Consider the following 144,179-nt stretch of genomic DNA (forward strand, 5'->3'; position numbering starts at 1 on the left):
AAGAGAGCTTAGAGCAGTGGTGCTCAAAGTGTGGTCCCCCGACCAGCAGCGTCTGCATCACCTAGGTGTGAGAACGCTGGCTGCAGGAAGAGCTCAGATAGCGCAGAGGGTATACCCACACCCTGAGCCCTGGAGCCCTGCATGTTTGGGGCTGGCACAAGACACAGCTGCGCCCACTTGTTTACGCATTATCTGTGATGCCTTCACACTACATGGCAGAGCTGAGGAGTCACGGAAGAAACTGCATGCCTGGCGAAGCTGAAAATATTTACCCGGTGGCCCTTCTCCAAAGTTTGCTGGCCCCTGATGTAGCACATGGGACTGACACAAGCAGGTGATCTAGTACAGGGGAGAAGGCAGGTACAGGGACAGCAGCCAGCGTTCTGCCTCGAGCAAGCAATGACAGGATCGAGAGCTTTGGGCACTACCTTAAAACAGTGCTTGTTAACTTTCTGTCGCTCACAGCCCCCACTGTGAGTGAGAAAGTGCGGGCCACGTGAAGGGCTTAAAGGTGTCCTGGAGTGCAGCTGCGGAAAAAGGCTAACTCTAGCGGGTGTTGGGGATCGATGTAGCCCCACGTAAAACTGGGTGTGGAGAGGCTCTGTGAAGTTCGTAAACAAAATTGCAGTTGGTTTACAAACTTTTTAAATCATGAGTCGTAATTTTTTTAAATTCTTTTTTATTGTGATAAAATATCCATAACACGGAATCGGCCATTTTACCCACTTTTATGTGTGCGTTTCACTGGCGTTAGGTGTGTTCCAGTGTTGTGCAACCATCACCCCTCCATCTCCAGCACTTTCCCAACATTCCAGACTGTCACTCGGCACACACACTGAACAGTAACTTCCCATTTTCCCCTCGCCCAGCGCCTGGGAGCCTCTGTTCCACTTTCTGTCTGTGAATGTTTCTACTCTAAGTCCCTCCTACAAGTGGAACCAGTATTCGTCCTTCTGCTTCGGCTTCTTTCACTGAGCACAATATTTCAAGACTGATCCATTTGGTAGAATGTGTCCGAAGTGCATTCCTTTTTCAGGCTGGGTAATAGTCCATGGTATAGACATACCGCATGTTGTCTATTCAAACTTCTGTAGGTGGACATTTGGGCTGCTCCCACCTCTTGTCTATTGTGAATAATACTGCCGTGAACATTGGAATACAGTATCTCTTTGAGTCCTTGCTTTCATTTCCTTTGGGTAAATACCTAGAAATGGCTGGATCATATGTTAATTCCACACTGATCTTTCTGGGAGCTGCCAAACTGTTTTCTGCAGCAGCTGCAGCATTTTACACCCACCAGCAGTGCACAAGGGTCCCGATTTCTCCACATCCTCACCAATACTTATTTCCTTTTTTTTTAACGTAACGTCCATTCTGTGGCTGTGTAGTGGTGTCTCATGGTAGACATGTAATTTGTTTCTAAAGTGCGGTTAAAGGAGGTGGAGAACATCCTTTTTTGTGTTGTCAGGGCTGGAGCAAACGATTGGAGGCTGCAATTAGATATCACTGAGACATTCAGCCAGGGGGCGGTGGGGTTAACAGGGAACTCAAAGATTGTTATACCAGGGGCGCTCACCTTGGGCTGCATGTCAGAATCCCCTGGTTGTATCTTTTAAAATGCCACTGCCGGCCCCCATCTCCTGGAATTCTGATTCAGTAGGTGTCTGTGAATCTGGACATTGGTATTGTGTTTAAAAGCTCCCGGGATTCTTCTGATGTACAGAGAGGGTTGACTTCTCAGTCCGCAGGTGAGGGAGTGAGGCCCTGAGACCAATGCTTCGAGCTTTTTTCTCAGCTCCGGAGCAGCTGCCACCGAGAAACCCCTTGTTCAGACATGCAGGAAGCCAAGTCTGTCCCAGGCCCATGCACCACTTTCTCTGTGCTCCAAAGGAAGTACTTCCTGCAAAGTTGGAAGAACCAGGGGATGAACCTCAGCCTCCGTTTGGTCTGTTGGGATGGTCAGGATCAGTACCCGTGGGAGATCACTAGTAACCAGTTCTGCTCAGTGGACGGTGAATATGGAGACACTGGCACGTTCGTTGAAGGCCTTTTCTCATTGCTCCAACACTCTGAACAGAGTACCTGGAAAATCCAACCGCTAATGCTGCCTACATGTGTGTGCCGCTGGGTAACTGTCTTGGGCAGGCCGTCATTACAGGGCCCGGCCTAGGTCAAATAACACCTCTCGCCTGTCTGTCCGCTGGCCACTGTTTAGGCCTGTAAAGATTTGTATTGCTCTACTCCTTATCTCATGGTACATTCTTACCCCTGGACCCTAATGAATTTTATTTATTTATTATGTTTATTACTTGATCGATTTAAGAATATAATCAGCGCAGGCTCTAAGGAGTTTATGAGTCAACTACAAAGTTAGAACAGTTTCTACAAGACTGCCCTCAATTTCTGACACCAATTACAAGTTTAGAGGGTTCTCCAAACTACCTCGAGGTTGGGTAAGTCACTAGAAGGACTCGCAGAACTCACTGCAAACTGTTAGGCTCGTGATTACAGTTTACTGCAGAGAAAATATACAGAATAAAGTTAGCCAAGAAACGAGGCATATAAGGCAGAGGCCTGGAGGGGCAGAGCCTCCTAGAGCGCTCTCCCGCGGGGTCGCAGTGCGAGACCGTGGCAGGGAGCACTGCCAGCCAAGGAGACTCACCTGTGCCTGGGGCTCTAGGGTTTTTATTGGAGCTCAATCACCTACCAGCCATGTGGGTGGCTGATCTTTTGCCCCAGCCCTTCTAGAAGGTCTGGCAAATGTCTTCAGCCATTATTTCCTCCAGAGATTGGAACTGGTACCAATGGCCCAAAGCCCCAGGCAAACAGATACACTCTTATCAGGCAGGACATTCCAGAGGCCTAGACTTCACTTCCCAGTAGCTCAGGGCAAAGACTGGACCTTCCTTTGGTTAAGGGTAATTCTTCACTTCACACGGGCAGGTTCACTGCATAATCTCAGAACTGGAACCCAGGTTGTCTCATCAGATGAACCAAGATTTTCGGTTTACTTCTGCCACTTTTTAGCCGTGTAATCTTAGACAAGTCACTCACACCCTGAGCCTCAGCACCCTTGTCTTTACAGGAGGGCGGTCGTGCACCGATGGTCACTTGTGTGTAACCCATCACTGTAGCCTGCACAGAGCTCGGTGACTTCTGTCCTGTGTGCTTCACTTTGGGGAGGCTGGGTCTCAGGAGGTCTCAGGGCCTTTGTGGTCAAGAGGATGAAAAGGCGCACAGTGTCCCAGAGACTGTACGACTGCCATAGAAGGCGAGCCGACAGATACAACCCTGGAGGAACAACGTGTTAGTTTGTAGGTTACCCACGAGTCTCCACTTTCTTTTCAGCCAGCCACACGGGGCAGTGAAAGCCTCGACCCCTCTCAGAACGCCTCCGTTCCAGAAAGACATTTTTCTGACTGGCTGGGGATGCTTCACCTTCTCTGGTCATCAGCATGGGCCATCTGATCTCTCGGAGGTCCAGCCCTCTGCTGGCCTTGGAGTGTGACTAAGCCTCCGGCTACTGCTGGCCCTTCACTCTGTGATGTGCAGCAAAGTATATGAGAGAGGGTGTGAGTAGAGAGCTGGCGGCCTTCCCTGTGGGATGTGGGAAGAAGATTCTCCATTTCCCCACCATGCCTTTTGGGAATTACTCATCCAGAAAGTATTGTGGACAAGCAGGCAGACTGGAACAAGGAACTATTACACTAAACCCTCACCAAGACACGCCAGGCTTGAGTTCACAGCTGACCTTTCTGTTCATTCTGTTGGTATATGCTGACTTGCTTTCATGCTTTTTGGTGACTGGTGTTCTCTGCATTGGAAACTATTATAAATATGGTCCCATCTATATTGATTGAAGAAAGAAAATGAATTCTCAAACATTTGTAACTTCCGTTTTTATGTAAATCGCAGATATGGGGGAAAAGATGCTGCAAAGGATTGATAGTTTGGAGGTATTCTTTTGATTTGATCATGGAATCAGGGGAGAGCAGCAACAGACCAGAGTGTGTGAGAACTGGGGATTCACCCAGAAGCACTTGCTGAATTGTAGTGTGAGAGCTACCACTTACTGTGTGTGCACTGTGCCTGTTAACTCCCCCAAATTTCATAGGCAGAGAGGTGATTACCAGATTGCACACTGTTGAAACACGTACCTCCCTAAACTGGGTGTGTGTCTAATTTTGAGTAAAGTAAAAATTACATTAAAAAATTACACATGCAGTTAAGGTAAAGCCAGGATTTCAACCTGTACTCTACCTACTCCAAAGCCTAGTCTTTCTACTACTCTCTGTGTCCTTCTTCTTCTTAGTAGCAGGAATAACATCTTACCTTCCTATCAGGATTAATGGTAATAATACTAACATTTTAACTTGGTGTTGCAAGTATGCCGGTGGATGCGAGTGCTTGCTGAATTCTGCAGTGAGGCGTGTCACTGGAGTGCGAAGAACGTTAAATTGAGAGTCAGAAGTGGCAGATACTCACCCTCCCAGCCCCACGTCTGACCGTCACTGGGGCCAGTTCTTCGCCCTGTCATGGTGACAGTCTGAGGGGAGCTGTCAAGGGGGCTGGCCGCGTCTGTCCTCAGAACCGTTCTGAGTGGGGCAAGGACGCTACAATGGGTGCAGACTTCCCAGCCTGCAGCCGAGTGAAGGGCAAACAAGATCGGGCGTCCCAGGGTAGCTAATCTGGCTCGCCTGACACTTTACAGCAGAAAGATATTTGCTCTTGTATTGACCCAGGGAAGGTCTTGACAGAAAGGCATTTCCAGCTTTTCTGAAAAACTCAAACTCAACCTCTGTCGGGCAGTTCATTTGGGACCGGTTTCAATTCAGATGGTTATCCCTCCACGCGATTATTTTTCCGTCTTGAGCCTTTCCAGGAATTCCAGCACGGGCAGGCTGCCAGAGGACACTGGCTCCCCAGATGCCGCAGCAACACTGCCCGGGAGCAGCTAGCATCCCAGGCCGGCCCCGCCCAGGCCTCGGCCCTCTTCCTTCTCTCTCAGGACCCGGCACGCACACCTGTCCTGTGCACACAGACATGCGCCAGGTCCCCATGCAGGGAGCCCGGCCCACATGGCAGATACCCGTGTGTTTCCACGGGCTGCGCAACCCACTCAAACACCCCCAGTGTCACCATCATCCCATGGACTTGGAATGGGAATGGCAGAAGCCAAGAGTCTAAGAAAAGCTCTGCCCAGGGTTTGACGAAGTCTGTCTCTCCAATAGGCTGACAGGGTAGCCAGTAACAGAGCCCTTCCAGGGAAGAGGGAGACAGGAGTTTCGCCCATGCCAAGCAGAGGAGTTCAGTAGCCAGACGCAGCACAGCTGAGTGTCTTGAGGGATCCCCTCCAGCCTCTCTCTTAGGGCCTTTAATCTGCTGAACGACTCTGACTCAGTTTGCTGTACTGGACTCAGACTACATCAGCTTAGGGAGCACCCAAACAGGACTGTGTTCTTTTAGGTGGATTTAAAGTTTTTAACTGTCGTATTCAGTTTAGTTGTATTCATGGCCAAAAAAAAAAAAAAATCAATAGATGAACAGCACTGAAGAAAGTATTAATTGTGGTGTTAATAACATAAAGACTGGGGTCTGTTTTCTCCTGTCTTTCCTCTTCCTACTGAAATCTCGGCTGTCAGTGGTGATGGCCCATCCCTGCCTCCCCAGCGCGGCCCTGCCCCAGAGGCAGGCCCCCGTGTCGTGTGCCTCGCTGCCCCTGACCGAGGGTCCTGCATTGTGGTGCACACTTGAACTTGCTTTTTGTGATGCTAGAGGCAGAGAGAGTTTGTTTAGAAAGCACACTGACACCCACAGTTCTCCATGTCTGACCTGGTCAGGATGTTGCTTCTGAGGTCTTAGCTCCACTGTGACCTGGATCACAATTGGGTGGGTGGCATTGAGCCTGGTGCTGGGTGGTACTGGGGGTCCTAGCTCATGTCCCAATGAAGTCAAAAGGCTCTGATCTTTCTCCCTTAGCCAGCCCACTGCATACACACCAACTGTAGTCGAGGATGGGTGCTGGGTGTGGTGCAGGGGCTCCCTGGGCATCTTCAACCCCTCTGACCCCTAGCTTCCTGTCCCTTCTACACGTGAAACAAGAAAGCATCTGCTCTGCGGCTGCCATCACCACAGTGTGTCCCAGTCCATCAGGCTACTCTGCAGGAGGTTGGGTAGACCGGGAAAGTGGCTTCCCGTCTAGTCCTCCCTCTGCCTGTGAGGCCTTGGCCAAGCCTCAGTGTCCCCATCTGAAAAGTGGAGGTAAAAATATAAACCTCATGGGTTTGTTATGAGGAGTAAATGAGTTGTTTAAATAGAGCTTTTGGCATAGAGTACCTGATCAATATATGGAAGCTATTTGTATCTGTTTCCTAGGACTGCTGTAACAAATTACCGCAAATTTGGTCGCTTAAAACGACGGAGCTTGGGCATTGTGTGAAGGAGATAGACGAGACAGAGACGGACGTGTAGCGTTTGACAGCACTTCCCTGGGGAGTCCAAAACAGCTGAACTTGTGAGAGCAGATTGTGGGATGGAGGTTACCGGGGGCTGGGGCTGGAGGAGTTGGAAGATGTTATTTAAAAGTGCAGACTTGTACAACTAGTAGATAAATAAGTTCTGGAGATCTAATGCACAACACAGAGACCACAACATACAGCATTGTAGACTTCAAAGTTGCCAAGAGACTAGTTTCAATTGTCCCCAACACAAAAAGGAAATTATAATTCTGTGATGCGATCAAAGTGGTAGCTGATGCTACCGTAGTAATCGTAATGCAACGTGGAAATGTATCAAACCAACACATTGGACCCCTCCAACTTACACAATGTCAATTCTTTCTCAAATGAAAATGCAGAAACTTATTTTCTTACAGTTCTGGGGGCCAGAAGTCTGCAATTAAGGTGTCTACAGGGCCTTGCTCCCTTGCTCCCTCTGGAGGCTCCAGAGGAGAGTCCTTCCTCTACTCTTCTCGCTTCTGGAGGCTCCAGGCGTTCTCGGCTTAGGGCCACCTCTGCCTCTGTCTTCACAGACCCTTTCAAATCTTTCTATGCCTTTCTCTTGTAAGGACACTTAGCCCACCTGGACAATTCAGAATGATCTCATCTCGAAATCCTTAATTCCGTTCCTCTTTTCCGGATAAAGTCACATTCCCAGGTCTCAGATGGACATCTTTTAAGGGTCCACGGTTCAAATGCACTCCTCTATCTGATGAATGATGCAAATTAAGGTTCATATTTAGCTTTCATTTATGTCCTTAGGCACTTGTGTGGAGGTTTTTTCTAGCATGGATTACAAGCTGTTTCTTTTTTCTTCTCACTTCGCACCCTCTGTGAAGAGCGATCCCGGGTGACGGGCTGCAGGGTAGAGGAGGGAGCCCTGAGTGTGCTGGGGCACATCGGACAGCTTTCTGCAAGGCCGTGCCGGGCCTCAGCTCACTGCTCAGAGGGTTTCTGGCTGGAACGGACCTGGATGGGGCCCTCCATCCCCACCAGAAACCACTGCATTTTGGACCCAGAGGCTTGCCCCGTGAAGCGCCACACTGGGCACAGAAGCAGGAAGGACAAATGACCAGTTCTCATTGAGGACACAGTCAAAAAGGACATAGCAAAATAGACCAGGCTTAGATGCAAGCCACCTTGACACAGGATGGAATCACTGTCTCAAAATATGTGTGACAGGAAAAAATGTAAATGTAAGTGTAGCATGAGCACCCAGCCAGGGCCAGGGTCCCGGCCAGTTATCTTGGACCATCAGCTAGAAATTCCAAATGCTACCTCAATAGCTGGGCTGACTCAGGGATCCCACCTCTGTAGGTAGCCCAGTCTATTTTTAACAGTTCTCATTATGTGCTAATTTCTACTGTATATATCAACGTCATTTGGAGCTCCGTTCAGTTTTCTGCCCTCCACAGGCAGCCTTTCATAGATCTGAGTATTGCAATTATGCCTCAGCTTTCTCTGTGCTTCTGTGGACCACACGTCTTCAGCCACCGCTGCTGGCACTTGCCTGCCTTGTGTCCAGGCCTCTCACTCACATGAGCAGTCACCCCAGACGTGCCCTGCTTTGCCAGTGTCCCCTCGCCTCAGTGCTCTGTGACTTTACCAATGCCATATACTGTTGCAGTATTTAGTCCCTTATTCTGAATACTGTGGCTTTTTTTAAAATGAAGCTTATAATTACTCCCACTTTTTAAGGCACCGTACCAAGCTGTTGGTTCATACTGAATGTATAGGCCAACAAAAAATTCCTCAGCTCTTCCATATGAACCATTCTTAAGCCAGCCATTCTCTCCAGCTCTGCTACTAAGCTAATTGAGCTATTGAAACCAAGGGCAGGCATTTACATTTATTCTCATTAATCTTAAATTTCTTGGTTTTATGCCATCACTTCCAGGTTCTGGGAGCATATTTGAATATTAATTGCAATAATATATTAAGTATCCCTTTCAGCCTTCAATTACCTCTGAATATGATAGCCAAAATATTCATGAAATATTGAACAGAATAGACCTAAAAATAGAGTTCTGGCATACCATTTGCTCCACTGCCACAACTCAGGCCCACTGGACACACTAGGAACAAAATGAATGAGTGAATGTGTGATCCGTTTCCTTTGGGACATGCCTCTGCAGTCAGCCATGAAGGTATCTACTCACGCTCTCATCCGCCCCACCCTTCTCCCTCCCAGAAGCCCCAGGGATGTCAGGGCTAGGCCAGTTTTTAATATTCAACCTAGGGGAAGTGCCTTCTGCCGGCATACCACTCGGATCTTCCAGTTTAGTAATCTGGTAAAACAGAAAGGCGATTGGCATGTCAGAACTTAGAGAATCCTTGTCACGTCCTAGTGACCTTTCCCATCCTGTCCAGGTGTTCTGTCTGCTAAATCGTCAGAAGGTTTTTCCAGAGCTGGTGCAGGCTCATCAGTCATTGTGCCTTCCTTCCTCTTTAAAACTGTATCCGTGCCTCCATTGTGCACAGACATGCACGCCGGACAGTCATGGGCTCCCCTCAAACTGAGAAACTCTCAGGGTTGGGTGTGCTGGGCAGAGCAGCCCACGTGATCGCCATGACCTTGGGATGCAGATTTCAGGACTGTGTGTGTCCGCTTCTAGGCGCGTCTCCATTCAGAGCGGCTGGTTGCTATTTACAGGACTTGGAGTCAGTGCGGATACCTTCCCACATCTCAGCACTGAAGCATCTTGTTTTCTGATCACTTCGGAAACCTTCTAACTCCATGGTCATGGAGGAAACATTTTTGTATTAGAGCAAAGATGTCTGTGTCTTCCTTTGTTAAAAAGTTTGTTTTTCTTTCTGGAGAGGATTGAGTCCCGTATAAAATGTCTGTTAATATATTGTCTTTTTTAAGTGGGTTTTTCTGTGCTTCTTGAAGCTAGAAAGAACCAGACGAAAGGGAGCATCTGTTGTCAGAATTGCACTGGTCCAGGTGACACGGAAGGAAACAGCTGAGTTGTGCCTCGGTGATAGCTGCTGGTCTCCAAGGCTCCATCAGTTCTCTTTGCATGCAGCACCCAGTCTGGTTTCCATGGGAAAGAGGTTAGCGATGTTTGCTATGCTTAGGAGCTTAGGAGTAGGAAACTTAATCTTATACCTGAGTTTCTGAAACCTTGCTGTGCCTATAAGTCATCTGGGGATCTGGTTAAAATACAGATTCTGCCTCAGAAGGCCTGGGTGGGGCCGGAGGTTCAGCATTTCTACAGCTGCTGGGGGACGTGGTATTGCTGGTCTGAGGACAAAACTTGGAATGCAAGGCCTTAAGCCACTGAACTAAATATTAAAACACAGAGAGATGGATATAAATGTAGATATAAGGACGCTGAAGACGAATGTATTCAGAACAGTGATTGTCAGGCAAAGTGTATGTAGTAAACCCTAAATAAATCTGTCTCAATTAATCTGTTAACTCCCCCTCCACTTTTACTTTTCTAATAATATTGTTTAAACAGTGTGATCTGCATTTGGGGCTCTCTCGTAACTTCACGTGTATGTACTCTTGTGTGGCTTCATGTTTCGAAGAAATCTTTCTGTTGTGGCAGGAACATCCAGAGGTGACCTCCTCCTGGGGCCAGCCAGACCGCTGGTGGGTTTCAGCCCTGAGAAGGCACTTGGGGACGCAGTCCATTTGTCTGCAGCTGGAGAGAGACCCTAAAAAAAGAAATCCCCCTCCATTTTCCTTCTTTTCTTCCTTGTCCCTTTCTCTCTCCCTTTCTTTTCCCTACTGTACTTTTTCACCTTCATCATTTACCTCTTCCTTCTTTTCAATCCCATGAATAATTACCCAGTGTACCAGGGCCACAGTGGCACACTGTGGCTCCCTCTGGTGGTTCACTGAAAAAACAGCAAGACAATCCCTACCCTCCCAGTGTCCCCCCTACTAGGAGGCAGAGACAATACAGAGAGAGAGAATGGTGCAGTCCCAGAACTAGAGCCTCTTCTCCTCCAAGCTGCACTGGTAATAGGACACATGGTCCTTCTACACATGGGAGGAGGATGGGTTGAATTTTTTATCAGTCTGGTTCTTTTTGCTCCAGTTCTGTCTTAATCTTTGTATCCTTGATTTATCATTATTATTATCTGGAGAAAATGTTTACCAATGGATAACTTTTAAAAAGAATATATGTGGGTGTGTTTGTCAAGGCCAAGCCTTAGTGGTGCATTAACACAAGACCAGCCACAGAATCTATACAGAGAATCTTTAGAGCCAACTAAGCCAGTGTCTCTACATAAACAGTGTCTATAAACCAAGACACTACTGAGAACCAAGTCAGCCTTTTTCAAACTGTATTCTTTAAAAAGTACCTTCAAAGGGGTTTTCTAGGTTTGGACATTGTGCATTCAGTTGTATGGGCAGTTTTACATTTGCATTGCTAATGGACCTCTTTCTGAATGTGTTTGACATTTTGCTTGGCTTTGAAAGGACTTTTCTGCTGCTGCTTTTTCTTCCCTGAAGCTGCCTTGGGCTAATTAACCTATTCCCTTACTGGCTGGGCCTACTATATGCAAATGTTCCCATTCCAGATTCTGACACACCACTCTTGCGTGAACATCCTTAATGAAATACTGTGGGGTTATATTGGATCGGTGCTACCGTGGAGCCAGCAGGGGGCGTATGAACCCGTTGGCTTTAAGTAGATATCCTGTTACTTTTCTTTGCTCATTGGTATGGGAATGTGGGAGCTCATACAGTTCTCTTTCTTAAGGATGACTCTTGAAATGTATAGATAAAAGGTCATTATCAGTACTTTTTGAGCAACCAAAGGGCAACTGTTTTTGATGCTTTGTAGTTTAATTTTATTATGTTGTTTGGAAAATAGCACTGTCATTTTAATTGATTTGCAAGTACTGGGTGTAAATTATGTGGTGCATTTTTTATAAGAGAAGACTATGCAGATTTACCTAGGACTTTAAAAAGCTGTATAGGTCAGGAGGGTAAATAATTGACATTGCTCTTTTGACACAGATATTTCTTAAGCATTAATATTTTAGTCCTTTTGGTTTTTGTTTCTGTCCCGGTCTTTAGAGTGCCTCTCATCATCTGAGAAACCCTATTATGATTAAAATGTCCTTCAGTGTGGACACACCAAACCTCCGCCTTCAATATATGGCTGATTACAGTCTTGCTGCTCGGGAGTTTCATCTAGTATCTGTACTTTCCTCGTGATGTCGTTAATGATATTAAAGCAAAACCAACAAGGATCCCTAAATCACTGACAAAAAACAATAGGGATTCGGGTGGGGAGTGTAAACTGTGCAAGAGAGAAGTGGGATAAGCCGATGTTGGGAGGGAGTGGCAGGGCGAGGGAGGGAGAAAAGTGGCTGTTGTAATAGGGATGCGGCCATTGCTTAAGATAGACGAGGATCAGATGCTGTAGGCTGCTGCCTATCCGTGTTTGTTTTAAAATCGGATTGTAGAAAAGAGGGTCTGGGTAGAAGGACCGCTGAAACCCCAGGGCCTGTAATTCCGACAGCCCGCCCTCACTGCTTCCGAGGATCCCAGCACGCGGCATTGCGCATGTCTGCACCTGCGACTTGTACGGGTCGCTCCTGTCTGCCACTTGTTAGGCTGGTTCCTGTAGGTTCCGCTGATGTTCCGCCTCTGGCCAGGTGGGCATCTGTTTGCCCACACAGTTGCCGTGACTGGGAATCCAGCAGTTTCTGAGAGACTGAGATATGCGTCCATGAGTTAATGGTAGGCTGGCTCTTTCCAAGGAACAAGGTGATGGGGGTGAAGAGGAAATTCAAAGGCCACTTGGAAAGAGTCAGGAATGAAGCAAGTGTGTAAACATCACTAAGGAAACCTTCAGTGCATCTGCCTGATTATCACATTTGTTTTAATCCTCACCCGAAAATATGTTTGTTGGTTTTAGAGAGAGAGGAAGGGAGAGAAAGCGAAAGAGAGACATCAGGGTGAGAGAGAAACATCAATTGGTTGCCTCCCATACGCGCCCTGACCAGGGATCAAACCCGCAACTCAGGTCTGTGCCCGGACCAGGGATTGAACCTGCAACCTTTTGGTGCACAGGACAATGCTCCAACCAACTGAGCCACCTGGCCAGGGCCCTATTACCGCATTTTTAAAAATACTGTAACCATATTCGTTTTTTAACTATCTCAACAGATTTCTTTGGGTTTTCAGTTTACCATATGAGTGGCTATACTGAGAATTCTTTGGAAACTTGTAGAGAACAGGATTATTCTGGCCGCCTCTGCTGAGTTGGCATGTGTATCGTGTGTGTGTGTGTGTGTGTGTGTGTGTGTGTGAGAGAGTGTGATAGGGAAGAGAGAATTGCTACAAAGTTAGGATGGACCCAGGGTCAGGTGGAGTCTTTAAGCAGTGGCTCTGCTATACGAGGGTGCAGAGATAATGCGCAAAGTAGTCAGTTCAGGGCTGTCGCTCCTAACCTGCTCCCCCTGGGGCCCAGCTCTGAGGGCAGGGCAGGGGTGACCTTCACTGATGCCATCCTCCCTGTGGCTTCATTTGATTTGCCAGCACTTCTGAAAGGGAAACCTAAGAAACACATTGTCTAACCTTCTGATAAGAAAAGAGCGAAAAAGGAGAGAATGCGTTGAGAAACATATCTTAGAGGAGTTGTTAACTTCACAAAAAGGCATCTGCTTTAAGTTGTGACGTTTAAAGTTGGCTCGACGTTGCAAATAATCTTCTTGTTATGCTGACCTGTTTTAATGCTGGAGCTAGAATCAGGTTTTCAGAATTCACAATGAAGCCAAAGCCTAGTCTTAGTCTTGCGAAGGATGTCCTTTTCTGGTGCTGATATCTTGATTTCTGTTCCCTCTTTTCCTTTCTCTTCCCTTCCCTCTTCCCCTTGTCACTACCCTCTTCCTTTTCCCAGATTCCAGAGCTGCGGCTGGTGGATCGCACCCACGGGGAGATGATTCCTCATGAAGAGCCTGGATCCCCCACAGAAATCAAATGTGACTTTCCGTTTATCAGACTAAAATCAGAGCCAGCGAGACAGTGAAACAGTCACCGTGGAGGGGGGACGGCAAAAAATGAAATCCAACCAAGAGCGGAGCAACGAATGCCTGCCTCCCAAGAAGCGCGAGATCCCCGCCACCAGTCGGCCTTCAGAGGAGAAGGCCGCAGTCCTTCCCAGCGACAACCACAGGGCGGAGGGCGTGGCATGGCTCCCGGGCAACCCTGGCGGCCGAAGTCTCGGGGGTGGGAGGCAGGGCCCAACGGGGACTTCAGTGGAGCTCGGTTTACAACAGGGAATAGGTTTACACAAAGCGCTGTCCACGGGGCTGGACTACTCCCCACCCAGCGCGCCCAGGTCTGTGCCAGCGACCACCACGCTGCCCACGGTGTACCCTCCCCCGCAGTCAGGGACTCCGGTGTCTCCTGTGCAGTATGCTCACCTGCCGCACACTTTCCAGTTCATTGGGTCCTCCCAATACAGCGGGCCCTACGCAGGGTTTATCCCTCCACAGCTGATCTCCCCTACGGCCAGCCCCGCCACCAGTGCAGTGGCCTCTGCCGGGGGTGCCACCACTCCATCCCAGCGCTCCCAGCTGGAGGCCTATTCCACTCTGCTGGCCAACATGGGCAGTCTGAGCCAAGCCTCAGGACACAAGGCTGAGCAGCAGCAGCAGCACTTAGGCAGGACTCCAGGGCTCATGGCACCAGGGTCCCCACCACCCACCCAGCAGAACCAGTACGTCCACATTGCCAGCTCTCCACAGAACGTGGGGCGCACGGCCTCGCCTCCGGCCATCCCCATCCACCTCCACCCCCACCAGACGATGATCCCACACACGATCACCCTGGGACCCTCCCCCCAGGTCGTAGTGCAATACACCGACTCTGGCAGCCACTTTGTTACTCGGGAGGCCACCAAGAAAGCCGAGAGCAGCAGGCTGCAGCAGGCCATGCAGGCCAAGGAGATCCTGAACGGGGAGATGGAGAAGGGCCGGAGGTATGGGGCTCCCACCTCGGCCGACCTGGGCCTGGTGAAGGCCAGCAGCAAGTCAGCACCTCACCCCTACGAGCCCAGGCACGTGGTTGTCCACCCCAGCCCCGCCGACTATGGCAGTCGCGACTCCGCCGGCGTCCGGGCCTCTGTGATGGTTCTGCCCAACAGCAGCACCCCTGTCTCCGACCTGGAAGCACAGCAGGCCGCACACCGCGAGGCCTCCCCCTCCACCCTCAATGACAAAAGTGGCCTGCATTTAGGGAAGGCCGGGCACCGATCCTACGCGCTCTCGCCCCAACAGGCTCTGGGCCCCGACAGCGTGAAGGCCGCCACCGTCGCCACACTGTCACCCCACACGGTCATTCAGACCACACATAGCGCTTCGGAGCCACTTCCAGTTGGACTGCCAGCCACAGCCTTCTACACAGGGACTCAGCCACCTGTCATCGGCTACCTGAGCGGCCAGCAGCAAGCGATCACCTACGCGGGCAGCCTGCCCCAGCACCTGGTCATCCCCGGCACCCAGCCCCTGCTCATCCCGGTTGGCAGTGCCGACGTGGAGGGGTCGGGGGCAGCCTCTGCGATAGCCACGTCGTCGCCCCAGTTCGCAGCAGTGCCTCACACCTTCGTCACCACCGCCCTTCCCAAGAGCGAGAGCTTCAGCCCAGAGGCCCTGGTCACCCAGGCCGCCTACCCGGCCATGGTGCAGGCGCAGATCCACCTGCCCGTGGTGCAGTCCGTGGCGTCCCCAGCGGCAGCTCCCCCGACACTGCCCCCCTATTTCATGAAAGGCTCCATCATCCAGTTGGCCAACGGGGAGCTGAAGAAGGTGGAAGACTTGAAGACGGAAGACTTCATCCAGAGCGCAGAAATCAGCAATGACCTGAAGATCGACTCCAGCACTGTGGAGAGGATCGAGGACGGCCACAGCCCGGGCGTCGCTGTGATCCAGTTCGCCGTCGGGGAGCACCGGGCACAGGTAATGTTCGCCCAAGCCACACAGGCGGGGAAACCCTGCCACACCCCCACGCCATTTCCTGGCAAGATGAATTTCTTCCAGGAGGCAGGCCCATCTGTGCTGTGGGGCAAAGTAAAGGTTTTCACTAATACCTGCACTTCATACTGAATCCTGTCTAAGAGAATGAAGCATTAATGCCCCCCAGACGTCTGCTGTTTGCAGTTAACTAACTGCTCTTCATCTAGAGGGCTAGCCAGGTACCACCCTCAGGACGATTTCCGAACATCACCACTGGAGCTGTGTTGTTTTTGTTCTGTGGTGCAGATAGAGACCTGATTGAGAAAGGCTGCAGCAGCGTTTAAGGCCCTGCTAGAGGCCATTCTGACCCTTTTTTCTGTGTGAGGAAGATGCTGCTGGTTGGTTAAGGACCTTAGATGCCCAGAGTCACCACGTCTGGTACCAACATCTGCGTTTTAAATTCAGGTTTTATTCTTGTTCAGGCAGGGCCAATGGATGAGGAGATAATGGCCATTGAACGTGTAGCTTCTCACACTCAGAGCTCAAGAGAGGGGACCTGCTGCAGGGGCCACACGGGGGAGCCCAGGGTTGGGAGGTGGAGGGAGCAGTGGGCAGGAACCTTTACTGATCCCGTGGGGAGGAGTGGATGAGAAAGGGGAAGCAGGTTGAGGACTGGCTGTTTTGAATAACTTCAGTGGGCTCTGTCTCTGGTTGTCTGGCACCTGCTGTGGGGTGACTAGGGCAGGTGGACAGTGGTCTGGAGTCTGAGAGCCTGATGGGGGAGGTGGCTGGGCAGGTGGTTTACATGTAGACAGCTGTCTCCCAGGAGAGTCAGTTGCTGTCTCTAGGAATTAGCTAACCCTGAGGGGTCAGTCCCTCCAAAGCCAGCAAGGCCCCTGGATGTCAGAGCATCAGCACACAGAAAATAGAAGACATGGTTAACGAACTCGAGAGGTCAGGGCTGTGCCAGGTGCTGTGCTGGGCTCCCTCAGTCCATCCTGTTCCAGTGTCTCAAGTATCTTACATGCATTTATTCTACAGCCCATTTATGTGGAAACAGCAACTGCACTGCCCAGGTTGCTTAAGTCAAACATGTCAGGCCCCGTGGGAGCTTCCCTAGGAATGTTTCCATCAGGGACCTTGAAACTCTCTCTATGACGGTGCCTCCTTCAGGTTTGAGGTAAAAAGGGTCAAGGCTTTTTAGCTGATAGTTGAGACATTCACAGAAAATAAAACAAACCCCAAAAGACAAATTAGTAAATGGTTTGAATTGTCTTAAGTATATTTTTAAAAGATCAAATAAGGTGGATGGGAGTCCAGTTTTCCAAAGTGTTTTCTGGAAACTGCCTGCGAACAAGGGGTATGGGATCCTGCACAGCATCAGGGGGCCTGCCTTCCAAGGGCTTTCGGCCCCCAACACCCTCCTTTTCTATGCTGGGGTGTCACCGTAGGCCTACACTCTGGTAGGGCCTAAGAAAGATATCTCAAAGTTCTGAATGGAAAAAAAGGGCAAAAGTCAAGATTTTTTTAGATGGCATCATTGTTTAGAACTCACTGCCCAGATGTGGTTGCTGTTCGTTCTGACCTTCCTTTGTGGATTGGGGTGGGTCCTGGAAGGAAAACAAAATGAGTTCTCTTCAGCACAGTTGTCTTTTAACAGACCCCAGGGGAAGCATGAAGAATAAACAAGAATGGAAAGTAAATGTGTTTTTCCAAGTACTATTTTCATTCTTAAAGTGTTTGTGTGCACAGAGGTGGGCATGGAAAGAGGTGTGATTCTGAAACGCTACTGGTTCCTGACCAGCATCTCTTTCACCCTGGGCATAAAGAGCAGCTCTGGCTGCAGGCTGCATCTTGAGGCCCTGGCAGCCTCTCGGGCCTGAGCTCACAGGCCTCTTCAGGTTTCAGATGGACCTGGCAGGTCTTAGAGAGAAAGCAAGCATCTCTCTGGGCTTTTCCTGCTTGATACTTCACACAATGAAAGCTTAAATGATAGAGAAATTGGCTTCCAGGCCAAGTCTCATTTTCTTCCCATAGCCAGACCACTAGTCTCTTTGCTGACAGCCAAGGTGCAAATTAGAAGGTAGAGTATTTGTCACAGCCTGTTCGCAGGTCTGTCAGGACGGCCCTGTGTGGTCCAGCTGCATGCTGGGAAGAGCTCCCTCAAAGAATGGCGAGAGGGCTGTCGTGGAAACAAAGTGCGAGCCCCCAACACAGCCAACGATTTGTCACTTTACCGAGAAGCCTATCAGAAACAGGCTGACATCATCCCAGTGAAAATACTCCACCAGCTGTGTTTGGCACAAGTGACAGGAGCGGAATCAGTGGAGAATCAGAAAGAGAGCAGAGAGAACTATAGTCTGGATGTAATTCACATTCCGGGGGTGGAGTGCCCCACTCTGCGACCCGTGTCACTGCGAGAGCCTTCTCCCCTGCCTGAGGAACAGTCCCTGTCTTCCCAACTGACTAGAAATCGCTAACACTTACACCCACAGAGAGATTAGAAATGTGCAAATTGTTTAACTTCATTAGCGGAATCACAAATTTGATCGCGGAAGTTGTGGGAGCAGAGCTGGCTTTCCCACAATAGATGGCCTTGGGACCTTGGGCATAAATCCTGCGTGGTTGGAGAGCCACCGGGAAGCCTGACCTCACACAGCCCACAGTGGGCATCCCCGTGAAGGCCGAGCAGTGTGCAGAGAGCCATGAGCCTGGGTGCTGGTCGGCTGCAAGACGAGTTGCTTTTCCTCTCAGAGCTGCCATTTTTCTCATCTCAAAACAGGCAGATGACTCCTTACACCCGGTAACACCGTGGGCCTCCTTGTTTTGTCATCCTTTGCTGTCCTTCTTGCCTTGCAGAGCATCACTTGTGAAATTCCCCTGCATCGGCTACCAAAGCTGGGGGGAGGGGGCATAAAGGGAACCTCTGTTGACCTCGTGCTAATGATCCACACGTAGACCTGATGGGAACGAAAGCCAATCTCCACAAAACTGAGGGGGGGGGGGTTGTTTTTTGGTGATTATTTTTAAGGAGCTGAATTCCTGATTATTATTGTAGAAAGACACCTCCAATGGTGCTTCCAGCTGAAGCCCAGACGAGACAGTATAAGAGAAAAATACTTCCACATCCTCATCACCATCCCTGGGGACATGTCATACTGAACGCAGCATTTCTGTGCAGCTGAGTTCCTCCACCCCAGGAGCTGTGGGAAGAGAAGAGGGATTCCAGGAGTTGCCCCTTACAACTGTGTGCTCCACACCAAGCCTCTTTGGGTCACACTGCAGTCTTCTTCCTCTTCCAGTGAAGGACAGGTAGCATGTTCCACCCCAGGTGGGAGAGTCGCTGCTTCTACTATACCTTCCTCTCAGCCTTGGTGACTCTAGTGGACATTTCCAAGGGACAGTAGAATTCACATCCCTTGGGGCCTCACCCCCAAATATAATCCACTTAATATTCTCTAAGTTTGAGTTACTAAGTCTGCGGCGAGTCCCAGAGGAGACCCCGGGCAGTAGCATGAACAGGGGGACCAGTGTGATTCAGTAAGAGCGTGTGGCATCACCTGCTGGGGCGGGAAGCAGGTCTGCTGGTAGGAAAATGCGGGACCAGGAGCCAAAAAGACCGTGCTCTGAATCTGTCCTCCACCTCTGCGCTCTGTAGCACTGGGCCCTCATACAAATCATTTACAAATTACTGCACTAGTGATTTATCATGCAGGTTACAACATCTAAGCCTTCCTTTCTCAGTTGCATAGTGGAAATAATGGGGGCTGCTGTAAGAATTAAAGAAAATACATTCAAAGGAACCAGCACAATATGTAGCACGTAGTAGGCCCTCAACAGGGTTAGTTTCCCTTCCCTACTTCACTTAGATGACTTTGGCCCTGAGAAGGGAAATGGTTAGCTCCTGAAAGATAAATAAAAGGCTCCATGTTCTAAAAGAGTTGATGGAAGGAGAGACAGTTTAGGAAAGCCTAGAAAGGAGGCTGAACTTTTCCAGTGAGCGCAGTGAGCCGTTTGCCCACCTGCCTTCCTGTGGCACGTTCCCATGAATGGCCCAGGAGCACCCATGCAGCCACTTACACATGTGGCATATACATGTGTGGATTTCTGAGCGTGTGCTGCACCGGAGGGATGCCTTGGCGGTCCAGCCGTCCACATCAATAAGAGGAGCCAGGCAGAGGCAGGGGCTCACGGCCCCTTCTGCAGTGTGCCCACTAGGAGGGGCCCACCCAGGGGGGCCTTCAGCTCCCCTATCTGGGAGCAGTCTCTGACCCCTCTGTCTCATGCTCCCCAGGCCTCAACTTTTCTGAAGAAGATGCAAAATTGGCTCAGAAGAATTGTAGTAAATTTTATTTGCAAAGTGCTCCGGGCTGACACTTTTCTTGGACTGCTTCTTTCCTAACTGCCGAGCTCCTTATGTTCATAGGACTGTCTATCACTTCCTAGATCCTGCTGGGGTGACTGCTTCCCTTTACCGCGTTGGCGACTGCTTAATATTCAGTGCCATCTCCTTCTCCCAGCTCTCTGGTGGGGGGAGAGGTGTCTGCGCGTTCGCTCGTACAGCACGGTATAATGATGTGCTTACTGCACGTTTACCCATGGCTTTTCTTTCATTCCACTATTTTTTAATTTGACTGCTGTATTCTGTGAGTCATCAGTGGCAGCATTATGCAGTTAATGGATTAGCTGGTGCCTAAAAATAGCCAAAGCCCTCATGCAAGCAGCACATAAGCCTGTATAGTCCCTTAGCAGCCAAGGCAAAGCGACGTGCCAATGCCTCACACACGGAGCCTAGTAGAAATGAATCTTAATGGATCAAAAAAAGAGGTAGTAGCCCTGGCCAGGTGGCTTAGTTGTTTGGAGCATTGTCCCATATACCAAATGGTTGCGGGTTCAATTCCCAGTCAGAGTACACACCTAGGTTGTGGGTGCATACAGGAAGCAACCAATTGTAACCAACTCTCTCTCCCTCCCCCTCTTCCTCTCTCTCTAATAAATTAATGAATATATATCCTCAGGTGAGAATTTTTCTAAAAAGGAGGTAGTGGCAGCGCTGTGTCCAAAGCCCAGTGCTGGGCCTGTGGTCCAGTCTCGGTGATGATCCCCATCTCAGCTCTAGTCCCGGACAGGCTCCAGTGGAGAAGCAGTAGCCAACCACATTTTTGTCTGTGTGTGTGTGTGTCCCCTTCCAAAGAAAACACAAAGAAAAAAAAGGCTCCGCTTTAGCCTTTGTGTGATACAAATGCCCCAGCTAGGTGATTGCACGTATACTATTGAAGCAGATTCTCTTAGACAACTGTTGTATATAGCTTTTCAAAAAATAAACTTTCATTGTTAAAAGTAGTTCCCAGACACAGTTTCCCCTATTATTTAAATCTTGCATTTGTGTAGTGTATTTGTTACAACTGATGAGCCAGTATTGATGCATCGTTACTAACTCAAGTCAGTGGTTGACATTAGGGTTTACTGCCTGTGCCGGACATTCTGTGGGATTTGACAAATGTGTAATGACATGTGTCCAGCACTACAGTGTCACACAAAATAGTATCACGGCTCTAAAAACCCTTTATGCTACACCTACTTATCCTCCCCAACCCCCCTGGCCCCCGCCCCAGAGCCCGGGCAGCCACTGATCGCCCACAGCTCCGGAGCTCTGCCTGTTCCAGAGGGTCGTGCAGCTGGGCTCTTCCAGTGCCTGGGCCGTTCAGACTGCGCTCTGTCACTTGGCAGTCTTCACTGAGGGCTCCTCCTCTTCTTCCTGTGGCTTTGATAGCTCATTTCTGGCACTGAATAATGTTGTTCTTTAGGGCACACATTTTAAACCCCAAGAGAGGCGGGCAAGTGAGATAGAATCTGTGTGCCTGAGAGGTGCCCTGGTCGCTTGCTGAGCAGGGAGATCCCAATGGGACCTCCCAGCAGCGGAGGCTCCAGGAGCCGAGTGAGGAGAACTCAACATGTCACTCGGGATTGGTCTTCGGAGGCCCCTCTGTCTGCACCAGCACGGGGTTTACTGAACAAACCTGAAACGCTTCCACCAAGGACTGGGTCAGGCTTCGCGGCACATGGGCAAATAGTTTAAACAGGATGCTCACAGATATCCTTACGCTCAACTGAAGAGTTGTGACTGTTTTTATTAATGATTTTTTAATCAGCACCTGAGGATATGTTCATTGATTTTTGAGACACGGGGGGGGGGGGGGGGGAGACAGAAGAGACAGAGAAATGTCAGTGTGAGAGAGAAACATTGATTAGTTGCCTCCTGTACATTCCCCGACAGTGGATTGAACCCACAGCCTAGGTGTGTGCCCCCACCAGAAATCGAATTTCAAGCTTTTGGTGCATGGGTTGGTGCCCCAACCAAATGAGCCACCTGGCCAGAGCTTTCTTAGTGGATTTTAAACATTGACATAAATGGGTCTCTTGCTCAGCCCTTTTGTTGTCGTCCCAGGGCTGTCTGGTGTTCCTGGTGTAGAGGATGTGGCCATGCAAACCGGCCTTCAAGGAGAGCAGACTGGCTCTTCTCTCGTGGGAAACAGGATCAAGAATTTCATTTGCAGGCAAAGTCAGGAATTCCCAGTTCAATAATTTCACCGAAAGCAGGTCATACTCACTGAAACCCAGCTTCTGAGGTGTCACTGCTCCCAGGTACAAGAAGAATTGGTACATTTAGAAGAGTATCAAGCAAAAAGGTTTTGTAAAACAGATGCCCTTCACATTTCTAAAAACAAGGATTCTTATTAAAGAGATGGGAGACAAGTTTAAGCAACAGACATTTTGTTTCCTTTATATTTTGTTTTTAGAGATACGTACATACGTGCATGTGTAGACAGCACCCAGCTAAGATCGAAATATGCAAACAGCATAAATATGTGTTTATGGTGCAAGGTTGGGATATAATGGTTATTGACTAAGTAGTTAAAGGAATTTTATTGAACTTACAGGAGACCAGAGAATGATCATAAAAGCCAGGCATTAGCCAGACCAGGGCTGCAATATGGAACAAATCATTATTAGCCAGATGTGTTGCCTGCTCGTCCTGGCTCCTCCGTCCTGAACGGAAGGCGGCGGTGATCGGTGTGGAGAGCTGGTTTAGGGACTGGAGAGAGGGAGGGGAAGGCAGATTTCTCGTAGCAGCAGTGGTGAGCAAGTGGGGGCGCCTGCACCAGCAGGAGGAGGGTGAGGGGTGGTCAGACCAGACAAAGAGAAGTACGCTTACCAGGCATCCGGAGATGAAAGACAAGGGCCTCGAGCGGACAAAAGGACAGAGGGTCTTTGTGCCCCCATTTCATCCTGCAGACTGCTTAGCTGCATGTTTGGGAAAAAGACGTGTGTGTGGGGTGGAAAAACTGGACTGTGTCGAGCTGCCAGGACTCCTGTAACATGCTTTGGGTTTATAGGGTGCTGCCCCAGGAATATATGTTCATTAGGGTGTAATTAGAGACCGTCTGTACCCACTACAAGGTCAAAAAAATGAATGATTATTATCACAGCTGAAATAGCAAAAAAGAACCTCAAGAGTAGAGAGAAAGGAACTGAAGTATGATTCTATGAAGTCACGATGAGCTCAGCATCTGACAGGGGAGGGCTCCGCGGGGCTGCTGTGGCTCAGCCCTGGACGCTGGGACACTGCCGTTAGGGGTGAGCCAGCCCTGGAAGGCGCTGCTGCTCTCCCCAGAGGACTGTACGCCCAGTTTAGTAGTAGCTGCCGGGAAGAAGCAAGGACTGCCAGAGCCTCTCTGCATCTGAACACTGACCTCTGTTGGCCATTGGTGCTGTTGCAGTGCTTTTACAGGTGGAAGGCAAACCTGGAACTAGTTATTCAGATTGTACTGAGCACCTGTTACATGCCAGAAAGTATCCTAGACTCTGGGGATAGAAAGATGAGCAAAACAGGTAATATCTTAGCCCTTGTGGAGCACACAGTCTTGTGGGGAGTTTGGGGAAAATGATGAAACAGGCAAATATGAGGGTAAAAAAAATAATGCCTCAAAAAATGTAAGTGTTGTGGGAAAAAAACAGAGCAGCATGGAGAGGGCCGGGACACTAGGGACGGGGTGTTGGTATTTCAGATAGGATGGTCAGGGGACCTCTCTCGGAGAAGGGGAATGAGAGGTGACAGAGGTGCACAGGGCAAAAAGGATTCCAAATGCAGGGACTAGCGTGTGCATAGACCCAGAGGTGCAAGTGGAATTATAGGACCAACAGGAGCCCTGGCCAGTGTGGCTCGGGTGGAGCATTGTTCTGTAACTGAAAGGTAGCAAGTTCGATTCCCAGTTAGGGCACATATCTAGGTGTGGGTTCGATCTCTGGTTGGAGTGCATACAGTCCGTGGTCTGGGCACATACGGGAGGTAACCAATCAGTGTTTCTTTACCTTCCTGTCTCTCTCAAAGCAATGGGAAAATGTCCTTGGTTGAGGATTAAAAATTTTAAAAAAGGACCACTGGAAGACAAGTCACCGCAGTGCAGTGAATAGGGGTGGACTGCAGACCATGGCGGGCTTGCTCGTGGTGGCTGTTCTCCCAGTGCGAAGAAGCTGGCTCGGCCAGAACAGTGGCAGTAGAGGCAGTGAGAAATGGTCTCATTCCAGATATATTTGGAAGAGAGGACGGATAGGACTTGTTCTGTGGTTTGAATGAGTGCGGTATGAGAGAAAGAACCAAGTCAAGTGGGATTCCCAGGCCCTTGGCCCAAATGACTGGCAGAATGGGGGTGCCATTCATGGAGCTAAGGGGAATAAAGGAGGCACCAGTAGGCAGGGGCCTATCAGGAGGTCTGTTCTGGACACAATTACATTTGAGTTACCAATAGATGTCCAAGTGGACATCATCAGAAAACATGGTGGCCAGTATCCAGATACGGTTTGGATGCACGCTCTGTCTCCCCACTGAAGCAAGAGCTAGGTCCTACCCAATAAGTACTCTTCTGCAGTCTCTAACACTTAGCAGTACTCAGTGTCGTTACTGAACTTTATTACAGCTGGAAAACCTAGAGTGGGAACACTTGGTCAACAACATTTTGAAGCTCTTAGCACCGTAGAGAGACCTGCATGGGTCTCAAATTCAAGTAATTCACAGACTCATCATTCTAGTTTAGAGTAACATCATGTCACAAAATCCCATCAGCTGTTTCATGTCCAACACAGTACCTGCCGGCCTTGGCAGCGTGTGTTGAGGTAGGTAAGGCTTCTCTCCAAGGGAACTTCAAGCAGACAGACTTAACCGTATATACTACTCTCACTGAAAAAATCCCTCGGTATGATTTGTTCATTAACTGTTAATGATCAGTTAACTTTTAAGAATGTTTATATCCTTCGGACAAACCTAATTATGAAATAAACAGATGTGTTATGAATACTTTAGTGTGCTTATCTAAGGCATGTGCAATGAGAGTTTAACTTTTACCGAAGAAACGGAAAAAACTTTTTTAGTTTACATATATGCTGGCCAAATACAGCGCATTATCTAGATAATTCAAGCTACCTAATTAGGGAGGAGGAAAATATCTGAGGATAAATATTAGCAGGGATGAAGAATTAGTGAGGAGGAAGACAGCACTTGGTGTGAGCTGTCCAGTCTACTGCTTACAGTGATCCCATCTGAATAGTCCTTCGCTCCTCATTTGTCTGACATACCTGCGGAGGTATGGTGTAGCATCTTTCCCAGGGGACAAAGCGCCGTTGGGAGGAAGGGATCAAAGGCAAGCCTTGGAAGGGGCAGAATATATTTTCCCAAACCTGTCCAAGTTGAAATAAATGTCATTATCATCAACTTTTTTTAGTGCATATCTTAAATATTCTTCTCTTCCCCTCATCACTTTTCTTTCATGAATCTTCAGTTAGACTGTTCAAGCTATAGACCACTTCACGGCATTTAATTCTAAGACCTGTCTTTGCAGCTCTGACATGAGGGAGTGATGAAGGGCTTCCAAATGCCCCAAGACGTTATGGTACATGGATTTGGGAGCATATGCATCTACATTGTAGCCTTTGGAATAATCAGTAGCGTTACTTACTATAAAGGCCTTGAAAACATTTCTTCTTAGTGAGTCTACAGATACTTGGTAACGTGTAGAAGTCTCAGATTTGTCTGTGAATATACAGTAGGTATTATTTTCAGAACGTGGAATATTGGCTGCTCTGAGGAGTGTGTACAGTATGGCTGACATACCAAGAACCTGTCAGCAAGGAGACAGACTGCCCAAGCCAGGGAATCATCTAAGAACATGTCAAACCAAAAAAGAGGCCAATATGTCTGCAAAGAGGGCTCCTACTATTACGAACATCACGTGGCATCTGACAGTTGTTAGGCAGGGGTGAGCAAACAGTGCGGCTGGTAGAGGCCCTTAGGAGATATTCGCACTTGAGAACTTTGTTGTTATGACTGGGAGATACAGTTGAACAATGCCCACTTGAAGTAGGAGTTGTTCCTCTGCTCAGCTTGTGATGTTATGGCTCCAACAGGTTTGGGGCGGGATTTATGCGGCCAGCTCCAGGGTGGTACTCCCGAGTGGAACTCAGCGGGCATCCCCATCTGAGACTGCAACTTGGAAGTCTGATGGTAAATCTGCATATGCAAATACACATGTGTGTGATATGAACGTGGTTCTGTAATTGAATATCAGCCTCATCACACACTTCTATGGGGAGACTAGAATGGTATGGGTAGGTATAAGGCAGACGGTATTTCAGTTTTCTGTTCCATGAAACAAATCCATGAGCTCGTGCCATTTTGACCCTATTTATTGCAAGTGAGATTCACCACTGTTCGGGGTAGTAGGAATGTCAAGTTCATCTCTTTTGGTGGTATTATGATATCTTCATTCATAGAGGCAGAGATCAGGAGCTTAGGAAAAAGAAAATGGGTTTGTGGTCAAAGAGACTGGGATTCAATCCCAGTCCCATCAATTTATAGCTATGACATCAGGCAAGTGATTTAATATCTCTGAGACTATAGTTCCTTATATGTAAATTGGAACAACAGTGCTTTTTTTCACTAGCATTAAATAAAATGTTTTTTGTAAAGTTTGTACAGAATGTTTGACAGATAGTAGATACTCAAAAACTTTTAGCTTTTTTAAAAAAATTGTAAAAATTTAATCTTTATTGTATTCTTTCCATTACCATTGAGTCTCCTTATCCCCTCAGCAATCACCACACTGTTGCCCATGTCCATGAGTCATTTCTCCTTTTTGCTCAATCCCTCCATCCCCCAACCTCTCATCTCAACTAGCTGTCATCTGCTCTCCATCTTTGAGTCTGTCCCAATGTTCCTTGTTAGTTCAGTTTATTCATTAGATTCCACGTATGAGTGAAATCATATGGTATTTGTCTTTTTCTGATGGGCTTATTTCACTCAGCTTAATGTTCTTCAGGCCCATTTATACTGTCAGAAAGGGTACAAGTTTCTTCTTTTTTACAGCCAAGTAGAATTCCATTGTGTAAATGTACCATAGTTATTTTATCCACTCATCTACTGATGGACACTTGGGCGGCTCCCATACCTTGGTGACTGTAAGTGATTCTTCAATGAATATAGGGGTGCTTATGTTCTTCTGAATTAGTGTTTTGGGTTCCTTCAGATATATTCCCAGATGGGGGATCACTGGGTCAAAAGGCAGATCCATTTTTAATTTTTTGAGTTATCTCCATACTCTTTTCCACAGTGGCTGCACCAATCTGCATTCCCACCAACAGTGCAAAAGGGCTTCCCTTTCCCCACATCCTTGCCAGCACTTGTTGGTTGTTGATTTATTGATGATAGTCATTCTGACAGGTGTGAGGTGATATCTCATTGTAGTTTTAAGTTGCATTTCTCTGATGACTTTGAGCATCTTTTCATATGTCTGTTGACCATCTGTATCTGCCATTCTCTTTGCTTTCCTTCCCTCCCTGCACCTATAGTCTTCCACCTCGTTCCAATTTTCCTCTACCTAAAGACTGCTCTTTAGTATATTCCCTAGTATATCTGTTGCTGGTGAATTCTCTCAATTACTGTGTGTCTGAAAAATGTCTTTATTTTGCCTTCATTCTTGAAGGAATTTTTGTTTGACATTGAATTCTTGGCTGGCAGCTCCTTTTTTATTTTTTATTTAGTACTTTAAAGATATTCCATTGTTTTCTAGCTTCCATTATTTTTATTGAAAAGTTCACTGTGAGTTTAATTGTTGCTTATTTGGATATAATGTATATTTTGTTCTGAAGGCTGTTAAGGTGATCTTTTTTCCTGTCTTTGGTTTACAGCAGTTAAACTATGATCTGCCTCGGTGAGAATTTCTTTGTATTTTTCCTGCTTGGGGGTTAGGACTTCTTGAATCTGTGGCTTATTATCTCTTACCATTTTTAGAAAATTCTTAGCCATTATCTTCTTAAGTATTATTTCCGCCCAGTGATCTCTCTTTCCTCCTCATAGGGTTCAGATTACGTGTCTGATGGATCGTCTCAGTGTGCGTTGTAGGTCTCTTACCCTCCCTTCTGTATTAGCCATCTTCTTGGCTCTGTGTTCCTCCTAAGATTCTAATTAACGAATCCAGTTCACTAATTTTCTCTTCAACGATGTTTACTCTGTTGGGAAATCCATTATATTCTTTATTTTAGTGGATGCTTTTTTGTTCTAGAATTTCATGGATCTTTTAAAAGTAGATTCTAGTTCTCTACCAAAATCCTCACGCTTGTCTTTAATCTCCTATGTTCTTGTGAACATGGTCATTTTAAAATCTGTATCTGATGACTCTGTATCAGAAGTCCCTGTGGGTATATTTTATTATCTGTTGTTTCTAATTATTTTTATTCGTGTCATCTGGTCTGTTCATGGACTTCCTTCCCCCTTTAAATTAATGTCTTTTACTTGAAAAATTTTGGAAATAGTTCAAAACTTTAAACCAATTTAGGGACTAACATAATTAAATTTTGAGCTTCAGACCTTGAGAAAACTTGTTTGCCTCTGGTTCACGTCACTCCTCGTGTAGAGAACTTTGGAATCACAACCCGAAAGAGTGGGCTTACCATAGAGCGCCCCTCCTTTGTGTGCCCTGACCTCCACTCCCTGCCCTCCCCACAACCCCTTCCCTCCCCCCGCCAGCCCCAATGCTTTGGAAATCACAAAAGCCCACTTGATTTCACAACTGCTCCACTTTGGAAAGTGCAAATGCCCGTGGAGGAACTAGCCCCAAGCAACATTCACACCTCCGGGCCTCACCCTTTCCTGATCCTGATGCAGGGATTTTTTGTTTGTTTGTTTACATTTTGTCCAGAGCATCTGTTTGTTTTTCAGAGTATTTAGTTGTTCTCTTCTAGAAAAACTCTTGAAAATGGACTTTTTAAAGCTACTTCATTATTTTCTTTTTCTTTTTTTATATAGCATAAAGATGAAGAAATTAAATTTCTATGGAAGTTCAACTATGAAAACCTCAAGTGCATTTCACCCTAATTTAATGGCAATAGGAAGACTTTCACTAGACAGTTTGCAGATCCCTGCACACACTGTCCCCTGGCCTGTATATACATATTCCTACTTCCAGGAGTGTTTCTTTCCTGCAACCACACCTCTGTTCTGTCCCCATTGCTTTTCAAAACCAGCACAGTGTATCCTCACTTAAGAAAAAGTCCTCGCGTCTTCTCCAACGAGTCTTTGGCCCCCCACAACTTAACACTGTGCAAATTATTATAACCCCACTCGCCACATTTATTGGCAATTACTGTTCATATGCCTTTTTTGCCCACTTGATTGTGAATTCCTTTGGGACCAGGACTATCTTTTTCAATCTATTTCCTTAGCACAGTTCATGGCACGTAGTAGTGTGGAGAAAAATGGCAGCTATGGAAAAGATCCTGGGCTTCCCCAACTTTCAATACTTGTTTTCAAACAAACGCAGAAACTGATTTGACTATCTGGGCTTGACCTTACAGGTGGACAAGCAGTGTTCTCCGCTCAAACCTTTCCAGACTCTGCCCATCCCTCAGGTCCTGGTTGAAAGCGCTCACTGCTGACTCTAGCCCTCACTGATTCTGCTTCCCCTGAATTCTCAGGGTACACCTTCATTTATCCAGTAAATATTAAGGCTGAACTATGTGCCAGATACCTTTCCAGGGGCCAGGGATACAGTGATAAACACGTAAGCGCCTGCCTCATGGAGCTCACATACGGTCTAACTCTGATCCGTGTTAGCCCTGTTACCCATGAGAAGAGCATTTGTCCAGGGAGCTGATAAAACACAAGACTGTATCTTGCGTATGAATCACCCGCAGAGCTTTCTGGTCAGAGCTGAACACTAAATAGATGTTCTTTCATCCTTGGGGGTCCGTTCACTTATTTTAATGGAAACCAGTTATAGAGCTGATACTCAGTGAAAAGATATTTTGAGTACTGAATGGACTGTCACCCTGGCTTCTGCCCAATATCTGCATATGGTAAGTACAGGTGCAGCAGAAAATTAAACGCCTCATTCATGTGTTAGTGGAGGAGGTTTCTGGAACTAAGTCTTTTTTTCCTCCATGTAGCTTCTGTGTGTGTGTGTGTGAAATAAAACCATAATAAAATGTTTTCATTGGTTTCCTTTCTTTTTCCTCTGTCTCTCACTGTTTTCATAGGTCAGCGTGGAAGTCTTGGTAGAGTATCCTTTTTTTGTGTTTGGACAGGGCTGGTCATCCTGCTGTCCAGAGAGAACCAGCCAACTCTTTGATTTGCCGTGTTCCAAACTCTCCGTTGGGGATGTCTGCATCTCGCTGACCCTCAAGAACCTGAAGAACGGCTCTGTTAAAAAGGGCCAGTCCGTGGATCCCGCCAGCGTCCTGCTGAAGCACTCAAAGACCGACACCCTCGCGGGCAGTAGACACAGGTACACAGAGCAGGAAAACGGAATCAATCAGGGAAGTGCCCAGATGCTCTCTGAGAATGGCGAACTGAAGTTTCCAGAAAAAATAGGATTGCCTGCCGCGCCCTTGCTCACCAAAATAGAACCCAGCAAGCCCGCAACGAGGAAGAGGAGGTGGTCGGCGCCGGAGACCCGCAAACTGGAGAAGTCGGAAGACGAGCCACCTTTGACTCTTCCTAAGCCTTCTCTAATTCCTCAGGAGGTTAAGATTTGCATTGAAGGCCGGTCTAATGTAGGCAAGTAGAAGCAGTGTGGGGAAAGGAAATTCGGCTCTCCCTTATCATTTGTATCCAGATTACTGTACTGTAGGCTAAATAACACAGTATTTACATGTTATCCTCTTCCTTTAGGTTTCTGTTATAACCTTGTCATTAGAGTTACAGCTGGTGTTGCGCAGGAGATGGGTGCATATGCTTTTTCTGATTGTCTGTCAGTGGGCAAGTTGGGGGGCTAGAACAGGGCCAGTCCAGGCGCCAGGCATCCTGGTGGAAATGAATGTGGCTTTAGAGAGCCTGCCTTTTCTAGCCGCACGGAAGCATCCACTGGGCGCGCTTTCTGGTTTCCCAAGGAAGTTCTGAGGCAAGGGAATTGCAGGGGGTGCGTGTGTGTGGGGCTGCAGGGGTGCCACAACAAGTGAGGGTCTCTTTCTCTCTGCCTCCCCCGTCCCACTCTCTCTTGCTCTCAGCACGGGATTGGAGGTCCAGAGACATGTCCTCAGGAGGTCTCATGTGCAAAATAAATATCAGGGACCCAGCTTCAGGGCACCCTAGAAAGACATCAACAGCAGATGGAAAGAGAACCGTGTAAAAGAACATTTTTCCCTTGAACATATTTTACAATAAAAGCAACTTTTAATCATATAGATATATATTTCCCCCTATGGGGCCTGACTGCACTGATTTTTTTTTTAAGAGCAACTGCCACACGTGGGATTTCGTTTGTGCTTCACTAGAGCAGTGACGCCTCCACGGTGTCTGGTGGGCGGGGCAGCCCCTGCCGCATCGCTCCGCGTTGGTCAGGGTGGTGGGCCGCGGGTGGAGAGCAAATACCCACTCTGGTTTCCGTGCAGTGTTAGGAAAACCAATCAGGTTATCGCATTGACTTCTCTCCCAAGAGGTAGACACGAACTGCTCTTCAGAGAGCAGTGGAAGCTCTTCACATTGGGTTTGCAAATCTTTTGTCTTTTAACTCTAGTACTGTTTATAGTTCATGACTATGGACAACTCGGGTGCCACTTTTTTCAGATTCCAGTGTGACGTGAGGAATTAGATTTTGAAGACAAGCATATATATTACTATCTCTAAGCACTTAAAATGCTGTTCACACTTTATTACCAAGCATCTTGGTCTATCATTCAACAAGTACTGTATCTCACTTTAAAGTCTTTGGGAAGAAAAACAAAAAAACTAAGTTGCTTTCTTTTTTCAACACTGTAACTACATTCAGCTCTGCGAGTTTCTCACGTCAAGATATTGAAAGTTTCAATGTGGTGTAACAGGATGAATGTGAATTCTGAACTAGTATGTGACAAGGAACGACCACCAAGGACAGCCTGGCAGGAAGGCACTTCTCACTTTGATGTTTAAGAAAGAATTAAAGGCATATGCAGAGCTGGCAGAGAAACTGAGAGAAAAGGGATGGAAAGAAAGAATACTCATTTTTGTCCAGTGTTTTTCTTTTTAAGATGAACTTTTAAAGAACCTTGCGATTTGCACATCTTGAGTTTATAATTTGTGTGATATTCCTGCAGTTCTTATCCAATAACATTGTGGGAAAGGTTTGGGGGACTGAACGAGCATAAATAAATGTAGCAAAATTACTTTCTAACCTGCCTAAACTGTAGGCTGTTTTATAAGGTTATGTTCCTTTCAAAATTCATTTTGGTCGTTCTGCCACATCTGTCACAAAACCCAGGTCTTAGCAGGACAACTCTGAGAATTTTCTTCAAATTCATTGAGAGAGTTTTCCATAGAGACATTTCTATATGTGAGCAAGTTTTGTTTGTTTTTTTAAACAATTACTTCATTGCTGTTGTTGTTAATATTATTTCCAGAGTGACTTTTTTTTCCCCAATCTCCAATCAAATCATGATTTAATGTTTGGTACAAACCCAGAAAGGGCATTTTATAGTTTAAGCCTTTCATTCCCAGAGAACGGAAATACTATTTGCAGGTTTTGAGTTTGCATCTCAAAGTACGTTTTAAAAAAGCTTTATGAGCAGGGAGAATTTCTTTTAAAAATATTCTTACTTGGAATGGCTACAACTAATCTGAACAAATACTTGTGATTTTTTTCTTTTACCATTGAAAATAGTACTTTTTCCATTTCACAAATTTAAAAAAGACGTTCTAACGTCAACCCACATTTTGGCTATCTGGTATTCCTTCACATTTTGTTCTCACCAGGACTAATGATTTTTTTTATAACCCATTTTCTGGGATGTACCAAAAAACATTTGAATAGATATAGAATAGTTAGAACCGGTCCTGGACTTCCTTCAAATTTCATTACCCTCTCAGCATGCTAGCGGAGAGCTGGATGGGCCCATTCTCCCAGTCACAATGCTTATTTAGTGCTGTATTTTTAAAGCGTTTCTGTTCAGAGAACTTGCTTAATCTTCCATATATTCTGCTCAGGGCACTTGCAGTTATTAGGTTTTGGTTTTCTTTTTGTTTTATAACTTTTGATGGTAAGAGGAATACGGCTGCCACATCGACGTCGTCCTCATTAGTACCACTAATTACAGCCACTCACATGGACTCAGAAAAACACACACCACCTTCTGGCTCACTTTGAGTATTGAACCAACTGGATCCACAACACCAACACTAAAGTGGGAAAACATCCATGGCTTGGAGCAATAGGAACATCATCATTTTCGTGCTTCTATTTCAGGTATAGGAACTGTAAGAGAATTGGTTCTTTATAAACGTCCCATTTCATTCTCCTGCTTCGTTAGCATGTGCAATACTTTCTGTGCCAATAGAGTCTGATCAGTGTGCTCTAGCTGAAGCTCATACCCTTTCGGGGCTTTTTCCTTGTCTGGAGGGAAGGAGCCAGGAAGGGGAGAGCCTCCCACTGCGTGCGCTCCCCCTGCTGCTGTGATGCTGAGTGCTGGGCAGGAGCCTCCAGGAGCCCAGGTGTCTGTCGCCATGCTGCAGAAAGAGCAAAGGAGATCTGGGGGACAAGCTGCAGTTCCCCATCACCATGAGGAGTAGTGAATGTGGAGAGGAAGGAGGCAGAGTCATTTCTAAGGTGCACTCTGCAGCACTATGGCCAGGATCGCCCCCATTTTCCAGGCCCTTTTCAGCAAGTGGGCAGGCCCCTCCTCAGGTCAGTCCTTGAGACGTTGAGCCGCACCTCTGAGCCTGGGCAGGAAGCGCATCCCGGTGTGCAGCGCTCTGAGCGTGAGGGCCAGTGGCTGCGGAGCGGCTGCCTGCGGACCCTGCTCACCGCTCCTGTGGCAGCTTTCTCTTCAAATAGGAAGAACATCCAGGGGACAGGGAGCCTCCTCTTGTTTGCGGACATTGGTAAGCCTGAGGCTCCCTGAGCAGCCTTTGTCACCGCTCCTGTGTAGCAAACCTAGCAATGACAGGCGTAGAAATTCTTCGGTGCCCTGCCGCTTACAAGGATCAGCCATGTGCCTCTGTACTATGTCCACTTTGCAATATTTACTGACAGCCGTCTTCAGTTCCTTCTTTCCTGTTTTCCATTTTTAAACTAATAACAGCAGGCCTTTTGCGTTTACAATGGAACACAATCACTGAGAAATTAGTCAGGGTGAAAAGAAAAAATATAATAAGAAACCAACAAACAAGAACCTCTCTTTATAAGGATTTCTAAATATGGAAAATGACTGTTCCTTAGAATGTTTAGCTTAAGAATTATTTCAGTCTGTCTGGGCCACACTGGGGTGGAGATACACAGATGGGTGCCGCTTACCTCAAATCTTTTGAAGTGGAAATCCAAATTGCATTTTCATTTGGACTTTCAGGATAATTTTCTATGTCAGTCAGTTTCGTTTTCCCCAACTCGCCCAGTTTGCTTTGGGGTGGTTTGACTTTTTCATTGCCGTTGTCGATCCCATTTCTAACTCGGAAGTGTGACCCTATGTGTTTTTTGTTGGGTGAGTGTGTTGGGTTTCTCCCCCAGCAGGAAGTGGCAGCAGCTTCCTCCTCCCCTACACGGAACTCTGCGGGACCTTTCACACCTCTTACTCAGGGACGGGGCTGGCGCGTGAGTGGCACACTGATGTGTCCAGAGGCAGCACTTCGACTGCTCTGGGGTAGGGTCGCACAGCTTCAAGGAACGTTTGGGTTTCCTGCACCTTGTGGATTGCTCCTTAGACCCTGCATAGACTGCAATATAGTGCTGCATGTTCACGACGAACAGTAGCTCCTAGCGATCATAAAATCCACTCTTTGCACATAGTTTGATCCTTACTGAAATATGTTGCCAAAATTTATTTTTGTTGTAGCTTTGGAATTTTTTGTTTGTTTGTTTTTTAAGGAAACAATTGATAATACCCTTTAACATCTGTGACTACTAAGGAAACCTATTTCTTTCATTGAGAGAAAAATGTCAGATGCTTTTGAAGACACTAATGCCATGCTATTTCAGATTTGGGTGAAGAAGCAGAGCTCTTGGGACAGAAGGCCAGGCTTTTTGAGCTGTGTTGGTTGCCATGGTTACTGTTTCATGAACCGCAAGCAGCTCAACAAACTGTGGTCTGTTCTCCCTAAAACCCTTTGCACTTCCTATTTCCTAGTCACCCGTGATAATTCCAGGTGACAACAGGGCCGGCAGTCTCCGTGGCCCAGTCCAGCCTCTCTGGCGGTGATATGAAAGAAAAGGGAATTATGCTTTTTTTTTTTTTCTCAATTCTGTAAAGTGGAGTGGAGGCCTTTGCTTCCACTTTTGTGTTTTCAACCCAGAATTTCTGAAATAGAGAATTTAAGACATCAAGTAATAAATATACAGAGAATATACTTTTTTATAAAGCACATGCATATGCTATTGTGTGGGGTTGGTTTCCTCTCTTTTCCACGGACAGTGTTGTGTTTCTGTTGATAGGGAAACTCCAAACAATTTGCACATCTCTACTCTGGAGCTGAGATTTCTTCTACGTAGATGACCTCGCTTCAAATGTGTTACCTTACTGATAGGATCTTTTCTTGTAGCACTAGACCTTGTGGGAATTTTCTTTTCTTTTTAATGTACACCTAATTTGAGAAGCTGAAGAAAACATTTTTTGAGGCACTCACTTTGAGGAGTACAGGTAATGTTTAAAAAAATTGCACAAAAGAAAAAATGAATGTCGAAATGATTCAGTGTTTGAAAGATATGGATCTGTTGAAACAATGAGTTTCATACCTTGTTTGTAAAAAAAAAAACAAAAAAGCAGCATAAAGGTTGAAAGTTACATGTTTTTTTGTATATAGAAATTTGTCACGTCTAAATGATCGGATTTGTATGGTTATGGCCTGGAAGAATTACTGCGTCAAAGGCTCTTAAACTGTACCTATGCTTCCTTTATGTTTGTGTTCCATAGAGCCCCCTTTTGAGAGAGGGCAACTCTGTATTCTGCAATTTGAAAATACTGTTCATTCCTACGCTGAAAGTACTTCTCTGAGCTCCCTTCTTAGTTTAAACTCTTAAGCCATTGCAACTCCTTTTTCTTCAGAAATGATGTTTGACTTTTTCAGCACTTCCTGTTCCAATAAACCCAAAGAATATAATCCTGAACAAGAAGTGTTTGTAACAAGGGATCCTAGCTACCGATAAAATAGGACTCATTACAAGGACAAAAAAAAAAAAAAAGTTCAGCATTCTCTTCCCCCCACACCTCATTTAAATGGGGGGATAAAACACGAAATTCAATTTAAATGCCTCATTTTACTTCAGTTAACTTTTTCTTTAATATTGAGGCCAAAATCAATGTGGGGCAATGTCTCAGAAGAGTCATATTCTGTCCAAAACCCAAGCCAGCCAGCGGAGACTGGACAGCTTTGGGAATATTGAGCAAGCCCACCTACAATTCTTAAATTCAGAATCTCAGCTTCTCCCTTACCATGAAATGCGACATTTCTGGTAGCTGACACTCACCTGTACGATGGCAGGAGGGAACAGCAGCTTTGGTTTTGTGTCCTCTTGACTTGCATACAAATGGTTCAGCTGTATTAAAATTAAGTGCATTTGGCCAATAGGTAGTATCTATACAATAATAGTCTCTAAGAATTTCCGTAATGTCTCTCATCTGAAAGGACTCGAGTCTTCCACGGCAGATAATTGGAGACTTTGCCCAAGTTTTCTTTCCCTTTAGTTCGTTCATTTACTGTCTGGATGGCCAGTGGGCCTGTCTCCTTTCCCACGGCCAGTCTGAAGGCCTCCGTCGGACACGTTGTTTACAGTGACCTTTGCTGAGGTAACACAGTGTCCTCTGGGATGCCAGGTCTGAGGTGACACTAGCTTAGGGCTGTGGTCTTTAAAGAGCAGTTACCAAGAAGTCTGGTGCGTGTAGGTGTCCTGTGGTTCTCACAGGAACCACCTACTCTTTTAAGTTATGATCTGGTCCAGGGGTGGGGTGCATTCTTTAATCTGTGAACATTGAACTTGACACCTGTGCATTTGGTTCTGTGAATACTGCCCTTTTGGCCTCAGGGGAGGTTTCTTCTTCCCCAGCTGTCACTGCTCACCTGTAAATCCAAATTAGTGTCAGCTGAAGTGAGGTTTCAGGACAGCCCTGGTGTCCATGGTGGCCTTCAGTGAAGACGGGGTCCTAATTTCTAGCCAGTGGGATCCTGGCCCCAGAACCTCTGAGATTCGTCCCTATGGACTTTTTACTATCAGATCGTTACCCACCAAACCTCCAACCCCACGCCTCCCACAGGCCAAGGGAAAAGAGACGCCAGGACTGTGAGGGTACTGTCAGACCGACGTGGCCAGTACAGAGGAAAGCTAGGGAAGGAGTGATGTTTTGCACCTTATTGAAAAGAAAATATTAAGTGCATACATAGTTAAGAGCTTTTATTGTGACAGGAGAACTTTTTTCCATATGCGTGCATACTCTCTGTAATTCCAGTGTAAAATATTGTACTTGCACTAGCTTTTTTAAAACAAATATTAAAAAAATGGAAGAATTCATATTCTATTTTCTAATCGTGGTGTGTCTATTTGTAGGATACACTCGAGTCTGTTTATTGAATTTTATGGTCCCTTTCTTTGATGGTGCTTGCAGGTTTTCTAGGTAGAAATTATTTCATTATTATAATAAAACAATGTTTGATTCAAAATTTGAACAAAATTGTTTTAAATAAATTGTCTGTATACCAGTACAAGTTTATTGTTTCAGTATACTCGTACTAATAAAAATAACAGTGCCAATTGCAAACGTGTCCTTGCTTTGTGTCAAGTCCTCAAAGAAGGCGGGGGCCGAGGAAATGGGGGTGTTCCTCCTCACAGCCCCCACTGTCATCACGCGGTAGGTTCGGGGGGCGGCACACGCATCGCCTTTACCCATGTTTTGGATGAGGTGGGAGGGTAGGTTGGGCATGATGAGGTTCTGAGATAAAAGGCGCATTTCGCCCTCCGATGTCTTGCCTCACGGCTTCGTGTTTATTTCTCCCACCCGAGCTCCACGTTCCCTGGGGGACTGTTTCTGAGCGGCCTTCGGCAGCTCGGCGGGCCCCCCGGCGCTGCTGAGGCCTTCAGTCCGGTTTTCTGTGAACTGGCGCGTGGCTTGAAGGCCGAAAGGTCACTCAAGCTGCCGGTAGTTGCGCCTGGTAGCAACTCGGCGAGCGGGGGTACCTGGCCCACGGAGGGGCCCGTGCGTCTCGGGTCCTGCACCCCGGGTCACACTGTGCCGTCTAAGAAGCACATGGCCCAGCCGTTGCCCCAGGAAGTAACTCCTCAAGGAGGGACCCGTGGCTTTCAGTGGCCCCTTTGCCATGTGGCTACGAAACCCTCCGGCGTGAGGTTCGGTGGAGGCGGGAGAGAACAGCCGAGCTCGGTTAGCCCAGGTGGGGGCGGGGGGGGGGGGGTAACTCTTCTGCCGTCCTGGTTAGGTGTGCGGGGCGTCTCTCCGGGCCGTCCTCTCAGGACGCAGGAGCTGAGCCCCGCACACAGAATGTGGGCGTGTGAAGGGACGCCGCTGAGCCCCGTGGAGGGGAGCCCGGAGCCGGGACAGGAGGGCCGCCCACGCGCTGCCTCCACCCCGTGCGTGGCTGCGGGCGGGGCTCGGCGGCCTTCTGAGTCGTTGCCTTCCCTGCCGCTAGATGAAGGCTCGTGGTTCTGATGTGCGGCGTCCCCGGCTGTGAGGCTGACCTGGACTGGTCACGCAACCAGGGAAAACCCTGTGCCCCCCCTGCAGTGGGACCGACAGGAAACCACGGAGCGCAGGGCAGGAGCCCCCGGGTAATGGCGCCCAGTGCTCTCCTTCGCCCCCCCCCTCCCCACTGCGGCACAGGGGGCCTGCGCGGGGGCAGTACCGCACACAGCTGGGCCGCTCCCCTGCGGCGCCCCAGGCTCACTCCTGTTGGAGGCAGAGGTGGGTTGGCTACAGAGAGGGGTGGCAGAGCCTTAGAAATGCTTTTTGTGAAGTCTCTGCTTCAGAATGATCCAGAAGAGTTTGTGGCGTTTTCAGTAACTCAGTTTTCACTTCCCTAAAAACCAGACAAGTAAGGGACCTGCCTTCCGTCGGTTTGTGGAATCAAAGAACTAGTCTGCGAAGTCTTTGTGCGAGACAGACAACGCGGGCAGACGTCACTGCAGAGGCGCCCAGAGGGGCCATCCTGGCTGACGGGCGCCCCCCTGCCCGACGGGTGACCCCCTGCCTGACCATGCGTGTGTAGCCCCCGAGAATCCCAGCCTGAGAGGGGACACTGCTAACAGTCCCTTACTACTGACTCCTGCTAAACAGTTTACGTGGATTCCTTCAGGTCAGGGGTGTCAAACTCATTTACACCAGGGGCCACATCAGCCTTCCAGTTGCCTTCAAAGGGTCGAAATATATATTTTAGGATTGTATAAATGCAACTGCTCCGTAACAGCTGAGGAGTTGAAATTACATTCGGCCCTTTGAAGGCAACTGTGAGTCTGATGTGGTCCCTGGTGAAAATGAGTTTGACACCCCTGCTTTAGCTCCTCCCTTCCTTCACCTGTCTCCCCTATTTTGCAATAAAGAAACTTCAACAAACAAAAGGGCTTGATGTCCATCACTTCTCCCACAGGAGCAGCAGGGGGTTCACACCTCACACAGGCAGCAGACAGAAAAGGTGGGAAGCCTCCAGCACGGCCCCACATCTTGCTATGGGTTAAACATCCGCTCGACCCTCACATCTCAAAGGTGTAGCCATTTGTGTTTCTACAAGTACAGGAATTATTCGTAATGGGTATCTGCACAAGGCTATTACAATGGAGTTAAAGTTGCTGAGTCTTTGAAAATGGGCCTCCAATTCCCCAGAGTGTGATGGTTTGGTCAGAGTCTTCATACTGTGTCGTCAGGCAATCCATTCACCTTCATACAGTGGGAGCACGTGGCCCTTCCTTACTCCAGGGCCATCGCTTGAGTTTTTCAGAGAACAATGTAACCCTCTTTCTGCTGCTTTAGAAGTAAATAAAATAACACATCCTGGCTCGCATACATCTTCCAGTCCTATCACTCAGGCAATGCTTCAAAGAGTGGCCAGCTGTCACGCATCCAACCCTGTCCACTGCGTAAACAAGTGCCACAGTGGACCGCTAGAGGGCTCCTGCCTAGCCCATGGGTCCCTTCTCCAAGAAAGCACCAACATTACCAAGGAGCTGACCGTTATCCAGGAGTACGGTGTGGCCCTTCCTTCAAAGTATTGATCACCACAAAGGAACGGTTTTGACTCGTATTTTAAACCAATATTTTAGGAACCACCAGTCAAGGTTTTTGCTGTTTTCTCAATGGGACTCTACCTGCTAATTTTCTGGTGGATAACCTTTCAATAAAATATCCTGTGGAATTTCAAAAGAGTGTATAATCTCTAAGAGAGAGGCCAGCCTGGCAAGTTGGGACTCAGAAAGGAAGCCGAAGAGATGGAGGAAACTAAAGGAAGTGGACAGCCAAGACAGGGACAGCCGCCCAGAGGGAGCGCAGAACTGGCAGAGACCGACGGACGGCCTGTTCCCACAGGCACGTGTGTAACACATGGCGAAAACACGTCGCCACACCTTGAGAATACCCGCAGGAAAGCAATTCTTCAAATCCATCAGTGCTTTTGGTTTTGTTCTTCTCCAACAAACAGAGGCTGGAGGGAGGTGATGCCTGTTACTCTAACTGCCCCCCTCCCACTGGGGCCTGGATTTAGAGCCACGGGCATGACTGAGAAGGAAGTGGCAAATCCCCAGCCTCCCCTAGAACTTGGTTCCTGAAAATGCAAACTCCAGGACTCAGGTAAGTCTTAAGATAACAGCATTATATTAAAGTGAAACCATTTTCTTTTTTAAAAAGAAAGAAAAAGGTAAGAGTGTTAGTTTTAACAATGAGGTGATGGGTCCCGGGCAGCTGGGCTCTGACCACTGACCCTACCAGTGCTCTGCTTCCCGGCCCCCTGAAAGGCACTAGGGGAGCCCCAGAGCCTCCAGGCAGCCGGAGGGGGAGGAGGAGGCAGCATTCCAGCATTCAGCAGCAGCCGGAAGCACTGATGTAACAGGAAGACGGTGTGAATGCGGTTGTGTGTGGAAGCTTCTGTGAGCAGGACCGGCACCTCATCTGCAAGGTTAGCTGAACACGGTGTTGTGCTGCTGGGTCACGCGGATGAACGTCGCCCTCTTGCTGAGCTCTTTGAGCTTGGCGGCCCCCACATAGGTGCAGGTAGACCTCAGTCCCCCGAGAATATCCAGAATTGTGTTTTCTACGTCCCCTTTGTAAGGCACTTCCACAGTCTTGCCTTCAGAGGCTCTGGAAGAAAAAGGAAGTGTTCCTTTTAATTGGGTTATTTTTCCTTAAGAGCCAGCCAGAATTCTCCCCAGCTTTAGCACCTGACGCAGCCCTAGGGCCCTCAGGTAGCTACACACCACCCTGACCCCACTCCCACACTGCTACAAATGCCGAGCTGACCAAGCCAGCATGTCAGGCAAATGCGGGCCTCCCACCCTAAATGCATGACCTTGCTGCTGGCCACTCAGAGCGCCAGGGAAAGGGAACTCTGTCAGCAGCACTGGAAGAAGCAGGCCCGTACCATCTGCACAATGGCATTCCTCTCAGCAGCAGGCCTCCGCTCTGTCCCCGCAGAAATTAACTTCATCTTTCTACTCCATCTTAATCTGTATACCAGTTGCCAACTGACCCAGAGCAGACCTGGGACCCTTGCCACCGCCTCATCTGCTTGCCCTCCCTGGGCAACAACAGAAGCAGCCTGGAGCTCCACCCTTCTCCATGCTAGATCAGACTCTGATGTTTTCACAGGGGACAATCAAGAGGAGGAGGAGGAGACCACCGATAAAGTGAACAACTCAAGCCTTGCCAGGTTACATAGGAACCTCCAGTGACTGCAAGTGACAGCAAGCTACAGTGACTGCCCTCTAATGACCCGTCCTTCCAGGGTGGCCCTTTGCTGGCACATTCCCCCCAGCTTCCTGCCTGCACCTGCACAAGTCACACCTGCTGCCCTGGGCATGGGGTAAGGTCCCGGCAATGTGGAACCAGCTTAGAACTGCGGACTTGCTGGGCGCCAGAGACTTGAGGGCTTTGGCGAGCACCTTTCCTGCTTTCAGAGGAACATTTAGAAATTCCTGTGTAGCACACAGGGCAAACACTAAGCAACAGCCAACTGTCCTTGCTGAGTTGTCTCACTCTTCACAAGGCCACCAAGCAACATGTTTGATTCTACACGTCAGGTCCCCATACTGCAAAATGGAGACACACTGGCAGAAGGAAATCCCAAATCTATGTAAAACTCTGGCCTTCATCTAAGGGCCAACCTGGAAATTGTAACAAACAACTAACCAAATTGTTACTGGCACTTACTCTAGCTGATCTCTACCTAGAATTTCAAAAGGGTATTAACTGTTATACACCAAAATCTACACATGCAGGACTACCCTCGAGCGAAACGTAGCTATTTAAACCCCTGACCAGACCAAGCTAGTAGCCTAGTGGCTGGCTTAGGGCACCAACATCATGAAGCAAGTCACTGGTCACACACAAGATGACGCATGTCACTGCACTCTGTGACCCTCTGGTCACATAGACCAGCATCTGTGCATGCGCACCACCAATGACTGGCACTTAATTCTCTGAGGCCCTGGGGCCCTTCCCGGGGCTTCTTGGAAATTATCCAGCTCCTCCTCCTTGTGTCTCTGCTAACTGCTGATGGCACCTTCTGCAAGTCATTTATTGTTAATGCTCAAGTCTTCTCATCTGTAAAACAGAGGTACTTTGATCTACCTCCCGTGGACAGCGTGAGAACTAAATAAATGGTTAATGGCTGGGAAGGAATTAGCAAAGCATAAGTAACTCAGTCTTAATTAAATATAATGTCAAATAGGAGAACCATTCTTGTGAGGAGATAATGGGGATCAGGCTGCTAACAGCCAGGGGAAGAAAGGGAAGGAGGGAGGGAGAGAGGGAAGGGGATGGAGAAAGGGAAGAAAGAAGCGAGAGAGGGATGGGAAGGAGGGAGTGGGAGAGGAAGGGGAAGAGAGAGAGGGACGGGATGGGCATCAAGCAAGCAGATACGACCTGCAGGGCTCAGGCTGCCTTTGGACTAAGGTTCTGAGTCCTTCAGTGCCTCCCTTCCTTGTCTGAGATTCGAGTCCAGTCCAGAACTGAGTCTTAATATTCCTGAATATTTTCTGTTATGTCTAGACCCTGCTGAAATTATAGGAGACGATTTTTCTTTCGGCCCTTGGTTTCTGTTTGTGCTAGAGCCTAGCCGGGCCTTCCCTATCTGCTTTTCTTAGAACCCAAACCAGGTATAGGCAAAGCAGCCAGCTGTGGCCCAGTCACAATGGCTCCGGCTCTGCTGACAAACCGGAACCTGGGAGGCTGTGCACCAGCCTGAGATGCTGACATTGGCTGCTGGTAAAGATGGAGCTCTTGGCTGGGGGTACAGGTTAGCACTGAGGCAGTAGCCCCACCTCCTTCTGCCACCCACTCCCCACAAACCTCAAAACCTCCTCCATCAGTTACCACATGGGAGAAAGCTGTCCTCAGGCTGCATGGGAAGGAGGGCTCCCTTGTTCTGACCGCCCGAGGCTGCCAGGGTGACAGTATAAACAAAGTCCCCTACTCCTCTTTCCCACCCAGCCTCCCCCACACAGTACTATCATCTTTATTGAGGCTTGCCCCGAAAGAGGAACAGACTGGGAAGAATGAGGACTGAAGTTCCCCAGTGCCCCAGTGAAGAACAGAACTCTGGAGAGTACCCCATACCACCCGCCTGCCCACCGCCTGCCTGTAACTCTGAGGGGGTTCTGGTTTTACTCTGGATTGGCTTGAACCTTATATAACGCATCTGAATCCCATGTGCTCACAGTGAGCTACTGGGTAGGAAAGATGGGTAGGAAATGGAGGGTATCAGCCTGGGAGGACTTGGGTTTCCACCCCAGTGCCAGAGGCATCCGGGAGACAGGCAACTGGCCCTCTCAGAGGACCTCCTTTCAAGGACCCGGCACTTTCCTTCCTGCCGCTCACGCAGCCTGCCATCAGCGCCAACGCCAATCAGAAGCAACAGCAGACTCTCCCAGCAGGGCGAGCCAGTGGGCGTACTCTGCCATAGGTTCCCAAAACACACGCAGACGACTAAAATGGGAGTGATCTGTATACCTGAAACATGTAATTTTATTCATCAATGTCACCCCAATAAATTCAATGCAAAATAAAAAAGTAGAATAAAATGGAAGTGCAATAAAGGCCAGGTTATCTTTTGGGATCAGAGGTTTTAAAAAAAAGATAAGCAGAAGTGACCATCCTTTCTGCAATGAGTGACGATTAAATGGCTAACAATGCTGCCTGCGTCAGCCCTCAGGGTCTGGAGGCAGGCGGAGGTCCTACAGGAGCTACTGTGGGTGAAACAACATTCTTCAAGAAAGCCCGACCCCTGTGGCGGTCCAGCCCACACGTTTCACAGGCAATGGGAGACCCACTCTTCAACCCAATTCCTGTGGCCAGAATCCTGCCAGGCCAGAGACTGGTGGGGGCTGGGACAGTTCAGCCGAGGCTCTATCAGAAGGACAAGGCTGTGACCTTCCTGCCCACCCCCTGAAAGTCTGCAGTGTTACCTCCAGGACTGGCTGAGCAGGAGTCACACCTACTCACACTTTCCCCTACTCACATTTCCAACGTACCTCAAAACACTTCTGCTCTCACTGCCTTTTGAAGGCCCCAAACACTACAAATACTGGTGGGGTAAAAAGTATGGCTACTTAAAAAGAGCAAGATGGATTTTCTAGCCCCTTGCCACGGTACTTTAATGCAAACAGAAGCGACAGTCTCTGAGAGCTGCGTCCATCCCGCTTCTGTAACAAGCAGGACAGGGGTGAGTCCTCGCCAGTAAGAAGCCTTCGCTCTGCGCCTTACCTGTATTCGGCTACGCCTCCCGCATGCTTCTTCATTGCTGTTTCGGAGCTCATCCCATAGAAGAGCTTGAGTTTCTGCCCATTCCTCTCGATCACCTCTCCAGCACACTCGGTGTGGCCCGAAAACATCCCTCCGAGCATGACAAAATCGGCCCCGGCTCCTAAACACCCATCGTGGGAACAAAAGGAAGCAGCAGAGGAAAGAGCTCAGGGAAAGTGGGCTCTGGAGACATCCAAGTGCTGCCCCAACTCACCCGCCCTCCTCCTAGCTGTAGTCAAGGGAAAAGCTCAACCTCTCCCCTTTTGAAAAACTGTAAGAAGGTTCCTCCCTTTGTAGGGAGTGGGGCATTGGACACTCAGGAAACCAGTGCAGCCTCCTGAATGGTGGGGGCTAACACACTGGACAGGCCTGAGGAGTTAATAGTGACCGCCTCCCTGCGGTCTGGCTCTTTTAGAGTCAGAGAGACATAGAGTAGAGCGCGCTGTAGAGGGCGTGCTGTCCGACCTTATCCCAGTGCAGTAGCTCCTCCACACCGTCCCGCCCGGCGCCCGTCTGCCTGCGCTCTCAGCCTCACCCTCTGCGGAGGCTGCGAGAAGACCTCAGAACAGACTGAACCCCCTATTCTAGACACTGGGCATGGAGGAGAGAAACCTAAACGTGTATGTATGCACATATATACAGTATATCATGTACAACTCTACCTCACCTCTGTTGTGATAAATATTTGACTTTCAGAGTAAGTAATATCCCATATGAATCACCCAGTGGCGTGAAACTTCCAGGCTAGTACAGAGGAGACCGGGCTACTGAAGTTGCCTGTGCATGTTGGAGCAGGACTGGGACCAGCTGGGCCAGCAGGGCTGGCTCACTGCTGTGTCCCCAGGGTCTGTCATAGTGCATGGCGCATGGCAGATGCAGAGTGACTGGTTGTTGGAAAGTAAAAGGTGTACGTGGAAGGAACAGAAACTGTCCCCACACCCCATTCTGTCCACGGATAACTGTGCAGACGGCCCGCCACTGACTGCTGCAAACTGTGACAACCGCCCCAACCTCTCTGCCTAGGGAAGTCCCCCTGAGGGTGTGCATTCAGAGCACGACGGTATCAGGGTCCAGATGTACTAAGTAATAAGGATAAAGGACAGGGAGAAGCAAGCATAGGAACCCCTGAAAAGTGGCCTTGACCTCTGCCACCTGGTTGTTCAAATATTTATAAGAGGGCTCTGGCTGTGCAGGGCGGGCCTCTGGCCCACAGTCAGGCAAGCAGGCATCACCAGACCTTTCCACGTAGCAACAAGCTTTGAAGGCCATTCCTTGCAGGGTCCCTAACACAAATGCTGGCTCCTTGGCCCCCTTGCCATGATTATACAGGGGCGAGCAAACTGGAGTCCAGCCAGGCCGCCTGAGGACCACAGTCCTGGGAGCAGATGTAAACAGCAGGAACACAGAGCTCAGACCCACTCAAATGATGCTTTGAAGTGGCTTCTAATCATTTTCCTTTCTGAACACTCTCACGTCCTTTCCTACCTGCATTTTCTCTGACAAGGCCCCTCTCCCTCACACTCACTCAGTCCCTGGCTGCACCTACTGGAAGGGGAGTGAAGGAGAAGACACCAGGAAGGTCGCCCAGATCTGTTATCTACGAGGCTCCTTCTCCAGGACCCAGCACTTTAAAGTGTGCTCAGCCCCCAGGCTGAGCAGAGGGCACTGTGCGTACCATCAGCAGGGAGCCCCAGGTGGGACACCCGTCAGTGTGAAGATGCAGCTCAAAAATCAATAGCAAAACTGTCCTTGGCCGGCGGTCCCTAATCAATGGGTAACTGAGCACATGAGAATAGCCGGTGTCCTGTGTTCTCCCTGCTCCACCCCTGACTTTGTCACTTGCCTCTTTGGAGCCTTGTCCCCTGGACAGTTTCCAGGATTGCTACCAACCCAGCTGCTAGGAACACTGCCCCGTTTCCTTCTGTCACTATCTGTGTTTTGTTTTGTTTTGTTTAAGCCAATGCCTAGCCTTAGACGCTCTATGGGAGGTACTCTGAACCAGTGACGACGAAGCGTATAGGCAGAACAATTGAATGCAGACACAGAGAAAAGCCACCAGCATCACCCAGCTGTGCAGCCAGCTCTGAATTCTGAACAAAGCTCGCAAAAGTCAAGGGGCAGGCACAGCACATTGAGATGCTGGACCTCCAAGTACTTTTGCAAGAAAAACCCAGGATCCCCTGGCTGGGACCCCAGGTGCCAGCCCCACCCTCTCACAGCTGTACACAGCTGCCCCTCCGTGGGGATTGGGCTCCTCAGCCTCAGGTAAGAACCTGCTGGGGGGAAGCCAGCCCTCCTATGGGGTTTCCCCAAAGTCCCTCACTGAAGTTACTGCTTCCTGGAGCTGGTACTGGCCTTTCCGGTGGGTACCCTGGGCCTCTCAGCCGTGACGTCTAAGCCATGACTTCACCCACTCCTGGCTGGCAGGATGCCATCCCTAGATCTATCCCTGGGGGCTCTGCCACCAGCCAGCGTGAAACTGATGCCAGAATTTGCCAGAATTTGGGCCAGTCAGGCCTGAAATCCAGGGAGAGGACACTCGGGACTGGCCCAGACACCCTTCCAGTTTCCACTGCCTCATTCCAGATCCCACTGCTTCCCGGTTGCCACCCCACAGCCAGCTCACGGAGCTCCCTCCCTGCCCTCCATTCTCCTTACCAAAGGCTTTGGCGACATCTCCTGGACACGTGCAGCCTCCGTCCTTCAAAGAGGAAAAAGCAAAGATGTCAGAGGGAGCTCACCGAGGCTGTCCCTCTCCCCTGGGGTGACTGGGATTTGAAACCCATGCCCACCCCCCTTCCAAGTACACAACCCTCTGGGCCAAAGCCCAGTACTCCCCCTCTTCGGGGCACCTTCCAGCCCCCAGCCTGCCCACCACCTGGGAAGCTGCCGAGCACAAGAGTGGCTCCAATCGACCGCAGCCTCCTCCAGCCCCCTCATAACACGCCTCTCCATTCACCCTCCAAGTTCCTTCTCATCAGTAGTCACCTCTCCCCACCTGCCTGGTGTGAGGTGAGATTTATTTAGTACAAGAGCTGAATTATTTTAAGAGCCAGAAAGGACACCAAGTCAATTCCTTTGTATTTCCAGCCACACCATGTGTGTCTAATTCACCTTCCTGTACTGTTGCCTTAGTGAGACATGCATTCCTGACCCCTACTCTTGCACCTGGGGCTGCCTGAGTGCCCAGCAGGACAGTCCGTTCTTGGGCTGCGCAGCACAGTTCAGCTGTGGGGGTTATGTTTAAACACCAGGAGCACAGTACTCAGTGTCCAGGATGTGAAGCCACTGGGCTTCCTCACAAACAGAAAAGGCACAAAATAACCAGGCTACCTGCTATTCGCAATGTGGCCTGGGTGAGGGCCAGGGAGGCAAAGGGTGGTGAGGGTGGCCTGGAGTAGCAGGCAGACCAGACAAGGAAAGGCAAGGAAGCAAAGACACTGGACAGGCAGGGTCAGTGCCCAGGGCTGGCGACATGTGACAGAGCCCAGACTCAGTGTGGGTCTTGGAGAAACGCGAAGATCTCCGAGGGAAGTGCCTGTCCCCAGAGAGTGGGGCCAGCCTCCCAGAGGCCAGGCAAGCACTGGGATGAATGCAGAAAGCAAAGGCACTTAGACTCTCTTGCTTTGTAGCTGGCAGGAAGGTGGGCGCGCCCCTGGAGCTGCAGGGTCTCTGTGCAGAACGGAACCGCTTTCCGAACAGCATCTCCAACTGAGGACAGGGTGCCTCTGGGACTCAGTCCTTTTTCCTACTGCTCTTCAGGCCCGTCACTCCAGGGTCTAGAACTCAGATGCTGTTTCGTGACTTCTCTGCAGTGCTGAGCAAGAGGTAGGTATGAAGGCTCGATCTTTTCCTTTTACGAATATATACTGACGGCAGGTATTTCCTCCATCAAGCGTGTTATTCACCTGTGGCTTCTCTGAACCCCCAGGCGGCCACGGCCTCTAAGGCATGTGGCCACAGCACCCACGTGAACACACTGCAGGGCGGGTGGCTCTGTACACGCAGTTAGAGCCTCAAAGCTCCAGAACACTTACCCTCTCTGTGGAAGGCACAACCCCACGTGCCCTCACGTGCCCTGCCATTACTTCTAAAGTGTTTTACCTCTTTATCTAGACCAGTTCTGCGAAGCAGGCCTTCAAATTTACAACCTCAAAAGGTGAAATAAACTCATGCTCCTGTTAGAATAGGTGCCTAATGTATTCGACTTTAAACACGCACCCCCCCCCCCCCCTTACATCATTTGCTCACTTGCCTGTGAGTGAGTAGCTTGTGACTGGGAGGGCGTCTGTGTGGGGTCCTGCAACTCCACACCGCTGTGGTCAGTGAGGAGGCCAGCCTCGAGAAGGCCTGTGCCACTGGGACTCCAAGACAGTGAGCCCCCAGGGTGGACCAGGACGTCCACCGTTAACAGGACGTGGTGATGTGCTGTGCTGCGGAGAGGAAGTCGCACTGAGCGCACCCCTGCTCCCTCTGTTTGGGTCCGCACAGTAGGACAGACAGCGCGGACTGACAAGCTGGACTGCACGTGTGACCCGGGGCCACCCAATGTCACCCCAGGCGGCAGCGCACGGGAACCGGCCCCCAACGACCGTTCAATCCTCACTCCAGGGTATGTTTTTATGATTTTAGAGAGAAGGGACAGAGAGAAACATCAACATGAGAAACATCGGTTGCCTCCCGTATGTGTCCCCACCGGGGATCAAACTCGCAACCTTTTGGTGTATGGGACACACTCCAACCGACTAAGCCCTCCGGCCAGGGCTCCCTACTTCCATTTACAGGTAATTTCCAAAAGTCGTTCAAAGCGTGATTTTTTGTTCTCAGGAGGCAGAGCAGTAGGAACAACCCTCGCAATCCAAGAAAGACACTGATTTTCATACATAAACATTCATGGCTGCTGGAAGCCTGTTTTTTAAAAAAGTGTGCAGTGCTTGCTTCGGCAGCACATACACTAAAAAACAGTGTGCAAATGTTCCGAGGGCTGCTTGTTTTGTTTTTCAAAACTGTGAGCATTATATTTTAGTAGAAAAGGCAGCACGCCACACGAGCGGTGACTGGACCTGTGAACAGTCGGCGTGCCTCCTCTTCTTAAAAATACTTGCTCTTCCCGAAAATAAGGAGCAGCGAAAGCAAGCATGGGGGAGGCAGAAGGAATCTGAATCAAGCACTTACTATGAACTGTTACAAACTCCATGTTTTTTATTTAAACACCACAAGAATCTGAAGTTGACATTTTGTAGGTGGGGCCGAGGGGTGGCAAGGCAGGTTCCAAAAGGGTGAGTGACTTGCCCAAGGTCACACAGTGGTAATAACAGAAGAAGAAGAATAGAAGCCTTGTTAAGAGTAAACTCTACGCGTGTCTAGAAGCAAACCCATAAAAGCATCAGCAGTGGTTCTCTTAAGATGAAGGCAGTTCTAGTCATAGTTATTTTCTATACCTTTATCTGAAATTTTTCAAGCCTAAAAAATTATTTGAAAGAATTTGATTAGGTCTAAGTAAAGGTCTAGCTGTTTCTGAAGTACTACATTAAATCAATAAACTTATAGGAAATTTGCTGACCAACCTTCACTTCTTTGCGGAGGGCCAGCAGGCGGACGCGAGCACGGGCAGGTGTAGGGAAGGAGGGGCTGGGGACTGCTTTGAATCGGCCCAACCGTCTACGTTACAGCCCCGCACAAGGCCAGGCCTCCTCAGATTGATGAGCACGTTCTCAACGTCTCTACAGAACGCACTGATTAAAAGGCTGGGCTTGCGTAAAGAAGAGACAACAGTCGCCCCAGTCAGCCTAGGCACAGGACTTTTGTCAGGTCCTGCGAAGCGCTGCACAGTCCAAGCCATTTTGGTTGTTGGTTTGAATCGCTGCCTTTCCGATGGCTCAGCTGGGATGATTCTTGACTCTGCACTAAAGATGCACTTGAGCACTGGGAAGGGAAAGGCCTTGGCATAGAACAGATTAAGCTGAGGTCTCCCAAAGCAACGTGGTGGGAAAGTGAGCAGCCCAGGGACCCTGTGGAAACCTGCATTCTCTGTGGCTCCAGCAAGCCCTTGGCCCTCTCTGACTCTCCTCATTATTTAATGGGGGCCGTCGGGGCGGGAGTGGAGCAGTGGCCATGGACAGACTCTGGTCTGAGTGCGGACTCGGCCCCCACCAGCAGTGTGACGCTGAACAAGTTACTTAAGGACTTGAACCCACTTTCCTCACCTCATGTGATTGTTAATTATATGTGCCAGCTTGACTGGGCCTTGGAGTGCCCAGATATTTGATTAAACATTATTCTGGATGTTTCGGTGGGGGTGTTTGTGGATAAGAATCAGTAGAGTGAATAAAGCAGATTGCCTTCCCTAGTGGGGGTGGGCCTCATCCAATCAGTTGAAGGCTTGTGTGGAACAAAAAGGCTGACCCTCCCCTGAGAGAACTTTTCCTAACTGACCACCTTCAAATTGGGGAATGGGCTTTTCCCTGCCTTCTGATTCCAACGGAAACAATGGTTCCTCCTAGTGCCCAGACCTGCAGACTCGGACAGGAACTCCACCATCAGCTGTCTCCAGCTTGCCAAGTCATCATACCTCAGATCTGGGGACTTCTCACCCTCCACAATCACCTGACCCAATTTCTTATGATAGTCTCTCTCTCCCTACACGCATACACACTATTGGATGTTTCTCTGAAAACCCTGACTAATACACCTATCAAATAAAGAGAATAGCTACCTTGTCGGGTTGTTGCAAGGATTAAAGATTGTACGTATGTTATGCCTGGTAGATAGTAGATGCCAAATAAATGACAGCCATTACTTCCTCCAAAGCTGTTTCCACCTCTCCGATTCTCTCCTTTGGATGATGTCCCTAGCAGATGACAAGACAAAATTAACTGGTCACACCTTAATCTTTACCTATGTGGTGTGGGCGGGGGTGTGTCATGAATTTTTCAGCTCTCTGCCTCTCAGCAGCCCGTGCGGGCCATAATAAATAGAAACCTGATTCAAGTCCAGCCTCTTGGGTGTAAGCACCTGCAGAACAGACTCTGTGCTGTGGCTTCCATCGGAACTTCACCGGCACGACGTGCTAAGTCCGCAACTAAAGTGTGAAATCAGACAGCTGGAAAGAAACTGGACAAAGCGGCAGGACCCAAACCGTCTGATGGGTCTCCAGCAGGTTTTTAAGACTGCTGGCAAGAGGGAGAAAGCTACCTGCGACACTCCATTAGACAAAGGGATGGTGGGGAAAATGGCTGCTTTGAACTCCAAGACACTCAGCTGGTTAGAAAGAATGAGCTGGCCCTGACCGGTGTGGCTCAGTGGTCCTGCAGAGCGAAAGGTCGCTGGTTCAATTCCCAGTGTGGGCACATGCCCGGGTTGTGGGTTTGGTCCCCAGTCAGGGTGCATGCAGGAGGCAACCAGTCGATATTTCTCTCCCTCTCTTTCTCCCTCCCTTCTCCTCTCTAAAAATAAATAAATAAAATATTTTTAAAAAAAGAAGAAGAAGGAATGAGCTAAAGTAGAGTACAGACCCCATGTAAGTCTGTGAACTTCATTTGATCTTTTGGCTACACATTGAACTTCTAACCGCACCTAGGCAATCTCTCACTGTTAATGGGAAATTAGAAACTGGGAGCACCAGCAGCACAAGCCTGAGCCCCCATTGGCCCTAACTGACAAATCCAGAGTGTTCTCTGGCGCTGGCAGATGAGACCTGACTGGAACAACGACCCGACCTATAGGAGCCAGCGGTTCTCAACCTTGACAGCACATCAGGGTTACTCGGAGGGCTTGTTAAACAGATTCCTGGGCCTCACCCTCTGAGTTTCTCATTCAGGTCTGGATGGGGTCCGAAATTTTCTAACAAGTTGTCAGCTGATGCTGATGCTGCCAGTCTGGGCACCACACTTAGAGAATTGCCGAAATAACCTGTAAACTGGGTGTGCTGCGTAAAGAGATCCCAAACCGACTTCCCATCAGTACCTGTGGTGTCAGCGGAGCCTCCACCCCACCCTCAAATGCCCCCTAAAATTTCTAGGAAGGCCCAAGTATGGGATCCTAGACTATGTTCACAGTAAAACTATTAATTTGCCCTCCACTGATCTGGAAATGGTAGCCAGTCAAGGAATATAATACAGGGTCTAAATTCTGATTAAGATTCTCGATGGTAATACAGACTTCGGACTGATTACATATGGTGCTTTGGGGACCAACGTCTAAGGGTTGAATTCACGAGGATGGGGTCCAGGAGTGTCGACTGCAAGAGGCTTCCCTGGTGACTCTCACACAGTCAGCCCAAGACAAGGCTACAGAGAGCCCCTGAGAAGCACTGGCACATTGGAGAAAGGGCAGCTGAAGACTTCTCACTCGGCCACCGCACTCAGCAAATGTAGGAGGCCGCCTGCATGTCAGCCTCTCACACACGCCAGTTGTTCAATAAATGAGTGGTAATCTGTTCACTGCGGCAAAAGCTAAAGGGAAGGGTACTGAGTGGAGAGGCTTAGAACTCTGTCTGCAGCCAGCCAATGTCAGTCCTTACCAGCTCCCAGAACAATAGTAGGAGCTGCTCCATAAGACTTGCTGACTGCATGGACAGGCGGATGGAGAGGCTGGATGAAGAATCAGAACGAGCACAGGAAATCTGCACTGGACCTCGAGTTAGGGACCTGGCCCCTAGCTTCTGCTGTTGCCTGAGGATCGATCACATGGAGGAAACCACGGCCACGCTGTGGCAGTGCACAGAGGAGAAAGTGTGTGGTGGACACATCAGCCAGCCCTGGAAGCAGTCCGAAAGTCAAACCCCACGGGCGGAAAGGCTGAGCCGACAACTACCAGGTATCACTCCGCTAGGACATGCAATTTATTGCATCTGGGCTTTAAAAAAAACTATTATTTTATGTGGGTGCATAGCTGAGGAATTGTACAACCAAAAAGATATGAAGATTTAATTTACTATATTCAATGAGTCCATTGTTATAGAACCACTAAAAACATGTCACTACGTCAGAATCTGAAAAAAAAAATACACATATGTATCACCCACATAAGAGGAAGCCACAGTTCTTCCATCCAGGCCTGTCCAATTATATCTGCCACGTTCTGTCCTGTTCTGACCAATTCCCACATAGAAGGGAAGAGACATGATAACCCCCTTGAACTGTCTGAACTGTGGTCACATCTACAAGGTAGAGCAGAATTACAGATACAGGGAAGACTGCAACTTCACTTTCACTCAATCCTTAATATTTGGTGTCTGAGCACTTTGATGCTGTTCTTCCAGGAGCTCCGTGAAAACGTTGTGAGTTCACCATCTTGGCCTCTCCTCCCCTACTTCCCATTCGGGTCTGAACCTGCAAAAACCCAACTTCTGCCCCCGGGAACCACTGAATCTGCTCCTGGTAACTGGTGACCCACTGCTAGCATCTGACATCACCACAGATGTGATTAGCTAAGATGAGGTCACCCCGAAGCAATATGACTGATGTTCCTATAAATAGGAGTAATCTGGACACAGAGACAGACAAGCACACAGGGAGGATGCTATGTGAAAATTGGAATTATGGTGCCACAAGCCAAGGGACTGTTAGAAGCTCAAGAGGCCGGGAACGCAGCCTTCCCCAGAGCCCTCATGGCCCTGCCAGCACCTTGATTTTGGACTTCTGGCCTTGAGGACTGTGAGATGATATATTTCTCTTCAGACCCCAGTTTGGGGTAGCCCTCTCAAAGCTCCCACATATCCCTCATCATGCTACCAACCACTTCCAGTTGTTACTGACTAGAGTTCTCATCGACCAGTGTGCCGCCTTGCTGGCTGCAGAGTAAGTGGGGAGCAGGGCCTGGGTCTCTGCTGGGATGGCAGGGCCCACTCACTCCCAAGCCCACAGGATGCTACCGGGTAAATGGCAACCGGAAGCTGGGCTCCCTCGGGGCCAGGAAGCAGGGTCCTGCCATCCCAAGCTACTCCCTGATCCGTCCCCAGCCCCACGTGCAGACTTACAGAGATGATGTGGCCCTTCAGGCCGTGGGCAGAGTCAGCGCATTCGATCACGGCACTCAGCTGGGGGTAGCCCACCCCCGTCTTGGTGCGGGTGGTACACACGGAACCTAGATGGAGGAAGCAGTGAGCCCCAAAGAGAGGTGATTAATAAATGAGCAGAATGGAACACAAAATGAACCTCTACCACTGTCCCACAGCCCTGCCCTAATTCACTGGGGGTGAATCTGCCAGGCAGAGGAAAGGCGCGAGGGGCGGGGCAGCCCAGGAGCTCAATGCAGGTGGTTATAACCACACCATCAGGCCCTCAACCCGCCATCTGCTCAAGTCTACAACAGATCCCGCCCCGTAAGCTGCCACTGGCACTGTCCCTATGACGGCTCCCCCTTAATGGCTGTGCACTGACTCCCCACGCTTAAACCCCCGTTCCTTTCTACGGCCCTTCACTTCTCCACTCAACCACACTACACTTCCAGGGGCCTCTCAGATTCTTCCCACAGCCTCCAGCTTCTTTACCTTCAACTTTTGTCAAATTACTAACTTCTCTACACCTCAGTGCCTCACCTGTGAAATGGAAGTAAAAACCTGGCTTCACAGGGCAGTGGCAGAAATGAAATGGCATAAGGGATGAAAATCGTTTGGCCCAGGACGTGGCGCTAACCCTATTCCTGCACCCGTTCTCTCCCACCTCTGTCCTCGTCACACCCCGGCCTGGGCCAAACGATTTTCATCGTTTCATGGAGATGACCTGACCGTCCATCTCCAGCCTGGCCCAGAGTCTCCGTCCAGCCTGGACTCTGAGGTCAGCCACCTAGATGCCTCCAACCTCTTGACCTCTGTCCTCCCCACAGTCAAGGCCAGTCTTCATAGACCATCTGCATTGTGGTCCAAACCAAGACATGCCAGAGGCACCAGCATCTCCAGCGCATGTCTGCTTGCTCAAGACCTGCCCTTCCCTCCAGGTGAGCACCCCTGCTCCAAGACCACCCACATCAAACTCCTGAATGACCACCCTCTCCTCCCCCCATTTCTTCTCCCCCTCCCACTGACCGCACTCCGGCCTGCTGACCTTTCAGTTCCTCCTGCACAGGGAGTTTCTCCCCACCTTAGGGATTCTCTGTACATGAGGTGCTCTCTGTCCAAACACTCCTGTCTGTACCAACACCCTGGCCTGGCCAACCCCTTCTCATCTTTCGGCTTCATCTTAAATGTCACTGCCTCTAGGAAGTTGTTTGGCACAGCACTCATTTCAAACAGAGGCATTTAAATAATGACTTGTGTAAGATCCGAGGGCCTGCTTTCTTTCTCTGCTGCACGGTGAACTCCACGGATGTTCGCTGCCGTGGAGTGCTGAGAATAGAGCCCCATGCATAAGGCGCTGTAAATAGACACTGAAGGAATGTGTGAGCTCAAGAATGAATGAGTCACCCACATCCCTGTCCCCGCTGCTTTGCCATCCATCAGTCCCTCTTGGATGTCCTATGGTGCTAATGACGAAGCGCCCTGAAGCCAGTGTAAAAACTGGGCCGGAAGTGGGGTGAGAGGCCCAGAGCCCCTGCCTCCTCTCCTGCTCCCCACCACCACCAGTGGCTTCACAGCTTCCCACTAATATCTCCCAGGTGTCTTTAGGAACAGACAGAGAACCATGTCTATACTCCCAGGCCTGGCTTCACCAGGAAAACAGGGTCGGAGACCCCCTCTTCCCGCATCTATTCCACTGCAGGTCGGCGTCCATCTGTTTATGTCCATCCTGGCAACATATGCTGCTCACGATCCTGGAGCGTCTCTCCCCACCCTCTGCCAAGATGTGCACTGGGCGAGGCAGACTTAGAGTCTTACAGCCTGGGTCAAAACTGGCTTTCCTCCCTCTCCCCCACTCAACGGCTCAGTCCTCAAGGGAAGGCAGCAGCCTCGGCTGTAGTAGGAGCTCTGCACAGGCGAGGGACAAGGCGTGGGAGCAGTCTTTTTCTTTCTTTACTATTAAAATCTCTAATTATTCAAATTTAGTTTAGGTTAGAGTTGCACTTTCTGATGTGGACATTCCATGTAGCCCTTTGGAGACCTCGAACAGTGTTTTACCCAATCAGGGCAGTAAAAAGATTGTAAATCACAGACTTTTGACAGCCTAGGAATGTCACACGTTTTTGAAAAATGAAGATCTGGCTTGCCTCCTTCGTTTCTAGCTTCCGAACGTACTTTGAGGATGGCGCCTACTCCAGGTCTGGACTCTGCCCTCGGTGGGGCACTCTGGATCCACAGCCCAGAGGATTCCTCTCCGGAGGCAGGTCCCTTTCCCATCTTGGGACTGGTCTGGATTAGCCCCCAGGTTGGAAGGAGAAACTGGGTTCACATTTCCTCCCAGTTATAGGAGCAGGGTGCCCTTTTTAAATGTTTTTTCCCAGTTCCTGGGAGTGGCTCCAGAGCAAATCTTTTTCAAGATTTGTGCTCTGTGCCTGTTCGCATTTAGATTGCAATATTCATTGTTTTTATTCTATAGAATTTGTGAAATGTCACTATAATTCCAATCAGTTTAAAGATGCGGCTCTAATATATCAGGCTCAAAGGGAGCCTCTTAGTCTCTTCAGTCACGTCTCTTACACACAGACAGCCTTGGAGCCACACAGTGACAGTGGAAGGACAATAAAGCCTTAGGAGAAAAGAGAATGTATACATACAGAGGATGTGTGTGAAAAAACTGAGCACAGCTAAACGCTCACGATAACTTCAAGAACAACCCTTGAGAGCCAAGAAGATCGCTTACACACCTCCGTGTCCCATACAGCACCCACCCTGCACAACAGCAGCTAGACACACTCAACACGTATTTCTGACTAATGAGTAACTGCTGAGTGCCCTGCCTTTTGTCTGCTGGTCTGTTACTAGCCTGTTCCATTCCATTACAAGCCTGCTCTGTGACAGCCTATCCTAAGCGGGAGCTGCTTGTAAGCAAGACCTGGGCCTTGTCTTTTCTTCGACTTTTCGACAATGACAGACACTCAGTAAAGACCAGAGCTGTCTTTCCTGTTGCTCAGAGTATGCTACAAATTGGCTTAGGTGAGTGGCAACATAAAAAGCCCCATCTTGACAGTCTCCCTGTGTGTTAAAAGCCTGCTGCTTGGATGAGCGTACAGGGCTCTTCTTCCCTAACAGCCCCTCACGTGCACCACACCTCAAGGCTGACAAGTGTGCAAATTACAGCCCAATGGTGTCTTCTGCCGGTAGCACTTCCCCACACTCTTCTCCTGCTAGCTAGGATTTGCTTCCTTTTCCAGTAATGTCTTTTGGGTAAGCAATATTTTTAAGTCTTTGCTGTTTTTTACTCCCAAGTGAAAGTGTGCACCTTCTTTCCTTCTCTCCCATCTTAGTGTCTGGTTAACCATGGATGTGAAGGAAGAATTTAAAAACATGGAAGCTCATGCTCAGGTGTGGCCAAAGGGGGCAGCAAACATCAACCAGAGCCACCAGTGTGAGGACAGAAAGGCTCCGCCTCCTTCCCCCACTCAAGGTGCCAAGGAGCTGTCCTAGGAGAGAAGGCCTGAGAGGGTAGGGGCAAATCTGATGTGGATATGTATCAGGTGAGGAGCCAAAGGTGCTAACTACCTGGGCCATGGGTCAAGTTCACATGTGGCCTCCCAGCTGCATGTGCATTTGCAATGTTTGGCATCTCTCAAACACTCATGGAAACTTGAGTTATTCATGTCCACTAACTGTCCCATGGATTCTTCACCCCTCATCTTCCTCTTCAAGGTATATAGAGTCATTAATGAAATCTGCATTTTCTCTTCCACAATTACGTTCTAAAAGCTGGACCTCACATTCTAACCACATCCAAGCTCATTTATAAGTTCCCTGGGGGTATCAGATAACAACTCAATGACATTTCTAAAGAGGAGCTTCTTCTGAAAGCTCAATGGGAGTCCCACAAGAAATGTACTTTAAACTTGGGGACAGGTCCCACATTGGCCCCCTTCTGGCCATCTCCAATCTCCATAAGCCCCGGGCCCCATTTCTCCCCCCACCCCACACACACATTCTGCTGTTCTCCCAGAAAGTCTTACCCGGTCCGACTCCCACTTTGATTATATCTGCTCCAGAAAGAACCAGCTCTTCCACCATCTCTCCCGTCACCACGTTCCCTGCCTAAAACAAAACGACAGCTCGTGATCAAGAACGACTCCTGGTGGTGCGAGGATGAATAAGGAACTCCACACCGGGACAAAAGGATAGGCATGTCCTGAGGCCACCAGGCAGTCAGGGACCTTTCCAAAAAAAAAAAAAGGGTAGGGAGATAAAACATTGTATTAACCCCTGGAGACTACATTTGGGAAAAGTACAGAACTCTATGATGTTAGAGCTCCAAGACCTTAGACTACCTAGGGCACAACTTTTCGAACATTTCAGCAATGGATGGACAAGATAAAGTCTTACAGAGAACCCACATACATAAAATAAGCAATGCAACACTCCCTCAGTGCATTAAAATCTTTATTGTTGGGCATAAAATGCTTCACATATTGTAAAACCCCTGAAAAATCTTCCCGGAGCCTCAGGGGCCACGATGAGAAAACTACTGGTCATCTCACAGTAGGGCAGACACCTGCGTGTCCACCCTAGGGTCGGAGGTTCCCACCGGATGTGAAAGGGAAGATGAGCCCCCATGGACCAACAGCACTGGAACCTGCTCCGTTTTAAGAACATGAAGCTGTGACCCTGAGAATATACATATAAACCAGGAAGTGGCAGAATCTAAAACCCAGAAGGATGCCTGTGGGTTGCAAATAGCACAAGTTCTTTCACTGCAGGAGTCTGGGAGCTCAAAAATAGCCCTTTTTATTACAGCTCACTGCCCCGTGGATTTTTCAGCTGGTGCACAGGAGACTTGGCGAGATGCCTGACTGAATCTTCATAACTGCACAAAGTCTTATTTTGGGAACTGCATCCCTACTCATTCTACTCATTTACTTATTTATTTATTTATTTTTGTACTGAAGCCTCACTGTCTTTCCACTGAATTGATTCCCAGAGGGAATTTTTCTTTTGTAACCTAGACAAAGTGACTTTTAACTCTGTATAAAAGGATCTTCGGACAGGGAGATAAGGAGGGCTCAAGGCTACTTTAATCCAAACAGCATCTGACAATCGAAAATGACAGGTAGTCCAGAGAAGGCTAGAACATAGGGGCACATAGTAAATGATAGAGGTGGCACTATAGGTCACTGAGGAAAGGAGCAATATTTCAACAGACTGAGTTGGGAAAGCATCTTTGGGAAAGAGACATACCACAGAGTACCACTGATACTTTTCACCAAAATAAGCTTCAGGTGGATTACAGAGTCAAACTAAAAGTTTTATTCCCCCCAAACTTAGAAGAAAACTTTGAATATTTGTAATAAGCACAAAAGTGAAAAAAAACCATAAACACAGTTCTACCTGAAAATAAAAAAGCTTGTATACATATAAACGCACAAACTCACTCACACAACCAGTAAAGCTAAGAAGCGAACAGGCTGATGGAGAAAACGGCCTGCAATTATGAGGAAGGGCTGCTAGCCTTACGGCAGCTGTTCCAAATTTACAGGGAAGCGCTAACACCTCGTTCCCTAACTGCCGCAGGACCTGAGCAAACTAGTGAAGTGAAAGCAGTCAACAGACACAGTGAAAGCTGAACCTCACTAATAATCAATTTTAAATTACGGCACCAGTGAGGTACTGCTTTCACTTAACGAATTGCCAATGACTGTGAACACGAAACACTGAAGAGAAAACAGACACTTTCTTTCTCTGCTGGTGGAATGTCTATTTGAGTATAAGTTATCTTAGAAAGCAAAATATCCACATAGGAGAAATGCAAAAAGACATATATCCTTTGATCCAGTAAGTCTACTTCTAGGATTCTCTCCCAAGGAAATAACCATAGATGAGGTCAAAGGATTTAACAACAAGGATGCTATTTATAACAGTGCAAATCGTAAAGAGTCCCCCAAATGGGAAGGGTTCAACAATCCAGGGCCCATCTAAGTGATGCTTTAAGCTCGGTTTAATGGCATGGGAAAATGCTTAAATGCTTGCAGTACAATGTTAGGGGAGACAAAAGGAAATACTAAGACCTCCTTGTCATTAAAAAAATAAAAACACACAAGTACATGTGTATATAAACACATACGCCAAAATGCTAACAAATGATGTCTATAATTTGTAATGGAATTGTCTATAGTTTTTTTTTCTTTAAAATATTCTGGATTTTACAGAAGAAACTGTATTACTTTTATTAAATATAATTTTTTTTGGTTTTTGGTCTGTTTGTTTTTTAAACACATGAACCAGCATAAACTCTGTATCCAAGAAAGAACTTAATAGGAACCTGAGAAACAAGACTGTCATTTGTCTTCATTGGTTGATCTGCTGGGAAATAAATTTTTAAGCTTTTAAAGATAAGATAAAAGTAAGTATTTAAAAATAAAATAAATTTAAAAATAAAAAGAACTTAAGCTACTTTAAGCTCCCCACAGTTTCATTTTCAATGTTGATTTTCCCCCAGTCTTCTGCTACCTACAAACCATCTTATTGCAAAGGGCCTACTTTACCTGCAGTAAAAGAATCCAAGTCAGTTTATGATGGACGAACCAGGTACCACCACGTACGGTGGGAGCATGGAGGACGACGGAGACTGTGTTGCAGCCCGGAGGCTTGTGCCAATATCCCCAGCTCCCCTCCGCTACCTGTGTGGCTGCTCACCCAGGAAGGGCACGGTCAGCCCGGAGAGGGCTGCTCACGGAAAAAAACCCTGAGTGCTGACTGCTGACGGCGGGCCTCAGCATGAGGAACACCCACAGGAATGCTGATGACCGGCAGCGGATGAGCGAGTTTCCACTTGCAGGAACAAAAAGCTGTCTATCCATGTTTGGAATGAAGACAGGCAAAAAAGTAAATAAATAAATACAGGGGAAAAAGGAAAAGGTCAAATCAGAAATGAGCATGATGCCAGGAGTGCGGCCAGGCTCCAGTGAAGGCCCGGGCGGGCGGAGGCAGCCCCGCCTGGGCTGTGACCGGGGAGCTGCCGGGATCAGGAGTGGTTAGTGAGGGGCTCACTTATCTTGGCCCGCGGCACCATGTGTGGGCAGGGGATATGGACTGTCAGGATGGGGCCACAGCCAGCAGCACATCCGGCTGTCACTCGGGCAGCTCACGGACAATCATCTGGGCAGCCGCAAGTAAATCCGCAGAGCCTTATCGGGGCTCCAGCGCCGGCAAGGGGAGATTTCCACGGGGCACCGCTCTCCCTGGGAGACCTCGCGCCCCAGAAAGGCACAGAAAGGTGACCCAACTAATACTTCAAATACCTCTGTACCATTTTACAAAGTCCTCGGGAGAAAAACCCAAGTCCAGACTGTTCTGCCCCGATTGTTGCAGCTTTCCTGGACAGGGATATCTGTGGCAAAATAAGTTCCGAAAGACCTGGGGTAGGACACCGAGCCTCCTACTCCCCACGTAGTCTTAAGAAAACCACTTCAACTCTGAGGCTCAACCTGTCTTGCTGGAAAGTCACTAACCGCGCCCACCTGTCGTCATGGTAACATTTAGGGTGACAGCTGGGGTGCAGTAACGTCTTAGTCCTTCCACTTCAGGGTGAGTTCTGTGGATTGCTCTTCTACTCTCTTTTTTTGGTTTTTGAGTTTTGATTGTGGTCAAATATACATAACATAAAATTAGCTGAGTTAACTATTTGTAAATAATTAAGGACATTCACACTGTTGTGCAACCATCGCCACCATCCACCTCCAGCACTTTTTCATCTTCCCAAACTAAAATTCTGTCTCTTTAACAATAACTTCTCTACCCACTTTTTACTGGCTCTTCTGAGGCCCTTTTCCAAGAAAAACCCTTTCTACAGAAAGACATGAGGCAGAGGTCAGCAAACAGCAGCAGGCTGGGTACGGCCCACAGCCACAACTTGCCAACTCCAAATACAATGTGATGAAACCTAGCACCAGCGCCTTGTGCCAGGCACATGGAAAATGGCATCCACCTGCCCGGGGAACCAGGGAGGGAGATGATCACAAGGCAACGACCGCCATGTTTCACGGCACATTAACCTATTCGCTATGTGACTCTCAGAGACAAACACCACCTGAGTCTCTGAGACTCTCATGGCTTCTACCACAGGTCCATTTCAGAGAAGCCCGGTGCCAACAAAAACTCCAGGTAGCCCAGCCTGAGAGGTGCCATCAGTCATAACAAGTCCCTCGGACTTCAGTGCAACACACTGACTAAGTTAAGGCCTCCCTCGACGGACACCTGCCAGGAACACTGGAGAGCGAGAGCCTCTCTGGGAGGAGGTACAGAGTGGGACGTGTCTCCTGTGGCTCAGACCAGGAGTGCAGGGGAAAGAGTGCAGACAGGTGACTAAGCCAAGGGCCACAGGCAGAGGTGCTGAGGCCATGCCCATGGCTACCTGGGACCGGCACTGTGGCTGACCTGGCATTCCCCAAGGGTGCTGAGCTAGACCTCCAGTCTAATCGAAGAGCTCAGGTGTCATAGACCTACCTCCTCACAGCACTGGGTCAGAAAGAGCCACCAGCAGAAAAGCATGTCTCAGAGCCAACCCGAGGACTTCTGCGTCCCAGCAAGCCTGAGCTGGCACATGGACTGGTGGCAGTATGGTATAACAGGAACACCGGAAACATCCCAGGGCTCGGGGGCAGGCTGCCTGGCTCCAAACCCCAGGCTCCTGGGCGTGGTCCTTGGAAAGTTGCTTGACCTAAGACTAAGTGGCACATTATTAAATGCAGGTGCTATTATCCTTATTCAAGGATTTGTTATTGTTAACCAAGAAGTGGCTCATCCATGCTAGCAGTGCCTTTTCCCACAGCATCTAGAATGTACCCACTTGTTACTCTCTTCTAACAGCCAGCACCCCTACGTGAGCCTTCTCTGCCAAAGACGTGCTCTGCAACCCCCTGCCTCCTCCTTCCCTACATGTGGTGAGGCTTGCCCAAGGTGAAAGGCAAGAGAAAAGGGTGTGCATCTGAATTCAGAGCGCACTGGGCAAAGGAAGCAACAAGCCCTCCCTCCCAGTGCAGGACACCAGAATTGCCAGCCTCCGCCAAGAACATTTCTGAGCACCCCTTCTGTTCCCTACACTGTAACAGTCAACACTTGGCACCCATAGTACATACCTGTCAGTTTCAAAGCGCTGGACAAATAGTAGTGCACCCTCACACTGCCTCCGGAAGCTGTAAGGAAATTACAGTTCCACAACTGAGGACACTAAGAGCACTGGAGGTTTCCGAATGAATCACAGGTTTCAGGGGTCAGTGCAGGAAAAGAATGGCTTAGGAATAAACACCAGCCTTGCCAAATACTCCCGTTCATTACTGGGGAAACCGACAAGAACAATCACACAACCTGGACCAGCCAGCAGCCGCTGGAGAGGCGCTTGCTGTTGAAAGCTGCCCAGAGGGCCATGGGAACTCAGTGCCAATCTCCCCCTCCCTGCCTCATCCCCCACAGCAACTCCCAGGCCCTGCACCAGCAACAGCCCCCTGCCCCTTGTCCTACCAGCCTGCCCCCTCCTGCACTGCCCTCTGTCCCTGGAGTTTGCCCGAGGGGTGGCACACAGGCGCTCTGCACTCCACAGCAGGCAGCCCACCTCCGCTCTAGGCAGGGCCAGCTGTTGGGAGCATGCAAATGGGAAGCTCTGGGGCTCCAATGTATCTCTGCTTTTTAAAAGAGGTGGTATAGACATGTTTACTCCCTCTTCTCAAAACAAAAACAAATGACCCCGTCCCACCCCCGTCCTTTCTCCACCAGCCTCCCATCTCTGACAGTTCTCAGAGCACATGCTGTCCGTGCCGCTCACTGGCAACACACACCTGTGTGTGAGTACCACGCTGTTTACCAAGCACCACCCCATCCGACCCCCACAGGAATTCTCCAGCCAGGATTATCCGAGGCCTCCCTTTAGAGGTGAGGAAAATGAGACTCAGAAGTTTTGTGACCTCCCCAATGTGGCTCAGCTCATGTGGCCACACCACCTTCTGGGGCATTAAGTTAGTGCGGCGATTTTCAACTGGCGTGCCGCAAGAATTTTTAAAACATGCAATACCTGACTATTTCGTCAGGGGCACTGACCTCTTTTCCCTTAGAATGTCAAAAAAATGACAACAGCCCACATAACAACAGCTGTCCAGTGTGAATTAATCAAAATTACCTTCATATACCTATTTTTTGTCTGGTCGGCAAAAAAATACATTTTTTGGTGTGCCGCAGAATTTTAGTAATTAGTTTATTGTGCCACGAGGTGAAAAGGGTTGAAAATCACTCCGTTAGTGAATTTAATGGTGTTACAACCAGCGGCAAAGTACAGGAGGGGACAGGGCTAGTGAGGCATCTGGGAAACAGTATTAAGGATTCATTCCAAGCCCTGGCCGGTGTGGCTCAGATGGTTGGAGAGTTATCCCATAAACCAAAGGGTTAAAGGTTCGATTCCCAGTCAGGGCATACGCCTGGGTTGTGGGTTGGTCCCCTAGTCAGGGCACAATCAATGTTTCTCTCTCACATCAATGTTCCTTTCCCTCTCTCTCCCTCCCTTCCCCTCTCTCTAAGGTCAATAAGGACCCCCTAGGGTGAAGATTTAAAAAAAAGATTCATTCCAGGAACAATGGTAACACACAAACAACATGCATGCATCGCAACCTGCTATTAAACAAAAGAAGATACAAGATATGCAACAGGTTTACCATTTACATAAGGTTCCCACACAGGCAAGATTAAGTGACGCTTCTCAGGAAGGCATCGAGGGGTGTGAAAGCAGAGACACACAGAGGGGAGAGGCTCCCCAGAGTCAGGGTGGGGCCTCTGAATGCGGGGACACGGAAGGGCTGCTGTTTTATGACTATTAAGCACCCATGTTTTATTCACTTTTCCATATGTTGGTCCACTATTTAATACAAGAATTACTAAAGAAAAAGAAATTGGAACCACTAGGCTGACTCATTAAAACCATGTAATTTCTGATTCTTAAACCTTCACAGGTAGCTCTTATACCCCAAATGCCAGTAGTCAGAAAGCACAACTTCCCAAGTTTTTTAGCCACTTGCCTCTCTAGGGCCATTAAAACACCAGAGGTGAAATGGAAATTTCTGGAAAGATCTAGATTCCACCACCTCAGATAAGACTGTCCGTAGCCACCCTGGGCCTGCCTTATTTCTAACTCAGCAAATACTTGTCATGCTCTTCCTACCATCTAGCCGTTGTTTCACAGAATTTATGTTTAATAGCAAGTGCTGTTTAGGGCTATGAGGTCCTAGCTGGGGGGTGGGGGCTCCTGCTCTCCCTGGAGTCCAGCATTCCGTTCTGTCTTTCTGGAGACAAAGTTACCACAGACGGCTGGGGGTCAAAGAGCCAACTGTGGTCACCACTACCCATCCTTGGGTCCTTGGGTACTTCATCACCCTCCAGCGCAAGCACAAGACAAGTCAACCCCCTCAGAACCGGGAAGCAGGAAGTTGGTTGCATGCACATTGCCTAGTGGAAGAAAGGAGTTTTATCACCCAAGTTAACAAGGATGGGGCACGTTAACAAGTCTCAAGGAAAGACCTTGGACCTTTCATTCAGAACAACCTGCCTTTAAATCCCAGCTTTACTGCTTAATGATGCTATGAGCTTGTGAAATCCCCAAGTGTAACAGTGAAGTAAAAGCTTAAGAGTCCTCATCTGTGGCAAGTTTGCGACAACAGCTCCTACTCTTCACAGAGATGTTGTGAAGAAGAGAGGAAGAAAAACCAGATGGAAAGCTTCTGGAACACAGTGGGCATCAGTAAGTGGTATTACTGTTCACAACAATGTGCCGCTGGCAGCACTTACGGAGGGTGAAATAAATCGTGCTGTTTCCCACCCCACGGCTGACACTGTACAGCTGGATGATCTTGGAACAATTCTTGATCCTTTCTTCTCATGTGATTGGAAAACATAAAAATACTTATCTTAAAACTGGTTGGAAATCCTTAACACAATAGTTAACTCCATCAATAGAAACAGTTCCTGTCTACCAACTTTCTCACACTGCTGAAATGTGAGGAGGAATAAATTTAAAAAGGAGACTTACGTAGCTTATCTAGTGGTCAATCTATAGTCGCCATGTTAACTAAGACCAGTAAAGACACACGTGATTACAACATAGATTCCCAAAAGCCAAATTTAACCTTAGCGTTTCTAGTTCCTTTTTTCCGAAAAGCCACACTTCCCAGCAATAACAAATATATATTCTAACTAATGAAGGTGTTAATAATTAAGAAAATGTAAAAAAGGCAGGAAAGGTCAAGAATAAAGATCCTAGATAAAACAATACACCAAATAATCTGCAAATAATAGTTGACTATGGTGAAATGTTTATACTGCGGAATCAACTCTCACAGCAGCAATTTCTACTGGCAATGGGCGTGGGGCATCGATGGCGTAAGTTTGTTAAACTAAAACCCAGTTACAGCGGGCTTTTCATTTTTAAAATCTGATCTCCGGCTGTCCCTCGCGGGAGCACACCCGTGCCTTCCCTGACCCCTCTCCTTCCCCCCAGGCGCATCACTTTTGCCTTTCTCTCCTCCGCTCCAAAGGCCCTTCTCCTGCCTCTGTAACTTGTTTCCTGAGCCTGCACAGCCCAGCGGGCTCCCTTCCGTTACCTCTGTAACTTTCTACGTACACTTTCTCTTATAATTTGAAAAGAAGTTGACACAGACCTCTGTTGAAAGGTATCACGTGGTAAGAAACTTCTGAAGAAATTAAGCAGAGATAAGGAGCCCTACCCGGCGATGTGGACCTGGATTTTACTGCTTACAGAGGTGAGTTAGTTTTCAGATCTTCCACAGCTGCTTCCACCTTTTCCAGCGATTTTCAACTCGTCTTCTAATAAGAAGGCACCAAAAGCTCTGGAGTATACAGCTCCCCTGGCACACTGAACACCTCTCTTTTTGCTTCCCCATCTACAGAATGTTCCACCATACCTACCATAATGGTGTGTTCTGGAAATTTGGCACGGACGAGTTTCACAAATTCCACAAAATGCTCCGAATAGCCATTGGCTACATCCAGGCAAATAAACTTAATCTGCGGCACAGCTTCCAGGATGCTGCTCATCTTTTCCAGATCATTCTTCCCACTGCCGGAACTCACGGCTATATGCTACACCAAAAATAAACCAAAAAGTGCAAGACATGAACAGTGAGTAGTATTCCAAAGTCAGACCCTGTCTCCATCCGCTCGCCTGCTCTGGGGACAGTACACTGACCCTCTGAAGTTACCCTGGTCAAATACACACACAGCGGGCCTGCTCAAGAAACATGCAGCAGCGGAGGCAAAGGACTTTCATTCATTAAATTATCTACGCCTTGCCCCTGCTGTCTTTCCCACCATTAAACTGCATATACCCTTAACCCTGGCCCTCAGCCACAGAGTCTTCCTAGTAAACAATTTATTAAATATTTGGAAACCCTTGTCCTTGGCGTTTACTTTCCTCAAGCTCTCTATGTGGAACTCCAAATCGTGTGACTGCTGGTGCAAATTCTCCTCCTGGAGGAGAGGAGAGTCGTGAAGAATGGAGGGAGGCCAGTGAACTTGGGCCTCCTTACGTCAACGCTGTGGCCATGACCCCAAGCCTCTTACTTTGGGGATTGGGAGGAGGGAGGAAAAGATATTTAAAACTCCTGTGCTAAAGCTCCTTCCTATTTTCATTTTTATTCTCAGTACAATACAAATACCACATGCAAACTGTGTCCCGAAGAGCTGCGAATCTCACTGTCCCTATGAAAAGGTCCAGGTGGCCCAGGGTGAACAAAGGAGCCTGAAGTGATCTTTCCCAACTGCACTTGGATGTGTTTACATCTGAAGCCACCTCACCCACCCCCGTGACACCCCCTCCCCCAACCTCCACAGCACCAGGGCCCTCCAAGCCACTCATCTGCTCCTCCGAAAATGCTCTTTGGGAAAAGGCCCGTGTTTAGCAATTTATGCCTTAGTGAGACTAAGCCACAGGACTGTGCCCAGAGTTGGCATCTCACCTTCATAGAAATATTGTAAGAATATTTTAACTTGTTAGCTCTAAACCATACGCCAGAGCACAGACACATATTAATATCCTTGTTATTCTCAAAAAGATCACGGCCCTGTAGCTACAGCCCAGGCACTCCACGTTGCCGATCAGACCAGTTCTGCCCACCCACACACCTACTCCCTCCCACAGGAGCTCTGCTACCCTTTGCATCTTCCCCTTCATTTCTGTTCATGTTTGGCACATGGAAGTCAAGATTAGTTAGTTTCTCAGGGCTACTGTGTTTTTAACATTTTTCCTTTTCAGAAAAATCCGCCTGTAAGTTGGAGGAGGCAGGGCAGTCAGTCAAATGATCACTCTGGGTCGTGAAAGCCAAGCTTCCAGTGAACCACACACTGCCCCAGAGTTACCTTCCTGACTTCTTACAGAGAGAAGGCGAAAAAAGTGTAGTTCATGTGAACACAATACAGCAAAAGTGAAGCATTTGCTATTGAGCTGGAATTATTTTCTCTCCCAAACCACCTTCTCACTAATGAAAGTCCACACACAATTAAAGCACAGGGACAAGAAAAAGAAAAAAAAAAAGCCAGTGCAGCCTCCAAGGTAGTGCAATGTGAAGTCATCTTTCGATCACAGATAACCTGAGCTCGGAGGAGAGTGTCTCCAATGCAGACAGCCGCTCTGCTGGCACCAGCTTGGAACCACCCGAACGTACCAGGAGGACAGGCACGCACATTATATCGGGGCTTTTTATTATTTTCAAACTGCCCTTTAAAAAAAACAGCTTTATTGAGATATAACCATACCATACAAGTCACCCACTTAAAGTGCACGATTCCAGGGTTTTTAGTATATTCAGAGTGGTGCAACATCACCACAATCAATTTCCGACCATTTTCATCACCCCCCAAAAAGTTCTCACCTTGTAGGTCTCACCCTCCCTCAAGCCTTAGGCAACCACTAATGTACTTTCTGTCTCCACAGGTTTGCCTATTCCTGAGATTTCGTGTAAACAAAATCACATATGTGTCCTTTTGTGTCTGGCGTTTTCACTTGGCAAAATGTTTTCAAGGCTCATCCAGCTGTAGCATGTATCAGTACTTCATTGCTCGTCATAGCTGAATGATACTCCTTTGCCTGGATATGCCAGATTTCACTCATCAGCTGCTGTGTCACCACTGGTATTAGCGAATGACTGATGAGAGAGAGGAGCAAAGGGACTCAGACAGGGAGCTTAATAGACTGGGGAACATGAGCCTGCTCCATCAGGAAGCTACAGCTTTTCGCACTCCACAGGATCATAGCATTTCTCCACCCAGGAGATTAACACTTCTCTGTCCCCCTTCCAGTACCAGATTGTTGGGGGGACACACCGGGAGGCACTGGACCATAGAGGCCTGTCAGTCTAACTAGGAGATGTCAACCCATCCAAAGCCTGGGAAGTTGATTGATTCTTTTGAAAAGGCACCTGGTCCAAACCCAAGCTAATACAATCCCAGGGGAACAAAGAAGCTCGCTAGCGCTCTCTCTCTGTCTCCCCCTTGCTCCCTCACCCAGGTGACCCACATTAACCCCATGCACTCACACACCCTCTCTCCACAGCCATGTGTCCGTAGCAGCCACAGAGACTCGACCACTGCAGCAGCTGGGAAAACCAGCTAAGCTACCTGGGTGGGGACTGAGACCACTTGCTTGCGGGCCCCAAAGAACTAAGCTTTAGTATGATGCAAACACTCTGGACACTGGCTTTTGTCTTAGCCTTGCTGAGGACAGGTTGGACTTTTTCCATGACGGGACAGAGGGAGATGAGACATTGGACACCAGGGGGAGCTTCTCGCTCCACACAGATAAACCATTTTCCCACGCCCCAATCTCCATGCACGGGTCCTTGGAATGCTTCCTTGTGATACCATGAAAGAACCTACTGTATTTTGCTGTGTATAACGTGCACTTTTCTCCCCAAATTTTTGAGGGAAAAATAAGGATGCGCATTATACATGGGTAGTACTAATTCTGTATCTAGATAAATGTTTTTAATTCTTTTATTTATGTTTATGCATTAAAAGGAGAACTCTAGAAAGCAATAAAAGTAACCATATACAAAATGATGCCCGGAATATGATCATTGGCTTTGTGTCTAAATATAAATAAATAAATAATTGAATTAAAAAATTAAAATGATTTTTTCCTGAAAGTTTGGGCCAAAAATGTGGGTGTGCATTATACATAGGAGCACATTATACATGGCAAAATATGGTAATTTCTACCTACAACAGACAGATTTCTGGTTTGTTTCTATCTTTCAGCTATTATGAACAGTGCTGCTAGGAAAACCTCTGTACAAATTTTCTTTTTGTTTTTTAAGATTTTATTTATCTATGTTTAGACAGAGGGGAAGGGAGAGAGGGAACATCAGTGTGTGGTTGCCACTCAGGCGCCCCCTACTGGGGACCTGGCCCGCAACCCAGGCATGTGTCCTGACTGGAAATCCAATCCTTGACCCTTTGATTTGCAGTCCAGTGCTCAGTCTACTGAGCTACCCCAGCCAGGGCCTCTGTACAACTTTTTATGTGGACATACATTTTTCCTTCTACTGGGCCTTTGCCTAAGACCGGAACTGCTGAGTCATATGGTGACTCTCATGTTTAACTTTTTTGAGCAGCTGCCAAACTGTTTTCTAAAGCAGCTGTACCATTTTACATTCTCAGCAGCAACGCAGGAGGGTTCCACTCCCTCCACGCTCATGCCAACACTTGTTACTCTCTGTCTTTTGATTATAGCCATCCTAGCTGGCATACTGCTTATTCAGCTCCAAAACAACTCGTTATCGCTAGATGTTTTTTTCCTACGTCCAAAAGGAATGTTCAGACTGGATCTACCCCTGGCAGGAAACAGAGGTCCTCCCCAAGCTCTCATAACATTTCACCTTTCAAGGAAAAAAAGCAGATACCCCTTGCAAGTAAATCCTAGTATTTTCAAAACAGGATACAAAACAGGTTCCCTTAGCCAATCCCTTGCAACGATGAAGGGCTGCGGGACCACAATTGCATTTCCCCAGGACTCTCTCAGGTGTGTCTGTGTGTCTACCGGCTGCTGATTCAAATCTTTTTGCCAACCCCAAAGATTTTCCACCCTCTGCAACAAACATTAATAGTCATACCTGCAGGCATTCTGGGTGATCAGTGGCAAAGCGCTTCCAGTCATCCAGGGTGTAATGCTTATGAATTGCTGTAAACAGGGAGTGCTAGGAAAGAAAACAGCACCGTTAAGGTAAGAAGTCAAGTGAGCCTCCTTCCTCCATGAGGCTGAGGGTGAGCCAACCACACAAAAGCACTGGATACTCCTGCCAGTCATGTTTAATTAATTAGCTTTGAATATGCTCCTAGGAGCCAAAAACAGACAAAGGTTAAACTAGTAAAATCACAAAAGGGGTTTTCCATCCTAATCTAATCAGACAACACCGCAGTCAGGACTTAGGTGGCTCTGCCAGGAAGCGGGGGAGGGAGAAGGGTGAGTTCTCAGCCCTGCCCCCACTGAGCCCCTGCGTTAGGCCAAGAGCAGGTCCCCTGCCAAGAAGGGCCTCCTTTCGGCAAATTCTGCTTTGCCAGCCCAAAAGAACCTCAACTTATGCCTGAAAGCTTTTCCTTGTGTTCACACCCTAAATAATTCTTGCTGAAAGCTAAACCCATCAGCAGTTGGTATTCCTAAGGAAAGGAATTATATAAACTCTAGTATTATCTGGTATTCATGCAGTACCTAACTTGTGCAAGCAATTTGCAACATTGTTTCATTTACTTCACAGAACAACTTTGTACAATGATGTTCACTTTGTGGACAGAAAAGGAGTAGAAATTTAGTCAGTCAGAGAAAGACAAGTACCACAGGATTTCGCTCATATGTGGAATCTAATGAGCAAAATAAACTAACAAACAAAATAGAAACAGACCCATAGATACAAAGAACAGAGTGACAGCTGTCAGAGGGAAGGGGTGTTGCAGGGCTGGGTGAAAAAGATAAAAGGATTAAGCAAAAGAAAACAAAAACAAAAATCCTCATAGACACAGACAACAGCATGGTGTTTTCCAGAGGGGAGCTGGGGTGGGGGGAGAGACAGAAGGGGATAAATGGTGATGGAAGAAACCTGACTTGGGGTGGTGACCATACAATACAATATATAGGTGATGTATTATAGAATTGTATACCTGGAACTTAAATAATTTTACTAACCAATGTCACCCCAATAAATTCAATTTTAAAAAAATGTTAATTTAAAAACAATTTAACAAATGCTTGGCCAGTAAGGGTCAATGGCCAGCACCAAACTCAAACCTGACCGCTGACCTCAGGCTCCTGCCCCGATATCAGAGCCTCTCTCCCGACTTCTCTGGGTCCGTTTCTCCATCCAGTTTCCCATCTAAAATCTATGGCTTTATCACCTTGCACTACTCAGTGGATCCCAGAAACAGAAACTCATAGTACCCACACATGTTTAGCCGTTTCAGGGTACACCGTCTCATCAGTTGGAAGTCTTTCCCATGGAAATGGGAAGAGCATAACATGTATGTTTTTCATGGACTAGTAATCTGATATATGAATTAATCAGGGCTATTTACTGCTCCCCAATTCCCCCCACTTTTACATGAACACATGATTCATTAGTACCAATGGCTGATCACAGAGCAAAGCAAGGAAAAGATGGGGAGGAAAAAAATACACATTCCTTTAGCAATTAATTTATTAGCCTCTAGCTCGAAGCTCAGTGGGGGCTGAAGGCCGACAGATAATACAACGATCATGGAGTCACACAGACCACAACCTACGGTATTTTTTGAGCTCATAATTTGTTTGAAGATCTTCCTTCTAATCACTGGCTAATAATAACTCCCAGCACCTCCTGGGGTTAGACTTGCTGCCCACAGCGAGAAGCTCTTTCAACTAATTGGATTTATTTTTTCACTTGGCAGGATCATCAGTGGAAATAGACACATACATCCTGTGCATATGACAAGAAAGTGTTGGCGTGTAGGATGAGTAAAGTGCACTGCACCCGGGACGCGGCTGCATGAAATGAAGGTCTTGCCCACAAAAGGCTTTTCCTTTATTTTTCCCAAGGAGAGAATACTAGCTACTCCACTGACAGGAAATTAGGTTAGTAACTGGCCAAAAGGGACCTTGAGCTTGGACTGTAATCTGTCTGTGTAAACTGAGAGGCAAATCTCTTATTCTGGGTTTGAATCTTGACTCTGTCTCTACTTAGCTGAATGCCCTAGGCCAAGTCACCTCTCCTTTCCCTCTCTGCCTCAGTTTCCTCATCTGCAAAAGGTACCTACCTGGTGAAGCTGTGACATTACATCCAGTGTTTGGCACGTAAGTGCTCAGTACATGTTTTCTACATATAATGCAATTTCATTTAAAGGCACTCACCCTCTTCTTATTAACATAACATGGCCTCGACTAACTTTACAATATCGCACAATGTCCCCCTTCTTTCTGTATCTCTAATTTCCAAAACTATCATGGGTATCATCCAGGAAGAAATGGAAGTGGCTCTAGACCATCTCACTGAATGACAAGTCCAGACTCCACCCATCATTTCTGACTGAAAAGGGGGAAGAAAAAAAGTGACTCCAGCAACATTCAGACTCAGAACGAAATAGTTTGGCCACAGCCATGGACCCAAGTGCCTCCCTTTTCTCTTCAGAGTGTCTGAACAAGTCCAGGGAGGGTCCTGACAACCCCTCCAGTGTGAGCAGCAGAGGGGAAAAGCCCACCAACCTACCTGTGCCATCACCACTGCCATCTCAAATGTCCCCACGGTGTCCATGTTGGCCACAATGATGGGAATCCCTGAGTAGGTCTGCTTTGAGTTTCGAAATGTGAAGGTACGCTCAAGATCCACCTATTGGCACAAAAGGGAAAAGAAATGGTTCGCTCTTTGCATGATTTGTGCAGAATTTCTAGAATCTGAAGCAAGTGGGAAGAACACGAGGAAGTGGATGCCCCTGGATTCTCTTTGGCCAGATGTTCCAAAAACAGGAGAGTCCCTGAGGAAACCGAGTAATGCGCTGCCGTCCAAGTACAAAAGCTGAACCCGGCTCCTTAGCATCCTCAACCGCCAGCACAAGGCACTGCAGGCTCTGCCACCAAGCCCAGACTCCAAACCATAAGGTCCCTCTCCTTCAGGACCCTCTCCCATCCCACTGCCACCCTCTGTCCCCAGCCTGGTCCATCCCAGCTTTACACACCCACATACACGTTCTCTGTCCCCACTTCCAAGCACTGGAGAAACAGTTCCCCTTCTCAGAAAATCCACTCCACTCTTCCCTGCCAACCATGGCCCTCCCTTTAATTCTCACCTTCCACTCCAAATTCACCCTGCAGTGAGCTGTAAACCATTCATTCCTTACCCTTTCAACCTGCTCAGCTGCTCTCTAATTAGGAGCATCTTTCAAAGAGCTGGGCGAGTACACTGCAACCATATGTGTCTGCACATAAACGCTTGTTCCTCTGACTCGCCAACAGCTGGAGGGAGGGCCCTCCAATTCTATTGTAACTGCATCTTCAGGGCATGTATGACTAACTCCGCTACCAGGAGAGCTAGGCCATGATGGTGGGTTCTGCAAAAGCAGTGTGCTAGGAGGTGCTCACCAAGACCTAGCGGAGTCACAATCACTTCTTTGACCCAGGGCAGATCCAGGCCCGGATGTTCACGGATCCAATCCTCGCCCCCTCCTGCCACGTTCCGATCACACAGAGGCCACCCCCTGCAGGATCCACTTCCCAGATTGGTTCTTGGCTGGGTTCAGCCACTGGGGTCACTGAGTAGCAAACTGGGGGAGAGCTAGGAAGTTGGGAGGAGAGGGCCTGCCTGTAGTCAGGGTAGTTCCCCCAGAACCCTCTGCCGTGGCCCACAGGATCTTTGTTCCAGCGTTCACAGGCTGCTCCTAGCCGCTGGGCCTCAGTAAGATCGCCTTCTCCCCTTTGGAAGTGGTTTCTCACTGGTGCCAATTGCTGGGGTGCCTCAATATCTCATTTGGCATCTGAGCAGTGTCAGGGTATCTTGTATTAAATTCCCTGTTTTAAATATTTAGCACTGTTTGTTTCCTCGGCTGGACCCTGATGGATACAGACCCCAAGGAGAACCAGCGAGAGGAACACAGGTGTGAATCCTCAGCTTCTGAAATAAGCTGGATCCACCTACACTAATCCTGGCGTTGAGAGTACACCAGCAGTAATCATTGCCTCCCAGTGTTTCTCTGTTCCTCCTTTCATTCTTTCTCATTTCAGACAAGTTTCACTTTGCAATCAACATGTCAAAAAAACAGCATGGGACACCTCAGGCTTCCTAAGCTTTTCCTTCTCTTGCTTCTCCACACAGGGCTCTCTGTCCAGCAGGCTTCCTGGGAGAGTGATGTCCTAAGTATGTCCACGCTGGCCTTATACAGCGATCACCAGGGGAAATGACATGCTGTCACTGCCTGAGCATATGGGGCGCGTCATCTCTTTCTCAACTTCCTCATTATGACTCTTGATATTACTTCAGTGAAAGCAAGTTATATTTAAATTATGAACTATAATTGCCAGGGTCTGTTTGTTGCAACTTTCTGTGCTACTCATGGCCCCAGCATTTTGACTTCCCAGGCTTAAAATAATTTGAATACCTTAGTCTCAAATTACTCTTACACTCCTCCCAAGATGCACTGGAAGAGATGCTATAGTGTACACCCAGCTGAGCTCACAAAGGGGTTTTCTTGGCAGTCCAAAACCTATCAGCAGTACGCACATACACAACAACAAAACCCATAGTTTTTCACGGAAAAGGTCAGCCTTAGCAATGAACTCTCCCCTTCAATCCTAGTCTTCTCCACATGGCAGGTTTTATGCAATCCTTAATTCTAAACTGATAAATAAAATTATCTTCTCAACCTAATCAACATACACACACAACAGACCAGCTGTTCACTCAGAGAGGTATCTTAACTATTCCAGCCTCTCAGGCACAAACATAGCACCTCCAAATTCTCACGCTGCAAACCTGATTTGAAAGGAAACGTAAAGTAACAAACCACCCCACCCCAACCTCGAAAGTACGTATTTCTGCAGCTCTTTACACACAGCTTCATTAAAGTCAGCCAACATTAACGGTCCCGAAAGTACAAAGAGAGGCCCCCACCACATTTCTAAATACCTCAAGCTTATAAGGCAAGCTGACAAGGTGCTGCATAAATTTTGTTCCATCCTCCTATCTTAACAAACACAATTTCATTACTGACCTGGAAAGCACCAGAACATGACATCACAGGGAGCCAGCCTGGGCGGGCAGTCCACACCCCCTCCTCTTTCCATCCAAATCCTTGTGTGCACACCTCAGTCCTCACATTAAGTCCCGTGCACACACACACCTCCACTCCGACAAACGCCTGCCATTTGGCCACTCTCTGAGGTTAAAGGCAAGTGTACCAGCAGCACAGGTGGCTCTTGAGAAAACACACCTGGCAGGGAGGCCCTGGAAGGCCTTGGAACCAGCTCTAAGTCAAGAGCACAGAGAAATCCAGGATCCTGAGAACCTGGAGAAGGGCCTAGAAGCAACAGCACAGCCCACAGGCCCTGTCCATCAAGGAGGGGTCAGGGGACCCTTTTGCTTAGATGTGCGGATGGTATTGATTAAAGCAATTCTCTCATTAACTGTGTTCTTCATTATCTGTGTAGATCATTTAGTCTAAGTACAGGGACAATACCTCTCATCTTTGTAGTCCTGCTGGATCACAAGTGGAATAAATTAACGTCTGGTCAACGGGCAAGAATAATGTTGTTCTGGCTCCCAGCCTTTCTCAAGCAATAATTTGTGGGCCCAGCCCAGCCCTCGGGATGTGCTCTCTCCGCTGGAAGCGTCACCATCAATTCTCAGGAGACACACACGCAACTGCACATTATCAGACAGCCACAGGCTCCCACAAATGGAAAGGGCTCCCGTGGCCAGTCCAGAGCATCCTCGCACACGTGAGAATCATCATAGGATGTCCAAAATATACATGCTTTGGCTGCCTCAATCATAATAAATCAGAACCTTTGTGTTGGAGACAAGATGTGTATCTTTAGAGTGTCTTCCTAGATGATTCGGAGGCATCCATGAATAACAAGTCTGGTCAAACTCTCATAATTTTACAGAGCAAAGCTGTTCTGTTACGGTTTCCTCCCAAAGGCGTTAAAGTCCTATCCAATGACCTTGTTTAGAAATAGGGTCTTTGCAGATGATCAAGGTAAAATGAGGTCATCAGGGTGGGCCTATTCCAGTATGACTGGTGTTCTTTTAAAAGGGGAAAATTGGGACATAGACACACAGAAAGAGAGAATATCACGTAAAGATGAAGGTACAGATCAGGGTGACGCAACTACAAGCCAAGGAACACTTCAGATTCCCTGTAAACAACCAGACAAAGAGGCCTGGGACAGATTCTCCCTCACAGCCCTCAGACGGAACCAACTCTGCCAGCATCTTATCTGGGACTTCCGCCTCCAGAACTGTGAGACAACAAGTATCTTTTGTGGAAGCCTCCCAGTTTGTGCTGCTCTGTTACAACAGCCTTGGGAAACTGATCCAGGGGCACAGGTAGTAAAATAATCTGTAAAGAGCTTGGACTGCAACCCAGATTTCCTTTTTCCCAGCCCTGTATCCTCTCCATCCGCCATGTCTCTTCCCTGGCTGAGGCCTGATCGGGCCGGACCAGAACTCTTCCCACGGGACCACTGCTGAGAAACTACCTCAGAATTTCAAGGAGATGCAGCACCCACTGCGTCATGTCCTGCTTCCCTGTCCTGGGACAAGTGGCCAGTTTTCCGATGCAAATTCTCCTCAGTATCTGACTTCCAAAGTCATAGTTCTATTAAGTTTTTGTTTTTCTATTTAAAAAAAAAAATTCTTACTAGCATAAGGACTAAGTGGGGACATCTGAGCCAGAAATGGGTCCTGAAGAAGAACACATTCAGTGCATTCAGGGAATCAAAGGCGTGCAGGCTCCAGGTCTATCAGACAAAGACAAGCTCTTGCCTCAGTCACCAAAGGTCGATTCCTCAGGAACGATGACCCAAATGCCCCTTCCCACAGCCCTGTGGCACTTTGTTCTTGTGCGCCGGGGCTCGTGAAGACATGGGTGAAGGCCATGAATGCACAGCCAGTTGAGAAATGAAGGTTGCCCATCTGGTACCACCACTGAGAGGCCACCTGGGCCATCTCCACCCATACCCCTTCCTTCTGGAAGGTAACTTCAAATTCATTTTATGTGACACTCGTGGAAATGCCCTAACAGGAATACTCCAACTTCCAAGTGGGACATCACTTTCCCTCCATTTCCTGTTCACCAGGCCTGGCTCAAAGCAAAACTGTTTCCGTAATCAATCTTATCAATAGTCAAAACTCTCCCTTCTTAGCCAGACTCTGCTCTCATGGGGAATGTTTTCCGTCCTGGCTCCACTCAGATCTGCTCTCTGGTTCAGCTCAAAGTTGGTCATTTACCAGTCATTTACGACCCAGCCCTGAAACTGCATTCAGGTATGACTTCTGCCGGAGGGCTTACATGTGGCTTTTATCTGATTGTGCAATGAAAAGTTTTTAATCTGAGGACAAAAACATTTCAGGCATCCACAAGCAAACTGAGAAAACATTGAGAGGGGATTAGAAGCCTGACTAGATCTAGGCCTGACTACATCCCTCAACACCAGTGAAGCGGGCAGTCAGGTTGTGAGGGGTAGCCAGCCAAGCAGCTGCCTGGGACACCAGGAAGCTAAACTATTACAGGAACCAACTGGAAAGGCAACGCCAGTTAGCTCAGGTTTCCAGGCACAGAGCTGGCAAACTCCCACAAAAGTAGAAATATGAAAACCTTTCCCAAGGACACAGAGTTCTCATTACAATGTGTACATGTAACTTGTAAGGCGCTATCAGAGGCTGAAACATTAATAGTTTCAATCAGCCCAAATTATGAAACCAAATGATGTCATACTATTCCCTAGGAAAGAGTAATTCATTCTATTATGTAAATTCAAAATGCTGTACCTTCTCAAGATGTTTCCTAGTTCAGAAAATACATACAATATATCCTTGTTTTAAACATATAATTTTTCTTAATAGTTTCTCTCTACTAAGTGAATTCTGAACAAATATTTAAAGAATATTGAGACCACCAAATTATGAGTCTGCCTAGAATGCCCACATCTCGTCTTAGTCTGGCCTTAGGTACTGACCACAGCTTACACTTGGGGAGGGCCAGGCCAGCCATGCAAACTGTCTGTTTTTCTTCCTTGAGTCTGCCCCACTCTTTAGCACCCGGAAGAAAATGATGCAGGACAGGCACAGAGTCACCCAACCTAGGCTAGCCTGATGAGGGTTACCCATTCCCCTGCTGCCTTCTCCACTCCTGTCCTGTCCCATCCTCTCCTGCTGCAGGCTGCCAACCCTCCTGCTTGAGAAGGTGACTTGGTTCTGGTCACTGGCAGGAGGTCTCTCTAATCCAAACAAGCCCCTGGCTGGCAGCACCAGGCACTGCAGCTGGGCCTGGGCATCGGTGGGCAGCCCGCCGATTTATTTATGGTTTTTAGAGCCGAGTGTAAGGAATAGTGAGCTGGCTCAGCCTCCTCTGGTTTATTCCCGCGGCCCCAGCCTTCAGACCCAGTCCAGTTTCCTCACCCTCCTCTTCCGCTCTCAGCAGACCAGGCAAAGCCATTGTCACCAGCACACACCACTCCATGGAACTCTGCCTTTACCCTTCAGAGTCTGACCTTCCTCCTCAACAACAGGGGCATCCTTACCCCCACCCAGAGGCTATTTCCAGCCCAGTGTCCACCTGTTCTTCAGGCTTGGATCCAGTTTCCCACCCAGCCCCACGCTTGCACCCCAGTGCTCTTAGCTTCTCTAGGACTGAATTGGACTTTGGCTGTCCAGTTAGAGGAGGGGTGCCACCAGACACAGGTCCCCAGCCTCACTCCCAGCATGGTCACTGAAATGCAGAAAGTACACCCCGAACTTTTCGTCCTGAAGTTTCCCAGTTATCTTAAAGAAATTCTATTGCTGGATCTGACTCTCAACCAGCAGCAGTTTTCCGCTGAGACAGTGCCAAAATCACAAGGATCTTCCCTTGTTTTTCCTCTCCTTTCATGATCTGGCTCCACTGTGTCCTCTTCTCCCTAAATGCACCCGTCCAGCCTCCCCACACTTTCTCAGCACTTGGTCACTTCATCTTTGCTCCTCCATGGTCTAGTTCTAAAGTGTACTTCCCCTGGCCAACCCCGCCGGCCGGATTTAGAATTGTAGGCCCCAGCTGGGCCCCTTGAAGACATCTCCTGTCCTGGCAGGGAACCAGCTGGCTTTCCCTTCCTCAGCTGGTGGAGAGGGAGCCGGCACAGGGGTGGGCACCCCTGCCACCCTCAGACACAGAAAAGCTGGCAAGGTATTATTACCACAATGCACTGCCTTCCACCCACCTCCCCTGCGCCACCCTGGAAAATATCCCATCCCACTGCGGCTTTCAAAGAGCCCCACCTCTGCTCGGCTCCTGAGGCTGCTTCGCTTAGGTCGGAGCAGGACATCCTTGAAGTCCAGCTTGAGGTCGGCATCGATGCGGGGCATGGTGCGAGAGACGAGCAGCCCGAGGCCAGCGGCTCCTTCCTGAGGCCCCTGCGAGCGGGGCGGGGATGTCCCCGAGGCAGGCCAGGGGACTTGGACACAGGGGGCGGGAGTGCGGTGGAGCGTGGGGCCTGTGCAGGGCAGGGATGAGGGGATGAGGTGCGGAAGGCTGAGCTCGCTTGCTGCGCCCTTATGGCCGCTGGCACCCCTGTGGCGCTCCGCCCACCTCCACTCCGCCTTGGCCGGGCCCCGCCCCCGCGCCTGGCGCTGGCTGGAAAGAGGAAGGGGAGGTCCAGCAGGTTACGGACACACCAGTGGCTATTAAGTCCACTGCATGTGTGACACTTGTAACAAGCCCGTTCCCACCCTCCCAGCCCTCCATTTACAGTCCAGTTCGTTGTGGCGCTGGAATTGGTGCTGAGGGGGAGGAAGCAGGCATGGACATCCTCTTGTCTGTCACCCAGGACGCCCCCATAGGGAGGAGAGACTTGGCCTGCGCAAGGGAAAGGCCACTGCTTGAGAGGTTTTGCTTCTTTCTCTAGTTTCAAGCCCGGTGTGCCTACCAGGCGCTGAGTCACACCTTCACATGCCAAAAAATAAATCTCTGGGAAGCCAAATAGAATTAAGGAAAAGAGTATGGGTAGATAAATGGGATTGTTGAAACAATTTTTGAATTTCAGGGGTAAGTTGTTTGGTTGTTTTTAATAAAAAGCAGTGAAGTCCATAGTCACCACAGATCCTGGGATTGGAGGGCCCCCTGAATCCCTTCTCTGAGGGTTACCAGTGATGTCAGTTTATTTTTAATTCACTTGTTGACCTTCAGAGCCTTTGGGAGTTTAGGAATGTGCTTAAGTGTTTGGCCTGCACTTTCTCATTCATTCCCCCAACAACCCAACAAAGAAGGAGCCATTTTGCAGATTAGGAAGATGAGGCTCATATACATGAAATACCTTGCCTGTGGTCCCAGTAAAAGATGTGAATACCTCAGTTCTTTCTTAGCACACAATACAAATTTAACTGAACCGCTTCTGCTCTGGGACCTTTCTCTGCCTGACTCAAAAGCCTGGCACCACCTACTTCTAGATGAAGGGAGTCACTTAATTTCTCTAAATCTCAGTTTTCTCATAGGCTAAAAAAAAGAGGGGAAGAAAAAGACATTGCTGTCCTCTCCCAGGCTTATATGAGAATTACATTTTTGTGTGTGTGTGTGTGTGTGTCTGTGTGCTAAGATGCATGCATGCCTATGGACACACACCATGCAAATCCCATAGTTGCTCAATAAACAGTAGCTATTTGGGGGTGAGGGTCAGATGTTACAGAATGTGCATTAAGCTTTATAGCCTCAAACTAGATTGCTAACTGCCCAAAGGCAGGACTCTTATTTTCAGTTGTCTGCAGCCTGGAACTGTTTCAATGAACTCATATTGTGTATGGCTGACTGTAAAGACACATCACAATATTCATTCAACACAAATGTCTTCAAATGATCAAGGTTATAGAGGAGGAAAACTAATATTTCTTTTATCTCTCTAAATTCTTCTAGCAGGTCTAACAATCAAATGAAGACAAGACAGGTTAACTGAAGAAAATTTATTTATTACCAAGTTTATTACATATGTACATACAGAGGCAAAATAACCAAGTTTATTACAAATGTACATACAGAGGCTCCATGAGACTGTGGGATTCAAGGACAGATCCAATGAAGCCTCAAGGCTTATAAATTGGTACTGTGATTTGGGACTTCAAAGGACAAGAAGGCACTCCACATGGAGATGGAAGAGCAGAGGTTTAGTGACTACATGTTTGCTGGGCCACCTGGAACGATGGAATACAGAGATGACTTTGATCAAAGGAGTCTTGCTAGGTTCCGCCCTGCCTATCACACCCCCACTAGTTCATGTTAACCTGCAGTTATATATGATGTTACCCTCCCTTCCAGGAGCAGGCCCTCTTAAATTCTTTTATGCAATTAGGAAGAAGTTTAAAGGCTTTTCCCTAGTATTTTGTTTCTTAAAAATAATCAGTATAAAGTCGCCCATATCCCCAAGAAGTGTATTTTGGGGTGGCAAGTTCTTAGCCCATCCCACTGGCTCCCATAATCTTTGTTCCACAGGAAGTCCTGGAAGTTTCATGGAAGGAAATGAAAGTTACCAGGCAGGGAATAAAAGTAACCACAATAAGTCCAGCCAACAAAAATTTATGAGTCTTATCAAATCACTAGGAGCCAGCCAGATATGCTGCTTATTTCCAAAGTAGAGAGGGAACCTAATTCTGATCTTGAGTTCCTAATTAAAAACAAAATAAAAGTAATATACAATTACTATATAATATGATTATTTAAAAATTACTCTCCCAAAAGGGAAAAGAACGTAGCATTGTTAGGCATCTGCCTGAGGTAATGTACAGGAGGAGTGAGGGCTTTATATTTATTGTTAGAAGATTGATTTAAAGGAAAAGCATCCTTAGGTTGAACTTGCTCATGTACCTCTCCTCTTGGTTTCTTGTCCACTCCCTTTATATTAGAACAAAAACACAGCTCACATTACACCTTAGGTTCCTTCTCCTTGTGGAATATTTCATCACATCTGCTCTCTTCTCAGGCACAAAACCACATTCCTATGGGGTCAACATAAGTCCCTGATTCTCCACACCAAACTAGACTCCTTTAAGTGTCCATTGCACCTTCTACATAAGGCTGCTGTACTTCTTACACTAATAATAATAGTAAAAGTCACTTCTCAGTACAAGGACTTCCCCTAAAATTTCTGACTGACTAGACAAAGCCATAAGAAAGATCTAGAAGCCAATTTGTTAACATTGTACTGTCTAATGGTACAGTGGCACCAAAAATCACATAAGAATATAACTCCAAAGTCATGTGACGTAAATCCCACTGGATTACAGTGGTAATCATTTTACATATTCACAAATTAAGTTTCCTAATTTTTTAAAAGGATTTCTACACCTAAATTCATGAGAGACGTAAGTCTGTAGTTTTCTTTTGCTGTCTTTATCAGGGAACTAGTGCCCTCACAGAATGAGCTTAGGAATGCGCTTTCACTCTGTTTTCTGAAAGCGCAGATATAGGATTGGGATTAGTTCTTTAAATACTTAAGAAAGTTAACCAGTGAGCTAAAATTAAGTGGAATAATAGGATTGTTTATTGTTGATAGATAAGCATCCCTCAAAAACCAGTAGTAGTTAAAATTAAGTATTAAAAAGTTGGAGATATTTCAAAATTATAATTTGTAATATAGAAATAGAAAGTGCATATTTGATATTTTATGTATTTGCAATGTTTGAGAAAATTTATACTATTGAATTAACTATTGGCTTTCTAATGCCAATTCAAAATATATACTTGAGTAATTGATTTAAACGTGAGTGGAAAGGAAAATGTATTAAAGTTATATAGATTGTTAGGACATTTCAGAGAACATAAGTTTCCCATATGATATTTATAGAAGCTGGTAAGTTGGGAAAGTTCAGCTAGTTGATTGGTTCACTGCTTTACCATACACAGTCATTGCTGAGGAGCTTGTGAAACATGGGTAATGCCTCAGTAGGTCTGGGGTGGACTTTTTAAAAATGTATTTGTTTTTATTTTTTATGCTATTACACTTGTTCCCACTTTCTCTTTCTCCAACTCTTCCCAACCCCACTTTCTCCCCTCCCCACACCAGTCCCCTTATTATTGTCTGTGTTGTGAATAAGTGTTCTTTCGTTAATCCCTACACCATCTTTCATCCTATTCCCCCCCCCACCCCAGCCCTCTACGGCCACCTTTCCAGCAGCTGTTAGTCTATTTAATGTATCAAAGCTTCTGTTAACTATTTTGTTCGTTAGATTCCACATATCAGTGAGATCATGTGGTATTTTTTTTCTTTTATTGGCTAATTCATTTAGCATAATTTTCTCCAGGTCCATCCATGTTGTTGCAAAATGGAAGAGTTTCCCTTTTTCCTGCTGTGTAATATTCCATTGTGTAAATGTACCACAGTGATTTTGCATTTGTTAGCATTCATGATAATCACCAGGAATGTTGAGAAAAATGCATATTTTGCTGCAGTAGGTCTTGGGTGGGACTAGAAGTTTTCACATATCTAGCAAGTGCCTAGGTGAAGAAGCTACAGTTCCATGCACCACACTGAGTAGTGCAGGGTTCCAGAATGAATCGCCCCAAGATGTGCCTCTGTGATACACAGATTGTTTTGAGCTAAAGGCAACTTTAGCCTCAGGCTCAAGAGAAACTTCCAGCTGAGGGACAACTGTGTCTCCATTGTTTATTTATTTTCATAATGGTTTTATTGAAATATACTTCACAAACCATACAATTCACCTGTCTAGAGTATACAAGTCAACAATTTTTAGTCTGTTTAGAGTTGTGTAATCATCATCACAATCCATTTCAGAACATCTTCATCACCCCAAAAGAAACCAGTACCATCAGCATCTACTTTCGCATTTGTGCACTTTGCTCCTACCCCCCACAGTCTTAGGCAACCATTAATTTACTTTCTATCTCTATGGATTTTTTAAATTCTGGACATTTTACATAAATTGAATCATATAATATGTAGTCTTTTGTGACTGGCTTCTTTCACTTAGCATAATTTTTTCAAGGTTCGCCTATGTTGTAACATGCATCAGTACTTTATTTCTTTCATTGGCCAAATAGTATTTAGTCTCCTTAAATTTTGCATGCTAAATGCCTCGCTTGCTTCCCCCTAGACAAGTTCATCCTGTAACTCAAGTTATCAAGTAATGATAAAAGGCTTTTCTGAATTTCCAGAGAATTCTGGCTAGAGGAGGATCACATACCTCCATGACAACATCTATAGTTTCCTGAGCTAAGATTCTGGAATGGTGTGTTTCTTTTGAAGAGCTTTGAACATTAGTATCATAACTGAGAAGTCACTGATCCACATTCCACAAGGGCCAGGCAAGAGGTCACATCCAACTCTGCATTCCAAATAATATTTATGTGCTGGGCTTCTCAGGGGGGGGTTGATTTATGGCCAAGCAGAAATAGAGCAGGGATGAATATAAATAATGAAGGGCTTTGGGTATAAGAGCAAAGCCACTTGACCTGTCTGTTCCTCTGTATTTCTTCACCCTTAAACACACCACAACCTTCTCCCCTGCGTACATGCATGCACACATGCTCTTGAAACATGCATCTAAATTTCTGAATTGTCAATTGCATTAGTGTACCCACAGTAAAGGCCACAAGCTGACAGCCCATGCAGGATATGATTTCTCTGAACAGCAGGGTGTTTTTTAATATTTTGAACTACTTGCCAACATTTAAAACTTGAGAATTTTCACATTGAAAATCTGAAGGACTAGGTCACTTTTCCAAATTTGGAGGCCTGCCATGATGGGTCATCATCCTCTCAGAGGAATACCATCAGCTAGAGGTAATCAGCATTGTGTGCTTGGATGGGGCAGATGGTCTCTAATGCACAAACCATTGACCACCACTCCTAGCACATATGAGAGGGGACCCAAAAAACTGGAATCTATTTATAAAAAGTTATGTATTCTTACATGTTTAAACTTCAATAATCTTCAAAGTACTCTCCATTTGATGCAATACACCTACTGAGGCATTTTTTTCACTGCTCAAAACAGTTTTTGAATTCGTCGATTTTGATGCCCTTTAGTGTTTCTGCCATTTTTTGTTTCACCATTGAGGACTTTTTTTCATCTGGGGAAACAAGAAAACAGTCACTTGGGGTGAGATCGGGTGAATAGGGAGGGTGGGGCACGAGGTCATGCTGTTTTTTTGGTCAAAAACTGCCGATCACTCAGTGTGATGTGGGCAGGTGTGCTTATAAAACCCCCATCAGAAAATAGGCAAATATATTGAAGAGTCTTCAAAAAAATTCACTGAAGCTGAATGCAGTCTGTCACACCACCAACTGGTACACTGATGCAGATGGGTTCCTATTGAGAAACATCGATCAACCAACATGTAACCTAGGTGTGTGCCATGACCGGGAATGAAATCTGCAACGTTTCTGGTGTATGGGACAATGCTCCAGTCAACTGAGCCACCTGGCCAGGGCTGATTCTATCTGTTACACAACACTAGAGATTAAAATATATGATGGTTTTATTAAGGTTACTATTATGAGTCAATATTAGTCTGGTATAATCACCTCATTACCATCTTGGTAATCCCATTTCTTTTTATTAAAATCTTCAGTGTCGGCAGAAAGAAGTGAAACTGTCGTTATTTGCAGATGACATGATACTATATATAGAAAACCTTAAAGACATCACCAAAAACTATTAGAATAAATGAATTCAGTCAAGTTGCAGGATATAAAAATCAATATACAAAAATCTGTTGCATTTTTATATACCAATAACAATCAGAAGGAGAGATTAAGAAAACAGTCCCATTTACAATTGCATCAAAAACATAAAATACCTAGGAATAAATTTAACCAAAGAGGTGAAAGACCTTTACTCTGAAAACTGTAAGAGAATGAAGAAAGAACTTGAAAAGAATAAAATTAAATGGAAGGATATACCATGCTGATTGATGGGAAGGGTTAACATTATTAAAATGTCTTTACTCCCTAAAGCAATATACAGATTCAATGCAATCTCTATTAAAAACCCAATGACATTTTTCTTAGAATTAGAACTAATCCTAAAATATATATGAAACCACAAAAGACCCTGAATAGTCAAAGAAAACTTGAGAAAGAACAAAGCAGGAGGTATAGTGCTCCTTGATATCAAACTATACTACAAAGCTACAATTATCAACACTATGGTACTGGCATAAAAACAGATATGTAGATCAATGAAATGGAATAGAGCACCCAGAAATAAATCCTCACTTATATGTTCAATTAATCTATTGAACAAAGGAGACAAGGATATGCAGTGAGATAGAGTCACTTCAATAATTGGGGCTGGAAAAACTGAATAGATAACATACCCCCCCCAAAAAAAAACAAAAAAGAAAGGAAGAAAGAAAGAAAGAAACTGAACCACTTTATTATATCATATGCAAAAATAAACTCAAAATGGATTAAAGACTTAAATGTAAGACCTGAAACCATGAAACTTCTAAAAGAAAATAGAGGCCATAAACTCTTTGACATAGGTCTTAATAATATCTTTTTACATATGTCTTCTTAGGCAAGGACGTTAAAAGAAAAAATAAACAAATGGGACTACATCAAGCTAAAAAGTTTTTGCACAGCAAAGGAAACAATCAACAACATGAAAAGGCAACCTATTGAATGGAAGAAGATGTTTGCAAATGATACATCCCAGAAGAGGTTAATATCAAAAATATATAAAGAACTCATACAACTTAACACTGAAAGAACACCCCCAAAACAGTCCAGTTAAAAAATGAGCAGAGGACCTGAATAGACACTTCTCCAAGGAAGCCATACCAATGGCCAATAGACATGTGAAAAGATGCTCAACACCACTAATCATCAGAGAAATGTAAAAAACAAACAAAAACCCACAATGAAATACTACCTCATACTCGTCAGAATGTCTGTCATAAAAAAATCAATAAATAGCAAGTGTTGGTGAGAATGTAGGGAAAAAAGGGACCCCTTATTACACTCTGTTGGTGGGATTGTTACTGAACATCAGTTGGGGGCCTGCTTCCTCCTTTGACCTCACCACCCTGTTTCTAAGAACACCGTGGCCTGCTTTACCTTCCTTGCTTCTTGGGCATTGTAAACTTTAAAGGGAATGTCTACCAGCTGTGAGGAATTCATTCCCAGTGCCCCACCTAACTTCTGCAGTTTCCTTCTAATATCCAGGGCACCTTGCCCAATGAAAGTCATGTTTACCATCCTCACATATTCTGGTGCCTCTGGGTCAGCATCAGTGTGCTTTCAATAAGCCTGATAGATCTCCTCAAAAATTTCTGGAGGGTCCTCATCTGGTCTTTGTTGAATGGCCAGTATCATATTTAGTCTCTTCTATTTGGGCACCCCATAACAGAAAGTTATGTTCCAGGAAGGCTAGGCCCCTACGATTTGGGTTCCGGTTAGGCTCTGTCAAGGGAATTGCCCCAGCTATGTCTGGGGTCCCATCAGGATTCTCTTGGTGGAGACGTTGGGCCTCTTCATTAACGCTATTTATAACCATCTGTCCCTCATCTGTGGATAACAAGATATTTAGGAGAGTCTATACATCTGCCCAGCTTAGATGATGAGTGGCAAAAACAGTGTCCATAATATCTGCCATTCTCTGAGGATCATCTCTATTCAAAGGGTTGGAGTTTTTCCAATTCAGTAAGTCTGAAGTGGAGAATGGAGTATGGGCCCAATAGTAGCCAGCAGGCTGGCCTTCCTGATTTACTCCACCAGTAGGATATTGCCTCAAAGGAAAACTGCCTTGCTCTGGATAGGGATGCCCCCTAGCCAAATTGGGTACCATGATGGGTCTTTGAGAGGGAGACCCATCCCTCATCACACTGAGGTGGAGCCATTGGCTCTTTGATCCCTACTTCGGGGGCAGCTTGTGAAGGGGATGGTGGTGAGAAAGCTCCTCCTGCCACCAACCCTGGGTCCCCTGGGTTCAGAATATTGATGAGGTTTATCTCCTTGTTCTCCCTTTCTTCCTGTGTCTTACTATCAAGAAAGGGTTTTGAGGCCTCCTCCCTTCTCTGTACCATCAAGCAATTCTCTGTCCCTGGCAAAACCCTATTATACAATACAAATACATTGACATAACGAATTTCATCCCATCTGTCTAACTGTTGGCAACACTGTTCCAATTGTGTGATGGTACAGTAACTTAGGGAGCCACGCATGGGCCACCTTTCCTCACAGTCCAAAACATACGTAGGCCACACAGTATTACGGTAATTAATCAATACCTCCTTGGACACTGGATAATGGCAGTACATGCTCCAGTCTGTCTGCCAAAATCCTACCCAGGGGGCTCCCTCTAGGAGCCAGCACAAAACCGCCCTTATTAGCCCAGACATCCAGGCCAAAAGCTATAACCAGAATAACCCAAGAAACCTGAGAACACATAAAGAAAACTGGTATCCACAACTCCATTATTCCAAAGAGTACTCACAAGCAAATCTTCTGCTAACCTATCTCACAAACCGTGGTTCCCACACAATGGCTTTCCCAAAGCAGTCCTCACCTGGACCTTGTTTCATGGTCTTTCCCAGACCTGTTTCCTTTTCACCAGCGAGGCATGTTCAGGTGGCCAGCACCTCAAGTGAGCGTGCAGAGGAACTCCTGAAGACTGGGAAACTCCGCAGTCCCATTCTTGAGGTTGACCAGCCACAGGCGGCTAGGGTCCCACCAGAGTTGCCATTCCTGCTGCCAAACAGCAAGTGGGGTCCTTCTGCCCACCACCACCCTCCAGGCAAAATTCCAGAGGCAAAGGTTTGGTGATAAAGAAAGGAGTCTTTATTCAAAAGCTTTACAATTTTGGAATAGCAGCTTTCCACAAGCATGTCACTTAAGCTTATCAATGAAGGCTAAACTCTAACACCTGAGTTCTCCTATCATTCCCCTGTTAGTTTTAATTATCTTAGTTCTATAGGGTTAGTTTACAAAATAAACAACATAAGATACAAAAGCTACACAATTTTGGAAGGATAGCAGGCTTCTGCCTCGGAAGTTGTCCCCTCTAGAACACCCAAAGAAGAATAACCCTGCCACCCTGTTCCAGGCCAGCCCAATCCAGGTTGGCCTGGAGTTCCTTCCCATCCAAAATCCATCCAAATACCATCTGTTGGGACATGCAGGCAGCTGCAGCACAAGCATTCAGGCATCCTCGAGGAAGAGAGCCAGCAAGCAAGTCTGAGAGCCCACTCAAGCCAGAGAGCCAGCCCTTTTTTTTTATCTCCATGCGCTCTGGAGGCATTCAGCTTCTCAGCCCATCTTGTTCTAGATTGTTCATCATTGTCTGGGAAAACTTCTATCACCCCTTCCTACTTCTCCCCAGTGATCTGATTAGATCTCTCTGTATCAGGTGGTAAACTGATACAGCCACTATGGAAAAAGGTATGGAGATGCCTCAAAAAATTAAAAATATATCTGCTCTATGACCCAACAATTCCACTTCTGCATATTTATCCAAAGAAACAAAAGTACTAATTCAAAAAAAGATAATATGCACCCTTATGTTTATTGCAGCATTATTTACAATAGCTAGGTGTCCATTAGTAGGTGAATGGATAAAGATGTGGTACATAAATACAATGGAATAATCCTGACCCATAAAAATATAATAATATCTTGCCATTTGCAACAACATGGATAGAACTAGAAGGCATTGTGCTAAGTGAAATAAGTCAGATGGAGAAAGACAAATAGCATCTGATTTTACTTATATGTCGAATCTAAAATAAACAAAACAAAACAAAAACAGACCCATAGATATAAAAAACAAGCTGATGGTTGCCAAAGAGGAGGGGAGTGGGGGATGGGTGAAATTTAAGTGAGTGAATGAATGAATGGGTGAATGAATGAATAAAGGAGATTGGCCTGACATAGGTTATCTGCAGGCATAATTTGAATGAGAGCATATAAGACAGTTTAACAGGAGCTATTGGTGGAAGACATAATGAATGACAACACACACACAAAAGGAAAAATAAAATAACATCTTCAGTGTCAGAAAGAACACAGAGGGGAAGAAAATAATCCCCCAATTAACATGTCCTGTAGGGTTTTCCTGTAAGTGTTAGCTTATATTGGGTGGTTTATTGGATATGTTTTCTTGTACATTTTTCACTGAAATGGAGGCTCCACTTCTTAACTAAATTTTGTTTCCAGCCTAGATAATGAATTGTATCTGACAAATTACTTGAACTTGCTTTTTCATGATTTTACCATAATTCCTACTTCTGAATACCATTATTAAGAAAAGTAACCCAGCAAAAGCTGACTTGGAGGATTGTGATTGGTGTGTTAGGTTTCTCTGACAGGTGTTTCTGGTCAGTGTAGGCTGATTTAAGTTTAAATTTGTGACCTGAGCAGGGCCACTGGGGAGGCCTCTATTTTATGGAGCCGATGTAGGAATTAACTTTATCAATTTCTTACCTACATTCTCTACACTTATGAGTCTGTAACCATAATTTTCCAGTAAGTACTATTGTCATCATCACATTCATAGAAACTTGAGGGAGATATAAAGGTGAGGCATTCTTCACTTGTTTTTTATTCTCAGAATGTACATAGTAATTTGGCTTAGAACAACAAGGTTAGGTTGCAAACCTTACTCGTATGTTAAATCTTCTGTTTCCTTTATTCCTCTTTCTCCTACAATTTTTAAGCCAAAGGCTCCAGCTTTGTAGCTGTGTTTTAATCGTAAAATACATGCAATTCCCTATTTACCTGGCCTATCAAAACCAGCAGGAGAGCTGCTCAGGGAAACAACCAGAGTGAGGGCTTTTCAAACCCAGACTCCATCCACAGTAAAATCAGAGAACGACCTCTGAAGTCAGAGCAACGGGCCTGTTCCAGCTCCTCTCTAGAGGCTTCGAGATGTGCTTTTACTTTAAATCTGTCTTGCTTCTTATCTGCACATTCTTCCCAGACCGTTGGTCCAGGTCAAAAGATGGGCACACCCCAATGGGCTGCGTGTGCGCAGTCGTTTCTAATGTGGCCTGTAAAGTCAGAATGCCTCTTCTGCACATGAACTTCCCTTACTGTGCTAAAATATTAACTCATTTATTTTTGTTCTTTCTTATATTTTGAAACTATTTTGGAGACTCTAATTTTATTTATTTATTCTGTTTTAGAAGCATCCTTTAAGTTTTGATTGTTGATGTTTTCTTTTGCCAGGAAAAATTGAGAAAGACTTTGAAATAAACACCAACAAAGGGATTACTAAGTAGACTGTCTAGTGTATCTTTTTAGATGAACACCACTTTTTATTGTTTTTAGGCTATTTTTAGTTGTAGAAAACTGGTAATAACGCAAATGATTCAGTGTATGTTTACCCAAATAAATGGCTGTAGATCGTTTCGATGAGGCCTGGGGCATCACTATTGTATACACTGACCTTGGTGTTGTAAGGTCCTTCTTCATCAGGACATCGCCTTTCTTTAGCGGGTATGAGAACTGGTTCAGTTCTGGAAACTGGACAGTCAATTGTGACTTTCAAAATGGGTGGCACCTTCATTCTTGATATCTGTCTCTTTGCCTCTCTCCTGCCTTCTCTCTTAGTACCTTTTCATATTAAGCAATTTCCTTCCTGGATGCACAGCTATTTGTCTCTAGAAACACTCTGTTCTACTAGCCATTTCCATAGAGTCCTCACATCCAGAAATTTGGGCTTCTAATCTTCCCTTGGAGTTATGGGCCTACCCAGCACCTAGACATGCATGGGATATGCATCCACATCCTGGCTATTACTTCTGAATCTAAGGACATTTTAGCAAGCTGAAAGGCAAGTACTAAACTATGTGGGAATGTGGCCAGGGTAACTGCATGGGATAACAATAGTTTTATTATTAACAAACATCTTTCTACTCTAGAAGGAATTCAAATTACATACAAAGAAATTTATAAGTATCGAACCCATATTTTAAGGTATTTGTACACATTTGATATTGTAAGTAGTCGTTAGGTTTAAGAGAATTTTTCCTTTTAAAGCAATGTGTCAACCTGGTGACTCCAGTTAAAAATGTGAAATTGAATAATTAAATTAGATTTTGAAGGACAGCAGAACATGCCACCCCCAAAATCCTGTGGGAATTCAAGGCAAGCCACCCCTGAATGTACCACTTTGGTATATTGATGATTTTGAGCTATAGGCACTTGAAAAACAGCAAATGCAGACAGAGGCTTTCTCTGAACTCCCCTTATCTGCCTAAAAACGGATCCTCCAAACAGAATCAGTCGTCATAAGTCCCCATTCCTCCTCTCCCCACTGGTTCCATCAGCCAGGGAAAACTGACTCACACCACAGGACAGGAGACTGGAAGTCAGCACCACACCCAGACAAACCATCACAAACTATCACACTTGTATGTATTCTTCTCAGGGCCCATTCATCTTCCCCAAAATCATTTCCTCTCCCCTAAGAGACCTACCTTCCTCCTCCTCTTTCCCTATTTAGATGATATTTAAGCCTGAATTTGAAGCCACTAATTTTTTACTCACTTTTTCCTTGGTATCTTTCATGTTTACATGAAGTATCCATGTTAATAAACTTCTGTTTGTTTTTCTCTTGTTAATCTGTTTTCTATTACAGGAGTCTCAGCTAAGAACACAGAAAGTAGAGGGAAAGTTGAAAATTATTTTTTATCCTCTGCATTTTGTTATTTTAATTTACAATCTTACCAAGTTTTTTTATGAAGAGTTGGAATATTCACAAAAACATAAAGTTCAGCATATCTATAATTTTAATTTATTATGTTTATGAGTTATATAAATACATGGGAATGTTTTATTTGTTAAGTCAATTGAAATACTAGAGGAAAGTTGAATAATTAAATTTAAATATGAGGTATAACATGTTTATAGAAATGTAATTCAATTTATGAATAGGACTAAATATTGACAAAGTCTTCTTTATTGTAAAATTTGCCAAACATAAGTAGAATAATATCATTAAGAGCCCAAATTTAAAAGCTTAAAATATTTAAGATTTTAAAAAATTTTGTAACTTTAATAAGTTATGTATTAATTGCAAAATCAGTATAATCATTTGAAGATTTTTTTTCCCTACACACAAAAACTGCCCTGCAGGGCACAAAAAAGCCCTCACATAATGTTATAACGCCCATTATCATTTGATAAAGAAGTAATTATATTTTACTGATAAAGAAATTAGGCTCATTAAGGGGAAGGAATGGACATGGTGGCAGGATCTGAACTGAGGTTCCTGGCACTAAAGTCTAAGTGCTCTCTACCCCACTGTGTTGGATAGGATCCATGAGATTCAGTTTAACCTAAAAGGATTCTAAGTGGGTAAGTTCCAGAAGTGGTGTGAAATTACCCCCTCTTCTGCTTTCTTTTATGTTCCAGCTAAAAATCAATTAGCATGGAGAATGTGCTTTTTGTAACGCGTTGTCATTGCTGGGCATTCCCGAATCAGAGTCAGACGGATGCGAGCAAGCACAGAATACGTAAGTCAAAGATCAGTCAATGGTCATTTATTGTGACCTTTATCCCAAAAAGTGCTAAAAAGGTTAAGTTTGCAGTTTCAAACAACAAAAAGTAAACACCTATACAAACAACACTCAGGCCAAGAAATAGAATATTTACAGCAACCCAGCACCTCCTACTCCCAGTCCTCACCATGGACCCTTACATTGTTCGTAGATATAAATATTATTCTGAGTTATTTGTGGCAAATTATTTCCTTTCTTTTCTTTATCATTTGATGATCAGTATGTATATTCATAAACAATTCTGTTTAGTTTTGCTTGTTTTTAAGTTTCTTCTCTAATTGTTGATGATTATAGAAATACAATTAAATTTTGTATTCAGCAAATATACTAAGTTCAGTTATTAATTATAATAGTTGTAGATGGTTTTGAATTTAGTCATGTGATCTTCAAAATTGTGACAGTTTTATTTTTACCGTTTCATCCTTACACCTTTCCTTCCTTCCTTCCTTCCTTCCTTCCTTCCTTCCTTCCTTCCTTCCTTCTTCCCTTCTTTCTTGCACTGACTGTGACTCAATTGTACCTTGGGTTTCCGGAGAACAGGCTCTGAGCTGGAGATCCGTGTGCAAGAGGATTGTTAGGGAGTGCTCTGGAGTTGATGAGGGAAGAAAAGGAAGCATGATTGAGGACTTGAACTGTGATGCAGTCTCAGCAGAGGCTCCATCCAACCTTATGGAAAGTTCTAAAGCAGGGATAACCCTTCAGATATGTCCAAACTTGGGGCAAGGAGTCAGATCTTTATACCTCCACTTTGATCAGTCATTGGATGTAAATCTCCCTGGAAGGGGGAGTGACCTTGAGGGATGCATCTCTCTCAGCCAAAGCAGTCACTTAAGGGGGCTGACTACCAAAGATATGTCTATTGGCCATCTCTAAATGTCCCCTTTGGAGGAGTGCCTATTCAGGTCCTTTGTCTATTTTTTAATTGGATTGTTTCTTTTTTTTTTTTGGTGTTGAGTTTTATAAGTTCTTTATAAATTTTGGGTATTAACCTCTCATGAAATATATCATTGGCAAATATATTCTCCCATTCAGTGGGGTGTCTTCATTTAGTTGATGGTTTCCTTTGCTATGCAAAAACTTTTTAGTTTTATGTAGTCCCATTTTTTAATTTTTCTTTTGTTTCCCTTGCCCTGGGCCAGTGTTGGGGTGGGGGGCGAGGAATGCTACAAGAAATGTCAGAGGTTATACTGCCTATTCTGTTTTCTAGGATTTTTATGGTTTTGAGTCTAACATTTAAGTCTTTAATCCATTTGGAGTTTATTCTTGTGTGTGGTGTAAGAAGGTGGTCCAGTTTCATTTTTTTGCACATATCTGTCCAATTTTTCCAGCACCATTTATTAAATAGACTATTTTTAACCCATTGTGTGTTTTTGCATCCTTCATCAAATGTTAATTGACTATAAAGGTGTATGTTTATTTCTGGGCTCTCTATTCTGTTCTATTGATCTATGTGTCTGTTTCTATGCCAGTACCACGTTGTTTTGATTACTATGACCTTGTTGCATAGTTTGATATGAGCCAGCAACAAAGTTGATTCCTCCAACTTTGTTCTTCTTTCTCAAGATCTCTGTTGCTGTTCACAGTCTTTTATGGTTCCATGTAAATTTTTGGAATATTTGTTCTAGTTCTATGAAATGTGCCATTGGTATCTTGATAGGAATTCTATTGAATCTATAGATTGCTTTGGGTAATATGGACATTTTAATGGTGGTAATTCTTCCTATCCATGAACAAGGTATATGCTTCCATTTATTTGTATCTTCTTCAATTTCTTTCTTCAGTGTCTTATAATTTTCTTATAATTGTCCTTTACATTCTTGGCTAAATTTATTCCTAGGTATTTTATTCTTTCCTTAGGCAATTGTGAATGGGATTGTTTTCTTAGTTTCCCATTCTGACGAGATCAGGTGCGTTCAGGGTGGTATGGCCAAAGACTTTAGTTTCCCATTCTGATAGTTCATTACTGGCATGTAAAAGTGCAACTGATTTCTGGATATTTATTTTATGTCCTGCTACTTTGCTAAATTCATTTATCAGTTCTAGTAGTTTTTTTGGTGAAATCTTTATGGTTCTCTATATACAGTATCTTGTTGTTTGAAAGTTATGACAGTTTTACTTCTTTCTTTACAATTTGGATGCCTTTTTTTCTTCTTCCTGTCTAATTACTGTGGCTAGGACTTCTAGTTCTATGTTGAATAAGTGTGATGAAAGCAGACATTACTAAGAGAAATAAGCCAGTCAGACAAAGACAAGTACCATATGATTTCACTCATATGTGGAATCTAATGAGCTAACTGAACTAACAAGCAAAATAGAGACAGACTCATAGGTAGAGAGCAGGTTGACAGCTCATGGGGGGGGTAGTTTGGGGATGGGGTGGAGGGATTGAACAAAAAGTTAAAAAGAGAGAGAGAAAGAACTCACTAATATGGACAGAAGCGTGGTGATTGTAGAGTGGAGGAGGGTGGGTGGAAGTGGAAGAGTGTATGGGGGGATAAGCAATGATGGAAATAATTTTTTTTAAAAATTTAAAAAATCAACTACAAAAAAACAAAGAAAAGAAATGACAACTTATGCCAGGATAGTTATCTCATTTATTTTTCCTGCCTGCCCATAATATACGTGTATGTTTGTGACCCCCGATATTCACTGAATTTGTTTCGTATGAAGAATGAGAAACTTAAATTAGCATGAGGCAGGCTGTTTCATACCTTAACTACTTTACGTCAAATGTTACACTAGCTACATGAATGCCCACATACACAATAATCCAACATGTCCAGACAAAGAGAGATTTAGATTGCTTGAAGATCAGATGTTACAAATGGAATATTCTTTACAAATGGAATATTTTTAGTTCTTGAGGAGTAATAGGTAGGGGGGAAAGATTTTATAAATCAATAGAAGTAAAGATAAAAGCAGCTTATTAAAGAAATGGGCTCTGGGTCAGTGAACCAAGTGAAAAAATAGTGGCAGCCATCTTATTTTGCACAATCTACAAGCTGCCGATAAACTGAGCTGAGAGGTGAGGGTCATTCATTAGCACCGGAGGGGGAACATCATAGTCTCATTAAACGTCTGCAGATACCAGATGCTATAAAGATATTGAGCTGCTGTTTCGGCTGAGTCTGGGGTTGTTTTTCTTGCAACCTTATTTAATAACTGCAGCCCTGAGAAGTCAAGAAGACTACAAGGAAGAAAGTAGGCTCTTGGTATGGAAAGTATGAAGAAGTTAATTATGTAGATTTCCATCGGGTTATGGGAAGAGCCTGGAGACCAGATTTGATTTGAGTTTGCCCCCTTTGTACTGGAAGAAAAACAATCTGCTGCCTGGGGAGCCCAGCATAGTTCAGTGTTTGCTTTTTTACTGTGTTGTGCTTTCAGAAAAGGACCCCTTGCCTTAAAAATCATGATAAATAAAAGTAGGATGAGGGAGAGGAGAACAGAGTGTTGAAATACTCCTGCTTGTTTGCTTCCTCCTTTTTTCCCCTCCAAATTTTCATCACCTCAAAGGAATAAAAAGAAATTAGTTATCAGCTTCACAATAGCCGTATGAAAAGCTTAACTCTTTATACTGGTCACCTTGTTTGCAAAGGCAGGAATGCAGTAGTCCTGGCCAGCTGATAGCAGACACTAGAAACTAGAGCAGGTGACACTCCTTTCATCAAAACTATCAAGAACACTGAGCAATGCTTTCGAATGAGGAGAGTCCAATAAATCATGGGGCACAGCCTTTTAGACCACTAAGCTAATAGAATAAACCAGTCTCCCTGCAACACAGTGGTTATCACCAAGAGACTTGGCAGCTTCTTCTATTTGAAAAGATTCTAAAATACTTTTACACAGTTTACCAAACATGTGCCACATACTCAGAATCTTTGTCATTCTGTTTGCTCTTTCTCAAGATACACTTCTAACTAAAATAGCTCTTTGGTGCTCCTGGGCTCTGTTACAAATACCAGAGACTCATTCTAGAAATAGAAATCAAACTGGATTGCTTTTTGTTTAAAGTTTCTTAGAGGCATTGGCAAATGATGCGATATGAATCAAATAATAAGTGTGGAATGAGATTGTCACCATCATCATAAATGCAGAGTTAATGAGGACAGAAGCCAATGGGGGGAAAGGAGGGCTCTGATTTATACCGACCTTGCATAAGTAATGATCCGTGCGGTCTGGAGAAGAAAAAAAAAAAGCACGTCTCCTCTGAGAAGATCCCGAGGTCTATAACACTTAAATAAAAATCGTAAACCAAGTATCATCTAAAAAGACCATTTGATTCACTAGCTGGCTTTTGTATCACAAGGAATGTCAGCAAAATGCTTAAGGTAAACATGCAGAGTAACCTGAAACAGCTGAGCAATAATAACAAAAGTCAGGCCCTGGCCAGGTGAGTTAGTTGGTTGGGACATTGTCCCATACACCAAAAGTTGTGGGTTCAACCCCTAGTCAGGTCACATACCTAGGTTTGGGGTTCAATCTTTGGTCAGGCTGTATGGGAGGCAACTGATCAAAATTTCTCTTCGCATTGCTCTCTCTCTAAAAATCAATAAACATATCCTCAGGTGAGGATAAATAAATAAGCGAGTAAGTAAATAAATAAATAAATAAAAGTCAGGGTGTACATTTACCATACAGCAGTAATTAGCTGTAAGAAATCTTTCACAAGTTGCAAATAAATGTCTGCAGAAGCCAGGAAAGTAAAATAAGCGTGTAAATCAGGCTGGGGGTAATACAATAGGACCTTGTTGGACCTGCCCAAACAAAAAACTAAACACTATGCTAGTTAAGCAAGGCAGGTCAGGCCGGAGAGCAAGTTTACAGCTTTGTACATAACACTGGCTTTTTCTTACTCACTACAGGCTTCTACCCTAAAATTGGTCCCTAACTGAAATCTTTGGGGACAGGTTGAGAATTTGTCCCGTTTATGAAACCAGCTCAGTGACTGAAATCACAAAATGTTTATTGAGTTGTATAATTGCATCTTTACAGAATTGCTTCCCCTGCATTGCACCCTGGTCCTCACTTTTCCGTCTTCGGGATGGTGACCATCCATTGTTTCACACAAAGTTCTCTTAACATGGACCCAAGAGAGAAATGCCTTTCAAATGTCACTTCAGGAACGGAGGAAAACTAGGGCTGTGCTCTTTACTTGTGGACGCTGTGCTGTTCATCCTTCTTTCACTATTTTGTTCCCTAGAAATCCGAGTGCCAAACTTGCAGGGCTTTTTTAGCCTTGTGTCAGGAACACGTGATACATTTCTGTGTGAAAAATTTACCTCTGGTTTGTATTATTATACTAGTATGACTTTTCTTTCTCCTTAATCCCCTGATCTATTTATCCTTTTGGGCAGATTTAAAAAAAAAAGTTGGTGTGCTATTTCACATCCACTGAGACTAGAGTATAGATTAACTGAGACCATTTCTCACTGAATGATCGAAGTTTGTGACCATGTTCTTCCATTCCCTAAACAGACATTGCTTTAGATGAACTGGAGAAGGGGAATAAAGTGTTCTTTACTGACAAGATAAAAAATTTTAAATCAATGATTTACTGCATTTTTGGTGACATTTTTATTGGGGTAAAATACATATAACATTAACCTTAGCATTTCAACAATGTTTAAGCGTACAATTCAGCAACATCATGAACATCCACAATGTCATACAACCATCGCCTTGGTCCAGCTCCAGAAAACCTCCATCACCCCAAGGAGAGATTCTGTGCTCATTAAACAATAACTCCTCATTGTCCCCCTTCTCCCAGCCCCTAGTAACCACTACTCTACTTTATGTCTTTATGAATTTGACTATTCTAGGCTCTTCATATAAGTGAAATCATATAGTATTTGTCTTTTTGTGTCTGGATTATTTCACTTAGCATAATATGTTAATCTATGTTATAGCATATACCAGAGTTTCATTTCCTTTTTAAGACAGAATAATATTTTGTAATTACTTCTGGCATTTCAAAGGTATATTAACCTAGATGCACAAGAACAATGGACAGAGCTTGCATAAAACTTTTCACTGAAGAAGCTATAGGCCTGGAGCATGACTACCCACCATGACCTGCCCCTGCCCGGTTAGTAATTTATGATCAAGCCACCCTGGGAGGTTACCCTTTGTTGTCCACATAAACAACAAACATCGATTTCTCACAGTTCTGGACACTGGGAAGTCAGAGATCATGGTGCTGACAGAGTTGGTGTCTGGTGAAAATCCCCTTCCTCATTCATAGCAGGCTTCTCACTGGAACTTCCTGGGTCTTTTTTTTAGCAGGACACAAATCCCATTCATGAGAGCTCCACCCTAGTGACTATTAATCATCTACCAAAAGCCCTACTTCCCAAAACCATCACCTAGGGAGTTAAGATTTCAACATATAAATGTGGGGGATGGGGACATAAATATTCGGTTCATTTCATTGCACTGAACCCAAAATCTGCTGCAGGACCAGCATCTCTGTAGTTGGTTTCCCACCCTGCACCGACTCTGGAAGCCTAGCTCTTTCCAACTCCATACAATGCCTGTGTGTACCACAACAGGGCAGAGAGAGCTGGAGAGTCACACAGCTCTTAAATAGTAAGTTTGGCCTGGTGGTGCTCTTTCCAGTAAAATGGCCTTGTAACTCTAAGGGATCTAGGAAATATGAAGGAACAGGCAGCATCTGTGAGCAGGAAATTTCTTTGCCTTCTGCTCATTAGTGTATGCTACCCTGTAATCTTCCTTTCCCGGTCCAGTCACAGCCCACCCACTTTTACCTTGGACTTTAACCTTCTACCTCTAAATCCACAAATTATAGTTTAATCTGATTCTTGTTCTTTGGAGCCTTCTATCTCCTGTCAGATGACCCTGCCTCTGCCCTGTCACTGGGGTACCTCACAGTTGGAATGTTTCTTCCCCAGCCTCATGCTTAATTTTGTGTCTAGTTATTTTCCAGGGGCTACCCAGCTAAGAGTGGTCTGCAGACTCCCTAAACTTTCTGTAGTTAAAATTTGAGGTACTTCCCTGGCCAGTGTAGCTCAGTTGGTTGAAGTGTCATCCTGTAGACCAAGAGGTCATGGGTTCAATTCCCAGTTAGGGCACATACCCAGGTTGCAGGTTTGATCCCTGGTCAGGGCATGTATGAGAAGGCAACTAATCAATGTTTCTCTCTTTCTCTTTCCCTAAAAAAAAGAATAATATTTTGTTGTATATATATACATACCACATTTTGTTTATGCATTCATCTTCCAATAGACATTTGGGTTGTTTCCATCTTTTGGCTATTGCGAATAATACTATTCTGAACATTATTATGAACATTGGTGTACAAGTACCTGTATGAGTCCCTACTTTCAATTCTTTGGGATATATGCCCAGAAGTAAAATTGCTGGATCACATGGTAATTCCATGCTTTGCTTTTTGAGGAACCACCAAACTATTTTCCACAGCAACTGTGCTATTTTACATTCCTATCAGCAACACACAGTGTTCCAACTTCTCTATGTCCTCATCAAAATTTTTTATTTTTTTAATAATGGCATCCTAATAGGTATAAAGTGGTATCTCTGAGATACATGTTTAATTAAAGGAGTCTGTTTACCCAATTCAACATAAACTTCTATTTTTCTTTGGGAGAAAAATTTAAAAAAACAATATTAATGAGGGTTTTGTAAGTAATATGCTAAGGTAAGAAGTTTGGACTTGACTCTGCTTCATGGTTGTTGATTTGAATTTTATATTTTATATATATTATTTTTATTGAGTTTATTGGGGTGACAGTGGTTAATGAAATTATGTAGGTTTCAGATGTGCAATTCCATAACATGTCATCTGTATATTGTATTATGTGGTGTTTACCACCACAAGTCAAGTTTCATTCCCTCACAGTTTATCCTTCCTTTACCCTCTTCTACCTCTCCCCACTCCCCTTTCCCTCTGGTAATCACCATACTGTTTGTGTCTATGATTGCTTTTTTGCTTAAACTTTTCACCTTTTCACCATGCCCCCTAACACTCCTGACCTCTGACAGCTATGAGTCTTGTTTCTATACCTATGAGTCTGTTTCTATTTTGTTTGTTTGTTTATTTTGTTCATTAGATTCCACATATAAGTGAAATCATGTGGTATTTCTCTTTCTCTGGCTGTCTTATTTCACTTAACATAATATTCTCCAGGTCCATCCATGCTGTTGCAAAAGGTAAGATTTCCTTCTTTTTTACAACTGATTAGTATTCCATTTCATAAATGTAGCACAGCTTTTTCATCCACTCATCTGTGATGGACACTTGGGCTGCTTCCAAATCTTGGATATTGTAAATAACTCTGCAAAGAATATAGGGAAGCATATATTCTTTAAAATTAGTGTTTCGGATTTTTTTGGATGTAGTCCCAGAAGGGGAATCACTGGGTCATAAGAGGTTCTATTTTTAATTTTGTTCTCATCAGAATATTTAAAACACTGCATTTAAGAGATCTAGAATTACATATTTTTAAGCAAATATTTGAAAATTGATCAATCTTTTTTTTTTTTGCTCTTTAAAATGGATTTTATTTACATATTTGAGAGGGGAGGGAGGGGAAAAAAAGAAGATGAGAACCATAGGTGTGTGAGAGAAACATTCATTAGTTGGCTCCCCTTTGCATCTTGAGCAGGGACTGAACCTGCAACCCAACCATGTCCCCCAACCCAGAATCCTTCACTTTGCCAGTGGGCCCCCAACTGTGGGGAACTGTTCCAAGCATGGGAAATGTGGCTCAGCCCCCACTCGGAAAAGCCAGTGGGGAGCGAGGTTGGCGGGCTGGACCCACATCCATGGATAAGTTCTCCAGTGGGGAATCAGGCCTGCATTGTACCCAGACTGCTATGAGACTTGCTCTTGCTGAAACTCCCTCACCCTGAATTGAGGCAGCAAATGTTTCCTGAGTATCTTCATCTTCCTAAAGTCTGTGCTAAACCACCCAAGTATGGAGTGTGAGCAACTTTCCCCTTGAGCTGTAACTTCCTTCTCTTTGAAGTAATTAGCAGTGTCCTGTCCTTTGTCCTCCTTAAAAGGTAATCACCTGTGGTGAACCTGTGCATAGTAAATGAGGATCGCCCTCGATGTAAGGAGCCCAGAAAAACAATAAAAGCCTTTCCAGGCGGGGGTCAGGGGCCCTCTCTTTAACTTGGAGAGCAGCCACGCATCCCCTTTTTCTCCACAGGATTTCTGTAGTCCGTGTGTATGTGTATATGGCAACCACAACAACAGATCTTGCAGGCCGAGATCTGCGTCACCCAACCAAGCCCCACAGTCAGGGTTGTTATTTATTTATCAATAAGTTTAAATCCTGGAGGGGTACAGCATTGCACGGATTCTGTGTTCAATGGCCTTAGCAGGAAGGTTGCTTTGGAATTTAGCATGAACCATGCCACTGTTTCCAGGAGCACGAGCTACCTTTGCCCAGATTACTCTGGTTTTGTTTGGTTTACCACCAGGAGTCACTGTGTTGTTCTTTGCTTTGTACACAAAAGCACATCTCTTTCCTACATAGAATTCAGTTTCACCTCGAGCATAAACACCTTCAGTTTTAAGAAGAGCTGTGTGCTCCCTCTGGTTCCGGAGACCTCGTTTATAGCCAGCAAAAGTGGCCTTCGACCACCGCATTCCAGACATATTTGTTGTTGTAGAAGTCCTGTTCCTGGCAGGCACCACAGGCTTCGAGATGGCGAAAAAGCCATTGATCAATATTGCAAAGTTGATTATTTTCTGAGCCTAAAGCAAGTTTCAACAAATTTTAAAACGTTGAAATCATACCCAGTGTATTCTAACACAAAGTAATTGAGTTCTAGATAAGTAAAAAAGAAAAATAAATAAATCCTTATATGTTAGAATTCAAGAAACATTTTTAAATAGCTTGTGGGTCAGTGAGAAAACCATAATGAAAATTAGAAAATTAGATATTTTGAACTAGACATTAATAAAAATATTATAACTCAAAGTTTGTGGGATCCAGGTAAAGCAATATTTGGTGAGGAAATGTATACTATAAAAGCATGTAATAAAAAAAAAGACAAAATGAGTGAGCTAAGCATCAATCACAAGAAGTCAGATAAAGAATAAAATAAACCGAAGATGGCGGCAACATAGGTGGGAGCAGAGTCCACTTCCCCTCAACGCCAGGGAAATACCTAGCTGATCTGAGGAGCAGAGCGAACAGCCAACAGTATTCCAGCATATACGAAGATCAGAGACCAAAGATAGAGGACACTGAAAGATCTGACGGTAAGAAGAGTGCTCAAGGACAATAAGGTCCACGGGACCCAGGACCGCGCGGTACAAGGGCGGCAGAAGCGCCAGCCCTGGCGCAGGGGCTCCTGCAGGAGTCTTGGGAGAGGGCCAGGCTGCGCTGTGAGCAGCCAGGTGCTTGATTAGACCAGGGGGGCTTGAAAAGGAGGAATTTCTCAAAAAGAAAAAGAAAATAGAGACACTCAGGGGCTAATTAGAGAACTCTCGGTAGTAGCCCAGACCCCTGGCGCCCCTCCCCCTCCACCCCTGGACTGCTATGCTCACCTGAGGTCCGGTCGCGCGCGCGAGCAGATTAGCGAACGGGACCCACACTTGAAACCCCGGAGGGGCGCCCACACCTGAAACCTCCGAGATAATTTGGAGCAGAGACTAGCTGCTCCACCCACAGGCCCAAAACCTCAGAACCGAGTGCCGCGTGATTCAGTCCCAGGGCGGCCCCGCCCGCCCGAGAGACTCAAGCCCAGGGCGGCTGGATTGGGCCCCCAAGCACAGAGCCTGTGGCTCAGCGGGCTGCGCGCGCTCACCAAGCTCAGGGCCGGCTGGGTGCCTGTTTTCCAAATACAAAGCTGCTGGCGAGTGTCCTAACCCCAAGGCGGCTGAATCCGCCACCTGCGCGCCAGCGTTCCAAGCCCGGGCGGCTCGATTGGTCCGCCGGCTGCGCGCTCAGGGCACAAAATAACGTCACAGACCCAAAGCGGCTGGATTCCCCTGCTGCGCACGCACGCGTCACAAGCCAAAGCGGCTGGATTGGCTGATCAACGGACTGATTGACTGCCAGGGACCACACCTACAAAACAGCGAAGAGTGTGACCCAGGAAGAGAGAAAAGTGAAACCAATCCTTCCAACCACCCCCTCCCGTTTCACAGACAGGACACCAGCAGAAATAACCTGACCGGTTTAAAGCCAACAGAAGGTTTTTTTTTTTTTTTTTTTTTATCCTTTTTCTTTTTTTTCCTTTCCCCCTGAATTCCTTCTTCCTCTCTCTTTTTTTCTTTTTTTTTCATTCCTTCCTCTTCCCATCCTTTCCCATTTTTATGTCTTCTTCCTGCCTTCTTTTATCTATTTCTATATTTTAATTTTTGCTAAAATTCCTTCTTATCTTGCCTCCGATCTTTCTTTATTCCTTCTTCCCTCCTTCCTTCCTTTCCTCCTTTCCTATTTCCTTTTTCCCTCCTTCCCATCTTTGTTTTGGTTTGTTTTGTGTGTGTGTGTGTTTTTCTTTTTTTTCTTTTCTTTTGCCCCCCCTTTCTCTTTTTCCCACAGGTGAGACAACAAAACCTGGAGTGCTGAAAAGACTAGAGTTAGACCGTGTTAAACACATAAACGTCAGCTCAAGACCAGTGAGCACAGGAGAGTAAGGAGACAGCACCACCGAATCCCATTGGCATTCTACCATAGAAGTTCATATCATAAATCCAGGGAGTCAGAACAAAGCAATTTAAGACACAGAGGCCAACAAGAAGAGCCTCACAAACAATGGGAAGACAAAGAAACAATTCCCAAATGAAAGGAAAGGAGGAAGTCTCAGAAAGAATACTAACCGAAAAAGAGGCAAGTCAACTATCAGATACTGAGTTCAAAGCAATGGTCATCAGGAAACTCACTGAGCTCTCTGAGCTCAAAGAGAACTACCAGAAACTACAAGGAAACTACAATGAACTCACTGCAAACTATATCAACATGAAAAAGGAAATAGAAAATATCAACAAGAGCCAAGAGGAAATGAAGAATACAATTTCTGAATTGAAGAACACAGTAGAAGGAATTAAAAGCAGACTTGACGAAGCAGAGGATCGGATCAGCGAGCTGGAGGATAAAGTAGAAAAAAACACCCAGAAGGAGCAAGAAAAGGAAAAGAGGCTCAGAAAGAATGAAGAGGCAATAAGGGAAATGCAGGACAACATGAAACGTAACAATATCCGTATAATAGGAATACCAGAAGGAGAAGAAGAAGAGCAAGGGATAGAAAACCTGTTTGAAAAAGTAATGATGGAAAATTTCCCTAATCTGAGGAGAGAAAAAGTCACCCAAATCCAGGAATCACAGAGAGTCCCAAACAAGAGGAACCCAAAGAGACCCACTGCAAGACACATCATAATTAAAATGGCAAATTTCCAAGACAAAGAGAGGATCTTAAAGGCAGCAAGGGAGAAAAAGGAAGTAACATACAAGGGAGCCCCAATAAGGTTAGCAACTGACTTCTCAATGGAAACGCTCCAAGCCAGAAGAGAATGGCAAAAAATATTCCAAGTACTGAGAACCAGAGGCCTGCAACCAAGACTACTTTACCCAGCAAGGCTCTCAATCAAGATAGAAGACCAAATAAAGAGTTTCCCAGACAAAAGAAGTCTAAAAGAATACAGCTCCACCAAACCAGCTCTGCAAGAGATGCTAAAGGGACTGCTTTAAGGAAAGGAAGGAAAAGAGAAAGACAGAGGAACACAGGTAGGAAATAATGGCAATGAATAACTACCTATCGATAATAACCTTAAACGTAAATGGATTAAATGCTCCAATCAAAAGGCATAGAACAGCTGAATGGATAAGAAAACATGACCCACACATATGCTGCCTACAAGAAACCCATCTCAGGACAAAAGACTTACACAGACTGAAAGTGAAGGGCTGGAAACAAATCTTCCAAGCAAACGGACAGGAAAAAAAAGCAGGGGTAGCAATACTCATATCAGACAAAATAGACTTCCAAAGAAGGGCCATAAAGAGAGACCCAGAAGGTCACTTCATAATACTCAAAGGAAGAATCCACCAAGAAGACATAAACATTGTAAATATATATGCACCCAACATAGGAGCACCCAAATACATAAAGAAAATCTTGGAGGATTTCAAGAAAGATATTGACAGCAACACAATTATAGTAGGGGATTTTAACACCCCACTATCAAAAATGGACAGGTCTTCCAAACAAAAGATCAGCAAAGATATTGTGTCACTTAACAATACCTTAGAGGAAATGGACTTAACTGATATATACAGAGCTTTTCATCCCAAAGAAGCAAAATACACGTTCTTTTCAAGTGTCCATGGAACTTTTTCAAAGATAGACCACATGATAGGACACAAAGCAAGCCTCAACAAATTCAAGAAAATTGAAATCATATCAAGCATCTTCTCTGACCACAAGGGTCTGAAACTAGAAACCAACTCCAAGGGTAAAAACCCAAAACACTCAAAAGCATGGAGACTGAATAGCATGCTATTAAACAATGAATGGGTTAAGAATGAGATTAGGGAAGAAATCAAAAACTTCCTGGAAACAAATGAAAACGAACTCACAACAACCCAAAACCTATGGGACACAGCAAAGGCAGTCCTGAGAGGGAAGTTCATAGCAATACAGGCCTACCTTAAGAAGTTAGAAACAGTTCAAACAAACAACCTAACCCTACGCCTACAAGAACTGGAGGAACAACAACAAAGACAGCCCAGAGCAAGCAGAAGGAAGGAAATAACCAAGATCAGAGCAGAACTAAATGACATAGAGACTAAAAGCACAATTGTAAGGATCAATGAATCCAGGAGCTGGTTCTTTGAAAAGATAAACAAAATCGACAAGCCTTTAAGTAGGCTCATCAAGAAAAAAAGAGAGAGGATCCAAATAAACAGAATTAGAAATGAAAGTGGAGAGATTACAACTGATACCACAGAAATACAAAGGATCGTAAGAAATTACTATGAAGACCTGTATGCTAAGAAATTTGAAAACCTAGATGAAATGGACACATTTCTAGAAAAATATAATCTTCCAAAACTGAATGAAGAAGAAGCAGAAAACCTGAACAAACCAATATCAGCAAAGGAAATTGAAGCTGTCATCAAGAAACTCCCATCACACAAAAGCCCTGGACCAGATGGTTTCACAGGAGATTTCTACAAAGCATTTAAGGAAGAACTAACCCCTATCCTTCACAGACTATTCGAAAAAATCCAAACTGATGGAAGACTCCCAAACTCTTTTTATGAAGCCAACATCATCCTAATCCCAAAACCAGATAAAGACACAACGAAGAAAGAAAACTTCAGGCCAATATCGCTGATGAACATAGACGCTAAAATTCTCAACAAAATATTAGCAAACCGCATCCAGCAATATATTAAAAAGATCATCCACCATGACCAAGTGGGATTCATCCCAGGGATGCAAGGATGGTACAATATTCGCAAATCAATAAACATAATACATCACATCAACAACAGCAAAGACAAAAATCACATGATCATATCAATAGATGCGGAAAAAGCATTTGATAAGATACAGCACCCATTTCTGATAAAAACACTCAGCAAAGTGGGAATAAAGGGAGCAGTCCTCAACATAATTAAGGCCATATATGAGAGACCTACAGCCAACATCACACTCAATGGACAAAAACTTAGAGCTTTCCCACTAAGATCAGGAACTAGACAAGGATGCCCTCTCTCACCACTCCTATTCAACATAGTATTGGAAGTCCTAGCCACAGCAATCAGACAAGAAAAAGCAATAAAAGGCATCCAAATTGGAAAGGAGGAAATGAAACTGTCACTGTTTGCAGACGACATGATAGTGTACATGGAAAACCCTATAGACTCCACTCAAAAACTACTCGACTTAATAAATGAATTTGGCAAAACAGCTGGATACAGAGTCAATACCCAGAAATCAAAGGCATTCCTGTACACCAGCAACGAAACTGCAGAAACAGAAATCAGGAAAAAAATCCCATTCGATATAGCAACAAGAAAAATTAAGTACCTAGGAATAAACCTAACCAAGGAGGTAAAAGACCTGTACTCAGAAAACTACACAACACTGAAGAAAGAAATTAAGGAAGATACAAACAAATGGAAGCATGTACCATGTTCATGGATTGGAAGAATCAACATTATCAAAATGGCCATACTACCCAAAGCAATTTATAGATTCAATGCAATCCCTATTAGAGTACCCATGACATATTTCACAGATATAGAACAAACATTGCAGAAATTCATATGGAACCATAAACGACCTCGAATAGCTGCAGCAATTTTGAGAAAGAAAAACAAAGCAGGAGGGATCACAATACCTGATATCAAACTGTATTACAAGGCCACTGTAATCAAAACAGCCTGGTACTGGCATAAAAACAGGCACATAGACCAATGGAACAGAATAGAGAGCCCAGAAATAAACTCAAGTCTATACGATCAATTAATATTTGACAAAGGAGGCAGGAGCATAAAATGGAGCAAAAACAGCCTCTTCAACAGATGGTGTTGGGAGATCTGGACAGCTACGTGCAAAAAAATGAAACTCGATCACCAACTTACGCCATACACGAAAATAAACTCAAGATGGATAAAAGACTTAAATATAAGCCGTAACACCATAAAAGTCCTTGAGGAAAACATTGGCAGGAAAATCTCAGACATTCCACGCAGCAACATCCTCACAGACACATCCCCTAAAGCAAGGGACATAAAGGAAAGAATAAACAAATGGGACCTCATGAAAATAAAAAGCTTCTGCATGGCTAAAGAAAACAGCACCAAATTACAAAGAGTACCAACAGTATGGGAAAACATATTTGCCAACGATACCTCAGACAAGGGCCTGATCTCCAAAATATATAAAGAACTCACTCGACTCCACTCCAGGAAGACAAACAACCCAATTAAAAAATGGGCAAAGGACTTGAACAGACACTTCTCCAAGGAAGACATACAGAGGGCCCAGAGACATATGAAAAGATGCTCAGCATCACTAGCCATCAGAGAGATGCAAATTAAAACCACAATGAGGTATCATCTCACACCAGTCAGAATGGCCAACATAAACAAATCCACAAACAAATGTTGGAGAGGATGTGGAGAAAAGGGAACCCTTGTGCACTGTTGGTGGGAATGCAGACTGGTGAGGCCACTGTGGAAAACAATATGGAATTTCCTCAGAAAACTAAAAATGGAACTGCCCTTTGACCCAGTAATTCCGCTGCTGGGATTATACCCTAAGAACACTGAAACACCAATCCAAAAGAATCTGTGCACCCCAATGTTCATAGCAGCACAATTTACAATAGCCAAGTACTGGAAGCAACCTAAGTGCCCATCAGCAAACGAGTGGATCCAAAAACTATGGTATATTTACACAATGGAATTCTACGCAGCAGAGAGAAAGAAGGAGCTTATACCCTTTGCAACAGCATGGATGAAACTGGAGAGCATTATGCTAAGTGAAATAAGCCAGGAAGTGAGGGACAAGTACCATATGATCTCACCTTTAACTGGAACATAAGCAATAGAAGAAAAAAGCAAACAAAATATAACCAGAGACATTGAAGTTAAGAACAATCTAACAATAGCCAGGGAGGGGGTGGGGGGTGGGGGCGGGGATAGTGGGAAGAGGGTATTACAGGAACTACTATAAAGGACACATGGACAAAACCAAGGGGGAGGGTGGAGAGGGGGGAGGGAGGTGGGTTCACCTGGGGTGGGGTAGAGGGATGGGGAGAAAAGGCATACAACTGTAATTGCATAACAATAAAAAAAAAAAAAAAAAAAAAAAACGAAAAGTAAAACAAAAAAAATAAATAAATAAATAAAATAAAATAAAAAAAAAAAAAAAAAAAAGAATAAAATAAACCCAGAGAAATTTAAGGACTGATGGTAGCGTGGACATCCTCCTTCCTCACAGCCTTCATACCCTGACACCCCCTCCCCACAAGAATTATTCAACTGCAAATGTCAATAGTGCCAAGGTTTAGAAACCTTGACCAAAATAGATAACACTTGCCACTTTCAAGTTTTTCAAGTGTTCCTCCAAAATCTTATAAAACTATGTATTCTCCTGCATATTTTAATTTGATACCTAAAATTTTTAATCATAAGTGTAGTTGCAAAAGATGTAATCCTAGCTTATTTCAGTGAAACTCTTATATCATTTTTAAAACATCAAATGAAAACCAACATGACTACTTGTTACCCATCATCATTTACATGAAAAATATATTTAAAAACTTTACTTTTAGAGTTGAAATTCTATATTGTGACCTTTTGTCCTTGAATTCTTATTTCCGTTCCATATCCCTCTCAGGAGTTTGTCCTAGTGCTGATGGGAGAAACTCTCAGAAACTTGGTTCTTCTCACTGATGCAGTAAACAATTACAGATCAGCGAGCCTACCAGCATGCAAGCGAAGTTTATTAATGCTAAGTTCTAATGGGAGGGCAAGAGTAGAGTGACAAGAGTAGAGTAACAAGAGCAGGGTGGCCAGAGGCCAGATGACCAGCATCTGGGTGGACAGAGGCCTCTGGCCAGGCCACCCTCCCCTCACCCCACCATTGGCAAAAAGAGCCAAGAGGACCAAGAGGCCAAGAGAGTGAGACCTTTGTTCTGAGGACTTATATAGTTGGTGGGATGGGGGTGAGGGAGTTACATATTGATTGACGGGTAAAGGTGGTGCCAGCTTCCCCCCCCCGCCCAGTGAGACGTGACTACCCAAATATAGGTATATGTGGGGATCTGTTAGCCTGAATCCTTATCTTGTACCTGACTCTATCTGTTCATTTTGCATATGTGATGGGAGGCAGGCAGTTAACCACAGTTGTTTTAGAGGCTTTTCTTTGGGCACTGTAGACCCCTCCCCTTCTCCCTTCCCAGCCTTGGGGTAAATACCCAGTCTCAAGGTTTCCTTTTCCCAACTAGTGGAGATGATACACACAGACTTCCAAGGGCTCCTGTCCTGCACTGTCATAGTTTACTTGTGTTGTTCAGAATGCCTGGCAGCCTTATCGGACCAGGCTTAGAATTACTGGGTCCATGGGTAAGCCTTTGCTTTTAGCCTCCTGTATTCAGTTCTTTGTTAGATTGCAATGGTGAGAGCCCTGCCTTTATTTCCCCTCTGGTCATTCATTCCACCATAACAGGAAGATTTTCTCAATGTGGATAAATGAGATTAAGGAAAAGAAAAAGTCCAGTGGGATGAGCTAGTGTCTTGGGAGGTGCTCACTTTTTGTGCAAAGTTCCAACTAAAAGCAGATGATCTCAGGGGCTTCTTCATTTAAGGACCTTGTGTTCATTCTGCTGACAGAAAACTTACTTATATCTGGACAGGACCTGAGGATTTCTCAGTGGAATAGTATGGGACATACAGGAAAAGAAGGTCAATTGTGATTCTTGACATGCTAATCTTGAGTGACTTAGAAAACTGTCACCTTATGCACTTAGAATCTGCACAGAGGCCTCATGTCATCCCCCCTGCAGTCCTGGAACAGTAGGACCCTCCCAGCCCTGTGCGCCAGCCTCTGGAAGAAGGAGCACATGGGGGTCACAGCCCTTGGGATGAGCTCTGGGCCCCCAGTTGTGACATTGGAGTACCTCCCCTGACCTCCTTCCTTGACCCTGGGCAGCCTGGCCATCTGTGTCTCCCCAGCGCCAATTCCATCGTTCATGGTAAATGCAGCGTCTTCGCTGTTGCCTTGGCCCATGGGGCTCTCCCCACAGAGGAAGGTGACACCTTCTTCAAAGATCTTGAGGTCGTTTTCAATGAGAAATTGTACGAAAGCAATCTAGAACACCAAGGGCAAAAACGGGTGTCCCATGAATCACATATAAATGATATGTCATCTATAAATCCTGGATCTAATAGAATGGGAAAGAATTCAAGAAAAATTCAGAGTTGATAAAAAAATATTTAGCCCTGGCTGGTGTAGCTCAGCAGATTGAGCGCAGGCCTGTAAACCAAAGGGTTGCCAGTTCGATTCCCAGTCAGGTCACATGTCTGGGTTACAGGCCAGGTCCTTAGTGTGGGCCATGTGAGAGGCAACCACATATTGATGTTTCTCTCCCTCTTTTTCTCTAAAAATAAATAAATAAAAGAAAAGGAAATATTTTTAAAAATATTTAAACCAGTTTTCTCAAAGAAATAACTTTCATGATACTTTCGATAGAATTCTGGGAACATACATTAAAATACTTTTAATTGGTGGATTAAATAAAGTCATAATTTGTGGCCTAATTCAATAGTTAACATTTTATATTAATGGTTACATCTTTAAACTAAGATAATCCATTTTCAAGTAACCCATGTAAGATGTTTGGGGTGAGGGTATATACTCTCTTATTAAGCTGTATTTATTTATATTTTTCTAATTTTGATTTTTTTCCAGTTTTATTGAGGTATAAATGGCATATAACATCTTATTAAAATTTATGAATTATCCAGTAGACAAAACCTTTGAAATTCACTCCTTAAGTGAAGAAGTTTCTGAAACTCAGGAAGCCAAGATTTCTGTGGGTGGTTGTGAGGACCCGACATGTCCATTTGTTAACTGCGGTGGGTCCTCATGCTCTGTCTGCCTCACACTTGCTCTCCGGGTGAACTCTGGGAAGAGCTGTGATTGTCTCAGGCCTGTTGTTGCCCCCTGAGGTGCTCTGGACTCTTACACCAGTCTCCTCACCCCTACCAGAGGAAAATGGGAGCCCACAAATTAGGGCTCCAAGTGGGGACTCTGCCCCTGGGCAGAGTGAGTGGTCTCATTACCTTTTTCATCAGGTCAGTTTCTACATCTGAGCCATAGGCATTGGGCACACAGAGAACGCTGGGCGCTAGACACACAACCAGGTTGTAGGAGGTCATGTAGCTGATGGAGCAGTGCAGCTTGGAGGGTGTGCAGCAGCCCAGGAGGGTCGTATTGACTCCCGGCAGCTGCTCTAGAAGCCTAAAGACAGAACACGCACTTCTTGTAGACCAGTCACATTGCTTAGCCAGTTGGAAGCAAAGCCCAGTGAGAATGCAAAAGAATGTATTTCCCTGAGACCCCTGTAATGTGTTGGTACAGGGAGGGGCAAACATTATTAAAGTATCTAATTTAATAAAGTATTTCTAAAAACTCTGCAACATTCTAGAATGTGCTCAACTAAAGCACACCACAGCTTATTGGTTAAATTAAACCACAAATAGAAGAGGTTCCCCTTATGTTTAAGGTAGCAATATGGTAAGAGCCTGGTCCTTACTTACAATCTAAGAGACTAACAGAGTTCCAGGCATGAATGCCCACAAACGTGTCTCACTGAATTCAGGTCCTGGGCCAGGTAAAAACCTCTCTGGTAAGTGTCTGACAGAGTGAAGAGCAGACCACTGGCAGAGTAGTCCTCCAGCCTCTCTCCTGGATCAGTGGCTTTCATCTCCTATCAGTGTCCTATATGCAGAAGGTACGAGCTGATTCAGAGATTCCATATTACTAAGATGAGAAGACAAACAGAATTCCATAACAGCAATAGATGCACATCTGTGATCAAACTGGTCTGCCTGGGTGTGACCAGATGAACCCTGTGGGACGAGTCATCTTTCAGTGCACAGGGCTGTCATCTCTAAGCTGTAACTTCCCAAGGACTCGTGGGCTGTGTTTGGAAGCGTGACCCAGCAGAGTAATCACTGGAATGCAGTGATTTTCTCCTCCTCGTTCCCTTTGTCAATGACAATGAAACATTTATCATAGACACCCCATGAAAATGTACTTCCTTGGATATTTTTAAGGAAATCCTTACAAAGATAAACAGTAATAGTATTGTTAGCACATGTATGTGGGGGACATTACAGAGGAAACATTCAGTTGAAAAACTCAGTTTCAGTCTCCACTTCGTTCCCAGTCCCTCTGACTGTGACCCCTCAAAGATCGCGGGCCCAGCTCCCCACTGATGGGCACGCCAAGAGACAGGTGCTGGGATATCTCCAGCTAAACTTAGAAGCTCAACGTCAGAGTATGGGAAGTGGTGGGAATGAAGACGAGCCCCTTCATCGTCGGGCTCTTCCTCTCTGTGTACAAGTTAGCAAGCTGATACAGACGGACAAGTTCTGATGATAAGTCACCCCAAATCCTGTTAGCTTCTTGTAAGGAAATCCTGGTCCCCGTTGTGCTTGTGCATGTTAGACACAGTGCTCACTCTTCATTCCTAGCAGGAGCGGTTCTGAAAGCACACACAGTCACATGCTCTGCGTATGAAGGGGGAGCCAGGCCTTCTGACTTGAGGTGTTGACGCTTCTTGAGAGAAAACTATTCTCAAAATGGCTTCATTCCTCCTTTTGTTTCACTGCATAAACTTCAATTTTGCAGACTTGGAAGCATGAGGTGTGGGAATCATTTCCCATTCCCCAGTGGGTAATGACATGTTACTACTGGCAACCCCTTGAGTGGAACAGATATATTCTCCTCTCTGTGTGGCCCTTCTTTTAATGTGCTTCTAACAAACCATGAGAAAAACACCTTATTTTAGGGGGACTCAAATTTTATCATCTCTAAATTAAGGGCTAGAATGAATCTTCTCTAAGGTCCCTTCTCGCTTTAACATTGAATCCTTTATCCTTTCACCATCAGTCTTAGTTTGCTCACACTGTCATAACAAAATACCACAGACTATGCGGCTCAAACAACAGACATTTATTTCTTGTAATTCTGGAATTCTGGAGGGTGGAAGTTCAAAATCAAGGTGCTGGCAGGTTCAGTTCTTGATAAGGGCTCTCTTACTGGCTTGTAGACAGCTGTCTTGTCATTGTAACCCCACAGGGCAGAAAAAGGGAGCTCTGGCCTCTTCCTCTCCTTATTAGGGGCTAATTCCATCACCAGGGGCCCACCTTCATGACCTCGTCTAACCCTAATCACCTGGCAAAGGCCCCACCTCCATAGAACACCACATTGGGTGTTAGAGTTTCAACGCATGAATTTGGGGGGAGGGGGACACAAACATTCAGTCCATACCATCCTGTTACAGTTTGTTATGGTAACAGAATACAGGAAACTTACCAAAGATGCATCTACTTCTAATTCAGTAATTTCTCTCCACTTGATCACTCAGCACCTGGTTAGAAGTGTCAGGACGAGGCAGAGCTGCTTGGAGTAAACAGAGACTGACAGTCTGAAGTGCTGGAGAAGGTCTTCTAGCATTCACACACCAGATAAATAGCCTCTAAGGAGCCAAAAGTTAAAAGTAACTGTTTAAAAAAATTTAGCACCAAAGCAGGGAGTTTTGCACCGTACACCAATGCTTTTTAGGTATTGCTGCCTAGATTCTCCTCAGTGACCCTGATGGAACATGCTGGTTCTTGTAAAAGAAAAAAGAGCATATGCAATAAATCCAACAAGCTCAGGGGGCCACGTGGAAGGCCCGACAAGCTCGGTGACCAAAACTCACCACACGGGATGGTCTGATCACAAATTCTTGATTGAGTAGGTCATGGTGGATAGTCACGTCCCGGGCCTGTAGCTTCCTTAACAAAGGCCAATCTTTGCTTTAACTGAGCTCTGTGCTTTGTTCTTATGAATCGAGATTCATATTCCTTTGAAATGTCAGAGTGATTTTCTGTCCCTACCCCTTGAAGGCAAAACCACCAGAACAGGAGCAGGAGATGAAAAGAAGCCCTCGTTGTTACGTGACTCCCAGCACGCCATCTCCATATGCAGTAAATGTCCACTATCTTGTACCCACCAATGCGAGAGAAGTATGTGTGTCTCTTCTTTTTGCTTTTTACCCAATCCCAGAGATCTCCCCACTTTGCTTTCTCCCACCTCCTTAATCCACAACCAATGTCTTTTTATCCTATGTATAAAATAAGCTGCAAAACCTGCCTTTTCGGGAGCCTTTCCTCAGTCCACTGAGAGTTTGTTTCCTGACAATTGTCAGTTTGGCTCAGATAAACTTGTAAAAATTCTCTGCGGTTTGGACATTTCTTATGTTGACATTCTTGTCATTATTGTTTGATTCCATAACAACCAGAAGGTAGAGACACTTGCCCCATCCCTGATTCTTCTCTCTACTCCAGCAGGAGCAGGCAGGACGCTCCAGCTCCCACCTACTTGATAAACTTAAGATGAATGAATGCTTTTTTCCCCCTGTAACCCTGGAGATCTTTGAACTTGATGGTTTCTACCAAGTTGAAAGAGCTCTATGCCTCATGGAAACTTCTGTTCTTTCACACTTAAAAAGGAGATGACACAACCCTTTTAGACATTGAACAGTATATACAATTAAATTTTATATTTTTATGTCATTTTCACTGACTGGAGGTTACAACTTATGAGGCTGGTCAACAGCTATTCTCTTTCAGTCAGAAAACACTTTAATTGAAGAATTCATATTTTCTACCTCTGTGTTCTTCATCGATAAACTTAATAGTTCAATAACAGCAAAACAAGGCTCAATAAAATTGTATTTTATTCTATTTTCGTGCTTTTATAAATTTAGCACACTTCTGTCAATTCTCACGTATTGCACATCATTCTGGACCTCACAGAATTTCAAATTTAATGTATGTCAGAGAGCACATTTGCTCTCTTTTTTGAAGCTTAAATTGTATCAGTTTTGGCAAGGGAAAGCTTTTCATATAGTTCCATTAATCTCTGAAAACTTCCTTGTTCCCTGACACAACGTGTTTCAGGACCATCTATATACATTTCTGCCGCAGATAAGGCAGCAACCAGTTCTCCTAACAGCTGTTTTTAGTAGAACAGAAATTTTACAGTCGAGTGACTTTTTCATGGACTGTTTTGGTAGAGAGCTAGAAAAGTTATATATATAAATAATATATGAATATTATATATTATATAAAATTAAATATATTATTTTTGCCATTGGTGATTTTTTAATCTTATAATTTTTTATGTTTTTAATTTTTATTTATTTTTTAATGTGTTTCACATTTTTTATTGCTGTTTAAGTACAGTTGTCTCCATTTTCCCCCCACCACTCCCCGCCCCACCCCAGCCGTCCCCATTTCCCACCCTTGATCCTACCCCCTTTTGGTTTTGTCCATGTGTCCTTTATACATGTTCCTGAAAACCCGTTCCCCTTTCTCCCCCATTATCCCCTCCCACATCTCCTCTAGTTACTGTCAGATTGTTCTTAATTTCAGTGCCTCTGGTTATATTTTGCTTGCTCGTTTGTTTTGTTGATTAGGTTCCAGTTAAAGGTGAGATCATATGGTATTTGTCTTTCATCACCTGGCTTATTTCACTTAGCATAATGCTCTCCAGTTCCATCCATGTTATTGTAAAGGATAGGAGCTCCTTCTTTCTTTCTTCTGTGTAGTATTCCATTGTGTGAATGTACCATAGTTTTTCGATCCATTCATTTACTGATGGGCACTTAGGTTGCTTTCAGCACTTGGCTATTGTAAATTGTGCTGTTATGAACATTTGGGTGCAGAGGTTCTTTTGAATTGGTGTTTCAGGACTCTTAGGGTATAATCCCAGCAGTGGAATTGCTGGGTCAAAAGGCAGTTTCATTTTTAGTTTTCTGAGGAAGTTCCATACTGTTTTCCACAGTGGCTGCACCAGTCTGCATTCCCAGCAACAGTGCACTAGGGTTCCCTTTTCTCCACAATCTCTCCAGCGCTTGTTTGTTGATTTGTTTATGATGGCTGTCCTCACTGGTGTGAAGTGGTATCTCATTGTGGTTTTAATTTGCATCTCTCTGATGGCTAGTGATGCTGAGCATCTTTTCAAATGTCTCTGGGCCCTCTGTATGTCTTCCTTGGAGAAGTGTCTGTTCAAGTCCTTTGCCCATTTTTTAATTGGGTTGTTTGTCTTCCTGGAGTGGAGTCGTGTGAGTTCTTTATATATTTTGGAGATCAGGCCCTTGTCTGAGGTATCATTGGCAAATATGTTCTCACCTACAGTTGGTTCCATTTTCATTTTTATGATGGTTTCTTTAGCCTTGCTGAAGCTTCTTGATTTGATGTAGGCCCTTTTTTTTTCCTTTATTTCCCTTGCCCTAGGAGATATATTGGCAAAAATATCGCTATGTGGGATGTCTGAAATTTCACTGCCTATATTTTCTGCTAGGACTTTTATGGTATCACAACTTATATTTAAATCCTTTATCCATTTGGAGTTTTTTCTGGTGTATGGTGTAATTGGTGGTCTAGTTTCATTTTTTTGCATGTACCAGTCCAGTTCTCCCAACACCATTTGTTGAAGAGACTATTTTTATTCCATTTTATGATTCTGCCCCTTTGTCAAATAGTACTTGACCGTAGAGACATGGGTTTATTTCTGGGCTCTCTATTCTGTTCCATTGCTCTGTGTGTCTGTTTTTATGCCGGTACCAGACTATCTTGATTATAGTGGATTTGTAGTAAAGTTTAATATCAGGTATTGTGATCCCTCCAACTTTGTTCTTTCTCAGGATTGCTAAGGCTATTTGGAGTCTTTTTTTTTTTTTTTGGTTCCATATAAATTTTTGGAATATTTGTTCTAGATTTGCAAAATATACCATTGGTATTTTAATAAGAATTGTGTTGAATCTATAGATTGCTTTGCGTAGTATGCACTTTTTAATAATGTTAATTTTTCCAATCCATGAATATGTATATGTTTCCATTTATTTGTATGTTCCTCAATTTCTTTCTTCAGGGTTGTATAGTTTTCTGAGTACAGGTCTTTAACATCCTTGGTTAAATTTATTCTTAGGTACTTTTTTTTCTTGTTGCTATGGTAGATGGGATTTTTTCCTAATTTCTGTTTACGATACTTTATTGTTGGTATACAAGAATGCCATTGATTTCTGAATATTGACTTTGTATCCCACTACTTTGCCAAATTTACTTATTAGGTAGAGTAGTTTTTTGGTGGGAAAAAAACCCTACTTACCACCCATTGTGAAGCATCTTCTGTACCCCTTGGCTTTCAAACTTCATATCAGCTAAGATTCCATTGACTGTTCAAGTTATTTGTTGGGAGATCAGCCAAGAAGCCGAGTTGGGGACAAGAGCAAGTGGACTCAGCTTCCACCTACTTGGCCACCATCTTCTCACCCCTCATACTTTTATACTAAAAATTTTTATTCCTAAAAAATAAAGATAATTTTTATTTTCTAAACAATACAAAAAATAGTTTCAAATAATAATACAACATGAAAAATAAAATTACTGGCTTAAAAAGTTCAAAAATTTTTCTGCAGCTCTTTTGTTTTTAGAATGTATCTCACAAAAAATGTTCAGGCAAGTCATTTTGTTCCTGAGTCATCTATACTCACCCACTTTAGATGGCTCTGCAATGACCTATCTGGTAGAGAGTTCAATGCAATTGTTTCAGTTCCTTTTCAGTGTGTGGGCATTGGCATCCTAACAGCTTACAGTTCTGTTTCTTAGGAAGTGGAGGCTTTTGGATGCTAGAGTACTAGTCTTCTTGCTGGAGATAATCAGCTGAGAGACAGGAGTGCACTCTACCAGTCTATTGGGAGATGTGTACAAGGGTTACATTTCACCATCATTTGTTCTTTCTACAATTACTTCACATAATTATAAATACAACATTTGCATTATACATGCATGCTTTCTGCTTCAAGAAACCAAATCTGACAACTATTTAAAACTCTTCTAATAATTTTAGAAGCCAGTATTTTTGTGTAGTCAATAATATTATTTTGTAAATTCGACTAAAGTCATTTCCATTCATAGACATTTAAAATCATCTTACTCTCTTTCCTGAGCTATTGGGTCTTCTTTATTTTATAAAATATAACATCTGCCTACTGAGTTAATGTATCATGTCATGTTAAGGTTTGCCGTAGATATATCTAACTCATTCTCCCAATCAGTGTTATCCTGACCTAGTGCTAGTGAATTTGAAAATTTCCCTGTAGGGGTGCAAAGGCGGTACTGTGTTGTACTGGATTTCCCATAACTAGCAAAGAACAATATCTAAAAATTCAGCTCTTGAAATTTGCCTCAAAACTTCCTTTGACTCATGGGTCAAATTTTACCTTTTATATTATCTGTGTCCTTATTTTAATTATTCACAAATCTAGTGCAGAAGTCCAATTTCTCCAGATGCATTTAGACCAATGTAAAAGTCTATTAACTTAGTGGTATACAAGTATAAAATTCCTAAAGCCAATTAATTATGCTATAAAATATTGTCAATGAATTTTAAAAATTAAATACAAAATTAATACAATAACTAGAAAAATGTAAGATATTACACCCCTGCACTATCCCCAGAAATCTCACATGAAAACTTTTCTATAGATTAATTTCCAGATTTACTGAGTTCTGCTAGAATCTTCTCTGATCTAAAGCTCCCTCAATAGAGAATGTCAGTTAGAAGGTAGAGTAATTTCTTTCTTAAACGATTAAGCATTCTACACTCTTCCAAGATTTTTCTTTCAATGAGCAGAGGAGAAGGTGCCTTGTGACCTTCAGATAGGGAACATGTGGTCCCCGTGCCCACCAGGTGACCTTTTAGTAAAAAGTTAACAAACTTTAGAGAGGCTTTGTGAAAGGAGTATTTCAACATATGTTTGAAGTGTGATATTCATCAGCAAAATATTTAGAATTGATATAATGTTGTAATAGTTGCTATTCCCTAGGAAACAAATAATGAAGATCTACAAAGGGGTGAAGGTATTTTCCAGAGGAGGAAAACATCGATGATTTCCTGACTGGCTGAGTCTTTGAACACTTAGACTATGCGACGCGGAGCCTTGCTGGTTATGGAGGGCTGACTTTCTCGTCAGGCCTTTGGGTTATATTTTGTCCCATTTATAAACCTTCGAGCAGTGTAATCTTTCATCTGTTTAATATATCTTATTTCCTTTTTAAGTATTTTCGTTTTCTGCATTAACAAATAGAACCTTCCCAAGTACTTAAATTACTCCAATAAAGCTAATATAATCACTATAGCAAACCTTATAAATGCAGTAAACTGTAAAATTTCTTAAATGTCCCAACATTGGCTATAAACACGATAAGTGTTCAACTAAAAGTTATAAATCTAAGAGACAAAAATGATTTCTTGCCCCCTAACATATGTTTTCCCTTTCTTCCATAGGAATATTGTCCTTGATTTTTGTCTGGGCACATCATCTCCTGCAAAACAGACATTTTCCGACCTTTCTTGGACCTAGTTGTGGCCACGTGACCAAGTTCTTCCTAAAGAACTTGGACTATTGTTGTGGACTAAATTGTATGCCACCCCCAAACTCATGTGTTGAAGTTCAAACCCCCAATACCTCAGAATGCTGTTCCCATCCAGATTGATTTCTTGATTTGATTATTTTTCTCTTAAGATCTTTAAATGTTTTTTTTCTGGTGAACTTTAAACTTTGCACTTGATGGAATCCTTCCTCTTAAGACCGTGCTTTCAGTACAGATACGGAAATGGTAGAGAATTGAGTTTTGGATTTCTCCCATGGGTCATCTGACTGAGGAGTCCCCGTCTTCAAGGTCATTCTGCTTCCAGGACATATCAGGGTTTGCACCCAGCTTCGGCGTTTGTGAGCTGTGGATACCTACCAGACAAGTTCTGTGTCCAATCTGAGCCTGTTTTCTCACATGAAAATGCAAAGAACACCCATACATGCTTCAAGGGATTTACTGAGAAAATTAAACAAGATTATATATATATATATATATAGTCTTTATCACTAAGCCTAGAACATAGCACTTAATAAATGGTAGCTATAATAATATATTATTGGTAATATTATATGGAAATAAACTTAAATGAATTAACAAATAGTGTAAAAATGTGTGAACCTGTTAAATTTGACTTCCATGTACATTCACTCATCCCCTGTCTTGGGTTCCTGATGCCCACACCCCTGAGGAGAAGTGTCTGCCATTCTGGGAGCAACTCTACCATGAGACTTTTTCTCATGTGAAATGCCAAAGCCTCTGTGAGAAGTAACATTTTTTAGTGTGTCTCTGGCCTTTTTCTGAGCTGAAATTTGGGTGGAGGGCAAGCATGAAAAGCCTCTGAGCTAGGAGGGGTTTGGGTGCTGGTAGTTGAGGAAGGACAGTGGAGCATTAAATATAGAAGCAGCAAAGAGTTGAGTGACTTGTTTCCTATTCTTAGTTCAGCCAAGGGTCTGGTCTCTCTAATCACTGTTTTCTCTCACCCATTTTGTTGCTTTCATCAAGTGCTGTCTCCTTCAAATTCAGAGCACTTCTTCCTCCCTTGTTGGCTTGGAAACAGCTCCCCTTATCCAGCCAGGATGTTTTATTGATTTTTCTGGCCTTGTTCAACCTTTCTTAAAAATTAAAAAAAAAAAATCAAGTGAAAATCCCGCCTTTTGGGGAGTCCTCCTTGAAAAACTTGAATATTTAAAAATACGCATATTTACTCACTTTTGATTTAGTAATGAAAGAAACTCTCATTTTTTTGGTTTGTGCATTGTTTTCTTGACCTCTGATCAAATTGAAAATGACATTTATTTTTTTGTGGTATCTAGTATACTTGACTTAATATGTTCTTTTAGTACATTTATATCAATATTAAAATTAATTTGTGACATCTTCCCTATCTCTGACTGATAGCTTCACATAGAAACTTACTGTATTAGCACTGACTACACACCACCCTGCCATATAAAAGAAGAAATCCTACATCTAAAGGAAATACACATCTAACGTAATAGTTCATGTAGGAAAATTCTGATACAATTAAGCCTACTTTAAGGCCCAACATACAACTTGAGCTTAGAAAAGCCTTTGAATACTTATATTTCACATCTGGAAGCATTCTCAGAGATCACCAAAGCCTTAGATTCTTGGGGGATAATTCCTTTAATCAAGAACGGAAATTAATTATATAGCCAAAGCTACTTCCCAATTTAAAAAGGAAATAGAAGATTCATCTAAAATATGATTGATCGATTGATTAAAAACCAATGTGCACACCTCACCATCTCCATTATTAGTATTATTAGGTACACCTGTGCACGGAAGTTCTGGGCTCAGTAGTGGACCACTGTCAGGGTATTGCTATCTCTCTCATGGGAACATGCCCAACTTGTTCTTAGCTCTTCTGTAGTCAGGGGGAGTGGGGCTGGGGTAGGGGAGAAGTGCTCCCTTCCTGCTCCCACCCCCCATGATGCACCCATGCCGCACCTCTATTCAGGAGAGACTACATTGCCCAAGAAATGGCTGGCTGGCTGCACATGGTGGGTCGGTGTGGGTTCACACTCAAGGTGCTTATGTTTTTGAGTCCCTTCCCCTCTGGGTCCTGATACCCAAGCGAGAAAGATCTCTCTTCTCTTGATGTCTCCTAACTCTGTCCATCCTGGGCTATTTTTTTCTTCTTTTGAGTAACTTACCACTTTATCTCCTCTTCTCCTGGCCCTTTTATTTTCTAGAGTCCGGGAGAGGGGGCCCTCGAGGCTAGCATGCTAACCTTGGTCTCATCTTAGTTCAGCTGGTGCTCTGAACCTTGGTTTCTGCTCAGGATTGGTCTAAGAGAAGGTGGTACCCTGAGGTTGATGAAGGAAATGCACACAAAAAGCAAATATCGCTTGAAATATATCTCTGCTAAATGATTTTTATAAATTAGATCATTTTAGACTGAAAGAGGTAACAAATTTTTAGTCTAGTTCATTCACTTATTGCCAGAGAAACTGCGGCCCAGAGATGTTAAAAGACTTGCCCGAAGTCACCTAGTTAGTGGCAGAGGCCACACTGTGGTCCATATCTCCATACTTTCAGGCCACACTCTCCTGAGCAGTGTGCTGCCTCTTACGCAAGAACTCAATTACTGTATTAAGAGCTCCTAATGAACCATAGATAATTTATACTGGCTTTTAGCATATTAATGAAAATGGTACCATTTTGGATATTTGAGTTCTTCTTGTACCAGCAGAACACAAATACCAAAATTAAACCCTATGTTTCTCAAATAATTCAGAAAGAAATATTTCTTGGCCATTCCAGATAGTTGGTTATTTGTCACCAAACTGAAGAAGTGGCTTAGCAGAGATGCTCCCTCTAGGTCAGTGTGTGATAAAGCAATAAATCATTAAACAATCAAGTTATGTCACTCCTGGCTGAAAAATTGCTACCCAAACTGAATTTTTCTAAGCAGACTGTCAAGAAATGCCAAGATACTTATCCTTAGCATTTTGCACAGCTTCTTGGTACTCATTACTTCTTTCTGGTCTAGGAGACCATAAACCTCTTTTAATTAACTTATGTCTTCACAGGTCACATCCTGTATAAACCTCAGGGGTTCTAGAAGAAACCCAAAATAGGATTCAAATAGCCAGGCTTCCAACAGGCCTTTTATCCCCTCTGCTCTGGAAGAGGATCCTGTGAGTTAGTGTGCTGTGTGCACCACTAGAGGGCACTTTGACACTTGCTTTTGAATCTACAGTTTCTGGCGTCGGAAAGTTGCAATCGTCTGTATCAGGTTGTTGTGTCCACACACGAGTAATACTGTGTGGTAGCACTAATTAAGTTCTCTCCCTGTATAATAGTGGTTCACTGCAATCCTTCACAAGTATTGGTTGACGATGGCGATAGTTACAATGGATTCCAGTTAATTAACAAGAAATTGACGAAGTCTAAATACAAGTATCAGAAAAGGACTCAAAGAGCTGGTGCACTATGTTTTGGTTGTCTTCCTTCGTAAAGAAACACTCAGAATAACTGTGATTTACTAGACAAGTGTGGCAGACACATGGGGTGAGCCCCATCCAGACAGGTGTGTGTCTTGCAGTCAGCAGGTAAATTCAGATTCTACTAAGGAGGAAGAGCAGACAAACACTGGGAAATTATAGATACATAACATATATTAATATAAATATATTATGATGTATAACATTATGTATTATATCAATATATTATATATAAATGTATAAATGTATATAATATATATAAATATTATATATAAATAGAATACACATATATTCTCTAGGAGCAGAAGCATCAAAAGAACTTGGGTGAAATAAGTATATTGAATACAGTAAGAAAAAAGAAAGGCAATGCATTTAAAAATGTTTAAGATCAGCAAAGTTCTTCTATTCCCCTCCCTCCAATAGTCTGGAGGTCATTGCTTGGAAAACACCCGAGGCCAGGACTAAGCATGTATCAGAAGTAGAGGTGGGTTATGATTCCTTCCTTTAAACAGAAATGACAAATATTTGGAAGGACAATGGGTGGAGATTTGTCACCATATACATACTGATAAACTTGAACAAATTCTCAACACAACAAAAAACAAGGAAATGGAAGTTGAATACTTTGGAGCATGGACAGGCAGCAAGCATCATTAAACTCTGCGACAACAGGATTCACCTCTTCATGGTGGCCCAGTGACCCAGCCGCATCGTTCTCACGGCCTGTCTCAATCCATTCTGTCCCTTCCTTCCCACTTCCAGAAAGCAAACCTCTTTGGCTCCGGGAATAATTTACTCACTAAGAGTTTCACCTTGCATTCTCCTTGACAAAAATTCCATGTGTCATCTGTGACAGGGCATTATGGCTATTTTCACGCTACCTCCTCTCCATTCATCATGATCTCTAACCCCATTCCCATAGACTGCTTCAGTGGGGAGTGTCTCCCATCTCCAAACTTGTTTCTACTGGCCTTTGATGAAAATTTTGGAATTCAGGGACTCTTGTTTTGGGTTTTTTTGTGTGTGTGTGTGTATTCTGTCATAAGCCTAGAAGAGGGTTTAAAATCATAATATTTTAGAGTTGAACTAGAACTTAACTGTCAACTAGTTTACCCTCAATTAGAAAGTTTATGTTGAATGCCCAACATTAGGATCCTATAAACCTTTTAAATTTCCCTTGTGAGATGTTTAAAATAAAGCTACTAAAAACATTAGAGGTTTTTGCATGAACATAAGTTTTCATTTCTTTGTGATAAGTATCTGAGAGTGAATTGTTGTGTCACATGATAGTTGGATGTTTAGTTTTTTAAGGTGCTACCAGACTGCTTTCCAGAGGAATTGAACAATTTTATATTCCCCCCAGCAATGTGTGAGTGATCCAGCTTCTCCATATCCTCAACAGAATTTCCTGTGGTTGCTATCTTTTATTTTAGTTATTCTAATGGGTGTATTGTGACCTCCCTGTCATTTTAGTTTGCATTTTTCTAATGGCTAATGATGCTGAACATATATATTTTAAAGATTTTATTTATTTTCTTTAGACAAAGGGGAAGGGAGGGAGAAAGAGAGGGAGAGAAACTCAATGGGTGGTTGCCTCTTGCATGCCCCCTACTGGAGACCTGACCTGGCCCACAACCCAGGCATGTGCCCTGACTGGGAATCCAACCTGTGACCCTTTGGTTTGCAGGCCGGTGCTCAATCCACTGAGCCACACCAGCCAGGGTGCTGAACATATTTTCATGTGTTTATTTTCCATCTGTGTATCTTCTTCAGTAAAATGTCTGTCCATGTCTCTTTTTTTTTTCTCCTTGGGTCCATTTTTTTTAAACCATTGTAGCGTTCTTTATATATTTTAAATATAAATCCTTTGTCAAATATGTGGTTTGCAAATATTTTCCCTCAGTCTCTACCTCATCTTTTTATTCTCTTAACAGGTCTTTCACTGAGCAAAAGTTTTTAATTTTGATGAAGTCTAATTTATCAAGTTTTCCTTTTTGAATCATGCTTTTGTTGTCAAGTCTAAAATTACTCTGTAGCCCCAGATTCTGAAGACTTTCTCTGATGTTTTTATCTAAAAGTTTTATATTTTTATATTTTAAGTCTGTGGTCCATTTTGAGTTAATATTTGTATAAGGTGTAAGACTTAGGTCAAGAGTCATTTTGTTTGCCTCTGGCTATCCAATTGCTCCAGCACTACCTGTTGAAAAAATTTTCTTAAAATGAATTACTATTACACTTTTATCTGTTTCTGTTTTCATTATTTTGTGTCATTGATCTGTATGTCTATCTTTTTCTAAAGGTTTTGTTTATTTATTTTTAGAGAGAGGGAAAGGAAGGGAGAAAGTGAGGGAGAGAAACATCGATATGAGGAAGAAATATCTACCAGTTGCCTCTTGCATGGACCCCACCCAGAGGCTGAACCCACAACCCAGGCATGAGCCCTGACCAGCAATCCAACTGGCAACCTTTTGCCTCTTGGAATTATGCCCAACCACCTGAGCCACACCAGTCAGGGCTATATGTCTATCTTTCACCAATACCACACAGTCTTCTTTAAAAAAAAAAAAAAAGATAGACCGGCACTGGTCGGGTGGCACAATTGGTTAAAGCATCATGCTGTGCACCAAAATGTTGTGCATTTGATCCCCAGTCAGGGCTTGTACCTGGGTTGTAGGTTTGACCCCTGGTCAGCGTGTATGGGAGGCCCCTGATCAATGTTTCTCTCTTTCTCTCTCTCCTCCTCCCTCTCCTTTCCTTTCTCTAAAAATCAATAAACATATCCTCAGATAAGGATTTTAAAAAAAGATAGATCATAATTTAGAAACTTTTTATATGATTTCTAGGAATTTTCTACCTAGATAATAATGTCATCTGCAAATAGGAGTAATTTTATTTCTCCTTTCCAAACTCTATACCTTTTATTTTCTCTTCTTGTCTTATTGCACTGGCTAAAATACCTACCACTATACTGAATAAAAGTAATGATAGCAGAGATACTTTTATTGTTCTCAATCTTAAGAAGAAAGCAGTTTTTCATCATTAAGTGTAATGTGAATTGTAGGTTTTCGTACATTTAAAAAAAATCAAGTTAAGGAACTTCTTCTGTATGCCTATATTTTAGAAGTACTTTCATTGTGACCAAGTGTTGAATTTTATCAAAATTTTTTCCTGCATCGATTAACATAATCATGAAGTTTTTATTCATCAGCCTGCTAAAATGGAGGGGATTGATTTTTGAATACTGAATCAAGCTTGCATCCTTGCAATAAACGCCACTTGTTCATGATGTATAATTCTTCTTATATTTTGTTAAGTGTTTTTTCATCCACATTCATAAGGAATATTAGTCTGAAGGGTTTTTTTTGTTTTAATGTCTTTGCTTTTGTTATCAGGGTAATACTTGTTTCATAAAATGAACTCGGTTGTGATCCTTCTTCTTCTAGTGTCTGGAAAAGATTGTGTAGAATTAGCATTAATTCTTTTTTAAATGTTTGCTAGCATTCTCCAGTGAAACAATCAGGGCCTACAGATTTCTTTTTTGGGGGGAGATTGGTGGGGGTTGGGGAGGTGAGGGGTTGGAAGGATTCAGCAAAAAGGGAAAAGGGCTCATGGACATGGACAAAGTGTGGTGATTGCTGGGGGGGAGGGGGAATAAGGGGACTGAATGGTAGTGAAACAATATATTAAAGATTAAATTAAAAATAAATAAATAAATAAATGTTTAAAAAATAAAAAGAAGTCAACACTTGAAGAGCAGTTGGATTTCTGCAACTTCTGGAAAACTGGCTGGTACTAAAAAAAAATAATAAAGTAGTCCCCTATATCCATAGGAAAAAAATTACAAATTCAATTCATTTGATAGTTATATAGCTATTCAAATTATCCCTGAGGGAACACTCCCCTTTTATCTCCTCCTTCACATCTTTTAGCCCATTTTTGTCTTTGTTATTCAAACTGAGTTAATTTCTATTGTTCTATCTTCTAGTTCTTTCCTATGCACCCTCCATTTTGCTTTGAGACCACCCATTGAGCTTTTCATTTTGGTTGTTGTATTTTCTTCCTTCCTTCCTTCCTTCCTTCCTTCCTTCCTTCCTTCCTTCCTTCCTTCCTTCCTTCCTTCCTTCCTTCCTTTCTTTCTTTCTTTCTTTCCCTTTCTTCCTTTCTTCCTTTCTTCCTTTCTTCCTTTCCTTTCCTTTCCTTCTTTCTTTCTTTCTTTTCTTTCTTTCTTTTCTTTCTTTTCTTTTCTTTTTTTTTTTGCCGAGACTTTATTCTTAGCTGACACTTTCTATTTTTTCTTTCAGTTTGAGATCTTTCTGATTTTTGGTATCATGGATGACTTAATATCAAAACTTGAACATCTGGATTTTATTTAAACCTTCTGCTTTTAGCTGTTTTTCTTTCTGACACTGCTGCGGCGGGGAAAGGTGGGGTACTACCAGGTTGGGGGAGAAGTCCAAGTTCTCCACTAATCTTCTGTTGATTCTCATGGTAGAAAGGGACTCCTCATTACTGCTGGGTGAGGGGTGGGAGTTCCTGCTCCCTGTTAGGCCTGTACTGATACCTGGATGAGAGAGGCAGGAGTTTTTAAAAATTATTGCTCTCCATATGGCCTCTCTTGACATAATGGGGAAATAAGGGTGTGGTGGCTTCATTACCTCTGGGTGGTGGTAAAAATCCTGACTCTCCACTAAACGTTCCCTGACACCACCCCAGTGGGAAGAGGGGAGGGCACTTCATTACTTCTGGCTGGGGTGTAGAAGGCTCACCATATGATTTCTATTAACACAGTGAGCAGGGAGAACAATTATTACTTGGTGGGGATGAAAGTCCTGGCCCCACTCTTGCTCTTCTCTGACACTATCTCTATGGGGGACATGATGGGGTGCCTCATTACAGCCTGGTGATAGAAAAGTCTATGGTCTCCACTTAACCTCTGTAGACATGGGCAGGGGAGGGGTGACAGATTTTTCTGTGGTTTTTGTCTGGAGTAGAGCAGTTATTAGCTAAATGTTTTCTGTCTTCATAGCCGGCCCCTTTCCTAGTTCTTTGGCTAGGAAGAGTAGGCTTTTGTTCTGCCTTCTTTTATTTCTGTGCATGTTGAAGTTTCACTGTTGTTGGCATCTTCAGCTCTGTCTCTGAGATACATGAGGCAAAATCCCCCAAACAAACAAAAAAATTGAAAAAACAAAACTCAGAAAATTCGCCACCATATTGGTCCTTTGGTTCTGAGGGACGTTGTCAGTCTACCTTCTTTTCTCCACCTTTCAGAGTTTTCTTTTTTCTTAAATTATGTTTTATTGATTATGCTATTACAGTTGCCCTAATTTTTCCTGCTTAGCTCCCTTCCACCCAGTACCCCCCTCCCCTTCAGGCAATCCCCACACCTTTGTTCATGTTCATGTGTGTTGTGTACAAGTTCTTTGGTTATTTCATTTCCTGTACTGTACTTTACATCCCTATGGCTATTCTGTAACAACCCATTTGTACTCCTTAATCCCCTTACCTCTCTACCCTTTCCCCCTACCCCCACTCCCATCTGGCAACCATCAAAATGCTCTCTGTATCCATGATTCTGTCTCTGTTCTTGTTTGCTTAGTTTGTTTTTTAAATTCAGTTTTTTATAGATATGTATTTATTTCCATTTTATTGGTCATAGTTTTGATCTTCTTTTTCTTAAATAAGTCCCTTTAACATTTCGTGTAATAATGGTTTGGTGATGATGAACTCCTTTAGCTTTTTCTTGTCTGGGAAGCTCTTTATCAGCCCTTCGATTCTAAATGATAGCTTTGCTGGCTGTAGGTCCCTGCTTTTCATGACTTTGAATATTTCTTTTTTTTTTTTTTTTTAATATATTTATTGATTATGCTATTACAGTTGTCCCATTTCCCCCCCCACTCCACTCCATCCTGCCCACCCCCCTCCCTCCCACATTCCCCCCCCATAGTTCATGTCCATGGGTCATACTTATAAGTTCTTTGGCTTCTACATTTCCTACACTATTCTTACCCTCCCCCTGTCTATTTTCCACCTATCATCTATGCTACTTATTCTCTGTACCTTTACCCCCCTCTCCCCCTCCCACTCCCTTATTGACAACCCTCATGTTCTAGTTGTTTGCCTAGTTTGCTCTCGTTTTTGTTTTAGGTGTGGTCGTTAATAACTGTGAGTTTGGTGTCATTTTTACTGTTCCTATTTTTGATCTTTTTCTTAGGTAACTCCCTTTAACATTTCATATAATAAGGGCTTGGTGATGATGAGCCTCTTCAACTTGACCTTATCTGAGAAGCACTTTATCCTCCCTTCCATTCTAAATGATAGCTTTGCTGGATATAGTAATCTTGGACGTAGGTCCTTGCGTTTAATCTTGGGTAATGTAATTATGATGTGTCTTGTTGTGTTCCTCCTTGGGTCCAGCTTCTTTGGGACTCTCTGAGCTTCCTGGACTTCCCGGAAGTCTATTTCCTTTGCCAGATCGGGGAAGTTCTCCATTATTTGTTCAAATAAGTTTTCAATTTTTTGTTCTTCCTCTTCTCCTTCTGGCACCCCTATAATTCGGATGTTGGAACGTTTCAAGGTGTCCTGGAGGTTCCTAAGCCTCTCCTCATTTTTCCAAGTTCTTGTTTCTTCATTCTTTTCTGGTTGAATGTTTGTTTCTTCCTTCTGGTCCATACCATTGATTTGAGTCCCAGTTTCCTTCTCATCACTATTGGTTCCCTGTACATTTTCCTTTGTTTCTGTTAGCATAGGCTTTATTTTTTCATCTGTTTTTCGAATAGATTCAACCAAGTCTGTGAGCATATTGATAACCAGTGCTTTGAACTGTGCATCCGATAGGTTGGCTATCTCTTCGTCGCTTAGTTGTATTTTTTCTAGAGCTTTGAAGTGTTCTGTCATTTGGGCCATTTTTTTTGTTTGTTTGTCTTGGCGCGTCTGTTACTTTAAGGGGCGGAGCCTTAGGTGTTCACCGGGGTGGGGTAATGCTGGTCGCTGCGCTGTGAGGCTGTACGTGGGGGTGGGGCCGAGAGGGAGCAATGGCGCCTGCTTCACTCTCCTCCGGATTTCAGTCTTTCACTCCGCTACCCACAATCAAACTGGGCCCCTCTGGTGCTGGTTCCCGAGTAAGTGGGCCTGTGCACACTCTAGGCCCCTGTGGGTCTCTCCAACAACCTCTCCTGTGAGGCTGGGAGTCTCTCCTGCCGCCCCAACCCCCAGGGGCGCTTTCAATCAGAGGTTTGAGGCTTTATTTCCCCGAGCTGGAGCCCTGGGTTGCGCAGCGGTCTGCTTCTCTGCCCGCCGTTCGTCCGGTTTATCTGTGGGCGAATGTGGTGCTGCAAGGTGCTATCCGCCACTCTGCCTGCCCCGCTCTCCGCCACTCTGAGTCCGGCCCTCTGGGTTTATCTGTGCAAATGTGGGACCGCAGGGTCTGCTAGTGCTCGGACTGCCTGCGCCATTTGTCCCACACTCCGCCAGTCTCAGTCCCGCCACAGCCACGCGAGTCCTCTCCACCCCAGTGCCGTCTCCGCCCCTCCTACCAGTCTGGATGAATGATTATTTTCTGTTTCCTTGGTGTTGGTCCCCCTTGCTGTTCGATTCTCTGTCAGTTCTGGTTGTGCGAGGAGGCGCAGTGTGTCTACCTACGCCGCCATCTTGGTTCTCCACTTTGAATATTTCTTGCCAAACCTTTCTAGCCTGCAAAGTTTCTTTTGAGAAATCAGCTGACAGTCTTATAGGATTCCCCAGTAGGTAACTAACTTTTTTTTCTCTTGCTGCTTATGGAATCTCTCTTTATCCTTAACCTTTGGCATTTTAATTACGACGTGTCTTGGAGTGGGCTTCTTTGCATCCATCTTATTTGGGATTCTCTGTGCCTCCTGGACTTGAATGTCCATTTCCTTCACCAAATTAAGGAAGTTTTCTTTCATTATTTTTTCAAATAGATTTTCAATTTCTTACTCTTTCTCTTTTCCCTCTGGCACCCCTATGATGTGAATGTTGGAACACTTAGAGTTGTCCCAAAGGCTGCTTATATGATCCTCATTTCTTTTGGATTCTTTTTTCTTCTTGTTGTTCTGATGGTTGTTTTTTGCTTCCTTATGTTCCAAATCATTGATTTTATTATTGGCTTCATCCACTCTACTGTTGTTTCCCTGTAAATTGTCCTTTATTTCAATTAGTGTGTCCTTCATTTCTGATTGAATATTTTTTATGCTGTTGAGGTCCTTACTAAGTTGCTTGAGCATCCTTATGACCAGTGTTTTGAACTCTGCATCTGATAGATTGCTTATCTCCACTGATAAATTGCTTGTTTATTTCTTTTTCTGGAGTTTTGATATGTTCTTTCATTTGGGCCATGCTTCTTTGTCTCCTCATTTTGACAGCCTCCCTGTGTTTGTTTCTCTGTATTAGGTAGAGCTGCTTTGACTCTGTGTCTTGGTAGTGTGGCCTAATATATTTGGTGTCCTGTAGGGTCAGTGGCACAGCCTCCCCTATCACTCAAGCTGGGTACTCAAGGTGTGCCCTTTGTGTTGGCTGAGTATACAGCCAACACTTGCAGTTGAGGCTGGATACCTATGGCAGGTCAATGGGAGGGATTTACCCAGGCCAGTCAGCTTCAAGGGCTGACTGTGACTGCTGACCACCAACTTCTGCCCTCCATGGAGGATCAGCTGTGAAGGAGCAGGGTGGTGGTATTCTGATGTGATCTGTAGTTGCCCACTGGGTGCACAGACTCTGGGGCTTCCTGGGTGGTGTAGGGCAAGGTCAATCCCCACCTGTGTTTTGCCTGGGGCTACCCTGACTAAACTATAAAGCAATCTGAGATGGCTGCTACTTGCCCTGGGCTTGGAGATTCTCAAGCAAAACCAAGCTGTGAATCTAGGCTGGCTGCTGCGAGTGCCAGGCCTGGGGCTCACTGAGCCCATCTGTTGCTTGTTTGAGAGGATTTAGAAAGTTGTGAAGCACAAGCTAAGACCAGCCTTCACATGGAAAAGCAGCTTGGGTGGGCCTATAAGTTGGGTGGGGCAGAATCTCTGGGGATCTCTAAGGTGGGGCAAACAGTGTTAGCCAGGATGATGGAGTCTCAGATATGGCACCACTTTGCTGTCTTTGTGGCCCTGTGTAGGGAGGGTTCAGATACGGACAATGACCTCTGCTCACCTTGATGTCAGACACTTTAGTTTCTCCCTGTATGCCACTGGTACCTCTCAAGCTGCTACCCCAGTTCAGGGGCTTAAAGAGAGTGAGTCTGTGTAGGTGAGTCTGTGTGTGAGTTCTTTAAGAGGAACTACTAGAGGATCCAGCAGTTTCTTCCACTGACTCAATCCCCGCTAGTTTTTGCAGCCAGACGTTGTGGGGATTTAGCTTCCTGGCACTGGAAGCCTGGGATGGGGGGCCTGATATGGGGCTGAGACTCCTCACTCCTGAGATATCCCGTCTGAATTTTTATCCACCACATGGTATTAGCCCAGCCTGTTCTGTGTCTGCACCCTTCCTACCAGTCTGGATGGATGTGGTTTCTTTTATTCCATAGTTGTCAGACTAGTATTTCACTGGATTTCTGGTGGTTCTAACGATGGTTGTTCTATATTTTAGTTGTAATGTTGATGTGGTTGTGAGAAGAGGCAAGCCATGTCTGCCTACAATGCCATCTCCACCTACACTGCCATCTCCACCGGAAGTCCAGAGTTTTCTGATGTCTGTCTTGCATACAGTGCCCAGGATTTTTAGTTATATTTAGCAGAAGGTATAGTGAAAGGGACTTCTTCTCCATCTTCCCAGAACAGTAATTCAATTTCCCATATTTTAAATGAGGAAGTTGTTGGTGTATAATATTTTTTCAAGATCTTTTAAGCAAAAAAAAAATTCTGTTATTCCATGATGTGTTAAATCCTTATTTGCATTTTTTGTGTGTTTACTAGGGCATTATAATCACTACACCATAAATATGGTTTTAGTTCCAACTTTGTAAGCATGTTCCCACTCATCCCCATATGCTTTCTCTGTGGTCAGGGAGAAACAAGGGGAAACTCTTAGGATGGTATCACTCTTCTACTCAAACAATGGCCAAGCTGTTGTACCTTTTGTAAGGTGGTGGTAATTGCTTTGGGAGGAACCCCACTTTAGAATATGAAAGGTCTAGGAACTCCCAAATGAGAGAGAGAGAGAGCATGAGAGTTTGAGAACCCCTGATCAAGGGTTAAATATTTTTTACCCAGAAGCACAAGCTTTATTTTATCCATTCTGTAGACAGTTCTCATATTAAAATGCTAATTCAAACACTGCTGTACAAACTGACATCAGCATATGTTTTCAGCATTCCTTCATCATTCCATTTTCAAGCTCCTATCCCAAACAAGATGGTTTAGTCTTTAAAATTGGCGACATTGGCATGCACAGCAGTGTAAAAATTTGTTCAAATGTTAATGCAAGCAATTGCTGTTAATTTCCTGTTTACCCTAATCCAAAAATGTGAAACTTTATTCATTCAGCCAGCATTTATTCCCAACCCAGATAGCTCTCTCTCCTGGCTCTCTCATAGCCTCCCTCCCATGGTTCACCCTTCTTCTTTTTACTCAAGACTCTTTGCTACAGAAACACCCTTTATTCTTTTCATTTCTTCCGTGCTCCCACTATTTCTATTTCATTATTTACCAATCGTTTTTTTTTACACTGAAACAAATATAATAAAACTTTTTTACATCGATTGTCTAAACATTAAAATTTAACCTAGATAGAACAATAATTATTCTGTATTTTAATCTACTTCTTAGTTGGGTCTTTCATAGGGATGATTATTTTCAGTGTCATCTAATTTTTCAAGATATAATTCATATAACATAAAATTCACCATTTAAACTCTATAATTCAGTGGTTTTTGGAATATTCATAAGTTAAGTGATGCCCATGAAGGGGCTGAGGGAGGTGACAAATGAAGGGCTGGCAGGATGGAGTTTGAGGGAGTGGGCAGCCATTTTTAGATCATGGTGTCAAACCCATTTTCACTGGGGGCCACATCAGTCTCACAGTTGCCTTCAAAGGACTGAATGTAATTTTAGGACTGCATGAATGTAACTACTCCTTAACTAGAGGCAAGGAGCTCTATGTTTGGCCCTTTGAAGGCACCTGCAGAGTCAGTTGGGGGGAGGCTTGTCCTGATGGAGTTTAAATTCCATTGGAAAGTAAAGTGGGTTCATGCACAAAGCCACTGAGGACCCCTTCAGTCTAACTGCTGGTGAAACTCAGGGTTAGGAACAGAGTCCATCACTCCTCAGCTGGTGAAGTTTGCCCCAGGCCAGAGGGTCTACTCACTGTTGTTCGCACAGTTGTGGCCTCTCCTCCCCTGAGCTGCTGCTTACACTGTCTTTACATCCTGAATGCGTCCCTAAAGCTCTCCCATCTTTTATTGCCCACCTCATATTCTCTGTGACATTTTTGCCAGCAATCCCGCCCACCATGAGCTCTCTGAGTGCCCACTGTATTTTAACCAAACACTTACAATGTAGAAGTCATTGTATATTTGCCAGCAGGCTGACCACCAGGCTGTTTGCTAATCTTGATCTTGAAACCTAATTAATAATCTTACCTCACCTGCATCTATCAGCAGCTTGCATTATCAATTTTTCCTTCCAAGTGATCACTTAAAGGATCCTTACCAGGTGTATTCATTTTCATGGGCTACTACAATGATACACCAAAGACTGAATGGTTTAAACAACGGACATTTATTTTCTCACAGTTCTGGAGTTCTGGAGTTCCAGATCAGGGTGCTGACAGGGTTGGTTTCTGGTGAGAACTCTTCCTGTCTCACAGATAGCTATCTTCTCATTGCATCTTCACATAGCCTTTCCCTTGAATGTCCTTGGAAGACAGGGGAGAGGTATTTCTGGTATCTCTTCCTCTTCATATAAGGTTAGGGCCCCACCCTTATTACTTCGTTTAACCTTAATTACCTCTCTAAAGGCTCAATCTCCAAATACTCTCATACTGTGATTTAGGGCATCAACAAATGAATTTTAACGGAACCAATTCACTCTGTAATACCAGAAAAGGCTGGGGACCCCTTCCATAAAAATAAATATCTGGAAAATGAGGCTTGACTTTATATTTCCATGGACTTAAAATGTTGCCTCAGTGGAATAATGACATATACACACACAATATAGATCAGTCATCTTCAAACATTTTGCTCATATAGCATAGAAATTTTGACACTATACAATTCCTTGAACATTTTTTAGACTGACATCTAGAAGTTTATATCATAAGTCTTAAGTTTTTGCAAAAGATGAAATGCTCAGTCTAGTGTGTTATAAATATTGCAATTTTAAAATAAAACTACAACATCACTCATTTAATCATCACCTTTTAAAGACTTATAAGTTCTTATTTTAATGACCATTAATTTCAAGTTACTCTTCTTTCTCCTTGAAATTATATTTCAATTCCACTTCCCCATAGAATTATGTCCTACTGAACTAATACATTTTATATTTCAGAGTCTTTTACTAATCACCCTATTACATTTTTCAAGAAAAAAGTGAAACTAATTTTTTAAAAGTCTCTGTGATTAAAGGTTAAGATGTTAAAAATAAATCTAGATTGAGTTATTATTAATTTATTATTTTATAGAATTAATCAAAACAACCTATATATTCTTATACCTTGAAAATGCTAACTACATATGAAAAGTAAAGTTTTTGTTAAAAGTTCATCTATTAAAAAGATGAGTATTTTCCTCCAATTAATCATACATCTATAAATGATATTACTTATTTTTAGAGCTCTGAGACATGCTTAAACATTAATTCTATTCCTTTCTGTACATAGTGAGAAAACTAGCTCATATAAAAACTGGGTATGAATTCATATAAAAATTACTTAGTTTTTTGAACTCTGAATTATATGCTAAGAATCACTCAGTGATCTCTCACTGAAAATTCATTTTAGTAATTTATTCCTGAGCTAATAAGTCCATTAGGTACACCTTCACTTTTGCTGAAAGCAAATTGGTAATTCAACTGCAAAAGGTTTATTAACAAGTTATTCAATTATTCATATTGTCTCTCTATCTCTTTTTTGTCACCCTGAGAAGTTCTTACTCCCCAAGACAATGCCCCCTCATAGGACTTGGTATGTGGGAGAGGGAAAGAGAGAAAAGTGCTGGGGTAAAAAGGGAAGCCCTGAGCTCAGGCATGTTCTTGGAGAACTAGTGGAAACTGAGAGGCTGGAAATGAATACACCTAAATAATCACAGCCTGTGTATTTCCTCTCCAGGGAAAGCTGTACCCCAGTTGGGATACTGAGGATGTAGACAGCATATTACAGAGTTGGGGTTTGAGAGTTAGAGATGGAAGTTTGAATCCTGACTCTGCCACATGCTGCCAGTGACATGGGGAAAATTAATGTCATCTTGCTAAATCTTAGCTTCCTCTTCAATCATATAAAAATAATAAATGTATTTGTTACTTAGTGTTTTGTGAGCATTACATAAAAATATGCAGATAAGGTGCAAGGCAAATTGCCTGGAACATAAAAAGCATAAGCTCTCAACAAAAGTTCTCTCTCTCTCTCTCTCTCTTTCTCTCTCCCCCCTCTCTCCCTCTCTCTCTCTCTCTTTCCCATATGCCAGGTTCTCTTCCAAGCATTTTACATTGATTATCTTATATAGTTTCCCAGCAACTCTATGAATTTTATTATTGCCATTTAACAAATGAAGAAGTTGGGGCACTGGTGAGATTAAATCTTAGTCATGAATCCAATAGATAGACTGTGAATTCAAAGCCACACAACCTGACTTCAGAGCCTGCTCTCTCAGCCAGGACTGCTCACAGTAGGTGCCTCAAGACAGTCCCATTCTGTCCCAATTCTAAAGCACATATTTGTTGGCCAGTTTTCTAATGAGAGTGAATGCTCAAGAAATAGCAAAGTCTCATGATTTGTTGAAAAGTTCATTCAACCAATCTTTGGTTGAATAGTTTGTTTGTCCTGAAGGTTTGCTCCTAAACAAAAAGCCCTCTTGCCTGGTCCATGATCTCCAGAGAGCTAGCTCAGGAAATTGTCAGGATGTAAGATCCTTTTGCAGCATTTTTAGGGATTGTAAGGAATTGGTTTTCTCTTTTTCCACCTTAGCAAAGTACAGACTGGCTCTAACTCTCCATCCTGGGCAGCCTCTTATGTCCTGGTCTTCAAATGTCCCAAGAATTGGTCTAACTCAGCCTCCTCACCTTCTGCTGAACTCTCTAGGGTCCAATTTCTGTGCCAAGAACTACTGAAATGTTGTTTGGCTAAACCAACCCTGTGTTGGGATCTTAAGGTACCTAGCAGGGCTCCGCTGCAAGTTGCTATGTTTATTTTTATCAGCAGTTGCAGCAGTTGGGCAGTGTTGATGGAGTGGGCTGTCTTTGCCTGTTGTTTAAGAGACTTGGAATTGGAGCTGTTTGCAGGGGTCCTGTGGGCTTTAGGGATGGGGTCAAGGGTGATTGGAATCATGTTTGCAGGTAAAGGGAGCCATTGGAGAAGCTTGATTCTGGACTGTGTCCAACTGGCCGATGAAACAGCCCCAGTTTGGTAATTGACTGTCCAGGCCTGGAGTCTGGCTAGCAACCATCTTGTACATCTGGCAACACTGGGACCTGTGTCTGTGGCAGTTTATTTTGGGCTTCACGGCTATTACCCAGAGTCAGGAGTAATGTTTTTCATTCTGAGACGTCTAGACCCCCAGCCACAGGCATGTTTTCCTCCAGGGCAGAGGGCAAATGCAATTACATCTGTGACCAATTTGCGCAGCTGGGAGCTCAGCCTCCTGACAGAAACATTTATTTGAGATTCAAGTCTCCAGGGAGCTGGGGAACCATACAGGAAGTGAGGTCCAGCAAGCATTTGTTCTCCGTGATTGCTAGTTGGAACCTTGAGAACAAAACACAACAGAAAATGTCAACTTTGGCTTTTATAAGCTGAATATGTGACCACTCTCTCTACAAACCAGGAAGTTTTTTGAGACATAGAGGAGACTAAGAATATTCAAAGAAGACATGGTTGTCACTGACCTGTACAAACAGCATGGATGTTGCACAGAGAACTAGTGGAGGAGCAGCTGCTTAAAGGGAAAAAACAAAACAAAACCAAACAAAAAGCTCTGATTCCCAGCTCTGGCTCTACCACTTCTAACCATGGCATCCTGGGCTAGTCACCTCACTCAGGCTCTTCTTCTTATGTGAGAGAAGTGCAGTATTCACGCCCACGGGCTTTTTAAGGATCTAAAAAATTGTTTGGGACTGGGAAAAAAATCACCCCCAAATCCAAAAGAGAAAATTGCCAAACTGGAAAATACTGTCTATGAAAATGTATTATTATGTCCAGTTCACTAATTTTTTTAAATTGTATATATATTTAAAATCCATCCATTTTAAAAAAAGAGCTTATTGGGTTGGATTTTCTCACTTTATAAGAATTCCCATATAGGCTGAAAAATCATTGTTAATTATAAATGATGTGTCAAATGATATTTAAAGCAAGATGATAAAAAGCTGTGTTAATTTTAAAGTGAGTGCATTTTAATGTTTAATATTCGAAGTGGGATGGGACCTACAAAGGTCTTCCAATGTCTTTGAACATCACCTGTCTGGTCCTTAGTTGCCTTCTTGGTAACACCAGGCTCTGGGGGCGGATGGTCTATGAGGTTTCCTTCAGCTTTAAAATGCATGGGACACTGGCAGAGGAATTGCAATCAGATACATTCTCAACAAGGTTGAGCTAAACTTTTGGAGGCTAAGCTATGCAAGAAAATCTGTTAGTGTTGTAAATGCTGCACATATTCTGGCTGAGAACAGGAGCATGCGGGTGTGTTTACCTGTGACCAGCTTCCTGCCATGGCAAGGAACTACCACAATCTTGCCCAAACCATAATTGAACTAGACATATCAAATGACAGGCCCCTGTACAGGGAAACTGAGGTGTGGCAACATTCCGGTACCGCCTCTGTCCTCATCAGCATAGTGCTTGTTAGACTGAACCACGTGAAATTACTGCTATGTGGCCATTTTTGAGCTACAACCATGGCAACTTCATATGGTTCAACCTAACACTTGCAGGGCCTGGTGTCAGCCAGCAGCTCTATCCTCAGAGCACATGCAAGGACAGGTTGTTATTGAAGATAATGAATGTGTCGTAATGTTTTTCTCCGAAAAATTCCATTCTGTTTGAAAATGAGCTCATTCATTCTTCCAGTTGCCCTTTGAAAACATTGCCCTTTGCAGTGGCCCCTTGTCCCTTTCCGCCTGAGTCTCAGGTGATCCAATCCTTTGGATTTCTGAGCTGATTGTGGTTCCTTTGCCATCACCCTGCTTAATTCCTTGGGTTTACAGATGCCTTTGCTAGGACATTTTTGAAAGAAGGAAAAACCCTACAAAAATGTTGAGTATGCAAGCCTACAGGAAATAGCCTATTGATTCTAACTCTACCTAGTGTCATTATGGTGGTTGATTTTATGTGTCAACTTGACTGGGCCAAGGGATGCCCAGAGAGCTGGTAAAACATTATTTGTGGGTGTGTCTGTGAAGATGTTTCCAGGGATTAACATTGGAATCAGTAGACAGAGTAAAGAACATTGACCCTCACCAATATGGGTGGGCCTCATCCAATCCGTTGAAGGCCAGAATGGAATAAAAGGTGGAGGGAGGAAAGTTTTCTCTTCTTGAGCTGGTATGCCCATCCTCTCCTGTTCTCAGACATTAAAGCTTCTGATTCTTGCGCCTTCAGCCTCTGGGACTTACACCAGCAGAACTCACAGTCCTCAGGACTTTGGCCCTAGACTGAATTATACCACTGGGTTTTCTGTCTCTGCATCCTTGTAAGAGCAGACTGTGGGACTTTTCAA

General features: G+C 44.7%; 3 protein-coding genes and 1 pseudogene across 3 annotated transcripts; 2 read left to right on the forward strand and 2 right to left on the reverse strand.

Moving 5' to 3' along the window:
- Window positions 1-13,408: 13,408 nt before the first annotated feature.
- On the forward strand, window positions 13,409-13,498 carry LOC128780447 (uncharacterized). Its single transcript, XM_071220968.1, has one exon. The coding sequence runs from the start codon at window positions 13,409-13,411 to the stop codon at window positions 13,496-13,498; it is 90 nt and encodes a 29-aa protein (XP_071077069.1).
- Window positions 13,499-13,529: 31 nt separating this feature from the next.
- On the forward strand, window positions 13,530-37,203 carry ATXN1 (ataxin 1). Its single transcript, XM_045199523.3, has 2 exons — window positions 13,530-15,428; window positions 30,012-37,203. Exons 1-2 carry the CDS (start codon window positions 13,530-13,532, stop codon window positions 30,537-30,539), a joined length of 2,427 nt encoding a protein of 808 aa, XP_045055458.2. The 3' UTR covers window positions 30,540-37,203.
- Window positions 37,204-40,722: 3,519 nt separating this feature from the next.
- Window positions 40,723-81,695, reverse strand: GMPR (guanosine monophosphate reductase). Its single transcript, XM_024565418.3, has 9 exons — window positions 81,435-81,695; window positions 74,679-74,798; window positions 72,060-72,143; window positions 67,861-68,034; window positions 58,917-58,998; window positions 54,862-54,968; window positions 47,541-47,583; window positions 44,844-45,003; window positions 40,723-41,222 (listed from the first exon to the last, which is right to left on the reverse strand). The coding sequence occupies exons 1-9, from the start codon at window positions 81,519-81,521 to the stop codon at window positions 41,042-41,044; spliced, it is 1,038 nt and encodes a 345-aa protein (XP_024421186.1). The 5' UTR covers window positions 81,522-81,695; the 3' UTR covers window positions 40,723-41,041.
- A 23,279-nt stretch (window positions 81,696-104,974) lies between these two features.
- Window positions 104,975-105,307, reverse strand: LOC112309411 (large ribosomal subunit protein eL33 pseudogene; annotated as a pseudogene).
- Between the last annotated feature and the right edge of the window lie 38,872 nt (window positions 105,308-144,179).

This window comes from Desmodus rotundus, chromosome 3 (assembly GCF_022682495.2).
Source record: "Desmodus rotundus isolate HL8 chromosome 3, HLdesRot8A.1, whole genome shotgun sequence".
NCBI lineage: Eukaryota > Metazoa > Chordata > Mammalia > Chiroptera > Phyllostomidae > Desmodus > Desmodus rotundus.

Bases quoted from the DNA above. Each gene is read 5' to 3' on its own strand.
- ATXN1 (XM_045199523.3), top strand. From the start codon at position 13,530: ATGAAATCCAACCAAGAGCGGAGCAACGAATGCCTGCCTCCCAAGAAG. The intron at 15,429-30,011 runs GTAATGTTCGCC...CTGTTTTCATAG, and splicing joins TCGGGGAGCACCGGGCACAG to GTCAGCGTGGAAGTCTTGGT.
- GMPR (XM_024565418.3), bottom strand. From the start codon at position 81,521: ATGCCCCGCATCGATGCCGACCTCAAGCTGGACTTCAAGGATGTCCTG. The intron at 72,144-74,678 runs GTAGGTTGGTGG...TTTCTTTCCTAG, and splicing joins TGGCAGTGGTGATGGCACAG to CACTCCCTGTTTACAGCAAT. The intron at 68,035-72,059 runs GTATGACTATTA...TTTTTGGTGTAG, and splicing joins ATCACCCAGAATGCCTGCAG to CATATAGCCGTGAGTTCCGG.
- LOC128780447 (XM_071220968.1), top strand. From the start codon at position 13,409: ATGATTCCTCATGAAGAGCCTGGATCCCCCACAGAAATCAAATGTGAC.